Raw genomic sequence first — 143,030 nt, forward strand, 5'->3', positions numbered from 1 at the left:
CAACCTCATCTTAAGCACTCGGAAGTTGTAGAAATGTAGAAGTTAACAGTTGCTCAGTTAGATGTCTTTTTAAACCATGACTTCATCAGAAGCAGAGAAAAACAGTACAAAATGAAAACTTTTGGTGCCAAACGTTCCTAATCAGCTAAAACAGTCATGTTTGTTTTCTGAAGCTTTAATGTTTAGTTATGGGATGAAGAAACAAGTATAACGTGACTAATGTGAGGGAAGCTTGTCCAAGTTACTTGTCTAAAATTATCACACATTTGCCTCAAAAGACTTTTGCTGCAGTAACACGATTTGTACATAAACACGTTTCTTTTCCTCTTTTTCTTTTCTCTAAGGCTTTTCCTACAAAATACTGGCAAAACAAGCAGCCTGTTGTACCTGGTGGGACTGAGAAAAGAGAGAAGGATACAAATGTGTGAGGAGAGAAAGCATCAGGGATTTAATTTCTCCATCCACCAGACACATTATGCTACCTGTGCAGTTGTAGCTGTTATATTTGGACTGTTTATACTGTAGAGTTGTGCAATATGCATCTGATGAGGATTTCTTTCAATAGAGTCTGGTCCTAAGGCTGAACAGGTGAGTTAGAAATGAATAAGTCTAGAAAAAAACATGTCAAACTGTGAAAATGCCTGTGCCTCACATGTCAAGAGACTTGCAGTAATTAAGAAATTTAATATCATGAATGAAAGTATTCAGAGGATGAGAGAGCAGAGAAAGTGAAGCAGCTGGAAGCTATCCTAGCAGAAGCAACTTTTTAGCAGAGCAAAACGGGGGGCAGAAAATTACAAGAGCTAATAAGTGCCGTTGATTCTAAAAACTGAAAATGAAAAAAGCACATATTTATATTTATATATATATATACATATATATATATATATATATATATATATATATATATATATATATATATATATAATATAAACAATTACTGCTGTCAGGTTGTAACCTACCAAAGTTATTCTATTAAAATAAAAATTCACTTTATGTTAGATTTGATCTAATATTTTACTAACCAGCCCTCAGATATTGTGCTTAAAGTCTGCGGTCTAAAACACCGTCATGTACACTTTTACTCTGGGAAAACACGAGGCATCAGCTACACTCATAGACTAAGGAATTAGTTTCATTACCCTACTTTGAATATGTATAACTATTTAACTGCATAAATCATAACAGAACTTCATCATCCATGTAATTGTTGTGCGCTGTCTGTCACAGTTGAACACACTTTATTGTACAGAAGAAAATTCTTCATTTAATGGAGCAGTTTGTCAAATAAACATACATTACTGTATGTCCAAAAGGTAAAACACCCTTAACTGCTTATCAGTTGTTCCTCAATTTGGATAAAAGTGAAAGTAAATGAACTTTATACAGTATAATCCACTACAAAGCTTTTTGGATTTGAAGAATAGTCTGCTGTGCTGAAGCTGAAGTACATCCTGCAGGTTTGTGTAACAACCTGAAACCTCCCCTGATTGCACCATATGGGAGTGATGAGGCGAAATCAAGGTTGATGTTTTGATGTGTGTCTGTGGCGTAGTGTTCCCCGGAGTGTGTGCAGTGTAACAGAGCGCAGTGAGAAGGTTAGTGCTCAGGCTGTTCTGTCAAATTGATTAAATTCGCTATTCCAGCAATCACCTAAAATAGAAGCTGGCAATTACATTACTTGTGTATGGTGTACGTGTGCCACCTTGTGTGCCCGTGCTTGTATTTCTATTATTATATTTGTGTAATGTATATGTACGGTATCTGTAACGGAGATAAAACTGTGGACTGAAGTGACACCATAAGGTGCAGTGAGAGGACTTTTATTGGGGGGAATCCATAATCAGAAACAAGGAATGGAAATCACAGAAGAAAAAAAACAGTGAGAGTACGTAGGAAAAAAAGCAGAGAAAGACAAACAATGACTCAACAATCAAGTAAGGTGAACAGATTCAGGTAACAAACCATTGCCAGTACAGTAACAGAAATATGAATTGAACAAAAACAAGGGCAGTTGAGATAAGCAGGACAGTCTTTCCAAAAATATATGTATTATATTTGACAGCAAATAAAAATGCTAATCTATTAGTATGTGTTTAAGACAAGTCAGAAAATTCTGAACTCTCCAAGTGTTGACTCTGAATACAGACTACAATTCAATTTAATTCGATTCAGTTTCATTTGTATAGCGTTTTTAACAACAGACATTGTCTCAATGCGGTTTTAAAGAAATATCAAAATTCAGACTTAAAATTACGCATTTTAAAATTAAAATTCATATTTATCTCTCAGTATAATGCTTCATAAAGATTCCTAGTAGCCTAACTAATCCAAAATGTCTTATAATTTGTAAGATTGACTTACATCCAACAACCTATTAATCTAAAACAGTTTTATAATCATCCTTCGCATCATCACAATAAAACTGAGGTTTTTTAAATGCAGGATTTCTTTTGTGTTTTTGTACTGTTTTTGTAATATTTTTTCTGAAACAGAAAGTCAAGAAGTTAAAAGGTGCCATTTGACAGCAGTTTGGCTGACAGCGACTCAGCAAACTTTCGAGCAAAATGTGCTGACAAATGAAAGCTCTAAACACTTCACCCACACACAGTGCTCGACCAGCAGCAGTAATAAACAGCCTCATATATGTTTTTTATTGATTCTGTCATTGTGGGCTTGTAAAAGAACCCACTTTTCTTTATTGAATTCTTGTTGTGCAACACCGTTGACTGCGAACAGGAGAGCAAAACAATAATTGCCTAACCTTCACACTATTAAAAAAAAAAAAACAACATAAAAATATTGAATAAAATAACTGAAATGAACTACATTTTTTTGGATGCATCTACAAACTGATTGTAATATGATTCTAGTGTGTTGTTTCAAATCATTTATAGATTTTATGTTTTATAGCATCAAGAATGATATGGATATAAAATGATTATTGAAGTTGATAGTTAACAGAGAAATTATTCTACAAAGATTATTCCTGTGTATTATTTCTTATTTAATAAGTGAAATTATTCTTATTATTTAAGATTAGTATTTTTTAATTATTTGGACACTGTTTTTATTCCCTAATAGAACCAGTTGTGAACTAGATTTCCAGTGTAACTTAATTTAAACTGCAATAACTGCAATAACAATCTACAAAATTTTCATAATCTAAAGAAATGTTAATGTAAGAAATGAAATTCTTACATTAAAGAAGAAGAATTTTTATAGGTAAATTCGAAATTCAAGCCCAGTCAGAATATAATACAACAAAAGTGCTAAAAAAAAAAGTGTGTCTATTAAGTTTAAATTACCAAAGTGCATGCAACCTGCTTTTAAATGGTTAAGGAAAATTGTATCAAGTTATAATGTGTGTGATTGTGTGTATTGGGCTTTGAGCCTGAAGTCAACACAAGGTGCTCGTCGTGATTATGATAATGTGGTGCTCCAGCTGGGAAATAAATTAAAATATATACGTGTCGTTTTTTAATAAAGGCCCAGAACTATACATGAAATCACTCGGCCTTGAAAAATGCAGCTTCAGTGGATTTTTACTGTTTCCCTATGGGTAGTGAATGAACAGGTTTCCTCTGTAAGTGTGTGTGTGTGTAATAAAGTGCAAGAAAAAAATAATCTTAGAAAGAAATATACATCAAAGTCATATATATTAAATTGCGATATACAGTATTTGTAGTTATTACATTATAAGCTTACATTTTAAGGTGTGTGTGTGTGTGTGTGTGTGTGTGTGTGTGTGTGTGTGTGTGTGTGTCTGCGCACTGAAACTGGCTTTAGAAGGATTAACACTGGAGCGTGTTGGATTTTCTCATGGCTTGTTAATGGGGTTCATTGTTTCCTTTTGTTTTTCCTGGTCTAACACACGGGATTTAGCTCATGAAGGCCTCCGTAATCCCCGGTGTGTTAATTTGCACGTAGCAAGCTCTAAGGTGCACGATGTAGAAACTAAAAACAACAAATTTATTTGTGCTGAAAAAAAAAATACATTGGGGAATAGAGGAGCATTGGGGGAATTTCAAAATGTTCTAAAAAAGTAGACCAAAAAGTCTAGTGGTGTGCTTAAATTTTTTTTGTGTGTCATTTTTCTATTTGTAAAGCAGATAGATATAACCATGGGCAGAGCTAAAGTTGGCTAGTTTTACCATAACTTTAAGCATGGCCACTTCAGTAACATTTTATCAATATTTCTCAGTGATTACCAATATCATGCTAAACAGAATCAACTACGATTTGAAAGAACATTGTATCCTTGTCCATCTGTGTGGATTGTCAATTAGTATAAGCAAGTTTAGCAAAGTTTAGCTAGTTAACACAAAATCAAACTGTTTCCCTGCCCTACTCAAGAGAGCAGCAAATTTTAGCCATATTGTATGTTTGAAAATTGATAATGCTGAATTCCTATATTTCACTTAAATTTAGCTACCGTTTGGTAACGATATTGATTTCATAATGCTATCATATATCAAGAGATGTAGCCTAATGTTTTGTTAGCTTTTATTGTAGCTTGCTTTAGATGACAAATAAATGTTGCTTATGTAGATAATATGATATTATGTCATGTTCTGTGGATGTGAAGGAGTATGTTGATAACACCTTAATGCTAATACTCAATTTTGTACAAGATACACTATTTTTCTGAATTGACTTTCCAAAATGAATATAAAAAGTGAGTTATTGGAACTCTTTTACACTCGCAACAGTACATAAATAATAAGCTGCTACAGCCCGAGACATCTAGGCATTATCTGTTTTATACAACCAGCCAGCAAGACATTGATAAAATTTTACGTGGCAAATCATCCTGAGTGAACATTAGAAACAGCATGTGATTTACGCCATGTCTTACCGATCAATACTGAACTCTGAAGGAGGTGTGAGATTCTATTTAATCTGCCGCTGGTTACAGCCGATCGGGCTCGTAAACTACAACAGCAGAGGTCGGTGCTTAAAAACTCCACATTGCAGTTAAATTCTTGATTCTGGTTGGTCAGAATGTGCAGAACAATTTTCTTTTTAATAGCAACACTGAAAGTAGTTTTACTGTGAGTGATAACAAATGGAATCATTGGCAAATCAGAATGGCGGAAGAGGAATAAAACATTTTCCTCTAATAATCTATGACATGATGTTTATTCATTCATTCATTCATTCATTCATCTTCTACCGCTTATCCAAACTACCTCGGGTCACGAGGAGCCTGTGCCTATCTCAGGCGTCATCGGGCATCAAGGCAGGATACACCCTGGACGGAGTGGTCTAATAATAATCTCTCCTCTAATAATCTATGACATGATGTTGTAGGAAAATAATTAAAGTTGGTGTCCAAACAGTAACTCTGCTTCATCACACCACCTGATCAGTGATTATTTTCCTATAACTGCATCACACTGAGTCCTTTATTGCCTTCATAATACAGTTAGGAAAACAAAAAGGATGTACGGATCTGTCTGAGAGGAATTTAGTCAGGTTAAGAGCAGCATTCCCCAAACTTTTGTGCACCATGGACCGGTTTCATGTAAGACAGACCAGCAGGGGTTTGGGGGGGGCTGTGCAGTTAAAAATAAATTTATACAAGGAGCATAATGACACAAACATAATAAAGTGCATAGAAATACCACTCACCAATAATGGAGAATCAGTGGGATCCCTGAGCTTGTTTCTCTGCAATGAGACAGTCTTAGCGCACTCGTGTTTGTTGATGTGGCGACCTTAAATAATTGCTTCTGTGCTTCTAGTTTGCATTTTTTTCCTTTCAAAGACCTCCATAGGCTCATTTTAATGCAGGATGTTTGGTTTACAAGATTTGAAGGCTTCATTTGCCTCAATCACTACATATTATGCAGAGAGGGCTTGGTGCATCACAATCACTTATATATTTTCTATTTAAATATATATAGCTTTCTTTTTCTTGGCAGTTGTAGCTCTTCTTCTGTCTCATCAATGGGCATTTTCCCCTTTCCAAAGATGTTTGTTTTTTACTAGCTAGTTTGTGGGTTTAATTTTTGGTAGCATATTACTGACACAGGTTGTTATTAAAGAGAATCGGGTGGTTGGGGTCGACCGAACTAGAGGTAAAAAGAAGCCTTATTAATGGCAGAGAATCATGAAAGGAAAAATAATGAGAATTAAAAATGACAATATTTACTTCCTGATGTTATTATAAGAAAGCTATGACCTCTGTTCACTGCCCTTTATGTAATCTTAACTTAACTTGTGTAAACTGGTCTTTGACAAAAAAACAACAGGAATTAAGTGTATATGAAGTGCTATATGCATAGTGAGAGTCCAGTTATCATTGTAACTGATTTTAATGGCCTTTTTTCTGTCCTTTTCTCAGATCACTGCATATCGTTGAGTCTTGAGTCTCTTCACATTCTTGTTTTTCACTGCCAACGAGGAAGAGTATAAATCATGGCAGAATCAGCAGGTCCTCAGACAGATAGTAGTGGAAGCGCTTAGCTTTCACAGCATGCTAGCATTCATAACAGCCCTCTATGCTTCTATTAAAGCTTCACTGAGGCTTGTGACACATGAAACTGCTGTGGTGAGATGAGAAATAACCGCCGTCTACTTCCATCACCGCTTCAAAAGATTTAAACCCCAGCACTGAGTTCGGCCAGCGACGGGGAAAAGGAGCACATGTTGTGAGGTCTACCTCAGATTCATTCTTATCCAAGTCAAGATGGCTGCCTGTGAGTTTATTAATAGATTTTGCACCTGAGTCTGCAGTGAATAGAGCGAATAGATTAATACGAGCTTTCATTACTTTCGAGGAGTTTTAAATATCATCTCATGTTTACCTCCAGATTTTGTAAAAGGTCTGCCGCAGCCTTGCTAAGTCCCCATGGAATTTCATGACTGAGAAGTCTGAGGAAACGAAGCCTCTTTTTTAATTAACCCCTGATTCATTTGCATTCTCGTCCGCGCAGGTGGCAGAGTGCATCTGCATTTTCATAAGAAAGAGTCTTTCTTGGGAGGCAAAAAAACCTCTATCCCTTTCTCTTTCTCCCTCAATTTTCCACTTATCTCTTTCTCAATTTTATTTTTGCCAGGTTGGCGTTTGGGCATTACGGTTCACACCAGTGACACCAGAGCGACTAGGAAGCTCCCTATGAGAGTTTCAGCCCCTGCACAATTAAATCATGCTGTTGTTTTATGAATAAAGAAGCTGCCAAAGTCTACGTAGAGAGTTGCTTATAGTAAACTGCTGGTTGTTAAAGGAAAGTAAGCAACAACACAACTGTGTAATTGTATATATCACAACAACTGGCAAATGATTACATTTTTACAAATGAAAGAATATCCTACATCTTGTTAATATGACATCTGAAATAATACATTAAACTAAATCTGTTTGCTCTGCTTTCATTTCTTTTTTTGGACCCATTCAGAAGCCCATTTCAACATTATATTACTGATCTTTTTGCATTCTTTCCAGCATGTCACTGTGCAATGAAGCACTGTCCCCTGTTACCAAAGCAAAACGATGCTGTATTAAATCCGTCCTGTCCCTATGAAGATTCGTGGGTTTATAGTATCTGTCCTTTATCAGAGTTTCCACCAAACAAGAGAATGAAGGACGCTGTACTTATCAACATTGTTATAGAAGGAATCTGGGTAAACTGGAAACATCAAAATCCTTGATATGTCACTAGCATCCATCCATCCATTCATATTTTTTCTGCACTGATTATAATATACAGGGTTTTGGGAAGCCTGGAGCATGTCCCAGGGGATTCAGGGCACAAAGCATGGGACACCCTAAATGAGGTTCCAGCCCCTTGCAGGACACAGGATCACATACACATATACATACACACACGACCAAACACCCATTTATACATCACTCACAACTTACAGATGCCAATCAATGCTGGACTGCAGTACCTGGAGGAAACCTCAGAACATGGAGAGAACATGCAGACTCCATGCAGAAAGACTGAGACTGAGAACTGAACCCTCAACTGAGGCAATTGTGCTAACTAATAAACCACAATGCCCCAGTGGTGTCAGCCTTTTAATGCTGTAACCATTTTAGCCCGGAATCAGAATCAGTTCACGGCTATAAATAAGATCTGAAGCGACTGTATTTTGTTTAACACTTGAGCTTTATGAAAAGCTGGATCTATTACATGGTAGCTGGATCTACTGTATTTCTAAAAATTAGTTATTCTAAAGCAAGATACACCAGATCCTAAAGATGAATAAACGAATGAACGAATGAACGAATGAATGAATGGATGAATGAATTAATGAATGAATGAATGAATGAATGAATGAAACGAGACAAGCTTATCCATGCAAGTAACCAACACATTTGCATATTAATGAATACAGTCTTTCTTTGTCCCACAAGCTTTATATCTGGCCTTCTGTATTAAACTAATCACTGGCTGCTCATAAAACACAATTTTTGTGAGACAGATGTTTTTAAACTTGAGGAGTACAAACTCATGCGTGTCAGTTCATCTTTATATTCATGATGAAGCAAATAAATAAAACCCAAATGCATGTTTTGAGGCTACATTGATTGGTGTTGAAATCTGCATAGGGATGACAATCCTCTGTTATTAACATTATTAACCCTTGTTCTAAAACATAGCTGACTGCTCAACCTCCCAAGGTGTCCCGAGCTCCGAAAGAAGCTTTTTTCTCCGCAGTACATACAGATGCAGGTCTGAATGCAAGCTGCTGAAATCCCACCCAGACAAAGATAGTATTAGACTAGAAAAAAAAAAAGACTATTATTCTAAGAACAATACATGGAACACGTCGAGTAATGAGGAGAAAAAGCCGTCAGTGCTGTTTGAGGAAGAGATTCAGCTGATCCACTGAACAGAGCAGAGGATGGATGCTGTAATATGCTGTTTGCTGTTGCAGTCCACCAGGAGCTTCTTTATCTGATGTTCAAGCCTCAGGCAGAGAGAAAAGTGTGTGTCATCAAACCTCTAAACAGCTGTACAAGTGATTATAGCACACCAAGTGTGTTTGGTAGTGTGTTTAATCATAGTGAAGCACGTGGTTGCATGATTTTTGCTTTTTTTTTAGTTTGTTTGGTTGGTTGGTTGCTTTTTTTCCAATGGCTGTCGAGTTTAGATTTAGAAATGACTGGAATTTACCTAAGGCATTTTTCACACAGTTCATTATTTCTCTATCTTGTGTGTTTGTGTCGTGAGAGGAAGTGGAAGCTCAGGCTTAGGCTTTATTATTTCAGGAGGAATAAAGGATATTGCGAACGGATACATGTGAGGAAAAAATAAGAAAAAAATCATTTTGTGTTTTACGAAACTGTATAAAAGTCATAGCAACATCAAACACAAAAAATTGGCAATGGTGGCTCTGGGTTCTGGCTCACTTCTAAGCTACCACTGTTGGGCCCTTGAGAAAGGCCCTTAACACTCTGTTCTCCACACTGTATCATAGCTTCCCCTGTGCTCTGACTCCAGCTTCCAAAAAGCAGGGATATGCAAAGTAAAGAATTCCACTGTGCTTTAATATATATGTTGTAAAGGTAAATAGATCTTCTTTTTCTTTATCTTCTGAAATGAAAACAAAATGCCATAAAACAGAAAAGTCAAAAACTGACAGGAACAGACAGTCACACTCAAAGAAAAGTGTTCGTAACCAATAAGACCTGATGAGTCAGCTTTCACCACATCTCCTACATCTCTGTGGGATTGTCTGGCTTCTGGAGGAAACCAAAGGATGATTTCAACTCACAATGTCTAGTATGATGCACCTGAGCAGCCACCTTGTGGAAATTATTAGGCTTAAGAATTAAATTCTTCTTGTCGATTATTTAAACAAAAGTATAGTATACCTCTCATGTTCTTTTACATACTTCATCTCTCTCTCTCTCTCACACACACACACATACACACACACACACACACACACACACACTTCTGGTGCTGAATTAACACCATAATTAGGTTCTCTGTGCGCTGGAGCTGCTACTTTGGCAGGCCTGATTTTATATATTTTTTATTCAGAGCCACACACAAACGTATCAGGTATAATGCTCTTATAGCTTACAGTGTGACACAATTATGGAAATGAGATGGCTGTTTACCGCCGTGGCTGCAAATATTGTTTGCATAAAACAACATGAGAATGTAACATGAGCAAAAGGAAAAGGTCACTTAAGGCTATATAATGTATGTATATACATAACTAAATAATTACAAAGCTACAGATTGTGCAATGCTAATCCAACAGTGGAAAGGACTCAAAATTAAAATCAAAAGTAGTAGTAGTAGTGTTCTTTTGCTTAAGAAATTAGGACCAAATATAATTGTCGATACACAGCTCAATGTTGATTAATTTTCCTATAACCTTATGCTTTATTCCTATAACTTGAATTATTTTATTCCTCTTATACAACAGTAAAAAAATTCATGTATTAAACAAATGTGAAAGCACCTATAAACTGTCATCTCCTCTACAGGCTCTCTTTTATCCTCTTGAAAGTCTTGAAATATCTTGTCATGTTACTCAGAAATCGGAAATTAGTAAATCCTCTGACAAAAAGATGCCAGAGAAACATAGCTGAAAAAAGTTCCCTAACTTTACCTCTGACTGTTACAAAGCACAGACACTGGATGCTCATTCATACACATTGCATAAGCCATAGAAGTTAACTTGAAAATGTGTTACTGTCCTATATGCTGTAATATATAAAATTAATCAATGTTAAAAATGTATGACCTGTCAATTCTGACAAAGCTGCCAAAATAGCTGCAATGTATACAGTATATGTGTTGACTAAGATCTTATTTTCCACCCTTTCTCTAAAGGATTTGGAAGGCTGTTTGGAAGTTGTGTGATTTAACCTGCTGCAGAAGCACCGGTAAATTTGTGTTGAACAGATGCTGGGTTTAATGGAGCTCCCAGGCCAGTTGTCACCTTCCCAAAAGTCTTAAAATTAGCTCTGTAGGTAATGTAGCATGGACAGAAATGGTCCTGCATCTAAAGGAAAGTGTTGTTACACAGCATATGCTCTTATACATATGTTCATGTCTTGCAGATCTGGCAACCCTCCTTGTTGCCGATCACAGTTTCACACAAATTAGAAAGAAAATCTGTAGAATCTGAACTAAATTTACAAATTATTCCTCTTCCTCAACATCTGAATTGAAAGGAAATGTTCCTGAACTTTTGCTAGCTTCATAAAACTGTTTGTTCTCAAACAAATGTAATTATACCATACAGTATATTGTCACAATTTCATTGTATACATACTTTTGTGAATAATGTAGCGGATTCAGGGCAATAATTATGCAATCACCACATTCTTTTGTTTGTGAACTATAGTGCTTAGATTGATTTTGCATTCCTATTTTTTTATTTATTTAAGGGCTTGTTTGTGTAGATTTATGCCATTCATTCATTCATTCATTCATTCATTCATTCACCTTCTACCGCTTTTCCGAACTTCTTGGGTCACGGGGAGCCTGTGCCTATCTCAGGCGTCATCGGGCATCAAGGCAGGATACACCCTGGACAGAGTGCCAACCCATCACAGGGCACACACACACACTCTCATTCACTCACACAATCACACACTACGGACAATTTTCCAGAGATGCCAATCAACCTACCATGCATGTCTTTGGACCGGGGAGGAAACCGGAGTACCCGGAGGAAACCCCCGAGGCACGGGGAGAACATGCAAACTCCACACACACAAGGTGGAGATGGGAATCGAACCCCCAACCCTGGAGGTGTGAGGCGAACGTGCTAACCACTAAGCCACCGTGCCCCGATTTGTGCCATATAATCTCAAATTTCACCCAAGTGTTATGGTAACACTATAAAACATGGAAACATTTGAGGGGTTGAATACTTATGCACTCTACAGTTAAAATAAAAATTAGCTGTAAATGTTTGATTTTTGATTACATTTATATATGTTTGAGTCTTTTACAATCCAGAAACGATTATGTCTTTAATCTAATTTTACTTTTACCAGCTGAACTCAAAGTGTTATAGGAATTTACATACAGCATTCAGTGAAACCAAGCTGCCTATAAATTAAAGTCATCAATTTCTTGATCATTTCAAATTATTATTTATTTCATGATCTTTCAAATATAAATCTGAAACGAGTCAGATTAACAATCTTAACTGGAAATAGAGTTCAGCTCATTTAATATTCCCACAGTGCTGTTGGATTTCCCCCCAAACCTCATTTGGATTCATATTCTCTGAGGAGCCAAGAGAGGTGGATTAACATTCAGCACTGTCCGCCGCACCAACGTCTACTCAGTCATTCAGGAGAGAGCAGGCAGGGACTGTCAGCACACACTAGGACCCCTGAAGGAGCCATTTATCATTCAAGGGCCTGTGTGAAGTATTATTTATAATACCAGAGTTTTCCAGTTTTGACAAGTTTTCTAACACAGAAAAGGTGGATTAGACTGTGTGTATGCTGTTTTTTTTGTTTAATTAACTTAAAAAAATTGTCATATGAAGAACTACTTTTTATAACTGCTATTGTATAACACAAGATTCTATGAGTGGTTATAATGTATGACATGTCATTAAAAATTGTTGTTACACAAAAGAAATAACATTTTTCAGTTTTTGCCATTATATGAAAGTTGATTATTTACCTATCCTATTACGTACCAAAGTGTTTTAGTAACGTAAATGCTGACACACTCACAAGGACTTTCTATTACAGAAGTCCAGGATCAAAATCTGTGAAATCTGTAAACAGCCTCATAGTGTATCTTGGCCATAAAGTGTAACAAAGGAGAGCAATCAATTAATCTAATGACTGAGAAAAGCCTGAATCATTGTAGATTCACCACCACGTTTTATTAGGCAATGAAAAATTGCAGGGTTAAGGCCTGTTAGTATACTGCTCTTGGAAACATGCCATACATTCTTGTGCTTGTAAAATGTTTTTTTTTTTGGCTGTGCTTTTATAAGGTCTGATTTCATTCTCTGGTCATTTTCAAAAGTTGTAGCTTTTGCAGTGTTCAGAAATCATGTTGAACAATTTAGTCCTCCACCTTACTTTTCAGGGCTTTTGGAGATCCAATTCTGGATCCTGACTCACAAATAGATAAAATAAAACTAAATTCTTTATATGACATTTTAAATTACACTTTCTTTTATATTTCAAATGCCTTTTACTCACCAATTATAAAGGCTGAAGCTGTAAGCATTGCTTTCATCTGGAGATCAAAGCTAAGAAACAGCTACCTTTATGTCAGTAGTAATTGATTGATTGAATGAATAATTAATTTGAGGAATATTAATAAAAATAAAATGAACAATAATCAAATAGAAACGGTTTTTAAGAAAAAAAAAATACATTGGCATTTATTGAAACAGGGAACTAGCAGCAACGTGGTCCCTGAGTTGTTAAAGGTAGGTGCTTGTTTGAGTGGTAGCCGTTCTGTCCTTGTGGCCAGGTTTTACATCAGAGGGCATTTAAAGTGCCATATTTTTTTAGCCTTCAACAAGACTCTTAACCGTCTACTTCTCAAAGTCATCCTTGAGATTTATTCGGTCTCACAGTCTACCCAAATATACGTCTGGGTAGTATAAGGTCCTGAAAAGACACCCTGCTATATTCAGAGACATTTAGATTCATACTGTTTCTTCGTACACCTCAAATAAATACACACAATTTGTACATTTGTAAAGGTAAATTTCAATAAATCCAAGTAAATTAGTTAAGATTCCATAGAAACCAAAACTGTAACTACTTACACTCAAATTCTACCCTTTGTATTTGCAGGAATAATTACAATGAATATGTTTGGGGGTTTTTTTGGTTTTTTTTTACATAAGTACATTCTCGATGTAATGTTGTAACATATATGAAAGTATTGATGTGTATTGTAACAATTTAAATTTAGTCCAAAGACTAAAACAACTTTAATTTAGTTTAAATTAAGACCAGTGATGTGTGTTGCCAAGGACATAAAGTGCTTTTCTTCTAGCAGGTCATTCTGCCCTGAGACTTATCATGGGCAGTTAGAGAAGGCATGGTGGCTGGCATCACATGTTTCAGAAGAGGTTTGCGTTAACCCTCAGCTTCCCTAGTTGTAGCTGTTGTATGATAAGGAGAAGCTGACTAGTGATGGGAAATAGATGAAAAATTGGGAGGAAAAATCCAGCTAATCATTTACAGTAACACAAATGGTACCATGATTCTAGCAATTTATATTACACCTGAAATAGTAGCAGCTTATTGATAGAAAAGTGACTAAATTGTATAATTAGCCTCAGCTTTTCAAATCCTATTCTGCTAAATTAAGACTAGTAAATCATTTTCTTGTGCATTCACACTAAATATGTTAATCATATGATGTACCTGTGTTCATTTCAAATCCAGCTGTGACCATTTGCATGGTAAATATCACTGAATTTGGGTGGTGTTACAGCTAAAATGGCAAACAGAATTAGCCGGCTGTCATGAGAACCAAGGTGGCCAGTTTCCATAAAATCCTGGAGTCGTTTAATAATACTGCTAGGATGGAGCCTCTCTAGATATAATTCATGAAAGCATTAATGCTGGACTAATATGTCTGCCTGAGCTAAGACTTGGTGCACACAAAAAAGTATACCAAGTCTTTGTTCAGGCAGACATATTCTTCCTGAGAAAGTCAGGTGGATTTTACCCTGTGTCTTTTATTAAACATGCTTCATTCATTGAGTATCCATAGAATCATGTCTTGTTTTGCTGATAAGTCCAGCATTAATGCTTTCATGAATTATATCTAGAGAGGCTCCATCCTAAGAATAAATGATTGGCCTGTTCATTATTTTTCTATGTTGAAGTGTTTTGATATTTAACTGTAGTCATGAGTATACTCTAATTCGACACAGTTCTTTGATGATACGTCAAGAACCTCCAAGAGGTTCAAATTCAGTAAATCTGTATCCTGGAAAACCTGGACCACTATATGCAACTACAATCTTAGTTCAGATTACACATTGGGGCAACTACAGGTGGAAACTGCACAATATCTGAAAGTCTGTCAAGAATAAGTCTGCACTATATCAGTAATGTAATTCCAGTTAGCACCTTATACTGGTTGCACATGGCTGTGCCAGTACAACACCAGCATGTATTTACAGGCATCCAGAGGACCAAAAAAAAGTCAGCAGAGTCCAGTCAGCAGAGTCCAGATGATGCAATATCACTGCAAGTAATTACAGTATATCTTAGCTATTTAAGATGACTAGAATAAATAATAAGTTACCCAATGTTTCTTATTATTAATAAATAAATATCAGAATATTCTCTAAAAAAAAAAACAAGTAGGTCTGTTTCTTGTGTTTGTTCCAATGATTGTCGGCTGCTGGGAATTTAATTGACCAAAGATGAGCAAAGAGATTTTGCTTTCTCACTACAGCTTTCCAATGGCTACTACAGACAGCGAGCTGAAAAGAGTGTATTTACCAAAGTGATTCAGTGGTTTGATTCTTTGAACCTTTTCACAGATCTCATGTTCAGACAAAAAATGTACCGGTAGCTAGTTGATGTGCTAGTGTTACATAAAATAATCTTACATAGCAATACTTAATAATTGCTAGTTAGAAAGCTGCCATTCTTCTATATTCGTAAGAGTAGACTAGTGAAATTATTTACTATTAGATGTTCTTTATGCCACCAGCTTTGAATGTTTGGAAAAATAATCCTGCTAATCGCTCTCTAACCAGAAAACTGCTTGCACTAAGCCACAGCCATCCCTGGCTGGGCGCCAAGGGAACAAATTTGGGATGGCATATTCTCCCTTGTCAATCAAATCAACACCAGTGATAGCCAGTGATGTGTGTTGCCAAGGACATAAAGTGCTTTTCTTCTAGCAGGTCAAGCTGCCCTGAGACTTATCATGGGCAGTTAGAGAACGCATGGTGTCTGGCATCACATGTTTCAGAAGAAGTTTGCGTTAACCCTCAGCTTCCCTAGTTGTAGCTGTTGTATGATAAGGGGAAGCTGACTAGTGAGTGGAAATAAAAAAAATGGGGGAAAAAAGTCCAGCTAATCATTTACAGTAACACAAATGGTACCACAATTCTAGCAATTTACTATTACACCTAAAATAGTAGCAGCTTATTGATAATAAGGTATTCCGGTCTGGGAGACATCAGTAAGTCTGGATCGAGATCAGCATCTCTAGTACCACTACAGTGAGCACTAGGGACCCTCAGGGCTGTGTGCTTAGTCCAATACCAGTCACTCTGCTGACTTATGAATAGTAATGCAGAGCTCGAACCACATCATGAAGTTCATCGATGACACAACCATGGTGGGTCTCATTAGCAAGAACGAGTCAGCAAACAGAGAAGAAGTGAAACAGCTAACTGCCTGGTGTAGAGACAACAACCTGTATCTGAACACTGACAAAACTAAAGAGACAGCTGTTGACTTCAGGAAAGCACAGAGCGACCACTCTGCTGAGCATCAACGGATCTTCCATAGAGCTCATCAAGCGCATTAAATTCCTTGGTGTTCAGCCAGAGGAGAATTCACTTGGTTACTCAACACCAGCTCCATCAGTAAGAAATCCCAGCAGCACCTCTACTTCCTATGGAGGCTGAGGAAAGCACACCACCTCCCACCAGCCAGTTTGACTACGTTTTATAAAGGGACCATCAAGAGCATCGTGAACAGCTGCATCACTGTCTGGATTCGGAACTGCACCGTCTTGAATCGCAAGACCCTGCAGCGAATAGTGAGGACAGCTGAGATGATCATCAGAATCTCTCTTCCCTCCATCACAGACATTCATAACATACGCTGCATCCACAAAGCCAACAGCATTGTGCATGACCACACACACCCCTCACACATTCTTCACCCTGTGTAAACTGTGTAAACTACACTGGACTGTACAAATCAATCACTCGCTGTTTTTGCACACCACATTTCAATTCCTCATTAAACTGCTGCTATTACATAAGTATGTATCTGTTTAATTAAACCCTCTCTATATACAATTTCTCATTTCTAGTTTTGCACAACAGACAGATATAATATTTATAGTATGCACACTGGTCAGCAGTATTTTGTGTATTGTCTCGTAGTGTTTTGTATTGTCTGTTTGCACTGTGTTTTGTCTCACACTGTTACACTTTATGTGGCTAGGACTTAAGTCTTTAGCTCTGTGTTGTTTTATGTAGCTTAATGTTGTTTTATGTAGCACCATTGTCCTGGAGAAACTGTGTACAGCATCAGCTACAGTATATATGGTTGAAATGGCAGTACAAGCTTCTTGACTTGACTTGACTTGAACATGGGAAACAGTGAGTGCTGAGCAGTGCTGTTTTTCTCAGTCTGATTGGGCGTATATGTGTGTGTCAGTGTAATGTACCTGTGAAAGCAGATGGATGGTGGATACTTGGTTGTTCCTAGCAAACAGCTGTCTTATTGATTGATTTATGCCAATTGTCTGTGGTATTGCTTGATGCAGAGATTTGGATGGAGTATGCTTAAGCCCACTGTGCGTGACTCACTTTTTGTCCATCTTATTTCTCATGATATTTCTCATTTGTTTTCCCCAGGTACAGGAGAAAATATTTAAAAAGATTTGAAGAAACTTTTATGGAACAGACTGGAAGACAGAAAATTTAATTATAAATAAACAAGTTAGGGGGCACGGTGGCTTAGTGGTTAGCACGTTCGCCTCACACCTCCAGGGTTGGGGGTTCTATTCCCGCCTCCGCCTTGTGTGTGGAGTTTGCATGTTCTCCCCGTGCCTCGGGGGTTTCCTCCGGGTACTCCGGTTTCCTCCCTCGGTCCAAAGATATGCATGGTAGGTTGATTGGCATCTCTGGAAAATTGTCCGTATTGCGTGAGTGAATGAGAGTGTGTGTGTGTGTGCCCTGCAATGGGTTGGCACTCCGTCCAGGGTGTATCCTGCCTTGATGCCCGATGATAGGCACCCTGAGATAGGCACAGGCTCCCTGTGACCTGAGGTAGTTCGGATAAGCGGTAGAAAATGAATGAATAAACAAGTTCCCCATTCTGTGTAATTCTGGTCAAGTGTCTAATTGATTGTTTCTTTTTCCACAGTTTTACATCAGCTGACTTTGTTATTGAAATAAATTAAATAAATAATATATGCAAACGCACACACATACCTATTGCCCATGAGTTACCTAAGGTCACTGTGAATAAGTCATGAATCTCTTTCTGCAAGACTAATGACAAATCCCACAAACTGTCTGCCCCATACCTTAAAGACCTTCTCCCCTCAGAGGTCACCATAATTGCATTTTAATCCACCATTAACATAAAGCTATAAATCATAGCAGCATAGCAACTGAAATGCTAAGGATGGGGCCTGCCTGAAATTAAAACACAGAGGGTGGGCAGGAAGAAGCATGACAGAGAGGCACAGAGGAGATGAGAAAAGGTCCCCTGTCTGACACAGCACTTCCTGATTAGGTCTCACAAAGTTTTACATTATTCTTTAAAAGGCAAGAATATAATGGTTTAGGATTCAGTGTTTGGTACACAGATTCAAGCCAGAGTTCCAAACTACACAATGTTCATGGGCAGTTGTGAAACTAAGGGCAAGACTGGAGTTTTAGTGTGAAATGGTATCTTATTCATAGTCTTTGGACAGGTCGATCTGTTGCACAATGCCTTATTGCAGTACTGAGTCATGTTGCACTCCTAACTCTTCCCCTGTATCCTCCTCCAGGTGTCCATATGTCCTTTTCTCTTTTTATCAGCTGCGATCTTGTCACAGTGTCTCAAATAAATAAATATATTTTGATATTAAAAGCAACTGAATGGTGCATAAACAGTGCATCATCTGGAAAATTTACCATTTGCTCTCACACTCATTCTCTACCGCTTATCCGAACTACCTCGGGTCACGGGGAGCCTGTGCCTATCTCAGGCGTCATCTGGCATCAAGGCAGGATACACCCTGGACGGAGTGCCAACCCATCGCAGGGCACACACACACACTCTCATTCACTCCGGACAATTTTCCAGAGATGCCAATCAACCTACCATGCATGTCTTTGGACTGGGGAGGAAACCGGAGTACCCGGAGGAAACCCCCGAGGCACGGGGAGAACATGCAAACTCCACACACACAAGGCGGAGGCGGGAATCGAACCCCCAACCCTGGAGGTGTGAGGCGAACGTGCTAACCACTAAGCCACCGTGCCCCCTACCATTTGCTCTTATTCTTCAATTTGATCTTTAAAAATAAAATCCAATGAGGGTCTAATTTTCATCCTACTTCCTGCGGAATACCAAAGTGTATAATAAAACGAGTGAATATCTGTGTGTAGCTGCTATGATGTAAATGATCACAGTAACTAACTTGTAGTGGCTGGAACACATGGAACAGAAAAATAGATGCTTAAACCTTGATAAAACATCCCGAATGGATTAAAATACAGGTATGTGTGGGTGGCGAATTGGTTTTGAGGGAATAATTAGGGAAGAAATATCAGTCCCTTTCAATGTAGGAGTGGGTAGAAAACCCATAGTATTTTACTCTACATGTGACCTCCATGTTCATTTATTACCCTGCTTGAGGTTACAGAAAGTGTGTGTTGCTTTTACACGACTTCCTGACCTTCAAGGAGAAAGAAAAGTTGGCCACAGGCTGCAGGCTGGATTTGTAGTGAATGAGAGTATACACAGACTCCAGAACAATGTGTGTTTGCCATTGTAAAGCTGTAAAGCTAGAAAACCCCTGTGGCATTAGAAGGATCCTCACTGCATCTTGTTTTGTCTTTTCTCCGCCTACTTATGGTTTGCATTCTGTCTTTGAGCCATACTATGGAATACAGGGTAAGTGCATGTTTATGGTAGCAGAGCAATATCTGGTTCCAAATCAGCCTCAGTGCATGGTGCATTTTTATGCATCTATTAAACTGAATGTTCTTGATCCAGTTCAGTATTTCCCTGAATCAGATAGACAAAAGGAAGGACAAATGCAAAAGTATGCCATGCTTTGGGGGGGTTCCCAGGTATTGAGGTGAATAATATGACTAACACCAACAGATTTTAGAAGCTACCACCAGAATTACTTCAGAAATAAAATAAAGACCTGGCCTTGTATATAATATCTGCTATTTTATATTCATATCCCTTTTTTAATTAGAGTTCATTCATTTTATTATTATATTGTTTGTCTAGAAACAGTGACAGTTGGACATATTACATACAATAAGTACTTTTACAAAAACCTATTTTCAGGGTGAAAATTATGAATGAGGGTCTTCAGAGGTGGCAGAATTGTGTTTATTGTGTTAAAAAATAAGCTAGCTTAGAGATTCCTGATCCATATATTAACACCATAACTGTATTTCAATAGGAGGCACGGTGGCTTAGTGGTTAGCACGTTCGCCTCACACCTGCATTCTGTCTGCATTCTGCATTCTGCAAGGTTCGATTCCCGCCTCCGCCTTGTGTGTGTGGAGTTTGTTCTCCCCGTCCCTCCCCCGATCCAAAGACATGCATGGTAGGTTGATTGGCATCTCTGGAAAATTGTCCGTAGTGCGTGAGTGAATGAGTGTGTGTGTGTGTGTCCTGCGATGGGTTGGCACTCCATCCAGGGTGTATCCTGCCTTGATGCCCGATGACGCCTGAGATAGGCACAGGCTCCCCGTGACCCGAGGTAGTTCGGATAAGCGGTAGGAAGCGAGTGAGTGTGTGAGTGAGTGAGAGTGTTTTTTAATAAGAATGTCACAATCTGGACTCGGCTTTATAACTACAGAGGAGATGTGTTGTGTCCATATTTAATCAAGCAATTGTATCGGTTTAGATATTCTGTATAGAATTTATTAAAAATGAACAAATAACTTGGCAAACATGTGGAACCTACATGCTCCATCCAATATGTCTCAGTGTTAATCAACATGGCTCACGAGGCTCACGACTACTGCTCTAGTGCCTTTTTTTTGTTGGGTCCTGTGGGATCCAGTCACAATGCACACCTCTATTTATCTCTTTTTTTTTTTAATCACATAGCTCATAGCTTCAAATATTATGACACCTAATAAAACGTGTAACTGAATTTTATTATGATTAACTAGCTTAGCAGTGAATTCATAAATAGAATAAAACAGGACTCATAATTTTAAGACTAGAGCCTAGAGCGCAATAATCTCATCTATTTGTGATCCCACACTGCCCCCTGATGAGAATCTTAACAGCATTTCAGTACACTTTGAACACTGCATATTCAGAGGGTTTATCACAAAGTAGTAGTGTTTACTGAGGGAGGTATGGAATTATATTTAACATCACTGGTTAGACCTGAGCAATCAGGCTAATACGGTATAACAGCAGTGATCTGGAGTCTTTGGTCTAGTGCTGAGCTTGAAAGCAGACAGCACTTACATATGGGAGCTTAACACAGTGCAAAGTACCTGCAGCAAAACCAAACGATGTAAGCATCTCTCACTTGCAAAGATGTGTGGTATTTGAGTAGAGCTGGATTTATGATAAATGTACCAGAAATATGGAGATGCATGGTAGCAGTAAATTGAATTTGAGATGTATTTGTCAAGAGGACAAAAGCTTCTTGTGTAGAGAGAATCTTGGGAGGAAAACAAGGCAATAAATTACAATATTTACAACCTGAATTCATCATAAGAAAAAAAACAGGAAGACTATGAACACTAAAACCTTCCCTCAATCTAAACTGTGATATGTGGCACCAAGACTGTAGCTGAATATCCTTTAATTCCTGTAAGTTTTAAGTTGGGGACTCCATGGATCAGGCTTGTTTGTCCAGCAAATCCTACAGATACTCCATGGGATTGAGATCTGGGGAATTTGGAGGTCAAGTCAACACCTTCAACTGTTCATCATGTTCCTCAAACCATTTCTGAACGTTTTTTGCAGTGCGGCAGGATGAATTATCCTCCTGAAAGAAACCACTGAAAATATGAATTAACACTGGCCTTGAAGAGGTCTGCAAAAATGTTTAGGTAGGTGGTACATGTCAAAGAAACTACATGAATATAGTGTTGCTACAGTCCTTCTACAGATAAGAGATGCATGATCACATGGCCATCCACGTGATGTATTCATCAGAGCAGGCCATTTACTTCCATTGCTTCATGGTGCAGTTCTGATACTTAAGTGCCCACTGGAGGCACTTTGGCATGTGAACACTGTAAACGTGCCACAGCATGTATTTTGGTTGTTTTTTCTGTGATTCCCTTACCAATGCATGGTTGGCAGGGGGTGTGATGAAGTTGGCCACTTGCCCAGTCCCGGTCGCTGAGGGTGAGGAGCCACATCATGCGTGTACCACCCCAGAAGAGCATCCGGAAGAAGTTTGCAACAATAAAAGAGCAAGAATGGCAAACAAACCTGTGGCGTGCTAGATGTTGCCTTATGGAGCCGTTTAATTTTTATATGTCTGTGATGCCGCTCAAGGTTTTCATGTTACGGCTGTTTGTGTGCAATCTTGTTCTGCTTAAGGGGCTGGAACAGGTAAGAAAGTGTGCTCTCATACATTTTGCAAGACGTAGTATCTTTGTCTGTCTAGACACCATAGGTAAGGGGCTGGTGGCAACCCCTGTACAAAAGCTTGGTAATCACCCATTACTGACCCTGAGACTCCCCTAGGCCTATTTAGGGGTCATAACAAACTCTTACAATTAATAATAAATGTGTCCTCACAGAATAATGTCACCATAAATATTACACATCTGTTTACATGGCACATTCACCATTCAGGCCCCTGTGTAAGTTGTTACCATAGAAACAAGAACATATTAGAATCAAAGCATAAATATAAACCTGTGATTTGATCAGTGGACACCTTCTGACCAATCAAATGCTTCTGTAGCCTAGTATGTAATAACTATAGGGCCTAGTTATTACAAAATGGACTTTTATTGCATTATAACTGAGATATCATTTGAGAACTGAAAATAACAAGTGTGATATTAACAGGCACATCACGTGTCAAAAAAGTTTAATCCATAATCTGACCCTTGCACTGCTAATAATAATGACCCACATATAATTATGATAAAATCATATTACTTAGCATTTGCCATGTTAGCAAATTATTGGTTCAATTTTTGCTCTTCCTCACTTTTACTAAGATAGCTAACAGTATGGCAAGGTTACTGCTTGGCTCTCTTGACATTTATGGCAATTCTGCACCAAAGAAGAGTATAAAACATAGCAGAATTATCAGGTTCATCAGATAAGCTAGTGCTTAGCGTTCACAATATGCTAGAATTTATTGCTGCCATCCATGCTTCTTTTAAACCTGCTGAGCGCTTAGACATGTTAAACTGCTGTGCCGTGATGAGAAATAACTGAAATTCGTTTCCATCAAGGCTTCTTAAAGATTTTAATCCCAGTCCTGATGTTGGGCAGTGATGGGAAAGAGTGGTGCATGTTCATGTCAAGATCCAATTAATATAAACTTTTACAAATAAGACTGCAAAATACAAGTACTTGCTTTGCTTTCTGCCTTTGCCTGTTTCCCATCTACCATTTCTAAGCATGTTCATATTCAAGTGTTATTGTACAGAACAAAGGCTGTGGTGCATTTAGGAAGCTCCTATGAGAGTTTCAGCCCCAATTCATTTGCACCGAGTTCTCTTTATTTGAAAGAGGTTGTCCATTAAGTCCATTCAGGGAATTTCTGTTAGCAATTGTTCTGATTAAGAAAGATTCTTGCTTGTAGAGCTCTAAGAAAAAGAATCTTACTTGGTTACTCTTATTAAATATATATATATATATATATATATATATATATATATATATATATATATATATATATATATATATATATATATATATATATGTATGTATGTATTTCCCAGTAAGGGTCATAATACACTCTGAAGATTACAAGCTCACATCAGTGTATTTTATTCCTCTTGCACTGCATCACATTTTTACAACTGTTTATTTAATAAAGAATGAGACTTACCATGTTGGAAAATTGCAAACTGCATACCTAAATCATCACACTCATTGTAGCATGCCTCATTCAGCTGATGACGTCTCAATGTTTTAGTGTGCGTTTCTGACACATACATGGACATAAAGGCATAACAGAGCTTTAATATAATAGTCTTAGCTCCATCTTTGAAAACAAACTACTTTCTTTTTTTTGGTACATAAGTGGTGTCACTATAAGAAGGTGCTGTGAGATGTTAGGAGTTGTAAGAAGTGATTCAAATTACTTAGTGGTTCCAATTTTTTTGCAATTACAGCTGTTTTAGGTACAAATACAATTACAAAGACGTCATTTATACAAGACTTTTATAAAAATGTTCCTTGGAAAATAACAGTGTAATTATGGTAGAAAAATAAGACATTTTTTGAGCATCTTTGAGGTTTGTAGAGCACCCCACTGCTCTGATCCCAGTCTGAAGACACTTCTTTGAGGACACAATGAGATTAGCTGTGTTGAGTCAGGACTGAATCTGGCCTTTCAGGCTCTGGTTTGAGACAACACTGTCACCCAGAGGACTGAGCATGAAATAACACTTATAATCAACACTTTTCTGTAGTTGTGTGATTTGTAAAATGACCTTGAAAAAAAAGAACTTACTATAAAAACACAATGATTTCCCCCCCCCTATATTTAGTGAGCAGATTATCCAATTATTATTTAAAGACATATATTCATCAGGGGTCGTGGGTGGGGGTTAAATTTACTTAGATTTACTTACTTATTTACTTGCATTTGTTTTCTTCTTAAGGGCATGAAAACCTATTCAGTTCTGATATTGTAATACAAAGAGTAGTCATTTATTTTCATAAGTATTCTTGTGCCTCATCCAGATTAATGCAACAGCTGTTGAAGAACTGGTGGAGAGACAGGACTATACACCTCACTGGGGCTCTTGAATGTAATTGAACTTATTAGCTGTTGAGTAGACTAGATTAATTTATTCATATGCTTTGTACAAGCAGTAAACCATGGCCTATTGGTAACACTTAACATTAAAACAGTGACTATATCCGTATACCTAAATGCATTTTTTTAGGAAAATTGTGTGCTGGAAGTGACTGAAGGAGGTATGAAAGAAATATAAATTGTCCCCAAGTTCATTTATTTTGTTTAGCATCAAGGAGTGAGAGAGAATGATACAAATAATATTGACTCACTGTCTGGGCCGATTTCTTTGCTACAACATGTGCATTGTATTATTTGAGAACAATTAGCAATATTATCCAAGCTTAATGTATAATTGATCTATGAATTGGAACTCTTATTATTCATTATTGTGTTTTCATTTTTACTAACAAAAAAGCTTTAAAGACTAAAGATTATTTAAAAAAAATTTAACTTAAATAACTCAAAGAAAAGCTATACTTAATATATATTTGATTCACAACCATTATCCAAATGATGCTGCTGCATAGAAGAGCTATATAGCACTATACTAATCATTGTAGAAGTAAGTGTCTTGGTTTATTTGTTTAAAAACTGTACATTTTGAATTGTGGCCAACAAACAGCTTTTGTCCTTTATTCCATTCTCAGCTAAAGGTCTCGATCACACAAAGCATAAAACTGTTCATTGTAGGTCACAGAGGGATTCTGACCCCAAAATGAAGTCTTACAGGACATTATTATTCAGCCTGCATTTCAGCCCTGCTTTAATTCTCTTGCGGACTGCAAGGCTTATTGTTGAGACATTAAAGGGATCACATTTTTATTAACTTAATCTGGCAGTTTATTTGCATGATAGACAACAGGATAAAGGATTATTATGACTTACTTCTGGAAAAGGGTCACATTTAAATTCTTAGTGCACTGTAAAGGTCCTTGAGCCACCCCAGCAGGATGACACAACGACTTCACAAAACCATGTAATCATAGACAGGCTGTAACACTGACAAAACATTGCAAAGCCTAAAAGCAGAAGTATTTTAGCCACACAGACACAGAGACTGTGAGGGCCTGGATTTAACACCTGTGTATAAGATTAAGAACTCAGGTATGGCACTTAACAGCTTGGCACTCAGCATGACTATGCCTGTCCAAAGTGCACCCTCACTAATCACACTAATACTGGGACTGGTGTTCTGATGCTTGATATTTGGAATTCAAGAAACTTCCAGCATAGAATTTAAGCCTGAGAGCTCTCGTAACAATTGACCTTCTACAGGTTTCTGCCATTTAGTAGGATTTTCCTTTAAATCAGGAAAGCATATGAGCTGCACTCATTCATTCAGATGATGTGTACAGACATTTGCTGCTGATAAGGGAGGTCTTGCAGGCTGATAATGGCCTTTAACTTACAGTCTCAGCAGTGTCTAAGGAGGGGTCTAGTCCTGCCCCTTCTGCTCCAGCTCACATGCACCAATGTCAAGCTCTAAACTATCTCTGAAAGCATCAAGGTTTCCACGTGACAGCACGGTGTGGTTTGTCATGGTGTAAGTACTTGACAGCTTTCATTTGAGATTCAGGCAGGTCCTAGTTCAATCATGGCTTGACTCCGTGTCACATGCCATCTACAAATGCTTGTCGCACATCGCTGACAGTCTCAGCATATGAAGTGCTGTAGCCAGGTATATTCCAGATGTGATTCCAAGTCTGGAAACAAAGCTAATCATTAAGAAAAACCTGGACAAAAGGACAACTCGTGTGGAGCCTTAAGAAACCACACTCTGGTTTTGTCTTTTAGGGCCTCAAGGGCTGGGACGGTTAAGAGGGCGTTTAAGGCACTATAAAGAAGTTTTAAAGCAAAGGGAATTTAGTCAAAATATTTTCTTTCAAAAATGTTCTCTTTTTTGTATACGATGAGTGACATATGTGGTTTCAGCTATGAAGGCATAGCACTGGTACCTGTCCATATACTTATGTAATACTTTTATTTATGATAACATTGCTCCAGAACACAGATTGCTCCTGTTTAACACTACTGACCTCCCTCTCAAACATTTGGTCCGGTTTATGGTAGGTTGGCAGGATGGCAATGTACAATTGTAAAACTGGCCTCATGACATGTCTGCCCCTCATGCTTAGTTGTGTTTTCAATGTGGCTGCCCAATGTAAAGCCATATCCCATAGCCATGATCATATAACCCCAATTTTATCATCTCTACACTGGCTACCTGTTAAGTTTAGAATTGATTACAAACTACTGCTACTTACACACAAGGCTCTTAATGGTTTAGCCCCCACGTATCTAACTAGTCTTCTAACACGCTACAATCCTTCACGCTCTCTGAGATCACAAAACTCAGGAATTCTGGTAGTTCCCAGAATATCTAAGGCTACTAAAGGCGGTAGAGTGTTTTCTTATTTAGCTCCCAAGCTTTGGAATAGTCTTCCTGATAGTGTTCGGGGCTCAGACACACTTTCCCAGTTTAAATGTAGATTAAAACTTATCTCTTTAGTCAGGCGTACACATAATACATCCCATAATATTATGCTCTATTTCATCTGACTTGCAAATATTATAAACAGCAGATATGTTAATCCCTCTCCACCACTTCTCTCTTTCTACCCATCCCGAGGCATCCAGAAACTGTACCAGCTCCGATAGTCTTCCATGTGATGAAGATTTTGGACCTCCACTGAGACGAGGCCGACTCTGAGAATCCTGAGGCATCTAGAGATCTACCAGCTCCAGTTAGACTCTGTGATACTAAGAGGAGATCTGAACTCCATGTGATCTTTTGCACCAATACAACATTTGTCAGACTGTATATTTATAATCACACCCTCCAGTGTCACCCATATGAGGATGAGGTTCCCCTTTGAGTCTGGTTCCTCTCAAGGTTCCTTCCTTTACCATCTAAGGGAGTTTTTCCTCGCCACTGCTTCCTGAGTCACCTCAGACTTACTCATTGAGTAAATACATACACATTGTGAACTAAATATATCTAATATTAATCTTGAATTTTGTATTCTATTAATCTTTATATTATTCTTTATATTAACCTTCTGTTCTATGTTTATGTTATTTATAGCTGCTTTGAGACAATGTCCATTGTAAAAAGCGCTATACAAATAAATTTTAATTGAATTGAATAATTGTAATTGAATTGAATTGAATATCCTTGCAGTGGCTCTTCTCACCCTCTAGACTTTCCCACTAATACAGATGCTCAATATCTTGGTTGTTGTTTCTTGGTTGAAAAGCTATTTATATTCATGGCTAACCTCCTGTTGCTGTGGAAAATTGTACCTGGACCTCATGGAAACTTACCTACTAAAAACTGCTGCATCCCAGGGCTTCTATTTCCAAGGCCAGTGTCTACTGCTGACAGCACTGTACAAATACAATTTTAGTGAATAAAAAAAAGAAATAATGTTGTGTATTAAGTTCCAAGTTAAGGTTGACTCTAGATTCTGGTGCCTTTTTTTATTTAAATAATATACATTATATATAATGCTGTTCATGTTAGTATTAAAATAAAGGGACAAAAAACAGGATGATTTAAAAGTAGAACTACCATTTCATGAAACATGATTTGCTGTTAAAATGTTCTGTATAGATTTTTTTTTTTTACAGCACACAATTTAAGCCATTATTTTAGTTTCAAAACAAATAAAACATGAATGCAATATACTATTCAGTTCATGCGTTCAACAAGAATACGATAACATTTGCTACATAACATGCAAAACATTTTCATTTCATCTCATTCTTCATTAACAGCTTTATCCAGAACAGTGGCCTATTCCAATAACACATGGACCAAGATGAGAAATACACCATAAATGTGACACCAATCCAACACAAGGCATCACACGCTCTTACATATTCACATCTATGGCAATTTAGAGTATCTACTGGCATGTCTAGGGGGATGGAGGACAGAGAGAGAACACATCAAACTCTTCATTTCTCTGACCCTGGAGCTGAGGTACCAACACTACATGGTACAGTACCATGCTACCTGATGATGAAGCAAGGTCATCTGAAAGGATGCTCTTTCTCTGTACTAAGTTCTTGCATTTTGTGTCACGCTTTCCTCTTTTGTGTGAATGCGCTGGTGTTGTCGGAGGTTAGACCTGCAAGTAAAACTCTTCCCACACTGTGAGCATTGATAGGGTTTCTCTCCTGTATGAATGCGCTGGTGTTGACGGAGATTAGACTTGCAAGTAAAACTCTTCCCACACTGTGTGCATTGGTAAGGCTTCTCTCCTGTGTGAATGCGCTGATGAATTTGGAAACCTTCTAGATAATTAAAACTCTTCCCACACTGCGAACAGGAATACAGCTTCTCTCCGGTGTGAACGCTCTGGTGTCGTTGCAGGGTACTTTGATAAGCAAAACTCATTCCACATTCTGAGCACCGATATGGCTTCTCTCCTGTGTGAATGCGTTGATGTCTTTGGAAGCCTCCCAGCTGAGCAAACCTCTTTCCACACTCTGAGCATTGGTACGGCTTTTCTCCAGTGTGAATGCGCTGGTGTTTTTGGAAATTTCCCATTTCAGTAAAGCTCTTCCCACACTGTGAGCAGCAATACGGCTTCTGTCCTGTGTGAACGCGCTGGTGTCGTCGGAACGTACGCTGGTAAGCAAAACTCTTGCCACATTGGGAGCAATGATAGAGCTTCTCCCCTGTGTGAAAGCTCAGATGTTGTTGGAGAAGACTCTGGTGAGTGAAACTCTTCTTACATTGTGTGCATTTATACGGCTTATCTCGTGTGTGAACGTGCTGGTGTATGTGGAGAGTACTCTGTTGTGAAAACCTCTTCCCACACTGTGAACATTGATATGGCTTTTCCCCTGTGTGAATGCGCTGGTGGTCCTGGAGAGACGTTGGGTGAGTGAAACCCCTTCCACACTCTGAGCAGTGATATGGCTTCTCTCCAGTATGGATGCGCTGGTGTATTTGGAGATTAATCTTTTGAATGAAAGTTTTTCCACACTCTGTGCACTGATACGGTCTCTCTCCAGTGTGAATGCGCTGGTGGAGCTGGAGAGCATTTTGTCGGGTAAATCCCCTACCACACTGTGAGCACTGATATGGCTTCTCTCCTGTGTGAATGCGTAGGTGGGTTCGGAAATTACCCTGTTGAGCAAAACTCTTTCCACAGTGTGAGCAATGATACGGCCGCTCTCCCGTGTGCATACGCTGGTGTCGTCTCAGATAACTTGCTTGAGTAAAACTCTTCCCACAGTATGAGCACTGATACAACTTTATCTTCTTTCCTGTGTGAATGAGCTGGTGTAGTTTAAGATCACTTTGATGAATAAAACTCTCTCCACATTCTGAGCAGTGGTAAGTTTCAATCTGCATTTTACTGTTAGAGGCTGTAACGCACAATGTACTAGAGGAGTCCTCTCCAATTTGATGACTACTGGAACTGTTGGTAGGCATCAGATTTAATATCCCATATGCAAATGCCCCTGAATTCATCAGTCTCCCATATTCATCATAGTGGCATCTCTTGATGTGTTTGTGGAAGTGAAATAAAGCTGTATAGGAAAGTGCACACAAGGAGCAGGAGAAGGGGTGTGACAGGATGCCATTCACCTCTGGAGCAAGACAAAAAAAAAAGCACAACTTTAAATGGAAAGCAAAAAAAAAAAAAATTAGTGAACAATATTTATTATGGACTTCTAGCACAACAATTTTAAAAGACTTTATTCTCACTGCTGTAGTAAACCAGACTGCCAGCCAGGCTTTATATAAAGTATACAGTTTCCAAGCCTTTATCACTTATACACTACACTGCAGTCATATGAACAGTTATCCTAATTTTCACATGGCTGCTAGAAGCAACTTGTATAATTCACTGCATTTTATCAGACTTTTAGAAAAGACATGATTACAAAGGTGCTAGGTCCAAAGTATGCTAGACATACTTATCACCTGAGCAATATGCCCATAGAAATTTCTTGACAAATCAACAACTCAGTCTCCATCCTATTCTTGCCAGCATTTAAAGTAATAAGAAAATCGCTCATATCAGGCTAACAATCAATGTACATCAGTCCCGTCTAAAGCAAGATTATTAGTCTTTAGGCCTCTACTGTGGACAGGCCACCCAACAGGTTGCTAAAGGTCCAGTCCAACCAAGACGTAGGCATACTCAATCATCTGAAAAGTGCCGTACCAATGAAATCCTGGTACAATGTTACCAAACAATCGATTTTAGTTTATATAACCTGACACCTTCACTCCTCTCCCAGCATCCATTCATTGGGCAGCCAGCAAACCTGATAGACTTTAAGACAGTACTTTATTTTAATATTTTAGTGAAACCTCTAAAGAACTCTAAAGAATTGGACAGAAAATCAGTGCTCTGCTATACCTTCACAGAGACAAAATCTCTTTTCTGTTAAAGGAATCACATAATAACCCGTTGTGCTTCATTGATCCTGACATCCTCATACAATTGGGTGGATACCGTTTTGTTTCTTATGAACAAACTATATTGTGTAGAAAAATTTACTTTAAACTGTACAAACTCCAGAATTGTACTGCAACACATCTGGACAAACTGAGCTGACGTTGTCACTGCAGAATAAGCAACTGCCATTCCTTGCCAGGGTGGTTGAGGGTGCAGGCATGGTCCTGCCCACCTCGGGCATACACAAGGTCAATGGAATTTTTGTGGATGCTGGAACACGGAACGGCATTGCCCGGCCTAAATGTACCCTGTAGCCAGACTATTTGATGCTTTCATGATTCTAAAAGCTGTGCTCTCCTTTCCAGGGCTTCTTTAGCAGCAGGTCAAAAGAGCAAACCTGGCAAACAGGTCAGCTACCACAGAGATAATAGAACTCTGCACTGCAAAACAGAGTAACCCATAGGGCAGAATGAGGGGTAAACAGAGGTAACCCCTGAGGTATGTGTTAGGGGATAGAGGTAACCTCTGAGGTACATGCAGTATAGGCGTACCCTATCAAACAGTGATTATCCGAGCTCATCAGTCAGTTAGACAGTGCAGAGTAGGGTGTGGAAAAAAACTCTGAGCAGATAACACTGAAGGAGAAACTGGAGAGATGAGAGGAGAATGAAGTTAACCTGACTTCACCCAGTTTTCTCCAACTAGTAGGCTCAGGGCAAATGTGTGAGGGGTTGACAGGGGTGCCCTACTCAAGTACCCTAGCCAAATGAGAGAGTATGTAAAATGCTCAGAGGAGACGGAGCCAAGGTGAGAACCTGGCAAGAGAAAGAAGTGCCACTACTTAGCAATGGCACAAAACAGTTTGCAAAACTGACTTGTGAACTGTGCAGTGAGTGATGCCAATAAGGCTAGCAATGACAATAAATTCAAAAATAGAAAGAAAGAATCTAGAAATATATGAAATATACACTCACTGCGACAGAAGAGAAGATAGGAGACGATAAGTGGCTCCATCCATGGTCCCAAGCTGCTAAGCAGACAGCTCCATATTGTGTACATTTAGTCTGATGTATACAAGGCAAGAAGGGGATGAAAGATGACTGCATGACAGCCATATTATTGCATATGCTGTGTCATACATCACTGGCACACAAGAAGGTCTCTGGGTGATTGTCACCACCTCTTGTAGTTAGTATGGTTGGAATACTGCCAGGGTGCTGAATCAGCAGGACTTGAAACAGCTTGTGGATATTCCAATTACACACTTTTTAAAATGCAACTATGAATTGCCAGCATAACTCCAAGCTCCATCATATAGAATATGCAAAATGAAGTCCTTTTTTATTATTATTGCCCCTCATCAGCAAGTTGAGGGATACAGAAAAATAAAAATGTCATAGCCTAGCATTAATTAGTCAGTTTAAGAATAGTGTTAATTCCAATGCTTCAATCTTTGTAGGTTTGTTTAGATTATCATTTATATTTATCTTCCATTTGACCTTAAAACGTTTTTTGTGTATGTAAGACTGCTCTGGATTTTATGACCCGTGGTTTCTTTAGTACTTATTTTAACTTATGGATACATTATTACTGGATCTGATTTAGCCGGACACAGCTCAGTAGAGCTAACCTACACTATCTACCTCACTACATAATGCCCGACAATGACATTGTGTAGAATAAGCTCTAGAGCTTGATGCTATCCTCCTGTAGACCAACCATGTGTACATGTTACTTGAGTCAATGATTAATTTAGCTCATGTCAGGTCCCCATGCTAGCTGCTGCAAGGACTCTACTTACGAAGTAGATTCTGGATCTCTTTGGATTGTTTCCATTAAATCTCCAACATATCTTTTCTACACAGAAATCTTGGAGATGTGGTTCTGGTATCTTAATACAGAATCAGTACTAGATAATGTCGCAAATTACCACCTGCATGTCTTGGCGTGTGAGTATATGTGTTGGTACTATTGGACTTGAGTACAGCATTTGACACCATTTTAATCATGATATTTTAATAGACAGGCTTGAAAACATGCTCGTTTAAACAGACTGTTACCATTGTTTTAATCATTTGGAATTATCCAGTGCCTAAAACCTATGGTTTCCCACAAGGTTAGGCCTGCTACATTTCTGTCTTCTTGTAATCTGCAAACACAGCTACAGAAGATATATCTAACATCACATGAACAGAATCGTCCATAACCTATATGCTATGAAAAGAAATACTGCTGTTTGGTACTACATCTGTCCTCAGTAAGAATGCTTTTTTACGCTAGAGCTTGAGTTCAATGTTTGATGAAATTATAAAATAAACATATATAATGCTATTCATGTTAGTATTAAAATAAGCGGATACGATACAGAATGTTAAAGAAAAAATGTTTGAAAACCATTTCATGGAACATAATTTACAATGAAAATGTTCTTTATATAATTTAGCACTCTATTTACGCTACTATCTAAGACAAAGAAAACATAAGAATGCAATATAACATTCAGCACATGCGCTCAACAAGTATACAAGACCATTAGCTACATAAATTGCAGAACATTTTCATTTTCATCTCAGTACTATATAACAGCTATTTCCTCATCAGGTTGTATCCCGAGCCTATCCAAGGAACAATGGGAATATACCCTAAACAGGAAATCAAACAACAGAAGAAATCACACACTCATGCATTTATTCACACACAGGGCATTTTAGAGTATCCATCTACTGGTATGTCTGAAAGGTGGGGGGGAAGTCCTTGCAAAAACAGAGAGAACATGTCAAACTCTACCCTACTGGACCCTGGTGCAGGTACCAACAGTACCTGCCATGTCGCCACGCTGCCCAACAAGGAAACAAGTTAACCTGAGATTAGTAGTCATGATAATCAGGTTTCTTGCTCTTGTGTCTTCAATGTACGGCTTCTCTCTTTTGTGTGAACACGCTGGTGTTGTCGGAGATTAGACTTGCAAGTAAAACTCTTCCCACATTTTGAGCAGTCATAGGGTTTCTCCCCGGTGTGAATGCGCTGGTGTTGCCGGAGATTAGTCCGGCAAGTAAAACTCTTCCCGCACTGTGAGCAATGATACGGCTTCTCTCCTGTGTGAATGCGCTGGTGTATTTTGAGACTACTGGCACTAGTAAAATTCTTCCCACACTGTGAACAGGAATATGGCTTCTCTCCGGTGTGAACACGCTGGTGTACTTGCAATTTATGCTGGGAAGAAAAACTCTTCCCACACTGTAAGCACTGATATGGCCTCTCTCCTGTGTGAATACGAAGGTGTCGTTGCAATCTATGCTGGAAAGAAAAGCTCTTGCCACACTGCGTGCAGTGATACAGCTTCTCTTTCGTGTGAATGAGTTCGTGTTGATGCAAATTACGCTGATGGGAAAAACTCTTCCCACATTGTGCGCAGTGATACGGCCTCTCACCTATGTGAATGCGCTCGTGTTCTTGGAGATGAGTGCGATGAGTAAAACTAATCCCACACTGTAAGCAGTGATATGGCCTCTCTCTTTTGTGAATAGATTGGTGTTTCTGCAAACCTGCCAGTTGAACAAACCTCTTTCCACACTCTGAGCAGCGATACGGCTTCTCTCCTGTGTGAACACGCTGGTGTAGCCGGAGAGCACTCTGCTGTGCAAAGGTTTTTCCACACAACAAACAGTGAAACGGTCTCTCTCCTGTGTGAATACGCTGGTGTGTGTTAAGATTACTCTGGTGAGTAAAACCCCTCCCACACTCTGAGCAGCGATATGGCTTCTCTCCTGTGTGAATGCGCAGGTGTGTTCGGAGATTACTCCTTTGAATAAAACTCTTTCCACACTCTGAGCAGCGATATGGCCTCTCTCCTGTGTGAATGCGCTTGTGTGCTCGGAGATGACTCACTTGTGTAAAACTCCTCCCACAATGTGAGCACTGATATGACTTTATCTTCTTTCCCGTGTGAATGTGCTTGTGAAGTTCAAGATCACTCTTTTGAATAAAACTCTCACCACAGTCTGAGCAGTGGTGAGTTTTTATTTGCATTTCACTGTTAGAGGCTGTAATGCACAAAGAACTGGAGGAGTCAGTTCCAGTTTGTTGACTACTGGAGCTGTTGGTAGTCATCAGATTAAATTTTTCATAGGTAATCTCTCCTGAATTCATCAGTCTCAAATACTCCTCATAGTGGCATCTCTTGATATGTTTGTGGAAGTGAAATAAAGATGTATAGGAAAGTGCACACAAGGAGCAGGAGAAGGCTTGCAACAGGATGCCATTCATTTCTGGAGCAGGACAAAAAAAACAGAGAACTTCAAATGCAATGTTTTTAAAATTTTACTTTTTAAATTTTTTTTAGGAAATATATATATATATATTTTTTATAAACTGCTTCAAAAACAACAATAATGTTTATTACTACTATCAGTAGTGGAAGCCAACCAAGCCGTGTAATTTAACACAACCAATAACAATAAACCATCACATCCAAGGCACAACTTCATAACATATTAATCTTGACATACCACTAGAAGCACTATGGCACATGATTAACAAATACGAGTACAAATATGCTATTAGAAATGGGGCTAAACTTACAAGAAGTTAAGACCGCAGCCTCTGGTAGCAGCTTCACCAATATAGACCGGATCTAAACCCGAGCATCCCCCATGGGATTCTCAGTACACAGAAATGTCCCAGCTAAAGTGACAAGACACTGGTACCTGTTATCATTGGATAAGCATGATCAGAGCAAAATGCTATTTCATCTGCGGAGGCCTTTCATTCAGGTACATTCACAAAGCCAAATCAATCTATGAACCACCAAATCCCATGCACTGAGTGCCATTTGGACTATAAAAGAAAGGTAACAATGTGCATATTAAGTGTGCAATAAGATCTTAGGATGTAATGCCAATTTGGGAAGCACAACCCCAGAACCAGCCACATTCTACAACAAGCACTGTAGGTTATCAGCAGTGCATGAATTCTAACCAGAAAGTAGGATAAAGGAATCATCAGTAGAAAGACAGACTTAAGTAGAGGCCTACATATTGCTTGCTCAAAGGGTCAACCAAAGAGAGTATAACACCAAAAGCCATGGTAGGAATGGTAAAGGTCCCAGGACCAATATTGTCAATGCTTTAAACAGATTAGCTATACACCAGCACAGTGTACCTGACTACTTGGCCCTCAATGAAAGGAAGTAGAGCAGTAACATCTGAAACAGGTCAGTACCAAAAGAAGTGACAAAAAAAATGAACTAGATGTTTTTTTGTTTGTTTTTTCCCATGGACACATTTTGCTGGTTTGATTTAGGATCCAGTTGTTCCCAATTCAATACAAATTCATCTGACTGATGATGATTCTATCCCGAATGGAGTGGTTTCTTCCAGGATGTCCCTGTCCCATCCACAGGCAACTAGGGCTCACTGAGTGGCAAGGTGGTTATCAAACCATTCTTAGATCTCAAACCAGTTGAATACTTGTGTATGATTGTTAGACAGTTCTCCCGACCACCATCAAAAGACCAACTGAGAGAATGTCTTTACGAACAAGAGTGTTCCCTCTGTTCAGTAACGTTACAGACTTCAAAGAACACTGACGGTGTTATGGCTCACGGGTGCCACAACTTTACTATGTAAATTATGCTTTTTGCCTTTATCACCCATCTGTATGCACATAGTTTACAGCGTAGGCCAGTTCTGTTCATGCCACAGTGGTCTTTGCTATAGATCCTAGATCTGTCTGGCTCTTGGGCTCTGTCTGGCAGGACCGATTTTTGGACCTTCAGTGAGATATTCATTAAAAAAAAATTCCATTTTTGGACTAATTTCCATTACAGCAGATTGATGACTGCAATTATATTTATTGGATCTGCTCATTACATGACTATGCAAGAATTTTTTTTAAACTTATTAACAAATTCTATTTCCTAGAGACTGCATTTTTCACTCCAGATTCACACTTAAAGTATATCAAGTTGTGGTATTTGGCCTTAACAGTAAACCTGCTACCTTTCAAAGACTGCGAAACAATTCAGGTACATATGTATTCACTGACTATGCACTCTGGATAACCTCCAGGAATGTTTGATTACCTTGATACCATCTAATTTGCAAGTCTTGTGGCTACCATATGACACTATAAAATGCCTCCGGTAATGACTGGCATTCCCAATGGAACCTTCTCCCTGAGTTTGGCTTAGGTTCTAAAAGACTGGAAACATTTGTGGGTATCTGGAGTTCAAGAGTCCACATCACCCCTCCTAACAATGCTGAGTGGTGTTTTATCAGCAGGATAACCTACAGTATGGCAACATATTACAAGGAACTGACTCACCATCTGACTGGAGAGCCGTTCACTGCACTCACCCCATTTGGGTACCTTTTAGGACGTCTGTAGAGGTAAAAATGTAAAAGTAGCTGAAGCACAAACCTCCTGGAAAAAGTCCATAGAGTCCATAAAGATGAAACTCACCTTGTGGAGTTTCCAATCACAATGGTACTGTGCTCTTAGGCTGTAGGGTTGGGAATAGTCTACAGATTGACTGTTGTTGCATACTACAAAGTCAATTTCCAAATAATCAAGGCCCAAAATTGGAATAGTGAGTTTGGTCGCGAAGTTACTCTGAAACCATCTGGTTGTCAGAGCATGCAGAGCAGTCTTTATGGCCAAGGCAAGCAGTCCTCCCACCCCTCTGTCGAGGGGACTGTAAGCCAAAAAATGCTGACTATAATAATACTCAACTTATATGAGTATTTAGACAGACAGTAACATTCTGTCTGTATGGTGTGGGATTAAGATACCAACACAAGGGGACATCCCATACCTGACTCCTCCATGGTCACAGAAGCTGCCCTATTGTGCTTACCTGTTGGGTAAATCACTCCCCAGAGGCTAAAGAGTGATTAGAAAGTCTGAATCCCACCTATTCCGCAACCGTCTATAGCCAGGAATCTAGAGACCAAACAGGATGTGCCTTATTCATGGAGGTGCATACTCGCCTATCAACCCCAGTAAATTAACTGTCTAGTGAGTGTTACTGCAAGAATTTATGTGAACGAATAATTTACAGAAAGCTAAACAACAAATACGGTTAAGAAAGTCTTGAGGACCTCTCCTTTCTGAAAGTAAACCCTGCTTCCTGAAAGTTAAAGCAAATGACCTTCTTGGTTTAAGTATATGTTCCTATCTTTGGTATATGACTGACTGCCAAGGCTGCATTGTTTCCAGCCACCTTTGCAGGGCCTTTTGCTGTAAGTGAGGTTCACAGTCCAAGCAGGGGTGCAAAACAAGGAACCCAAGATAGTAAACCGTAATAGTAAAGATAGTAAACCGTAATAATGTCTGCCACACAGTGGCGCAAACTTAATTCACCATGATGTACTGCATGGCAAACTCCAATATTAGTTATCTCCTCTGTTTACCATGAAACTATCACCTTCCTTGATATGTGCATGGGGAAGGCCGACACGTTCTAGACAGCTTGATCATAGATGAAGGCCCATCTTATAAATATGGTAGTACCCTTATACATCTGCCTACCAGAGGCAATAGGGCAGTTCCCATAGGTGATAAGGCAGTTTGCCTACGCTCATTGCTATAGAGAAATTGATGTTAGTTTATTTATGTCAAAAGTTAGGTCACAATGTCAAAACTCAATCCCAGAGGGAACTGTACATGTTGCACAGAGCCACTGATGACAGTCCAGCTGAGCTACAACTAAAATGTAGTTAATGAAAGGGAATGAACGGTTAATGAAAATAAAGGCATATGCATTTGTGCAAGTAGACCATTGTGCTTTTCTGACAAAAATGGACGGTTCTGCCATTTATACCACAGGATCTTTAAGCATGTCTTCAAGCAATGCTTTGTCTATAAACTTCCCATCAGCAACCGTTGTCTTTCATGAATGGCTCCAAGGGGTGCAGGATATCAACAGTTAATTTTAAGTCAATCGTGCAGGAAATACAGGGCCTTTCCTGTTTTGATACAGGAGCAGCTTCAATCCCCTGTTGGACAAATTCTGACATTGTTTGTGAGCTCTTTCTGTGAAGCTCTAACAGGTTTTAGATAACCCATATCTGGTGTTAAGCCACCCATCTGCCTTAAGAGAGATGTGGAGTAATCTTCTGGCATTAATGCACATTGTAAGAATTAGGCTTTAGAGACTATGTGTTATATGTTATCATCCTATGGTAAGCCCTTGAACACTATATGCCTGGATGGGTAAAAGAAGGGGACAGGGCAGGTCAAAATTAAGTCATGTACATTTTTTAGTGGAAAAAATATTATATAGCCTGAGCATTTAAAAAAAAATCTTGGGGTGCTTAAGTAACCTTTAACTAGTTCAAAACTGAAGTTGGTACTGTCAACAAATGTAGTAAGCGTTTAGCTGTAACTAAGCTTATTATAAAATTCAAATGAAATTATAACAACTGTGTGCATGCGGTCTGTGGTGAACAGCAGCAGAGATACTAGAAATCTCGTATAGCCAAGCAGCCCTGATTAACACTTGCTTCGTCTTATTCATTTAATTCTTCATTCACAATTGAGAGCAAAGGAAATTGCGGCTTTGTCCATTGGATGCAGATAACGTAAGCTAAGATGCATCAAAGAAAGATGTTTTCGTTGTTCTGCTCCAAGGTCAAAGTGGAGACTGTCAAGGTTTGTATATGACTACAAAATAGGCAAAAAGGATATGTTATAGAATACATCACCATTAATAATTGTCAGTCAAGCTGCAGACAACACCATTTTCAAACAGACAATTAAATATATTTGGAATCTGCCAGAAGGATTTACTGCGAGGCATCAAGGCTAACCTTGCTTATTGTGTATGTAGGAAGACAGGTAACTACCACCCATAAATGCAGGTCAGTGAAGAGCAAACTCACCCGAAACAAGTTGACCTGATTGTTATTATGCAATTACAAAGACAAACCCTCTCCACCACATTCTGGCCTTTTTATATGCCATGGTACCCTTAAGGCGCAATAAAAAAAAAGGACTCAATCCTCTACCCACAACTGCAAAATAAGTGTAGCGTAGATTTGCCCATTAACATGTAGTCAACTGAAGACCGATGAAACACCAGTTTTAGACTGGCAGGATAACCTAAAACTCTGACTGTAGACACACACAGCTCCAAAATGCCTGATGTGTACTAAAATAAAAAGATACTTGACTTTATTTACGCCATTTAATTTTGTAGAAATTGTAACCAAGTACCTTTATGTTGACGATCACTACCTATGTGCACAACAAGGTATCCAAGTGTCAAATACCACCCCTTGAAGTTAGGTGGGGTAAAACAGAATTATTGTTTCTGATACACTTATCTGTGCAGCGTATTCAGATGTTTAACAGTTTTGAGAGAAATTGTGGATGACTGATTAAGGCCAGTATTATTTAAAAACTATTTAACTTTAGTTCCTAACCTTTCCTCCAGTGTCAACAACCTATATGTGCCCTCATCTTCCCAATGCCCTCATAGCCCCTGATCAATCCCTCAGAGAGAGCTTGATCCGGTTGGTAACAAAGGCCAAGGGGAAATCGTCTCTAGATGAACAACATGAATGAGCAATTACTTCTATCCCAGGGAAAGCAAACAATTTCAGTTTAAGCCCTGAAAAGCAGCAGCCAGCTCAAAAAGTCCAGTCAATACATATCTAGCACCACAAGTTCTGAACAAATAATGATTAGCCTGTGGTCTCACTAACAAGGGAACACCCTGGATTAACCAATGACATAGTTCTACTTGGGTAGTGTACAGTAGAGCACCTCGATATTATTAAGCAGTTATAAATTGAGAGAATCTTAACCAAGTTGCCCCAGAATGGATACAGCCTGTGAAGATTGCCAATATGTTTTCCTGTATAATCTGTATACCTCTGTGCTTTCTATGTATTAAAGGCATTCACATCACTACCCGTGTCTTATTACTAGGTCAGGTCTTACTACCTTAATCTGTCTGCAGAAGCATAAAGTGGCTGCAGAAGCCTAAATCTTTGTCTAAATTAGCATAATGATATAAAAATATTGGTACATAACCATTTGCGGAACACTTTTTGTTCCAGAGATATTCGAATGCAGGACTGAGATCTTTGATGTATTCCTCTTGGTAGCCCACTAGAAGCTCCTGTCCTGGTTTGATGGGTTGACAACAACGATAGAAAATCCCTCCTTGATACTGAAATGCCATAAGGTTCTGATCTTCCTCAGTACATGCACAATTCACATACCTGAAAAATGATAAATACAGACAAAGCAAAAAAAGGAAGGAAGGAAGAAAGAAAGAAAGAGAGAAAGAAAGAAAGAGAGAAAGAAAGAAGTTAGACAAATGTGACGGTTAAATTAGCGGCAGGTGATTAAATTACATACATCAGTAACTCCAAATGCTTCCAAAGCAATCGGCAGCATATTCCTCACCTCATCCAATTAGCATGTAACTCATTCGTAGCATCAACGTATTCCTCACGCTGCCTGTCCTTGTATATCTGAAAATAAAAAAAAATGCAGTCACGTTCTATACACTGAAAATGTTTTTTTTTGTAAATAGATTATGAAGATGTCCTTGTGATTTATACGTGTTTGGTTTAAATGTAATTGTGTATTAATCACATTTGTGATTACATTACTCACCACCCAAGAATAACCGCTGTTCATTGCTTCCTCTCTGTCTACCGGATCTCCCTGGTAGGGACCGAAGTGTGCTCCGACCGGAACAGTCTCTCCCTTATTAAACACTCCCAGACCTGCATCAGGAACATCAGACTTCCGAATCTCTAAACCAAGAGGAAGGGTTCGTCTGGCACGGTCAGCGATGCCCATTGGAACAGGAATGTCAGGAATGAAAAGAGCAGGACCGTGAACCTCGCACTTGTTCACAAAAAAGCATTTGCAATCCTCGCAGTCTGGAAGAAGAGAATGCAACAAAATGGGAGGAAAAAGTCAAGCATGATTGTGTACTTTGACTACAAATGTTATTTGTGCATTCAAATTATTTAAAATTTATTCACTTATTATTCGAGTATTATTATTAAGGTAGATTACTTATCTAACCAGAACATTTATCAGTTCATAGCTCTTCCTTCTTTGAGTAGATTATGTGCATTTAAATAAGTATTAGCTTCTGTGTTGAGCTAGTTGTTTTATCTGTTTCCATACAGTAGTTCATTAGTGTTCATGTAGTAATCATTTTTCACTGTCAGTGGTTTCAGGGTTGTAGTAGTTTAGAAATCATTTATCTGTGTTCAAGTACTTTGTATTCAGTTACTTTATCAGTGTTTAGATATATACGTTACCAAGCTACAAGAGATTTATGCATGTAAAGGTAGATTATCACATACCCATACGTTTAAAGCAAGACACTACAGATAGAAAAAAAAAATTCCTATTTGTGCCTCATCGTTCTTTTTAAATTTGTAAATAAATGGCATCCATTACAACTCAATGTAATCATATTTGACTGAACAACTTTTTTCAGTTATGTCAACTCACCTACAAGGATACTACATAAAATTTCTAAACTGATAAAATTTTTCAGAAAAAAACATTTCCTCATTTCTTTCTTTTTTTTCTATATTCAGAACCAAAAACAAAATCAGTTGTTAAAAGACAAGAATTCAGGATATTACAGAGAACATTATCAAGATGTGGCTTGGAGTTGTACTTGACATTTCATTTCAGCTGAAAAATTATACAAAATAAATGAATAATAAAAAATAATAAAAAAAAAAAACATTTCTGTAAACAATACATGGAATTTTGTTCATAAATAAAGAGATTACTTTCTAAAATATATGATTAGGTTTTTAGTTTTATTTTCTATTTCATTTTGATCTAAACCTACATATTTATTAAACTGAAATGTTGTTTGCATAGATGATTTTTTTATTAAGATCCCAGCCCACTGTTTTACAATGCGACCTGCAGTGTCTTGCATTAAACAGTTTATTTTTAGCATATGAGGAGCATACAGGGGTGTGACAAGTGGTGTGACCGAGAGCCTGCCGATGTGTCCTGCTGTCTTACAGAGGTAGTCGTCATCTTCAGGATCTTCCTCTTTGATGCAGATGATATTCAGTCTGTCGAAGTCGTTACCCTGATCGTCGCTGTTCAGCTCTAGATTCTCCTCCTTGAAGCAGTATCCTAACATGCACACAGATGCAAAACCCACACACTCAGTCAGACATGTAATGAGAGAACAACAAAGTTTACAGAGGCCACGTTTCTGTGCACCAACCGGACTCGTCGGATCCAAACTCCTCGTCGAGAAGTTCGTCCTGTTCGACTGAGGGGTTTCCTTGCGCTTCAGAGTTTGACGTTTCTCCGCTTGAACAAGTCTGCGGCTGCACATCTTCAACCTGATGGCAAAAAAAAATCTCTAATTAAATGTCTACCAAGCACACGTCAATTAATTGAGATTCTCCAGTGTTCGTCTGCTTTGTGACGTGAGCACGTGGGGTCTCAGGGTGCTTTTACATAATCAGTGCTTAGTCCGGTTTTATCGAACCCTGGTGTGTTTCTTCTGAACGACCATCTCCGTGGGCACAGTGCAAAAATATGTGTAAATAAAGTAGTTTTGTTTTTTTAATGGATTTCAAAGCACACTTGGTTTGTTAACATGACATTTAAAAGTAAAACTAATTTAGACTAAAAACGCTTCACATGGCTTTGTTGTACCTGTGAGAGAACAGGATCAGCAGTCTGAGTCCGAGGCATTGCAAGAGACCACCGTCTGTAGAAACAGTACAAACACCTCGTTTTATTTAAAGTATTTCAGAAAACGTTAACAAAAAAACAAATCTCCATCAATGATGAAACTACACAACTAATTTTATTCTGATTGAAGTTCGTGTTTATTCAGCAAAGACTCTAGTGTTAGCATTAGCCAAAGCTAACAGCAGCTAACATGCTAATAGTTAGCTAAAGGCTAACAGCTAACAGCTTTGCGGTGATTGCAAACAGAAGGCGTTACAGATGTGGGGACTCAAACTCACAAACACCTCACGTGTGACATCTGACTGGGGATTTGTTTAACTTGTTGCCTAGTGATAAAGGATTATATATAAATATATAATTATTGTAAAATGTGTAGTTATGTTTGAAAATGCAGCCGAAATCAAATAGAAATATAATCAGTAACTCATAAGCTCAGTACGTTGCTTATTTATAAAGAAATAAAACAACAATGACGTTAATTATCATGAGTTAAACATATGACATGAATAAGGGCCTCAATTCGAGTGAACAATGAAACGAGCTGAAGCGGCACTGCAGCGACTCGCTATGGCTGAATCCCAAACAGCTTCCCACGGAATATCAAGTGCACTAGAAAGGGCGCATGCGCCGTTACGGTCACAGCCCTAAGTAGTGCACGAGCACAGAGATAAAGTCGGTTTGGGACGCAGCCACTCACCGTTAGCCGAGTAGCTCAGCCAAGCGAGGGTCGCTTTAAATGATCTCAAACACGATAACGAGCTTTTTATTTTTTTAACGACATCAAATGAACACAGTGATATTTAAACTCGGTCGAAATTGTTTAAAGATTAGCGAGGAGAGAAAGAGAGCGAGGGAGCTCAACTTTCCCGAGGCGAAAAAAATGCACAGCGTCGCCGTCGCCAGTGGAAAAAATTCTCTTCTTCGCTGACGTTATTCCGTTAAGTAATTAAAGAAACGGGCAACGAGTTGTCGCCGCCTAGCGGCCTGTTTTTTTTTTGTTTTTTGTTTTTTTATAAATAATAATATGTTTTTATGTTATAAACCATGGGCCTGTTTCAGAAAGCAGGTTAAGTGAAAACTCTGAGTAAGTTAACCCTGAAATGAGGGAAACTGGGTTTTCCGTTTCAGAAAGGGAGGTAAGTTAACCCCGAGAAAGCAGGTTAAGTTAAGCCCGTTTCTGAAAGAGAAGTAACTTATACTCAGAGTCAGTTACCATAGTAACTTACTCTGTGAACCTAACCTGGTCGGGAGCAGGTTTTCTTCAGTAAACCCAGAGTTTCTTTCGGTCGCTTCCCATTTTTAAAGAGGAAGCGACGTTTAAACACCTCATTCATTGCCCACATTTCAGTTACGCACTTCTCAGCAAAGCGAATGTGGGATGTGGTAGCTCAGTGGTTAAGGTGTTGGACTACTGCTCAGAAGGTCAGGGGTTCAAATCCCAGGTCCACTAAGGTTTTTGTGGACACAATTGCTCAGTTGTATAAAGGGGTAAGGGGGTCTGCTAAATGCCGTAAATGTAAAATGAATGAAATGGTGTGTCCTTTTATGGACGATCCTGTTGATGAAGAGTCTGTATTAATTTTTTTGAGCCTATAGTGGATTTATGTCACATCCCTATGCATTTTTATTTGAGCGATACCGTTTTTCTTTACAGCCAATTAGATCCATAATCTCATCCATCCTTACATCAGCCATCGCGGCCGTGCTCTTACATCCGAGCAGATGCTTTGCGTTGCCTTACGTTTCTTTGTGAATTGTAGTTTTGTGTAGAACATCGGGGATGCAGAAAATATTAGTAAGGATACTGTTTGCAGAGCGGTCAGGAAAGTGTGTCTCGCTCTTAAGCGCTTTCTGACCATTTTTGTGTTGTTTCCTGATAAAATAAAATACTGTTCTTCCAGTTTCACCTCTGATATTATAACAGTTGGGAATTTACTCTAAAATAGTTGTTAATTACTAACTACAAATTACATCTTCAACCAGTCTAATTTGATTAATGTAATAATTACTATCTCTAGAAAGGATTGGTCTACTTATTAATTTGGTCTATTTACTTATTAATTACTTTCTAAATCCTAAATCAACATCAACCACTTAAACAATAAGGAGAGACAAGAAATTATAATGAATTATAATTTCATAATCATGAATTATATATATATATATATATATATATATATATATATATATATATATATATATATATATATATATATACACACATATTCATTCATTCATTCATCTTCTACCGCTTATCCGAACTACCTCGGGTCACGGGGAGCCCCGACCCGGGAGCCTCGGGTCATCTCAGGCGTCATCGGGCATCAAGGCAGGATACACCCTGGACGGTGTGCCAACCCATCACAGGACACACACACACACACTCATTCACTCACGCAATCACACACTACGGACAGTTTTCCAGAGATGCCAATCAACCTACCATGCATGTCTTTGGACCGGGGGAGGAAACCGGAGTACCCGGAGGAAACCCCCGAGGCACGGGGAGAACATGCAAACTCCACACACACAAGGTGGAGGCGGGAATTGAACCCCGACCCTGGCGGTGTGAGGCGAACGTGCTAACCACTAAGCTTCTCACTAAGGACGTGCTAACCATTAAACCTCCTTTCTGAAACAGGCCCCATGTCTCTAATTTAAGATCGTCTTCTCACGATGTCCTGTTGTTTGAAAAAAGACACTGGAATAAATAAACGATTATGCAGTCTGGATTCCTCAGTCAAAAAAAAGTCGAAATTTTGATTCAGGGTCCTTAAGGGGCCCCAAAACGTTCGGACGGTGAGGAGCCAGTTTTACTAAAATGTCAATAACTCAAGAACTAAATGAGCTATCAACACCAAACTTGGGACACATGTGAAAGAGGTCAAACTGAGGTCGCATTTCAAAAACCGCGGCGATTGGCCACTTGGTGGCGCTATAACGGAAAAATCACTAAAAACAGCCCCTTTTAAAAAAAGCCCTCTAGCGCCAACCAACAGTCCAAAAACCCAATTTTGTGCTGACTCGTAAGGCAAAGATTCTGATTCTGGTTCTGACTCGGAGTGGGTGGGGCCTGATCAGGAAGTAGGCGGGGCTTGTCTTGAAATGGGCGGGGCTTTAACCGGTAATAATTAATTTGTAATATTTATAACACTAGCTTACTACCTTTATGTTTTTATGAAATACAGCAAAAACGTGTCAGACACTCAGTGTCTGGTTACTGGTTAGAGACAGCTGAAGGTTTAAAAAAGAAAAAAAATCTCCGACAGGCAGAGACGCAATGCGAAGTCGCATTCTACCAAGCAAGCACCACGTCTGAACGAACCCACGTTTAAAAGAACTCTACTGGTTAGTAAGTACGTATTATTAACGTTACAACCCGAAGTAAAAAGCTGAAGAAACCCTAAACGTTAACGGAAAATACCCGCGAACCCGAGTGACTGAGGGAGAGACAGAGAGCTGTTCTGTGTGTGACTGTGAGTGAGCAGAGCGAGACACAGCAACACAATACATCTGTATGTGTGTAGGGGAGGGGCGCTGTGACTAGCCTATCACTGTAGGGGAGGGGCGCTGTGACTAGCCTATCACTGTAGGGGAGGGGCGCTGTGACTAGCCTATCACTGTAGGGAGGTGCACTGTGACTAGCCTATCACTGTAGGGAGGTGCACTGTGACTAGCCTATCACTGTAGGTGAGGGGCGCTGTGACTAGTCTATCACTGTAGGGGAGGGGCGCTGTGACTAGTCTATCACTGTAGGGGAGGGGCGCTGTGACTAGTCTATCACTGTAGGGAGGGGCGCTGTGACTAGTCTATCACTGTAGGGGAGGGGCGCTGTGACTAGTCTATCACTGTAGGGGAGGTGGCGCTGTGACTAGCCTATCACTGTAGGGAGGTGCACTGTGACTAGTCTATCACTGTAGGGAGGGGCGCTGTGACTAGTCTATCACTGTAGGGGAGGGGCGCTGTGACTAGTCTATCACTGTAGGGGAGGTGGCGCTGTGACTAGCCTATCACTGTAGGGAGGGGCGCTGTGACTAGCCTATCACTGTAGGGAGGGGCGCTGTGACTAGCCTATCACTGTAGGGAGGGGCGCTGTGACTAGCCTATCACAGAACGCTGACACAATCAGCTAGCCAATGATGATTTTCATTCAATCCGAGCACAGATATTGACTCGTATTACTCGTATAATACTCTTAGTATACATATACTCGTATAATACACTGTAGCATGATATATGTAGCATGACATGACATATATTGTGGCACCCTCTGTAACTTGCGGGTCACTTTGTGTATGTGAAAATCCCTAAAGGCCTTAAATGCTTGAACCCGGGAAATGCTGCTTGCAGCTTTAATTATTATTATTATTATTATTATTATTATTATTATTATTATTATTATTATTATTATTATTATTATTATTATTATTATTATTATTATACGTTTTCTGTTGCAGTTCCAACATTATACTAATCGTTGCCGTGAAGGTGTGTTGTTGCGCTACATGTCCACCAGGCGGCACTAATAAAAAACCCTGCCATAAAGCGCTTGAAGTATACTAACACGAAGAAGACACAATACACTGGGCGGTGTTCTAAACAAACGATTCTTGTATACAGAAGTGCACTATGTAGTCAGTAAGATCCGTTAAGTCATACCCTAGCTAGTGCACGCAAATAATAAGAGTATCGTTATTTGGGATTCAGTCTGATTGTATTATTATTATTATTATTATTATTATTATTATTATTATTATTATTATTATTATTATTATTATTATTATTATTATTATACGTTTTCTGTTGCAGTTCCAACATCATACTAATCGTTGCTGTGAAGGTGTGTTGCGCTACATGTCCACCAGGCGGCACTAATAAAAAACCCTGCCATAAAGCGCTTGAAGTATACTAACACGAAGAAGACACAATACACTGGGCGGTGTTCTAAACAAACGATTCTTGTATACAGAAGTGCACTATGTAGTCAGTAAGATCCGTTAAGTCATACCCTAGCTAGTGCACGCAAATAATAAGAGTATCGTTATTTGGGATTCAGTCTGATTGTATTATTATTATTATTATTATTATTATTATTATTATTATTATTATTATTATTATTATTATTATACGTTTTCTGTTGCAGTTCCAACATCATACTAATCGTTGCTGTGAAGGTGTGTTGTTGCGCTACATGTCCACCAGGCGGCACTAATAAAAAACCCTGCCATAAAGCGCTTGAAGTATACTAACACGAAGAAGACACAATACACTGGGCGGTGTTCTAAACAAACGATTCTTGTATACAGAAGTGCACTATGTAGTCAGTAAGATCCGTTAAGTCATACCCTAGCTAGTGCACGCAAATAATAAGAGTATCGTTATTTGGGATTCAGTCTGATTGTATTATTATTATTATTATTATTATTATTATTATTATTATTATTATTATTATACGTTTTCTGTTGCAGTTCCAACATCATACTAATCGTTGCTGTGAAGGTGTGTTGCGCTACATGTCCACCAGGCGGCACTAATAAAAAACCCTGCCATAAAGCGCTTGAAGTATACTAACACGAAGAAGACACAATACACTGGGCGGTGTTCTAAACAAACGATTCCTGTATACAGAAGTGCACTATGTAGTCAGTAAGATCTGTTAAGTCATACCCTAGCTAGTGCACGCAAATAATAAGAGTATCGTTATTTGGGATTCAGTCTAAGCTTGTATTATTATTATTATTATTATTATTATTATTATTATTATTATTATTATTATTATTATTATTATACGTTTTCTGTTGCAGTTCCAACATTATACTAATCGTTGCTGTGAAGGTGTGTTGTTGCGCTACATGTCCACCAGGCGGCACTAATAAAAACACTGCCCTAAAGCACTTGAAGTATACTAACACGAAGAAGACACAATACACTGGGCGGTGTTCTAAACAAACGATTCTTGTATACAGAAGTGCACTATGTAGTCAGTAAGATCCGTTAAGTCATACCCTAGCTAGTGCACGCAAATAATAAGAGTATCGTCATTTGGGATTCAGTCCAAGCTTGTACGGTATGTTTTCGCTGCAGCGTAGCTTGGTTTAAATCATCCACCTTTTAAATTAAAAATGTCATTTTGCATTTATATGTAAATACCTGGTGATTCTTAGGTTGTACGAGCATATTATACCTTATTAAGTAAGCTATGGCCTGTGTAGACGTTATGCCGTGTTTGTGCTGTGTGCTAAAGATATAAGAATATAAAATAAATAAGCTTTTAACCTGCTGTTATTAATCCACGAAGCAATGATTTATTATCTTGTGTTTTTTTTCCTCCTGATCTACTTTATTCCTAATTGGGTGTAAGTATTAATTAGTTTGCTGGAAACACACCATATTTTAGGCCAAAGCTATTTTGTGATACGTCACAGGAGTGAAATTTCTCCGTGGATTCGTTTTGTAAACATTTGGTCCAATAACATCTCTAAAATGTGTCCCATTACATCAGAGTCGCTGTGGAAGTCAAAATCTGTCATTGGTGTTGATTCATTTATTCACATTAATAGTCACGGTTCATTCACAGGGCCTTGTAGTTTGGATGCTGCACTGAAACCGATTTTGAAGCTTGTATAATTGCTGATATTCATGTTTAATGTAGTGAAACTTTCTCTCACATTCATGGAAGGAGCCTCCAGTTACAGTCAGCTAAAAAAGCCATAACACTTTATGATCTTCTGTACAAACCTCTTAGTTTCTCTGTAACTGGATAAAATGTTAGAATAAAGTATGATGATCTTTAATACATTTGATGTTGATGGATCTTCTGTATCAACACCACTTACAGTGATGGATTTTAGCAGTTCATTTGGATGTAATCTGATTTAATAACCTGTTTACTGTGGTTCAGTTCAGTTCAATACAATCATATCTTGTGCTACAATCTTGTTTAGCGAAGTGGAAAATGCCGGACCAACGAGCTCTAAAGAACCCCTATCTGGACTACAATGGACCCGAGAGCTCACAGGACCTGTTCGACTCTCAAGGCAAAGTGAGAGACGCCGTGCCTCTATAATAAATAACATGATAACATATGTCCTATGTCTAAATTGTAAATCTTTTCTATTCCCAGCTCATGCCTGCTTTTGCAGGTCGTATTTGCAGTAAGATTAAGGAGCTGCTGGCTGTGATGGAGAACGGGCTGAAGACCGCCGACCCAAGCGACTGCACCGGATACACAGGCTGGGCAGGTTCGAGAAACATCTGTCTGTCTTGATTCATCACAGCTAGACAATTTGTTTGGAAAATCAGTAATTATGGAAAAAAAAATCATTAACCATTAACTGTAACCACTTAATTATAAAATTGTATTCATGAATTTATACAGCATCATGAAAATAAGTTTATTTGGTATCATTTATTTATAAGAATAAATTTCAATTAGTTCATTTTTTATTATTAGAATATATTATTTACTTAAATAAATAAATAATATTTTCTTTATATTAAAAGATTAAACAAAATATTATGTTATAATGAGGAGCAACTAGAATGAACTTATTTTTATTAGAATACATTGGCCACAAAGAAAAAAAAATCTGTTAATCATCAACCAAGACATTTTTTCATATTTCTTTTTTGAGGGTGCTAATTCTTTTAGACTCATCTGTAAATTTATACCACCTGAAGCCATTGAACAGTCTGCCATCATCACTGATTTTTTTTAACTTCGTTTAGGCATCGCCATGCTCTATCTGCACCTTCACTCCGTCTACGGCGACCCTGCGTTCCTTCAGAGGGCGCTGGAGTACGTGAACCGCAGTCTGACAAGTTTAACCCAGCGGTGGGTCACTTTCCTGTGTGGAGACGCCGGGCCGCTTGCCGTGGCCGCTGTTATTTATCACCGATTGCAGAGACCCCAGGAATCAGAGGAGTGCATCAACAGGTTACGATCACAATCGCTTATATTTGGTCTCAAAAGTTCCAGTCATTTGGCTTTATGTTTGTGCTGTTGTGTTGTTCATTCCCAGGCTGATGCAGTTGCACAAATCAGTAGTAAAAGGTTCAGGCAGCCTCCCAAACGAGCTGCTGTATGGCCGTGTGGGCTTCCTCTTCTCCCTCATCTTCATCAATCAGCAGTTCCAGCAGGAGAAGATACCTACACAGTACATTCAGCAGGTCAGTAGGCATGGAAACCATCAGCCATACAAACATTAAAACTCTGACCCTTTTTGTGCATCATATATTACTAAATAAATCATAGTCAACCTTGAGGATTTATGTTTCTTGGAGGGTCTATTCCCACCTCATGCCAAGTTTACTTGTGAAAGGCTACTTGTCTCCCAGTATAAAGAATTGAAATCTTTTTAAGCCAATGTCTAGATCTTTCTCATCTCTTGGTCAGTATTCTCAATTTTTCTCAGACAACAGTGCACTTGGCCACAACAGACAAGGCCCAGGAATATGCATTGTAGAAATGTAGGAACTGGTCATTTAGATTTTATTTCCCACCATCACAGGCATTAATTCCTGGGTCCTGGTTTCTTACCTCCATGTACATTTAACCTGACAGTCATAGTTGTCCTTCGATCAGTAACGGAATCTGGCATCTGGGATCCATCATCTTGACCTCTCTAGAGGTAAGTATACCAGGTAGACCTTGTTGTCTGAGGTCCAGATCTCGGATGGTATACTAAACTGGCAGGGCTTTCTCTGTTAAATAAAGGACCAGTCATCCTTATACAACTCCTTTGTCACTCTTAGAGCAATACATTAAAATATAATTGAGAACTTTTTTTTGTTACTTTGTCACTGGTGGTTATTTTTAACAGCAGTGACCTGCTTTGTCACATGTCAACTTTAAGGGGTATCCCAGCTTGCGCAAAGCTTTTATTGAATGTTGGAACAAAAATCATTCTTTCTATAGTTGTTCTGTGTGTGTGTAGATCTGTGATGCTGTGGTGATATCGGGTCAGAATCTGGCTCAGAGGATGAGGGTGGAGCAGCAGTCTCCCCTCATGTACGAGTGGTACCAGGAGCAGTATGTGGGGGCTGCCCATGGCCTTTCAGGCATCTACTACTATCTCATGCAGGTAGAATCTACAGTACAATTCTGCATATCATCAGACAAAAGTGGTATCTGTTTTGTCTAATTATGTACATCTACATTGATGTATATATAATGGAATAAAAGCAGTCCTTCTTGTGTCCCTGCAGCCTGGTTTCATCTCTAACCACAGTATTGTGCCAGCCCTAGTGAAACCTAGCGTGGATTATATGTGCCAGCTAAAATTCCCTTCAGGTAATTACCCTCCATGTCTCGGTGACAACCGTGATCTACTAGTGCACTGGTGCCACGGCTCTCCTGGCGTCATCTACATGCTTCTGCAAGCTTACAAGGTACAAACAAAAGAATCAAATCTATAGAAAACTTTACTACTTTATTATACACCTTGTAGAAGTTCATTTCTAGTTTATGCCAGCACCTGGCTAATAAAATATAGAATTATAAACACTATTTTTATTTCTTCCTTTCCTAGGTGTTTGGTGAACAGCAGTATTTGCATGATGCCATGCAGTGCGGTGAGGTGATTTGGCACAGAGGTCTCTTAAAGAAGGGTTACGGATTGTGTCACGGAGCAGCAGGAAATGCTTACGCTTTTCTGGCTCTCTACAAACTCACCCAGGAGCCCAGATACCTCTACAGGGCCTGCATAGTAACACACTTTTCTGGATATAAACTTTTCTCTTTTTTTAAACATTAAAAAATATTTATCACTAAGGAAATTGTGTAAAGAAATGAAAAAAGGCAGCTAGATAACAGAATAAATATAAGAATATATTTTTGATCATAAAATCAATCGTATATAAATTGTGTATATATAGCAGCTATATTAAGCAAGCAGCATACATATATATATGTGTGTGTGTGTGTGTGTGTGTTATTTTATTTATATTCTGTTTTTATGTATATAAATGAACATTCTAGTCCTAACTGACTGGGATTTTTTTAGATGATACATATAAACTATTATCTAATAACTGCTTATATAATATATTATCTGATTGTGATGATTTCTGTCATTAGTTTGCAGATTGGTGCATGAACTATGGGAAACATGGCTGCCACACTCCAGACACTCCTTTCTCTCTCTTTGAAGGTATTGATTATTAAAAAGATAACAATAATTACTTTAATAATATACATACATTTATTCTTTAGAACTGCAAACATTTTACTGTCATTTGAAAAAGATTACATTTGCGATTAAAGCCAGGTCAGGTTTTTTTTTTTTATTTCCAGCATACATTTGCATGTCAACATTTTATTTTATTTTTTTTTACATTTCCATAACAATAGACACAATAAATACCTCTTTGTTGCAGGAATGGCTGGAACGATTTACTTCCTCGCCGACCTCCTGCAGCCGTCGACCGCCAAGTTCCCAGCGTTCGAGGTGTAAAGGTGGATAAAAACGTCTAATACAAATATTTCGTTAATGCATGTCACCTAGAAACTCTCTGATTGAGTGTATAAATGACAGCTAAATGTTCTGATGACACATAAATTGACACATTAAACAGGATTTTAAGGGATAATTGGCATGACATGCATTTTGAACAATGTACAAAGAGCCAAACAGACAGAAACACATAAATAAACAAATTGCTATATGATTAATATTAATCATAATCAAATAATCAAATTAATCAAAAACAAATACGGCATGTTTTTGATGCAGTCTGTCTGAAAATCTGGTCATTATTATAACCATAATTCAGTGAAACTGTATATATTTATATAGTTTTTAACTGCACACGAGGAAAATGAACATGATTTTGTGCTGTTGTGTTGCATCACAGGTTCACTGCTATACAACGTCGCAAGCTAATCAGCGCTTGAAGTGCAAAACCTCATCCTGGACTTTTAGCTTCTTCCAGGATTGGAGACACACACACACACACACACACACACACACACACACATATACAAATACACATACACACAGCTGTGTTATTGGTTCTTGTTGCTCTCCCCATGCTGTAGAGAATGTGTGCATGCCACTTGTGCAGTCATCCTCTTCATTCCCCATCTTTATGCCTTCAGTTTAACATCGTAAACTAAAAACAGGAAGTAGCGAGCTAAATCTGTGCACTGTATTTGAAAATCTCTGCATTAGAGTTGTTTTCAGTCGTAAGATAAGGATCGCGAAAGGTGATATTTTTGTATTTGTACATTGTCTCTCCATTTGCTTTTCATATAACAATGAGCTGTTAAACAATTAATAGTGTAAAGCACTAGAAGCTGCTTGCTTAATTAGCACTTTAATTTAAATTTGCAATTGTTTGTGGTATTTCTAAATTTACTCTGCAAGTCTTAATAGTACCTGATCATTTTAAGGATTTCTTTTCTTTTTCTTTTTTTTAGGACCTTACAGTACTGTGTTTTTTTTTTTTTTATGCATGCATTTGCATCTGCTCAGTAATAAATGCTAAAGGGAAATAATCATGATGTGTTTTGATTCATTATTATTTTTCTTAATAAATAAATTTAAAGGATATATGTTGGTAGTGAGATGGTATTGAAATGAATCCTCCACACCCCCCACCCCCATAAAAAAGAAAAGAAAAGGTTTATTAAAATTCCGTAATACTTAAACTGAACTAGCACTGAAATGAGAATTTGTCGTTATTTTTATTATATTGTGATTTAAGTGGTTTATTTTTAATATAATGACAATGTAATTATTGTGTAAATTCAGGTTTTATTAAGTATTTAATCTGTAAACAAATAATATTGAAATGGTTATTTATTTTAATTTAACTATATTTACAACAACGGATTGATTGAATTGAATTGAATGGATGAAGAAAAAACAAAATTCCACCATCACACAGGCGTGACAAGACAAGGTGGCGTTCAGGAGTAAAAACTCCCTCAAGTCTGCAAATCCAAATAAGGCTTCTACCTCCTCTACTATGTACAATACAGCCCTCTCACAACAGCTTTTTTTAAACCACGATCTGAGATCAGCCTTACTGTACAGCTATAAAAGTGTAAAACCCCCATTAACCACCTGGTGAAGCTGATCCTGGATCAGTTTTAAGCGCAAGATGTAACCTAATCTACTGTAAGGCATCTTTACGACACATAGCTGCTTCTACAGGAACATGGGGATGGGTATAAAGCATGTGGGACCCTTGGGAAGTCTCGGAATGAAAGAAATTGACACCTCTCATCAGAGAGGAACTAAAGATAGATCTCACAGAGGAGGGGGGGGAAGACATAAAAAAAAAAAGAAGGGCTGCTTTTTATCAACACAAAATCTACAAGATCCTTCTGGAGCCTTAGTAACCTCAATAGCTATTTTTAACGCACAAATGTGGAGTGGAACAAGTCAAGCATCCTGCAGCTTTGTTTAATTCATAGTCCTGTAAAGAGAAATATCTTAAAGAATGCACAAACCCATGCAGGAAAAGAAAGCTTAGAATGCTTACTAAATTTATACACCAAGTGTCCAAAATAAAATTCAAATTATGAAGCAGGACCACCATATACAAGAACTGTTCTATACAGTGAAAATGTCCACATTCAAACTAGGTCATATTTTGGGTGCACGATTGCCACAGACCCACCACTGGGCAGGTATATTATTTGAGTGGTGGAACCCAAATACATCTTCAGGAACATGTTTTAACTACTTTAGCTACTGTTACTGTGTTCCAGATTTGCTGGACTTGCTGCACTTAGCATGTCAAATCCATCATGCAGTTTTCAGCACTTTTGTTATTTGTAATAATAGTTACAGCTCCTGCAGCACCGTGGATCCACAAAACATGAATGTGGAATTGTATACTTTAGTTCCTCAAAAAAAAAACTATTTCAGAAAGGTAACATCTACTATACTATATATGCTACTATATATAACATCTCTGCTCAACCTTACAAACAAGATGTACGACTGTATCTTGAATATCGGATTCTTTCCAAATGCACTGCCCAATCAGTCAACTTTTACATTATGGTAGGGAGAAATGTCCAACAGTTCTTAGACAAGTTTGCTTTGTTAATTTTACAACAAAGCTCTGAGACAACTGTATCATTACCAGTTCTTACATTGTGCAAAATTTTGTTCCTTTTCTTTATTTGGCTCAATTATTCCTTAACACCCATGTGATAGCCTCTATGTAATATCAGCAGATTTATCAGTAGTCTTTAAGGCATGTTTCAAGTTTGGTAACTCTTATTTAGGGAATGATTAGTTATGTTGTTTGTAGAAAGCGAACCAGTGGTTAGCTCTGAGAAGTTAAAGGCTACACCTCCTTCACTAAGACTGACAGGCAGAGAAGCCACACTTTCTTCACTGGGACTTATATAAAGGCATAAAGGGCCACACCTTTTCTATTGGGATGACACGCCTAGATGTCTCACCTCCTCTACTGAGACTGACAAGCAGAGAGGCCAAATCTCCACCACACCTCCTTGACTGGGACTGACAGGCATAAAGGCCACACCTCTCATAGTGGGACTGACAGGCATAGTGGTCATACCTCCTACACTGGGACTGACAGGCATGGAGGCCACACCTTTTCCACTGAGACTGACAGGCATGTAGGGCACAAATTCTATTCTGGAACTGAGTGAATTAGATGTCATACCATCTACACTAGGACTGAGAGGCATAGAGGCTACACCTCCTCCACTGGGACTGACAGGTATGAACGCCACACCCTCTCTACTGGGACTGACTTGTTTAGAGGCCACACCTCCTCCACTGGAACTGACAGGCATGGAGGCCACACCTACAGTACTTTACTTGGACTAACTTAGAGACCACACCTTCCACCACTGGGTCTGACAGGCATAGAGACCATGCCTTCATCCCTGGGACTGACAGCCACAGAGTCTACAACTGAATTTTGCTTTCTTTTAAGAGGACTTAGGAAAGCTTCCAATAAAATCCATATTTGTATTGCTGTTTACCACATGTTAGGTTGAGAAATGAAGGAGAAGACAGACAGGAATTAGGAATCATGTTAAAGACTTAGTACAAGCACAGAAATGGAAGGTGATGAAGGCTCATGCTGATAAAGGTGATGAGCAAGCAATAACTCACAACAACAGTCAGAGGGATTCAGACATGAATGTTCAGCTTATATTGTGACTGATTATACACGAGAGGTTCATGTGGTTCATATTCAGAACACACGTTGCTGAAAGGCTGAAATGTTATTCTTTGGTAGACAAGGCCAAATAATCGTGAAATCATTGAATTCTTTCACAATATTGTATTATACAGTTCTAGACTACAGCCTTCTTTGCATGGCACATGATGTGCTTTTAATTTGATCTCATCAGTGAGCTTAACAAGACCACTGTCTTCATCTCAGAAATTATGTATTTGTTTGTAAACTTGGTAACAAACTTGCTACTGGTTTTAATGTTTGCTAACTTGTTAGGTTTTCTTTTTATAACTTTTTAGCTTCTTCTTGAACTTGGTTAGCTGCTAGAGCAGTGTTGTTAGCTAAACTAACAGCTTAGACGGCTAATTTTAGTGCAAGTGCTGTGATTAGCCTGGCTAACATTGCTAAAGCAGCATGCATATTTCTCTTAAAAGATTCTAGAACTATTATTAGAATTTTATTAACCATAAAAAGGTCTTAACAAGGTCTTAAGTTTTGAAGATGTAAGGTTATATAATATTATGATAACGGTAATGCTGGGCTAGGATAATATCATATCAGACTGTAAAATATTTCATACCCTAAATGAAAATATTCTGTATTGGATATTTGGATTATTTATTAAAAAAGTGTGTAGGCCAAAAAAGATGTCTTATTATTATATTGTTATAACCCAAGAAAATACAGACTTTTTACAAGCTCCTTATATAACCATATGTTGCTGAGCATCACAGGTTAAAAATATCACTGCCTCAGACACGAAAACTCTTAATTTTCTTTGCATTAAAAACTAAAATTTTGTACACAACACATCCATTTACCATATTTTGATCCTAAATCATTCTTGCAGTCAGTTCTTACAATTTGAACATGATGTAACAATGCACTACCAAGCAATATAATGCTGACCAAAAGCTGAGAGGGTATCAAAAAAATGGTCAAGAGAGTGAGTCTAAAAATACCAAGTACCCTAGAGGAGGGTGCATCTCAGGCAATCAGCTTGCCCTAAGAAAGTTAAAGAAAGTCATGAAGTGTTAACTGATCCTGCCTGTGACATCACTGGCCTGGCTTAAATAAGAAGGCCTCGAACCGATAGATCAGGACCACTCTCCTGGGACTACGGCTTCTTCACTTGTGCCCCATCTCCCCTCCATCTAAACTGCATCATGGTGTGTACTTGGGAATATTTCTTTCTCTCTCCCTCTCTCTCTCTCTTTTTGGTCTGGAAATCTATCCTTGTGATCTCTGCGCAAAATTTTGGGATTACTTTTGACAAAGGATGCTGGTGATCCCCTGATGCTATTTGAGACAAAGCTGCGATTATTTAGTGTAGAAAGATACATCTGAGAGATATTGCTAAATCAATGTATTTTTAATAAATTCCATAATTTATTCACAAACAAAATCTTACAGAGTTTTAGTAATGTTACTGCATTTATTAACCATTTGTGGTCATGTAATCAAGAGATTTTGTGTTTGTGTCTTTGATAGACTGAATTCTCTGCTGACCAAATTGAGGGTAAGTATAAAAATGTTCTGCATAAATGCTTTAAAAAGTTAGTCATTTATTCTTATATTAGCCTAAGTCAGCAAAACAGTCCTAATTGTACTACATTATAAATAAAAAATATATAAATATATATATACTATATTTGAAAATAGGTCTATATATAATGCTATCAATTTGTTGTGGTGCTTTTTCTGACCCATATCACCCAAATTCCCATTCTTCCAAACAAATGTCAGTTAATCCAATATGTTCACATGATAGACAACTTTTACAAGCTTTATTTTATAGAATTCTGTCCACAATATAGCCAAAACCTCTTCATTGCCGCCTTAAACCTAAAGATAAATCTCAGTAAGTTTTGCTTTAGCACCATAACTCTGCTCCAAAAAAAAAAAAACAGAGGCATTTTTTTTTTATCTCTAATCTAGTGAGGATAGGCGTCAGTAGGTTGAACATATACACTGTCAGGTAGCTTGTTGTACAATGAAGCATGGAATAAATGTGTGTCAAATTAGCGTAGATACATTTTGACCTTTGCCGATAGCATGTTGCACGTTATGTGCTGAGCCACTTATTGTGAAATACCAATCAATCCCAACGACACCTCAGGAAAAGTGAAGATAAATATAGCTCCTAGTGGAGGGTTTGATGTAGTGTACAGAGATACATAGTATATTGTATATTTTAAAAATATTAGCATATATCAATTATGTATACGTTAATCATTTATTTTTATTTTTATTTTTTTATATTCTTGTTAAAAATGCATGTATATACCAGCTTTAAGTGAACTGATCCAAGGTTTTAGTGCATCTGGATTATGCTGGATATTTAAGGTGATGTTGAATTAGAGCTGATTCCAAACTAAACTGCTGGGATAAGATCCAATGATCTCACTTTTTAGCCCCTTGTCTATAATGAACATGCTGAACCCATAATCTTCACCATATTTCTGTGCTCTTTTTAGATTCAGCATCATAATTCGCATGCTGTCCTGTTTTGAGAGGTTTGCAGGAATGTGTATAGTTGCAGTCCCTGAAAAAGACATCTTGTTAAGTCACGGTTGCGTATTACACCTCAGTCAGCATTCCTCTGTTACGCTTGGCCATGTTTGGCAAAAGCTGCTTTCTTAAGACGTATCGGCTAACACACCACCAAATGGCGCCCAAAAGAGGGACAGCTGGTCTGCACAAGGCCATCAATCTGTCACTGGATCACTTTCTATTTTGAATCCTAGAAATAGCAAAGCCAACTGAGGGTCACTCCTTTTCATCTTGAACACACAGTTGGCCACAGGATGTTGAGGGCAAGGGGAACCAACTTCACTTTTTTTGTTTGACCTTGAGAAAAACATTAAACAGAAGATCAATGATATGGAAATTATAAAGAATTGCAATTCTTTATGCATTTGTTAGGATAAAAGCATTACAATTTGTGACTACTATGCTGCTAACTTAATAAATCCCATATAATGGCCAACTTTAGGGCTGAAAATATCTTAATCTCCTTTCTGCAGACTTCAAAGAGGCTTTCGGTCTCTTTGACAGAGTTGGTGACGGCAAGGTTGCCTACAACCAAATTGCTGACATCATGCGTGCTCTGGGACAAAACCCAACCAACAAGGATGTCAAGACTATCCTGGGTAACCCATCCACTGACGGTAAGATCCCAACCTCACAAATTCTTTCCTCACAGATTTTAATTAATGCTAGGAAAGCAAATTGAACTGAAAACACCAATTCATTCTTAAAACAATTTTTAAAGCTGAACAAAAATCATAGGCATGTTAAAGGGTATGTTTGATAAACATTGATACTGTAACACTCTTTGATAAACTTTGGATTGACGCAAAAGGAATATTCAGTTAAAACTTGAACCTAAACCTTAGCCTTCCCAAGTGATGGACTTTTAGATTCAATTTTCCATTGCTATCTTATACAAAACTTTATCCATTAGATAAAAACAATCAGGTTTTTCTTTATTTTTGTTCTTTGTTTAATGGCAGGAGGCCAATTTGAACTCAGAACACTAACACAATCAAATTCAAATGATTAAAAAAACGGCATTCTAGAAACACCTTTAAATTACCATTGCCTGTTTATACAATTAGCTTTAGAAATTACTTGAGATTATTTCCGTAGCAGGCTAGCTAAATTTGACACAATGATGGTTAACTTAATGATTACTACACAGGAAACTCTGAACAATGTCCTCCTGTTTTGTTAGCACAGACCCAAAAATGTTGTGATTTTTGGTGCTGTGTTACACAATTGGTGTTAATGATTGGTGATATTTGTTTTCAGACATGGCCAACAAGAGAATCGATTTTGATACTTTCATGCCCATGATGAAGACTGTGGATGCCCTCCAGAAGGGAACCTATGATGACTACGTTGAGGGTCTGCGCGTCTTCGACAAGGAAGGCAACGGCAAAGTGATGGGCACTGAGCTGCGCATTGTGCTGTCCACATTGGGTAAGGATTGTGGGACATGGCTGTAGGGTCTATAATAATTTTGACTGTCATTGTCCTACTCTTGTCTTTCAAAGCTTAGTCAACTGGGGGAAATTCAAGAACCTCAATGATTACCATGGGAAATGATGGTTCCATATATGTTTTTTAGACGTTGTAATTTCTGGTAGGACGGCCAAGAACTTGATTAAGAAATGATGGAATAAAGTTGTAACCTTGAACTTCCTGCTACCTCCTACAGGAGAGAGAATGTCCGAGCCTGAGGTTGACTCTTTGATGCAAGGACAGGAGGATGAGAACGGCTCTGTCAACTATGAATGTAAGGCATCCAAACAAACTAGGCTGACATTCCACCCCAAAAACTATAGCTCACTTGGTACATGGTACAGCATCCTGATTTGCTGTGCCCTTTGTTGTCTTTAGAAACCAGCTCATCTCTAGTGTTTGTCCTTTTTTTTGTTTTGTTTTTTAGCCTTTGTCAAGAATATCCTGTCTGTGTAAGAAGCCCCCCTCTCCAAGGGAGTGGTGAGAGAAAGGTGGTGTGTCTACAGACCCCATGGTGTCAGGACATCAACTATGATTTCGAAGACCAACCGAACAACAAAAAAGGACTATGAGATATAATTTCTAAACACATTCTCTCTATTTTTTGACCTTTTGACACATTTTCTCTCTCTGGAAGTCATCCCCCGATGCAGTCTTTTGGACCTTGCCTCTTTCCTTTCTGTTCGGCCCGGGGACAGCGTTCCACAGTTGGGTGGAAATTGAGGGATTAGTCACCGTCCGCTCATAAAGTGAGGGTGCGTTTTCTATTCTCCTCGGCCTCCCGTGACACTCCAGCCGTGCTAAAGGCACGACACGTGGCCGCCGTCCCCATTGCCCAGACCTCACACACCCAAGTTTCACAATAAACTCTTTTTCCAAAAGTTCCTTTTGGTCTTTGTTTTTGCTTTTATGAAAGTAGATTGCTGCCATTTCCCATATATGACATATTAATACAGATTAAATATACAGTAAGAAATATTACATCACAAACTGGCTAGCACTTTAATGATGATGAAAACAAACACAAACAAACAAATAAATGAGTATCATCATTGTCATGCCCCTCATATAACAAATGTACAAATAAATTAGTAAATAAATGAATGCAAATTGTATAAAATTAAACAAACTTTGTAAACTTTATATTATTTTATAGTCAACCATCTTTTGTGTACATAACTAAGAAACTAAGAGGAAGATTTTATTTTTTCTATGAATTTATTTACTTTATTTACTATAAGATGGTGTGTGTAATGCTAACTAAACACTGAGCAACTGTGGTGAATAAAATATACTAATTTTGTATCCCAAGTTAATCATTTATTTAATCATTTATTTATTCCTGATCCCTTTTATGGATCCAGGAAGTCCTAACTTTAATAAATTGTGTTTTTTTTTTTTTCACTTTGACTAAATAATTGTACAGTAAGGAAATCTGTATGAAAAAAATTAACATTAAGCAACCCTAGTAAGGTACTAATGGGTAAGACAATCAATGAGCAAGTCTAATTAAGCAGATATTTTGTGGAAGAGACAGCCAAATGAATACACGGTGTGCATTTTCCAGAAATATCCACGCCTTACAGGAACCTGGATTCTCTGTTTATGGCAAGGAAATAATGAATTTAGTATCATCAAAAAAAAAAAAAGGGTAGCCATCTTAAAGCTATTACAGGAGGAATCAAAAGGGGACCAATCACTGAACCTTGTGGTATAACATTGCCCTGCTGAGCCAGTAATCTCAGAGCTGGTGGTCTGAGTATATCTCCAAATGATGTTGCAAATGATTGAAAATGCATCAAAATTCATTTGTATGGTTAAATAAATGTATACAATATGAGTTATCCAACAACAACAACAACAACAACAACAATAATAATAATAATAATAATAATAATAATAATAATAATAATAATAATAATACGCATCATTATTTCAAAATTTCTTTTTTAGACTTGTGGTCTGCGTCTCTTGGATTCCACATTCATTTTTACCGTTTTAATCGGATGATGTTAAGAAAACGTAGCGCGTTTCGTAACGCATTCAGTTTGTCCCTTTTCGACGCCCGTTCACAGTTCTATTTCCGGAAGGTTTTCACAACAATGGCGACTGCGCAGCACCGCGGCGAAGGGCCTCGGGCTGGAGGTGAAATTATCAACGCTAATTCTCATTGTAGTACAAGTTTTGCTGTAGTTGTTTAATTTCATTTGGCTATCAATTTATGATAAAACGTAAATAATGCACACAGTAATAGAAAATGACCGTACTCAGCTGTTACCTTCGCGAGCTAAGCTAACGTTAGTTCGCCGTGTTTTTATTTACAGGTTCCAAACGACCTGGTTATGTTTGTTCTTTACACAGCAGAATAACTTATTTAGGTTAGCAATGTTTATAATTATAGTGAATAATTATAACGACCTGCTTTTTATTTAGTATAACTGATGATGTAGTAATGAAAGATTTTGGCCACCAGTTTAGCATCAGGGGAACTGAATGTCTGGTTATAAATAGTGTCAGGAATAAACTACTTTTGGAGTGTGCTGCTGAAGGGAAGGTATCACAGATAGGGTGGTGTACTAACCCCTAGTTACTGTGACATTTTGACGTGTTTTTGTTTATCCTTATGCCACAGAGATTTGCCAACGGCTGCATGTTGTATTTATTATGACACGTCCATCCGGATCTGTTTACATTCACATTTAATGTTAACAAATCATAAACATGTGCATTTTGATTTTGAGCTGCTGTTTTAAAAAGAAAAAACGACTGTGGTGTAAAGTAAAATAAAAAAAAGCGGATAAAGCAGGAAAATTCACATGAAACATGAAAACAAAGATTTAGCATTTTAGCTTAGCTCAGTAAGCTTATGGAGGTGGATAGACGAGTAGAAGTTGAGCTTCTCTGCTCTCCAGCAGCACTTCTGAGCAGGTCCTCCTGACGTCCCTCATCTTCCAGGTAACTGTAGCTCTCCTTTGGCCACCACGGCTACAGTCGCTCACCTTGGTAAGTTGTTTCGCCTCCAGCAGGAGCGGAGGAGAAGGCAAACGATGGGAAATGTAACACTGTCTCCAACAGCCCTGGAGGAGGAGGATGTGGTGGTGGTGGTGGACTTGGGAAGCGACCAGGAAGCAAGGACGAGCTCCATAACCAGCCGGCGCCTCCCAAAATCTCCAAACCCAGCATCAGTGTCGCTAAGAAGTCTGCTCCTATTTCCATCAAGCTAGGAGCTAGCGTGAGTAGTGCTAAGAATGATGCTAACTAGCTAGCCCTGTATTAATATTAGCAAGAATCATAATAGTCATCTTTCTTGTAGTTAATTTATCGTAGAAGTGGCCGTATGTATGTATGTATGTATGTATGTATCTCTTCTGATATTAAAAACAAATTAACTAAGAACACTTGCACCATAGGTTTGGTCTGTCAAATCGTTAATCGAGCCATCATAGCTAATTTGCCTATAATTTATTAATTAATTTATTAAATAATTTAATACTCTTTAAATTACTCGGGAGCCGACTCTTTAGACGGCTCCCAGGCGTTTTATTGGCATGTATATTTTTTTCCATTCAGAGCGAAAAGTCTTCTATATATTAAGCTTTGATTGTTGTTCTTATCACTGAAATCACTTCATAAATCTTAGAATAAACTTAGGTTTTAAGCATTAAGACGACTCTTATTGGTGAACTGAGCCAAATGAACCGACTCACTGAACGAGTGGCTTGGACAGTTGGTTAAATTACAAGGTTTTTTGGCATATTTATATACATGTTAAATCATGCTGTTCCTCTATCTACTTTGTATGTTCTCTTAGTAGATATTAAATGTTGGCTTGTTTATTTTCTTTGATGTCTGCAGTTCTCTCAACCTTTACTTAAAGATTTGTTTTAGTGATCAGAACAATATAATGATTATTTAAACTAGCTTGAATTTTGGAGTATTTTGCTAAGTCAGCTGAAGCTAGCTAGCCAATTGGTGTAACATTAGTCAACTGCTAGTTAGCTGAAATTAGCTAATGACTAACAACTTTGCTGTCTTACTGCTTGACCTTTTCATTCTTTTCATTCATGTTAATTGTGGATAAATGTGACCAGGATGTCTCTTTCTGAAGCGTGTAAATGTTTTTCAGAAACCGAAAGAAGCAGCGCCTGTTCTAACCTCCAAAAAACCTGCATCTGTTTTTGATGACGATGACGTGAGTGATTTCTTTCACATGTGTCAAAAATATCTTCCTGATGACTAGATTTAGCAGTAAATTTAAAATACCTATGTCTGTCTTTACAGAGTGAACCAGAGGAGATGCCTCCAGAAGCGAAGATGAGGATGAAGAACATTGGGAGGTTTGTCTTTTTTATTAATTGTGCTTTGTTTGTTTATTAGGGGACCAAACACTGAAGGTGCTGAAACACCCTGTTGGAATGGTGTCTTCTCTGTTTATTATTATTCCACTTAAGCTAAGTTGTGTCTCAACTTGTAGAATGCTTTATAATATTTATATGAAGTTTTGAAGATTAGTAGAGGACAGTCTCAGCTCCTTAATTAGCCATTTTGTGTAACGCTACTTAAGCTGTCTAGTGCCACCAGTAGGACAAATCTGAACATACTTTTACAATAATAACTCTTCAGTGCAATAGTCATACTTTGTTGCTGTGAATTACCATCATTTCATATTTTCTTCTTCTACAAATTATATCCAAACATCACCATCATCAAAGTTTCTTGAATGTTTGATATAAGGTACAGTTTGTCCATAACACACAAACACATGTGGTGTATGCTGACCAAACATTAGATCACTGAAGGACCTCGTCATAAGGGAGTGCAAGAAGTTGTCTAAATTTACCATTAGGTGGCACTATAGTTCAGATTTATACCCATGTTCATATCTTTTGAACCATTCATTATCAATTCAAGGTTCTTGATTGTGATCAAGGTTGTTGATGCTTTTTCTATGGTGTTTTTTATTTATTTTATTTTATTTTTGCAAAAGTTGGATCACAGCATCATATCAGTCCATCAGGTTCTTTTTTTTTTTTTTAAATGTTGGACTTTTCAGCCATAACCTGTAAAGCATTTTGACAGCTAAGCAACAACAACTTTTTGCATATATATATCAAGATTGCCTAGCATGTGCTAAATATATCTCAAAGTTAAGTGTCAAGACTTAACTTCATTTGCAGCTTGAGAAGTCTTTGTGCAGCTTTAGTCTTCGTCAGTTGCTAAGGCTGCAGATAGAAAGTGCTTGGCCCTCTTATTCACCGTACCAATGTTTGGTTAGTAGATTGTTGCGTTTAATCAAAAAGGTGATGCTGAAATCTTCACTCTGAAGAGTAAGCTAAGTGCATTACAGGTTTTTTATTTATTTATTTATTTTTTGACAATGTGTAAGCTTATTTATTTGTTAGTCACTTTTTTCTATCTCTATATTACTAACTCAGAACTAATTATGCTGTGTTATTACAGGGACACCCCAACTTCAGCGGGCCCAAACTCATTCAACAAAGGCAAGCAAGGTTTCTCTGACCACCAGAAGCTTTGGGAGAGGAAGCTCAAATCTCAGATTGATCAATAACTCCTGCCATTATAACTGCCTTCAATCCCTTAAATCTCGTTTCTTGTTTTTTTTTTTCTTCCTGAAAGACTTTTGTAAAATATACGTGTACATATGTGATGAAACTACCACACCAACGCCACTTTTATTAGATGTAATAGTTGTTTTTGTTTTTGTTTTTTTGCCACAAAATCATAGCCTTTCATTCATTTCTGTGGATGGCGTTGACAGTGATTCATATTTTCCTCCAGATGTACCACAGTTATTTGATCTGATGTAGTACCAAATACTGTTTAGACAGACATTATTAGCAATAAGGAAGTAGATTATATTAGATAAGCTGTAGAGTTCCTGATGCTGATAAAATGTATCGGAGTAAGAATGTGTTCTCTGTGCTGTGTGATGGAAAGATGATTAAATCTATATGATGAGACATGGTTATGTTTTGTTTGTCATTTTATTAGTTCATTACAGCATTCATATATTTTATGTATCTTTTTTTCTTTTTCTTCATTAAAATGATCAACATTAACACCATTTCCAAAGTATACACTATATATAACTCTAAAACCTGACCAAGTAGTCGCGGGCCTCCAACAGACGCTTAAGGCGGCTCTGCAGGTTGTTGCGTTTGCTACCGATGTCATGATCTTCTTTCAACAGCTGATCCGTGTTGCTTTTTTCCTGCAGGAGCTGTAGCATTTCCCTCTGCAGCTGTGCTGCCGACTCCTGCAGCAACAGGTACCTGATCACCAGCGGCAACTGGTCAGCCAGACGCTTACATGCAATCTAAGCACACATTCAATTAAGAAAAAATAAATAAATCTTGTAGCTGCATTGAAAAACCAAAGAAGCAAACAGCTGAAGGAATGCTATCCAGAGCTAGGACATATTTGCCTGAACATTTTATCCTAGTTAAAGTGCTAATGTGCAGCAGTTGATAATCACAAGAAGAATTGAATTATAGCTAACAACCACTTACACTGTAATAAGACTTGAGGTGAAACGTGAGTTCCTCAAGAGTGGCTTTGTTGTCCAACTGAGTGAATAAACTACTTGAGTAAATACGAACTGGGTTACATGTCGTCATGCCATCATTTAGGTTCTTCTCTCTCTCTCCTTCTTGCTTCAGCATGCTCAGGGTGTTGCTGTACATGCTGTCTTGAGTGTAGACAATCAGCTCCATCTTAAACTGAGTCCTCAGCATTGAGTCGGCCTCCGACTCCTTTGCCTGCTTTATGGACTCGATCTTAGCCTGGAGGAACAACAAACAACTATGCTTGAATATGATGTTCTTTCAGAGCTTCATGTTTATCGTATACAGTCATCTGGTGCTCTTGGTGCAAACTTAAATATGAGGACTTGCCTTTGTCATTTTGAGGAGATTAGGGAAGCCTGTGAAGCTCTGTTGGGCCAGTTGAACAAAGTTCTTCCTAATAAGATCTACAGACATATGGGGAAATCTCTGTAAATATATCTTTCTGTAATAAACATTGATATGTCCACCAAAGGATGTGCTTAAGATCTGTGGAAATATGAGTCTTTTCTCCTTTTGTGTGGGAGCATTTAAGTTCATATCATTATACCTGAGATTTCTTTCAGTCTCCTGATGGCAGGTTCCTCCAGCTGTTTGATCTGGTCCTTCACCATCACCTCAAACGTCTTGTAATTGATGAATCCTGGGAGTTCTCTGCCTCTGTATTTTTCTTCATATTCATTCACTTCCTTTTCAATCCTCATGTTAACTAGCAAATTCCACAAAGAATTATCCCCAAACTTGTACACCCTTTCAAAACAGTTTACAAAAGTATCCCAGTATTGATTTCACTTTCTTTATGCTTCACTCAAACAAACTTTGGAACTTTGGAGCAGTTGTGTGAAAACGGGCCAAGTACTGTGCTAGTAACACTTGCAATATAGTATCATCACACTGTTACTCACACGCCTCGCCTGATTTGTCCAGATGAGTCTTCCAGAGAGCAAACTGCATCCGCAGGCTCGAGAAGATGTTGAGATGTTGGACGTTCTTCAGTTCCTCTCCTGTCGTGAGGTTAATAGCATCCTGAGTGAACGCTGTGACTTTCTAATACGCAGCATAAAAACAAGAATACGTAAAATTTTTAATTAAAATATGTCTTAAAGAAATACAATAATACATCGTTAGTTTTCTTGAGCAACAATTTGTTGATATAATTAAGCTTTTTGTGTTTTTTTTGACTAGCTTGCTAATTTAGTTGCTGCACTAGTGGGTCTTTGTAAGTTGATTTGTGAAGGTTATTTCATTGTGTGTAAACCTCACTGTTGACTGTGTCACTCACATCAATCAGAAAGAAGATCCTCTCTCCTAGTTCTGTAGGAGGCCCCGAGCCATAACGATCCATTTCAGCTTGAGTTTCAGCCAGCTTGACCTCAATCTGCTCCTCCAGTCGTGGAAGAGATAGCTAAACACAAACCTACACGTTTTACGTCTTCCCGGATGGATTTTTTACTGCATAACCTGAGGGATAGTGGAACAAAGCTATCACTACCTCAATGTGATGGACAAGTTCAAGCGTGAGTTTCTCAGCCAGGTTCGGAATGGTGGCCTTGCCTTCTTCATACAGCTCACTGTGAAGAAAACAAAACAAAACATCTGTAATAATCTGTTATAATAAATATTATTTGTATGTATTATCAGTGTAATTCAAATGACTCAAATAATATTGGAATATTATTAATTGTAGAGAAATGATTGACTTGATTGAATCATTGACTTGATTGACATGAATGATTGAATTTTTAATAAATGTAAAAATGCAATTCAATGAATATGACAACATTTTCATGTCATCCATTTCATGTATTCTTCATTGAAATAATGTATGTCATTGTTAATCAGATATGAATAATTAACAATATTAATGCCAAATAAACATTATTAATCAAAAATCAGATGAATACTATAATAAATAAATATATGATAATATTTATTAAGAGCACCATTAAGCTACGTATTCGTAAACAAATTCCAAATAGTGCTAGTTCATATAATTCAAATTTCAAAAATCCTAAAGTAAAACACTACACCTGAAATGTGGGTGCTCTTTAAAGAAGTCCTTCTCCTTCTCGGTGGCTTCAAGCAGAGAGACGCGGTCCATGATCTCTTTCTGCCCTCGACACCTGACAATCATGTAGCCCTTAGTAAGGTAAATGATTTCGTTATTGATGATGGACACCACTGTATCCTCTGTGCCTTTATCCACCAGGTCAGGCTTTGTTAGGATGCCTGTTAGAATCACACACACAAACACAATACGATGAATGTGGTAAAGTGAGAGAAGAAGTAAAAACAATGTTCAGTGTTGATGTAAAGGCTGCACACACCAAGGGTTCTTTCGCCATTTGGATCAACTTCCTGTGCCATCTTCAGCGCTTCAGTAGTGGCAATGTCCACGTTACACGGCACCACCACCAGGTTGATGGTTTCTTGTTTCACGATGAACTTTCGGATCAGCCTCTTAATCTGTTTGTCAGTTCATTAGTGTGTATTAGCATGCATTATTAGGTGCCATGACTGGTTGTAGTACTTGTTAGTAGGTTTGATTCAAATATTTATGCTTAAGCTGTTTTTATATTTGAACTTTTTATTTGAATATTTTCTTTAAAAAAGCTTAAGTGAAATACGTCAAATCACACTAATATAGTGTTGTATGTTTATCAACACAATGAACATATCACCAAGTAATATATATGGGAATATGTGCTGTACCTGTTCTCCAATGTTCTCCGGTTGGCCTTTAACTGCTACACGGGCAATACCAGGCAGATCAATGAGTGTAAGGTCAGGAACATCAGCTGACGTCACTTCCAGGCTGATGAGATCATCACTAATGCCCACACCGACCCCAGCCATATGGTCCTGTGCTAAAAAGGCATGCAGATAAACCAATAATAATTAACCATATATTAAATACATTGCCACTAAACAAAAGTATCTATCTAACCCTCAAACTGCTAATACCAGCTTATACCAATCAAATGAGTAAATAGGTTAGAAAATACAATAGGGAATTTTTCCAGAGTTATCGAGCTTGTGAGCTAGCGTAGCCTTACCTTCCCTAATCCTTTTCTCCACATCTGCTGGATCTTCGATATCTTCCTCATAATCCTGATCATTATCTTTCTTGTACTTGATCTTTCCATGCCAGAAGTCTTTCTCTTGGCTCCTCTTCATCTTCAGCTCCAGTGGACATCTTGTCACAATACCTGTATGTATGGATCATATCAAAATATTTGTCAAAACTCAGGTGGGCAGTTCCTGGTGGATAATTGGTAACTAGGCAACCGTTAAACTAGCTTGTTAATGTAGCTATAAATATGAAGACTGGTGATATAATGGTGGAATCATAGTGTGTTTTAGAAATCCCAAACAGCTCTCTCCTCTCATGCAGGTGAATATAATAGGCTTTCTCTGAGATACATGAAGCCAAAACATCATTACAAACTCTTGGTCGTGCTACATGACAAGATGGATGGTTCTGCCTCCATTTGGATTCCCAGGAAGTAAGTTAATCACTTTTTCCTGTTAGCAAAGGTGTTCACTGTGGGTGGTGTCAAGTTTCTGTATACAGTTGTGTTATTGTGCGGTAACAGGTTTGGGCACCTTAGTTTCACTGAATGACTAGAATGAATTTTAAAGGTGTACCATATAGACATTCTGTATTGGGTACACAGATACATATACATATTTACGCCCTGTAAATGTATAAAACGTATTCCAAACCTCTACCCTTATGGACACATTCATCCTGCCAGGATTCTAGTGTAATCTGTTTATTTTGCTATTTTAATTTAAAAATGTAATTGTATTCTCTATTAGTAGCTGTCTAACTTTCCCATCCTTTCTTTCATCCCTCTATCTTTCCATAAATATCCAGTGAGTTCACAATTCAGAGAATATCTGAAAAACATTCTTAAACTAAAAGCTTTGTTTTTCCCCTTCTGATTAGCAATGGATGGATAAATGAATGAATGAATGAATGAATGAATGAGTGAATGAATTTGTCCTTTAGTTTTTAATAAGGTTCAGATGAATATATTATACATAAATATATTTTTAATGATATTAGATCCATATAGTCTCACCACTCCCGCGGGGCAGCGCGACTCCGGACAGCGCCTCCAGCACCGAGCTCTTCCCCGAGCTCTGGTCTCCGATTACGGCGATGGCGGGCAGCGCGAGGTCCTTCTCCACACCGAGCGCGCGCAGAGAGTCGATCAGGTCGATGCACGGACGCACCTTCTCCTCATACTGTTCACTTAGACTCGCGCTCATCTCTCACAGCTAATACACTCGGAAAATAGACAAATAGTTATTAGCAAATAATCTTACTTTGTTTACACTGTAAACAGCTCTACTATTTCCACTATTTCCTGTAAAATGGAAACTTGTACGTCGGGATGCTTTATAAATGATGCCAAAACCAGGAATCGGTTCATTCAAATTGATTCCTCTGGCGAAGTTTGGCCAAATACAAAAATGCATTCTTACTTTATACACAGTTCATGTTCTTTAAAGAATCGACTCTTGTGGATCGAGTCATTTTCTGAAACGAAAGTAAGCGCCGGCATTTATCTGTTGTTAGGTTTCGGTAATGTTTCAGTTATATTTGTCCTGATTTAATGGGTTTTTTTCACAGATTATATTTAGGTACTATTTGTGTGAAGGTGTTGAGTGTGTAGGGCTACAGAATTACAGCTACAAAGTACACATTGACAGAAATTATACAAAAAATACTAGGAATAAGAAGTATTATAAAATAAAAAGTAGATTTTTATGGTATCTGTCATATGTTGATAGTCTGATATTTTATATATTTAATATACTGTATGTTTAGGTTTAATTTTATTATTTTATGCGTAATGTTTAGTTTAATTGGCTATCTGCTAAAATGCTAATATAATAAATGTATTCATTTAGCAGATGCTTCCATCCAAAGCTATTTACAAATGGGTAAATAGGATTTATTGTCAGGACTCTGCCCGGACTTTGGCCATGTGCATTTTGTTTATGTTCCTTGTGTGTCTGCCCCGTCTCTGCAGACCTGTCCCTCATGTTTCATGATTCATTCATTCATTCATTCATCTTCTACCGCTTATCCGAACTACCTCGGGTCACGGGGAGCCTGTGCCTATCTCAGGCGTCATTGGGCATCAAGGCAGGATACACCCTGGACGGAGTGCCAACCCATCGCAGGGCACACACACACACTCATTCATCACGCAATCACACACTAGGGACAATTTTCCAGAGATGCCAATCAACCTACCATGCATGTCTTTGGACTGGGGGAGGAAACCGGAGTACCCGGAGGAAACCCCCGAGTCACGGGGAGAACATGCAAACTCCACACACACAAGATGGAGGCAGAAATCGAACCTTTTCTTCTACATTGCATTATTATGTACATGACAGACTCTGAATAGGCCCAGTATATATTCTTATACTGTATAATGCATAAACATTTGCCTAACTCTGAACAGGCACAACTCCGTCCAGGGTGTATCCTGCCTTGATGCCCAATGATGCCTGAGATAGGCACAGGCTCCCCGTGACCCGAGATAGTTCGGATAAGTGGTAGAAGATGAATGAATGAATGAATGAATGAATGAATGAACAGGCACAATACGTTGTCTTATATTGTTTTAATAGAATGCATAAACATTTCCAAAACTCTGAACAGGCATAATATGTATTCTGGTATTGTATTACTATGACAGATGTAAACACTTGTTAGACTCTTAACATGTACAGTGTACATAAAATTGAGACTAAAACTTTGCCTTTCAGCTCCTTCTTACCCAAGCATAACGTCACCTGCTGAATAAAATGGAATGTCTTTGTCATGCACTTTGAACAGTCAAGATGCAGGGCATATGTTTTGTGAGATTATCCCCAAAAGGTAATAGGATGAGGACAGGAGAAAATGGAGTTGTAGATGATCCCCCTCGACCTCGAATTAAAACTAAGATTCAGCCTATATAAACTCTAGGAGAAATTCCTATTCAAAAACAAAGAACAAAAATGGTTAAGAAAGGAAAAGAGTAAGAGGCGTGGAGAAGCTAAACGTGAAAAAAGAGGAACAGAAGCAGCGTCAAGCTGACCTTGTCTGTTTTGACTGCTTATAAAAAATGAAGTCTTAATGACTTCAAAATGAAATTTTAGTCTAACTTGTCCCAAACATATTAAAATATATTTTGAAAAAAATTGTGATATTTGGTATGATAAACCTCATTAATATGCAAAAAATGCCTCATTTTCTAGTAAAAAAAAAATAATAATAATTATTAAATTATTTTCAGGGGGCACGGTGGCTTAGTGTTTAGCACGTTTGCCTCACACCTCCAGGGTTGGGGGTTCGATTCCCGCCTTCGCCTTGCGTGTGTGGAGTTTGCATGTTCTCCCCATGCCTTGGGGGTTTTCTCCGGGTACTCCGGTTTCCTCCCCCGGTCCAAAGACATGCATGGTAGGTTGATTGTCCGTAGTGTGTGATTGCGTGAGTGAATGAGAGTGTGTGTGTGCCCTGCGATGGGTTGGCACTCCGTCCAGGGTGTATCCTGCCTTGATGCCGAGGACACCTGAGATAGAAAATGAGTGAGTGAGTGAATTATTTTCACTATAGAGGCACAAACGTTGATGCACAATTACAGGCTGGTATATTTCAAAGCTAGGAGATTGTTTTGAAACCATTTTGACCATTTTTAATGTCAGCAAATAATAAAACCTGTTTTTTTTGTGAACAGCTTACATTTGTGAAAATTTTGCCCACCAGATGTCATCTGATCAACCAACAACAGGCTACACACACACACACACACACACACACACACAACACTCAAAAGCATGGAATAATTTCATGTGAACTTCTTTTACACTTCTTATGTTTTTTATTATACATAGTTTATAAACGATAAACCTTATGAAATTATGCCATGTTTTTGAGTAAAATAAGCAGAAATTATTAAATATTATTTTGGATAACCACTGACTGGAAAATGTCAAACATTACTCAGCATCTCTCCAGGCCAAAAAGCCGACTGATGCAACTAAATTCATAAATAAGAGAGAGATAACAAATATGATTTGCAAAACACATGTATTTTATTATTTTTGAACTTCTTTATAAAAATATGAACCGGTGTGTGTGTGTGTGTGTGTGTGTGTGTGTGTGTGTGTGTGTGTGTGTGTGTGAGAAATATTTACAAATGTGTAGCCTTTGTTTGGACTGGACTCCAACTGAAATGCAATGCCCAATGCTTTGAACAGTGTTTGACAGTGTGTGTGTGTGTGTGTGTAGTGGACATTTTATGTGTGTTCATGTTATGTACATATTTTTGTATGTATGTTCATTGCGCTGAAAAGGGCAAAAGTGTGACCTATGGCCCCACTACATGTGGCCGAGTCAAATTGACCCAGGATGATTTGAGGAGGAAAGTATTTATTTTACGAACACATAGTTCAACGAAAATAGGCAAAATTAATTTTACGTGCAAAGTTCAAAATTTGGAACAATCCTGGTAAATTTCAGGCAAATATGTGGAAGGAAACCCAAGTTATGACACATTAAACTTTCCAGATGAGTCAAATTGTCTCCAGGTCTGCAGAAGGGTTAAATACAATTATAATTCCAATTGCCATGAATGCAATTAATTAATTAATTGCCATAAATGCAACCTAGACAGCTGGAAGAAGACTCCAACTAAGAAGATTTTTGCGAAGATAAGTTTTATTTATCAGATGTCCAAGAGAACTCTGATCGCTTTTATTTTGATTTATATGTATCTTTTTACTAGAATGAAATGTATTTTTAGAAGTAAGAATGTTATTATATTTGAAATAGTTATGTCACCCTGTATATTTAAAGGGCAATTTAGAAATGACTCATTTAATGCTCCTTGATGCACAATGTTTTGAAACTATTAGGATATGACTTCCTGGCACAAATCACAGAGGCCTTGAAAGGTTGGAAACAGATCAACCACAATATTGCGTGCATCGCGCCGTGCCTTGGAAATTGTTGGAAAAAGAGTATATAAGTTTTCCTGATTGTAGGAAAGGTGTGAATTCTACTATAGGCAAGCTTATGCTTTAGTTACTGTACTACATTTGCATTGCTTAAGTATTGTGCATCAGAAAACAAACTCAGGCTAATACTTGGAGAGTATTTCTTGGTTTGTTATTATCTTTGCATTTTAATTACTTTTACTTACGCTAGAATTGTTTGAAGGAGATTTTATTTGTAATTTTCTTTTCTTTTCTTTACACATATTACATACACTTATTTGTATTACATTGCTTTAAATTTTTTTTTTTATTATACCTTTATTTAACCAGGGATAAAATCACATTGAGATAAATATCTAATTTACAAGTGAGCCCTGGCCAAGGTAGCAGCACACAATAGACAAAATAAAACAAATTAAGTACATAGAACAATAATCACAACGCACACATTTCCAACAAGATTACAAGATTAAAACAAGATTAAAACAATTAAGAACAAGTGCAGACAGTTTGGAATGTTCGGTTGAGATACAGCTTAAACTCATTCATTGAGATAAGTACACTCAATTTCAATGATCTCTGAATCTCATTCCAAGCAGTTGATGCACTATAAGTAAAAGCAGTTTTTCCAAACTCTGTCTTCATTAAGGGAACATTTAAAAGAATATATCTACTTGAACGCAGATTATGCCCTTGACTACCGACAGTTAGTAGACTATTCATGTAAAGAGGAAGCTGGCCAACTATGGCCTTGTACACTAATATACTGTAAGCCAATGCTTGTATCTTCTTAAGTGAAGCGAAGGCCAACCTACCATTTCATACAGTGCACAGTGATGAGTATAATGATTGGTACGAGTTATAAACAGAGTCCAATGATTGTAAAAGAGCCTTAGTGGTGTTTCTGTAAAAAACAGCTCCATAATCTAAGACAGGTAAGAAGATAGCTTCCACCAACTTTCTCTTTGCTGACTGTGAAAAACAAGCACTATTTCGAAAGTAAAACCCCAGTTGTAACCTTAGCTTAGGCAACAAATGTTTAACGTGTAACTTAAATGATAAGTCCTCTTCCAACACAAAACCTAGATATTTATAGGAGGAAACTAGCTCTATAGAATTACCCTGTAGAGTGTAAAGCGATGGAAGAGAAGATACACACTTATATTTCCTCGAGAAGATCATATATTTTGTTTTCTTATCATTCAGAACTAATTTTAAAGAGATAAGGTTATGCTGAACAATTGCAAATGCTTCCTGCAACTTTAAGATGCAGCTATTAATGGAGGGTGCAAAGCAATAAATGATGGTATCGTCAGCATATAAATGAATGCTTGCATCTAATAAATTATCACCAAGATCGTTTATATATAATGTAAATAGCAGGGGTCCCAAAATGGACCCCTGTGGCACACCAGATTCAATACTAAGCTTGTAAGCTTAATTTGCACCCTTTGACACCTGTTCTTTAAGTAGTTCCTAATCTAACCTACAGTAATGCGGTTTCAGAAAGACCGATACTATGTAGACGCGATAGAAGAATAAAATGATTGACAGTGTCAAAAGCTTTAGCCAAATCAATAAACACTGCAGCACATGATCTTCCACTATCTAGGGCACAAGTAATGTCATTTAGAACTTTCATAGTGGCAGTTACCGTACTATGATTCTTTCTGAAACCAGACTGATACCTGAACAAAATACTATTGCTAGATAAAAATTCCTTTAGCTGTTCACTGACAATAGATTCTAAAATTTTGACTATCACTGATAACTTGGAAATCGGTCTATAATTATTTAAGATGGTTGGATCTCCACCTTTCAGCAGGGGAACAACCAAAGCAGATTTCCAGACATCAGGAATAACATTCTGATCCAATGATAAATTAAAAATATAAGATAGTGGGCCAGCAATAATCTCAGCAGCTAATTTAAAAAAAATATGGATCAATTTCATCAGGTCCTGCAGACTTCTTAATATCCAGGTTTTTTAAAGCCTTTAAAACTTCACTTCTTGAAATAGTAGAAAATTTAAAAGTAGAGCTGAGCTGTCTTCTCTCAGAGGAGGAGATGGATTTGGTATAACACTCAGAGGAATTTCATTAAAAATTGAACCTGAAGAAATAAAATGCTTATTAAAAACATTTACCATATCCGTCCTACTAGTAAGAAAGCTATCTTTTACTAAAATTTCCATCCATCCATCCATTTTCTACCTCTTATCCGGTGCCAGGTCGCGGGGGCAGCAGTCTAAGCAGGGACGCCCAGACTTCCCTCTCCCCAGACACTTCCTCCAGCTCTTCTGGGGGAATACCAAGGCGTTCCCAGGCCAGCCGAGAGACATAGTCCCTCCAGCGTGTCCTAGGTCTTCCCCGGGGCCTCCTCCCGGTAGGACATACCCGGAACACCTCCCCAGGGAGGCGTCCAGGAGGCATCCTTAACAGATGCCCAAGCCACCTTAGCTGACTCCTCTCGATGTGGAGGAGCAGCGGCTCTACTCTGAGCTCCTCCCGAATGACAGAGCTCTGCACCCTATCTCTAAGGGAGCGCCCAGCCACCCTGCGGAGGGAACTCATTTCGGCCGCCTGTATCCGGGATCTTGTCCTTTCAGTCATGACCCAAAGCTCATGACCATAGGTGAGGGTAGGAACGTAGATCGACTGGTAAATAGAGAGCTTCGTCTTGCGGCTCAGCTCATTCTTCACCACAACAGACCGGTATATCAACCGCATCACTGCAGAAGATACCGGTTGAGAACCATGGCCTCGGACTTGGAGGTGCTGATTCTCATCCCCGCCGCTTCACACTCGGCTGCAAACCGTCCCAGTGCACGCTGAAGGTCCTGATTTGAGGAAGCCAACAGGACAACATCATCTGCAAAAAGCAGAGACGAAATCCTGTGGTCCCCAAACAGGACTCCCTCCAGCCCCCGACTGCGCCTAGAAATCCTGACCATATAGATAATGAACAGGACCGGTGACAAAGGGCAGCCCTGCCGGAGTCCAACACGCACCGGGAACAAGTCTGACTTACTACCAGCAATGCTATCTTTTACTAAAATTTGATCAGGAAAATCATTATATAACGTAGAGGGAGAAAGTGATTTGATGGTCTTCCAAAATTTAATAGGGTTATTGAGATTTTGTGTGGTTTCATTTAGATAATATTCAGATTTTGATCTACGTATAAGAGCTGTACATTTGTTTCTCAATGTTCTAAATGCTACCCAATCTCTTTCTGTATCCGATTTCCTCGCTATGGCCCAAGCCAAATTTCTTTCATGAAGGAGTTCAGATAATTCACGTGAGAACCATGGGTTATCACTTCCCTTTACTCTGAATGTCCTAACAGGTGCATGCCTGTTTACAATCTTCAAAAATAAAGTGTGAAAATACTGCCATGCAGTGGACACATCAGGTATTAAAAACAATTTATCCCAATCAGATGCAAACAACTCATGCAAAAACCCTTGTTTATCAAACAGTTTAAAGCTCCTTTTTGTAATAAGTCTAGGTTTTACTTTGGGAATTTTACAATCCCTTATAACGACAACAGTACAATGATCACTGACATCATCAGGAAAAACCCCTGTATGTGTGTAATTATGGGGTTTGTTTGTTAGTATAATATCTATTAAAGTGGACTTACTTGGATTCTTATGATTTGGTCATGTAGATGATTCAATAAGTTGAGTAAAATTCACAGAGTCACAATATGCTTTAAACTGATCTGAGTTTGATGTTAACCAGTTCCAATTCAAATCCCCCAATATAACAAGGTCTTTTGAAAGCAGGTCAGATAAAACAGCTGACAATGAGGTGAGAGCGTCACTGATGGCTGCTGGGGGTCTATAGCAACCAACTATACATAAATGACAATCCTTTCCATAAACAAATATAAACAAGGCCTCCCATTGTGAGGACCCTGAAAAGACAAGAAGGTCGAAGTCTGACTCCTTCATCTAAAATTCAAACAATCAAAATCAGGCAGCCCTGAACATGATCCAGCTGAGAGTATCATATCTGTCTTATAATCAATTCCATTAATACGCACAGAAGGTGCAACAAGCAGTGCTTTTGTTTGAGGATTTTTTTGACCTTGTGCTTTTTAAATTTTCTCTGTAAATGTTGTAATGAACACTGAAGCAACATTAGTCATTTCCACAGCCTCCTTAAAAAAAGGACTGCAGTCTTGTTGATGGCTAAGGGCCTTCTGGTGTTTCATTGCAAGTGTCATAGCAACTTTCTTGAAGTTTTGGGAAACACATATGTAGCCTTATTGAAAAACTTATGTTTTCCTTCAAACCATATTGTCCAGACTTCAGTAAGTGGACCATGTACCCTTATTACCTCAGAGTAGTGTTCAATGTAGTGGTGTTTTGGGTCACAGTTAAAATTAGAAATACTGATTGCAAAAGATCCCTATGTTCTGCCACCTTGTAGTCGAGAATATATAATTACTCAGCAGTAAATTTAAAACAACTAAAGCAACAATGTCCTTGAGGAGCATAAGTATTTCCCATGTCATCACCACTTGGAATGTAATGGCCAATAAGCAGAGGCAGAAGCCTACTGTAATTAGACACCAGTTCTCATAGCCATTTCCCCCAAGTGTGCCCTTGGAGAAGCAGCTCTTTGAAATCATCTGAGGCTTATCAGTTTTATCAGAGAATGTGTAAGGAAATTATATGATAGCTTGATTTTACACATCTAAAGTGATCTATTGTTTTGCCACCATGTCTTTGATGCAAAGAGACAACTCCAATGGGACTATTACCTCAAAAACATAATGCAATATGTCAGGGGGATAGCCTCCATTGACACTGAAATGCTCCAAATTTGATGTGAGTGGGCACTGTCCTTTCACACCTATCTTCCTACCCAGAGTTGGATCTTGCAAAGATTCTTGCACCTGAATGTTGTGTGCACCTTTCACGCTGAGTTGAAATGAACCATTACGTACCTCTAGGTGTTGTGCTTCAGTCCTGGATGCCATGCAAAATCGGCAGAGTTTTTCCACCGTGAAGCTCTCATAAAATCCTGCAAGAGAGTGGCCACCAAGGTTATCTGCTGCTACAAAGAGCATGGTTAGTTTAACACTTTTACCAAGCCACTCAATGTTGACCCCATGCTGTTCAAGAGAGGCTAATTTACAAAGAAGTGGGTACAATACTTTGTCATACCCACACTCTTTAACAGTAGAGCAAGCTGAATAGTGTTTAGTGTTGACCTGTACTTTCTAGGCAAGTTTGCAACAACCCAGTAAACTTCACTCATCTTATGTTTCTTTTTAGATGTCCCTAGAGGGTTAGCCACTTCAAAATCATCAATGTATAAGCCCAAAGCAATTTTGAATTCATTACAATTAAGAAGAACATTTTCTCTAAAGCTTGAGCCATCTCTACAAGTCTTATATTCATGTGGATTTTGTTCTTGCTGTGATTTGGCCTTATTTAAAATATATTTGTTCTCAAACAGTTTTTGTAACATCTGCTATAGAGGGACATATGCTAGTTTTCATTTTCTTAACTACATAGAGGGAAGTTGCACATAACATATGACTCTCTCCTTTTGCTGGTTGACAGGTATCTATTTTTTTCACAAGATTTAAAAAATATGTTGTTTTCTGCCACCGCCTCCACAACCTCTTGCACAACAGACTCACCTGTATTTCCTATATAAGTGTTTTTGAAGAACAGCCTTTGCATTCTTGTGTAAAAGTGGCTTGTATGACTGAACTATTTGGCAAAGCTGTTGAATTACCCCTTGAACAGAGTTCTCTGGCATATGAAGGATTGCTTGCATTTTTAAAAATGAGCTGCTAAATTATGGTTGTGCTACGTCCTGACATTCCATCTGCACTATAATCATCCTGGTCTAATTCTTCTGAAATCATCTCTTGCTGAGGACACTTCTTTGTGTCAATAATGATGTAATCAGTTTCTTATTCATTATTCCCTATTCTTTCTATCAACTCTGGCTTAAATATGGTCTCATTGTGATTTCTGTGATGCTTAGATTTGTGGGCGCTGAAAGTATTGAAACACGGAAACACTGCTTTCAAAGCTACAATGCCTTGAAATGGACATTGAATGCTTTGGTGGTCTTTGAGATGTCTACACCGAAGGTGGGCAAAATATTCAGCATCCTGACATAGTTCAAAAATATCACAAAGCTAGCAGCGAAACATAACTTGTCTCACAGATTGTTGTTGCTGAGTTACTGTATGCAAACGTGATAAATGTACTTAAAAGTACACAAGCACTCTTGGTGCAGACATGGAAAAGGCTGGCTTCTTGTACAACTCCCATGTTTAAGCCTGTAATGTTTTAACAGCTGTCCCCTCTTCTCACAAGCAAATAGGCAGTACTTACATTTCCACATTTCCAATTTCATGTATTTTCTTGTAACCTAGAACATAAAATGTAAACAAGTTTACTGCTTCTTAGTGCTTATAATATTATGTGGCGCAGAAAAAAAAAAAGGAGAGTGCCCGCACCTGTGACCATTCTTATTATGAACAATTTTCAAAGTTTCTTGTGTAGTTTCTGTAGCACACTACTTGCTGAATTTAATTGAACCACCTCTGGGTGTTTAATAGCAGTGGGCTTCGAGAATTACAAAAGTAAAAATAATAATAAAAAAATGTTTCCTGAATAATTCTGCTTTAAAAACAATTTTAAATTTTATAAGGAGTACAACGAGCACAAGGTCATTGTCAGAAAAACTAACCTCTAGATGGTGCTGTTTTTCAATCAACATTACAACCTGTGTATCACTAAGTTCACCTTCTCCTCCTCCACCACAATGTGCATATGGTCAATTTAGATGATGTTTTAGGCTACTGTCTATCATACACAACACAGAATTCCAGGTATTGGTATATGGATACATTTTCTTATTCTTTTTTCATTAATTTTTGCATTGAAAACAAGGTCACAATGGTGCACATGCACTTCTCATATACACCATGTAAATACTCACAGTATATCATGGACGCACTTGTCTGAACAGAAATTAGATTGCAATTATTTGTTATAAAGTAGATCCTTTATCACTACAAACATTCAAATAGAGAGCCTGAGGTAGCGTGATTCACTGTTGATTGATTGCTGTTTTGCACAACCCTTTTCAATATCTCATGTAACTGCTGCTATAACTGTTTATTCCAGTATTTCTGCACACGTAATATTGTCTGAACATACAGTACTTACACTGGTTTCTGTCTATTGTCTCTTGTGTATTGTCTTGTAATTTTTTGTTTGCACTGTCTTTTGTAATGCACTGTCTTGTTTGTCTTGTCCTGCACTGTTTACACCAGGTTGCACAGATGCACTTTATGTATCTAGGACTACTTCCTAAGTCCTTAGCTCTGTCTTTGTTTTGTGTGGCACCCTGGTCCTGGAGAAATGTTGTCTCATTTCACTGTGAACCGCAACAGCTATATATGGTTGAAATGACAATAAAAGCTTCTTGACTTGACACTGAAGTGCCCCTATTAGCACTTGTTGTAATTCTCATTTTTGACCACTAGGACTAACGCTGTACCGAGTTTAATAATATAAATAAATCTGTGTGATGTCATGGATCAATAAAATGTCTAGTTCACACATTCATGACCTCTAGACTTGAATATTGTAATGCATTATTAGGTGGTTGTCCTGCATCTTTAATAAATATGCTACAATTAGTCCAGAATGCAGCTGCCAGAGTTCTTTCCAGGACAAGAAAGTATGACCACATAACCCCAATTTTATCATCTCTACGCTGGCTACCTGCTATGTTTACAATTGATTACAAACTGCTGCTACTTTTGTACACAGCTCTTAATGGTTTAGCATCCATGTATCTAACTAGTCGTTTTTCGAATTTAATTCCCAAACTTCCTGATAGTGTTCGGGGCTCAGACACACTTTCCCAGTTTAAATGTAGATTAAAAACCTCTTTAGTCAGGCATACACATAATACATACCATCTTGTGCTCTAATGACCAAATGCACATTATCCTCTAGCTTGCTAATATTATGAACAGCAGCTACATTAATCCCCCTCCACTGCTTCTCTCTTTCTACCAATCCTGAAAAATCAAGAAATTGTACCAGCTCCGATCGTCTTCCGTGCGAGGAAGATTTTGGACCTCCACTGAGATGAGGCTGACTCTGAGGATCCTGAAGCATCTAGAGATCTACCAGCTCCAGTTAGACTCTGCTATACCAAAGAGGAAATACCTACTCCATGTGGTCTTTGAAGACAACAATCTCCTCTTTAATACAACATTTGTCAGACTGTATATTTATCACACCCTCCCGTGTCACTCATATGAGAATGGGTTCCCCTTTGAGTCTGGTTCCTCTTAAGGGTTCTTCCTTTACCATTCAAGGGAGTTTTTCCTTGCCACAGACCCCTGAGTCACCTCGGGGATAAATACAAGCAAATTTAAATATATCTAATATTAATCTTGAATTTTGTATTCTATTAATCCTTATATTATTCTTTATAATAACCTTTTGTTATATGTTTGTTCTGTAAAGCTGCTTTGAAACAATGTCAATTGTAAAAAGTGCTATACAAATAAACTTGAATTGAACTGAATGGAATGTGCATGTACTAGAGAACAAGATTATGGGAAATATGTGTATGCCTGACTAAAGCGATATGTCTTTAATCTACATTTAAACAAAAATGCTCTTCTGCCTTTAGTAGACTTTGATATTCTGGGTTCTACTGGGATTTTGTGATCTCAGACCATGATGGATTGTAGCGTGTTAGAAGATTGGTCAGATGCATGGGAGCTAAACCATTTAGAGCCTATTGCCTAAGTAACAGCAGTTTGAAACCAATTCTTAACAGGTAGCCGATGATAAAATTGGGTTTAAATTATATTTTAACAGTCGCAGAAACGAGTTGGAAAATTTAGTTCAAGTGACAGAACGAGAACTTAAGTACTTAGTCAGCACAAGGCAGAAGAACTGCGAGCACTTAAATCCGAGTTGAAAGGTTTACTTTTACATAGAGCAGAATTCATTATGCATCACACAATGCATCATTATGCATCTATATTATTTTAATGGTGAGAGACCAAGCAGGTTATTAGCAGCAAGGATCAAACAGGTAGAATCTAAAGCAATCATACAAGCAGTGAAGAAAAATGATGTTATTTACACACAGCCTGAAGATAATCAGATTTTCAAATCTTTTGAGCAACTATACACCTCTAGTTCCTCCAGCAATATATCTCCTTCCTTCAACAGCTTCATCTTACTAAGTTTGATGCAGAACATCAGGAGCTACTAAACCGTCCCATATCGCCCTGAAGAGTTAAAACTGGCCATCGATTCTATGTCAAAAAACAAAGCCCCAGGTACTTCTCGCTAAAACCCTAGTTATTGGGCTCAACAAATGTGTCGGTAAGGTTATTAATTATGATCAATCCGGATTTCTTAAAGACCGGTTTGCTTCCGATAATATCAGATGACTGTCACATCATCCACGGATCGGACTCCTATCAGGCCTCCTCCGCAGTCATCTCACTAGACACGGAAAAGGCCTTCGATAGAATTGAATGGGGGTTCTTATGGGCGGTCCTCGAACACCTAGAAGTAGGTCAGGAATTCATTAATATGAGAGTTTAGCTCTTCACGGAAGAATATCCACCATCAAAATTAATGTACTGCCAAAGGTTAATTTTCTATTCTCCACCATACCAATTGCACCACCCAAATGTTCTCAAAGAACTTAATACAGCCATTAGTAGATTTATATGGAATAAGAAAAGACCCAGAATTAGACAAAACAATGCAACATAAGAAACCCGATGGAGGTTTATCATTTCTGGATTTTAAATTGTGCAAGATGGCTTTCCAGATGAGACCACTTAAATTATCGGTTAACCCTGACTCTTTAGTTACATGGCGCAGCATAGAAGCAAACATTGTCCATCCGGTTCACTTACAAGATCTACCATTCACTGCCATAACAAAAGATTTCAGGAAGAAGCTTGGACCTATAATTGAATTTGCCTTAGAAACTTTTAAACAGATTTGGGGGAAAAAAAAAAAAAAAAAAAAAAGGACACTAGACAAGAAAAACTCATACACAGCTCACACAAAACAGGCACAAATGTCTGTATGCACAGAGCCATCTTAGAGCCAAAATAGTACAAATAACTCTCCTTATCAGATATATTCATTGTGTGGCAGGGCGGTGGAGGGCAAGAATTGACACTAATACAACTAAAAATAAACGCCACCCCGTTTCTGTAAACGGGGAAATTTATACCCAAAAATATAACACAGGTTCGTTACCACTGAACACAAGAAGCATGGATATTAATACAAAAATACTTTTATTGCACAATAGTTAATGTAGAAAACTTGACCAAAACAACGAAAAGAAGTAAAGAAAACAAGAAACTTTGCGGCTGAGGCTTACCAGTAGGGCAGCTAGCTGAACAGTGAGTATCCTAAAGACACTCACACCACACCCACTCTAAGTGAGGGAGAAGCAGATATCAAAACTCTGAGAGAAACACCACCACCACAGGGCCAAGGCAGATAGCTTCCCTCACTGGGGCCTTCAGCTCCTGAAATAAACAAAAAAAAAGGAAAAAATAAGAACACAATTAGTTCAACTCACATACAATCCAACAACTTGCATTAGAATAAGTTCAAACCATGAAGGGGAACAACAATGGACAATTTACTGGCCACAAGGGTCAGACAGAGAGATGTAAAGACTCAACTAGGTTCATGCCAAAAAGCCTAGACATGCCATTGGGAGCAGCAAGAGGTGAAGGAGAAGAACAAAACCAGAAAGAAGAAATAAAGCCAACAATACAAGTGAAGACAGCAGGCTTCAAATTAAAATCACATGAAATACAAAAAAAAAAAAGAAAAAAAAAAAAACCACACAAGTTACAAGAAAACAAAAACTTAAAGCTGAAAAGATCTTTCAGCCAAAAGACTCAAATCAACATTAAACAAAACAAATAAAAACTTAATCTTCCTAGGTACGAGATAGTAGGTACTAGGTTCTAGGTTCTTCCACGCCGTCCGTAGGAAGAGCGCAGATCAGAAAAAGTAAGAAAAATAGATAAACAAACACGCTGCTGGTGGCAGTATAACAGCCGGTGGAGCTAAGCAGGCTAAACGGTACAGCTCGCTTAAATGACGACTCGGACTAGCCACCCTTCACCTAACCCACCAGCATGAGCGTGAAAAACAAACAAACAAACAAACAAACAAACAAACAAAGCCAGAAAGTAATAATCAAATACAAATGGTCACAGTCATGAAAATAGCAGCAGAACAAACAGTGCAGTCTTAATGCTGTCTATGGAGCATTTGCCCTGCAGTCCACAATAACGAAGGGCTCACGAGCAGATGCACTAAAATGGACAAAAGTTAATAAAACCAGTGAAAAGACACCACCACAATAATACTCAAAGGACTAGATATACACACCCGGAAGTAGATCGCTAAACCCACGGGTTCAGTTACTCACAGCTTTATCCATAATCGGCGAACAGCAAATATGCAGGTGATCTAGATCACACACAAACTGGAGGGAAGAACAACCAATCGCGACCATAACCTGGCTATAAACAAATATACACACTTAAATAGTGCACAGACACTAGCAGCAACGTTAGCCAAACCGCTAGCTACATACCTCCCGCAAACTGCGCGCGCGCCCACACAATAATGGTTGTACAATGCGTAGCCAGGTGACGTAAGCTACGCCTTAAATACACCCAGAGCGGCAGCCAATAGGCTGTCGCACCTGTCATTCAGGTGAAAACCATGTTTAATAGGGCGGTACCTAGACTGCCCTACTACAATTGCAAGAACAAGCGTACTTGAATAATTCACAATAAGCTGTGTTAAACTTTACATTAAACTGTTCAAAAACTGTCTTCAATTCCCAATCATAAAAAAAAGGAAAGAGGAAGCAGTACAAGCTAACAAGAAAACCTTGAAAAAAAACATTTCAAGAATACCAATTTCCCACTTAAAACAATGAGATCTAAAAACAACAATGCTCTTAAAATTTAAACCAGTACAACGAATAAACAGTAGCAAAATGGAAAAAAGGTTTTGTTTGTTTTCTGTCTTATTGCAGCAACTTGGTCTTCAAAGAGTGAACTCTTGCGGTGCAAGAGTCTGATTCAACTCCAATAAACAGCCGCTGTATCACTTCAAAAGTGAATTTTAGTTCCTTTGGGTAGTCAAGATTTAATGCGTACACCAGGCCCATCAGATTCAGAAAAGCATTAGGTATGTCAGTCAGGTGACGCATTACCACTTCTTCCTCATTCACCAGGGAAACGTCATTGTAGAATGCTGGATGAGGTTCCATCACATTTTCCACAACCACAAGAATTCCAATCACCACACCCTTGATCACATCCTCTTCATGGTCACTGGGCTTTATAGAATGTAAAGAAAACAAGGTATTATTACTTAAAAGCAATTACACAAATATAGTCCCAGTCCCCTGCAAATTGAGAGATCTATTGTTCAATTTTCCCTGGTTTTGCCTTACATGTTTTAGCTTACTGTACCTCGCATATCTTCATGAATTTTGAAGGAGTCTCTCGCATGTACCATGGCAGACCTAGCAATGCTGCTGTCCTCATCTTTTGGTTTGTTGTCTGTAAAATATAATGGTTAAAGTACCAGCATTATTCTTTCAATCCTTTGTTTTTCTTTATCATTTCTCTCCCTCCCTCGTTCTTCGATGCTTTTGAAAAAATTAAAACTTTTTTTTTAAATTTGCACATTTACACTTGTATACTTTTATTGTAAATAAATTGACAATGATGTGTGAAACAGTTGTTTGTTAACTTTTTGTTCACCAAAATAAGATTTAATAGTGGATGTAACACGCTCATTCATTCATTCATTCATTCATTCATTCATCTTCTACCGCTTATCCGAACTACCTCGGGTCACGGGGAGCCTGTGCCTATCTCAGGCGTCTGTAACACGCTCATGCTACTTAATTCAGGGGTGTCTAATCCTGCTCCTGGAGAGAAAAAAATGTATTGTAGAGTTGAACTCCAACCTGGTTCAACACACCTGCCTGGAAGTTTGAAGTGATCCTGAACACCTTAATTAGCAGATTTGGTGTGTTTAATTGGGGTTGAAGCTAAACTCTGCAGGATCTTGGCTCCCCAGGAGCAGGATTGAGTATCCATGCCTTAAATTCATTGGGGATGTAACAACAATTTAAAGATTTTAAAGGATAGGTTACCAAAGATAATTGTCATTTACTCACCAACATGCCACTCCAAACACATGCAAAAATTTTCATTCCATAAAAGTAAAATTAATATTGGCTAGGCTGTTCAGCTCTTAAAAAGCAAAGAATTCTGTAAAAGTAGTGGATCACTCATGTTGCCATTTTTAAACATTTTTTTAAGATAACATTGTGTAATAAACCGATCATATCAGTTTTTATGTTACCATGACATAATACATCAAACCTCAGTTGTTCTTGTGTCACAACATTTGATCAAAAGAGCCAATGAGGTTTGCTATTAATCTAGTAGCTAATACAAACTTTACTCTAAACAAAGACTGAAATTTTCATGTTTTCATCATACAAAGAGAATGTATGTTTTCAGAAGACTTGGAATATGACACAAATCGTGTAGGTTACTTTTTAGACACTTACAGTAGTCATTGTATGAAAAGATGTCATTCTCACTACTTTTTTGATTCATAGAAGAAAAAAGGTCACAGAGGTTTGGACAAACATGAAAGTGAGTAAATGATCACAGAATTGTCATTTTGGGGAGAGAAAGACCGCTTTGAAATAGACTTACATCCTTATGAAGGCTCTGCAGTATTGACGTCATTTCTGGAATGTCCTCATAACGCTTTGACCTGAATAACTGTATAAGCTTCGAGAGATGACGATCTAGGCCTTCAAAAAAAGGACTTGCTCAGGTCTTTTGACACAAGCCTGGTGAATTCTTTGCTCAACTATAAGAACAAAAATACATTTACAAATTTAACAAAGATGCCAGGGTCTCAGTGGCAGTCTTCAACAGTACTAAATTAAAACATCATGCAGGATGTTAAAACATTTTCATGTTACTCAACATGACAGAAGTGGTCATATAATCTTAGGATTTTAAGTTTGCCCATATATTCTGGGCAAACTTATATTATATTATATATTCATATAACAGAACAGCACAACTTATATAGCCCAAGATTTTATGATACATTCAAAGCACATAGGTCAACACAATTTACCTGTCTCTCTGTGAAAAGTGCTGGCCATCGAACTTTCATTTGTGACACTGGTGGCACCTCCTCAACGACTTCTTGTCTTCTCAAAGAAAACGTGCTGCTCATAGCAGAATCAACAAAGCTGATGTCTGTAGTCCTCTTCTTCATCTCCACAGCTATTTGCTCTCTTTCCTTATCTAGACTTTCCTGGTCTTTGCCCTGAGGTAGATCTGGAAGAAAATTAGTTTCACACCGTCTAGGTTTCTTCAATTTGTTTCGCTTTCTTCTTGTCTCCCCAAGACCTCTCTTTTCAGAATTCAATTTCAGTTCCTGACAACCTGCATCTCTCAGCTTTTGTCTCTAGTTGCCCATCTTAAACTTGGCTCTAGTTGCCCATCTTTTGTCTCTAGTTGCCCACCTTTGCCCACCATATCCAATTGAATGTTTTGACACAAATGTCTTTGAAATTTGTTGTGGTTTGTTAGTTTTATCAGTAAACTTGAAAGGAAAAGACTTGATGACGGCATTAAGGTCATCTAATGTGAAGTACCGTTTGGAAATAAAGGACTTTATGCAAAGATTTAACTCTGTTGGTACTATACCTTCAAACAGGTCATGCATAAAATCTGGAGGAAACCCTTGAACTGTCTGAAAAAAATTAAGTTTCTCAAGAACGCAGTCTCTCTTTACCCCATCCAGGGAAACCAGTGAATTTGTCTTCAATTCATTAACAATCTTTTTGTGAGTTTCAATCGTTCTGAGTGGAAACGTCCCCTCTCTAACCTCAAGCAAGTCAATATCCTTGCGACTAGCTAGGCAAAATCTGCAAAACTTATCAACATTGAAACTTTCTTGGAAGCCAGCTAGCGAGTGGGCCCCCAAGTTGTCCGCTGACACATACAACACAGAACCCTTGACACTTGTTCCCAATTTTTTAACATATAATCCTTCCTCTTCAAGGACTTGAATGTCTCTAATCAGTGGTTGAAAAATTGCATCATAGCCATAATTCTTTACATTATTGCTATTACACAGGCAAGCCAGATAAATTTATTGTACCAAAGACCTATACTGTGCTGGCAAGTTTAATATTACCCAATACACCGCACAGACCTTATGCTTTTTTTTTTTGATGTTCCTAGTGGGTTACAAACCTCATAGTCATCTATATACATCCCAAGCGCAATGCTTAAACTCTCTGAGGAAAGCAAAGGATTCCCTTTGCAGTACAATCCATCTCTGTATGTTTTAATCTGATCGGACTGGTCAGCAGTTTCCTGCAGGATTTTATCCAAAATGTCATCACGGTTCAACAACTCTTTCAAAACTTTCAAAACTGGAATATAAACAAACTTTTTTTGGTGGGACGATTCTAAAAAATATTCAACTGGCTCAATTACTTTGAAGTTGTCCTTGTAATAAGTGGTTCTCTTGTATTCGGTTGCAAAAGGGCCACTCTTTGAGAGGGAAGTTAGGGGGTTTGTTTTTTCGACTATCTCAGCAAAGGCAGCAGTCAATTCATTGGTTAATACACAATTGTGCTTAACCAATACACTTTCAATTATTCTTGGAGTGAACTCTTGCACAATTGAATAAACACTGCAAAGCTCATTTACAATTTCCAGTGTGGTGGCCTTTGAGACATGTAGAGTTGTTTGCATGCAAAGTAACAGTGATGCTACTTTGTGTTTAATCAAATCCTGTAAGTCCTGAACATCTATTTCACTATCTACTGTTGAGCAATCCAGGATGAATGAAGGGGTTTCAGACTCTGCACTTTCAGGGTTTGAATTATCAGAAATGCAAGTTTGATACAAATCTGTTCGAAAATCTTTAAGAGTGCTGTTGCGATGATGCCTACTTTTATGAGCACGGAAAGTGCTGTACACACTGATCTGGAAACTACAGTCTTGAAAGGGGCACCTCACTGGCTCTTTCTTTTTAATGTGTGTTTTAAGATGTGCAAAATACTGTAAAAGACTGCAAGCCTCTGAAAAATTACACAGGTCACAGTTCACATTTGATGTTGCTTTAAGCAATTTTGAGGAGGCTTGAACACACTGACTATGGTCCCAAGCTAAATGCTTCTTCAGAGACAGTTCACTCCTAAATGTGCATACACAATCTTTATACAGTAGATGCATGGGAGTGGACAGTGACTTGCCTGATGGCAGTGTCTCAGCTTGTAATGTGTGATTAGGGCACGCTGGTTGGGTGAGGAAAATCTACAAATCTTGCAACACCACCTCATTGATATGGAGTTGTGCTTCCACTCTACTTGCACTGCACTGATCCTGCAAATAAAAAAAAAAACAGTAGTCAAACTCCATCAAAGTACATATACACGTTAAACACAGAAATATTCACTGAACATCTTACCAAATACAATGAGGAAAAAAGTATAAACACTATTTCTATGACTGGGTGATACATTGAATATTATAGTGATGATATTGCTGGCAATATGAAATTAAGCAACGCTGTAAATATAGCTTTTATTAGGTGAAAATGTTTCTAAATTTCATGATTCTTCAGGGCTTCATAGATAACACAAATGACAAAAGTTTAATGATGCGATTATTAAACTACAAAAAGTTTTGCTCAGATGTATGGAGGTTTCATAAACGATCAAACATTTTTATAATATAAAAACAAATTAGAACTAAATGTTGTTGCAACCATGTATAAATAAAAATGCATATTTCTCATTAAACAGAAATATGGAGTGTCGGCGGTGCTTCGAATATTACTGATCATTTGGTGTTTCTTTGATAAAAACGATAATGACATCCGATTAAGAACACGGTAAAAATTCACTTATATGTATTGTTTTATCTGTTTATCTGTCCACAGTCATCACTGTTACACAGCATTAATGTATTCAATGTTAGAGATTTAAGCACTTATGTACGTCGCTCTGGATAAATGCTGTAAATGTAAAATGTAAATGTTACACAATTAGTAATTTTCCGCGAACAGGTTCTTTCGGACAGTCAGGCCCGGCTCCACGGGGGGGCCAGAGTGGGCCTGGCCCACCCAATCAGAGGCTTGGCCCACCCTGGCCCCACACCACATAACAGCCAATCACAAAATTGGTGCGATATTCAATTCAGCTCGAGATACATTATTTTCTAATTTCTGCCCAACCCCCTTTTTTCCCTCCTAGACAGACAGACAGACTTAGCTCATTCATTCACATTCACGCAACCTTTGAGGTAAACAGACGTGCTTATAAAGCAATAAACGACAGTCACAGTAACTTTATTAGAACTGTTAGTGAACTTGATTAACACACTATATATAGCCTAATAAAATACAACATGTACAGATTTCTTGTTCTGAAAGGACAAAAGAAAACCACTTTAGCTCTCCAGGACACAGCTACCACCTCCTCATCCATTTGCGGCAATGGGGTCGGAGAAATGGATGAGTCGAGTTCATCTGCAGCTTCCGATGGTGTCAAAAGTACAAAAGTACAAAAAAATATTAAAAATGAAGAAAACACAAACACAACAATTGTTCATCTGACTAAAACGCTAAATCATTTTTTACAGTGTACCAGTGGCTTAGTATCCGAAATCTATGACTCAATTCTTTGTTCTCAATATTCATCTGTTCTAGCCACATACTCCTGGGAACGTGAAGACCTAGCCAAACCCGACTGGGACACTGTATGGGGTAATTGTTTCACTGCCTCTAAGAATCCGGTGCACCAGATGATCCACTACAAATCTATTAATAAGGCTTATCTTACTCCTAGTGTTCTGTACAAGATGAGGTTTAGATCTGATCCCTATTGTCATATTTGCAATAACTCTATAATAGGTTCATATATGCATATGTTCTGGGAATGTCCTAGAATACTTTCCTTATGGACTTATGTATCCTCCACTCTCTCTGACATTTTGTATATGGACATACCCAAAGGATCCACTACTTCTTTTGTTACTAGATGACTCGACTCTTAAACTAAATACTAGTCAAAAAAGGATACTCTTGGCGGCCAGTATGGCTGCTAAAAAGACTATTCTGAAACTGTGGTTTGAAACATCCATCTCTACAAACTTCATCTGGCTATCTTTCTTCAGAGACATTGTTCTGTTAGAATGTACCACTGCCAAACTCAATGGTGCAAAGGATCGGACTATCGGAAGCTGGGAAGAAATGGCTGAAATCTTACGCTGATATCAATTTAAACGACTATAAGGGCTTTGATCTTAATATCCTATTACATACTGTTGTACAATATTATTTCTTAATCATGTCATTTGATGTATATAGTTTGATATTTTGCAATAAGTAATTAATAAAAAAATATTGATCACAAAAAAAAAAGATCATATTTTAATTTTCTTGGTAAGAACTCTGGCAGCTGCATTTTGGACTAACTGTAGTCTATTTACTGAAGATGCAGAACAACCACTTAATAATGCACTACAGTAGTCTAGTTAAAGGTCATAAACGCATGAACTAGATTCTCAGCATCAGACAGATAGGATGTACCTTGCCCTGGCAATATTTCTAAAGTGGAAGAAGGCTGTTTTTGTAATTATGGGCAATATTATTTTCAAAAGACAATTTGCTGTCTAATAAAAAACCCAGGTCTTTCACTTTTGAGCTTGTAGTAACAGTACATCCCTCTAAATGGAATTTGAATTGTGAGAGCTTCTATGTACTGGTTTTTGGACCGATTAATACTATTTCTGTCTTAGCAGAATTTAAGAATAGAAAATTACAGGGCAATCTTTTATATCTTTAACACACTTGGTTAACCCAGAAAGTTTAGATATTTCATCTTGTTTTGATGAGATATTTAACTGGATATCATCAGTATAACAATGGAAACTAATCCTATGGCTTATAATAATGTTTCCCAAGGGAATCATGTATATTGAGTGTAGGTCGTAAAACTGATCCTTTTGGGACTGTTGTGTCTTTATTAATATAAAGTCTCGGACATAAGAGACCTTAAATAATAATATTAAGAAGAGGCTCATCAGCTGTACTGTATGTAACACTTCTTTCAGTAATTTAGATGGAATGGGATATAACAAACATGTTGATTTAGCTCTAGGAATAAGTTTATCTATCTCTTCCTGTCCTTGTTAAGCACTGTAGTTGTGAATGTAGAGCTTTAGATGAGACTGGATCATGAAATGCTGTAACAGGTTGAACATCAACTATTTTGTTCCTGATTCTTTTAGTTTTATAAATGAAGAATCTCATAAAGTCCTCAATACTAAACTGTGATAGAATAGTGTTTTCAGATATCTGATTTTTGTTAATCTAGCCACTGTGCTAAATAAATACCTGGGATAGTTTTGGTTATTTTCTGTGAGTTTGCTTAGGTGCATAAGTCTTAGTTTTTCTCCACTTTTGCATGAGATTACTATTTCAGCGCCTTTACAGTCTCCAAATCCCAATATCAGGCCTTCCTGGTCCTATGCCGGCAGCAGTAGTAATGGTTTGAGGCTACCCCTCCAAAACAACACCAGTTGAATTAGCCATCATGCTCATGAAGATGCATAGCTTTCTCTCTCTCTCTCTCTCTCTCTCTCTCTCTCTCTCTCTCTCTCTCTCTCTCTCTCTCTCCACATATTGTCTTATAGTTCCAAGTTCTCTGGAACTGAGGTGCCAAGGCCCTAATACCAACACCCCAGCCCCATTTGATCCCGATTTTCCTTAGCTTCCTTCCTCAGGTCTTCCTATTCATACAGGTGAATCCATCCACCCAGACAGGAAACAAGCCAGGGCAGGAGCCCAGGCATTTCCAAGATCAGTGGATTCATGACATGCTGCAATTTAGCAGACATGCAGAGCATTCCCATGAACATACAAGGGAGTGTGCGATAAGCCTTGGTGCATTAAGGTTTTACCGACAGTTATCAAAAGCACGATTCATAGTGGGGCATTGGGTAATGCTTGATTGGTGAAGGTGAGTTGTGTGCATAAAGATGTATACAAGTCTCCACTTGTGCCAGACCAAAACTGTGAAGCTTGCTTCTAACAATGTAAGTCTAAATGAGTCAGAAAATTCAGCACAGTGTCATAGCATCTTACCCATATTTTTTATTCATCGTTGATGGAATATATTGAGTGATGCATGACTATGGAGACTATGGAAAAGATGACCCAGTACCAAAGTAGGAAACTGACCTCACTAAAAAGGGAGCGCCATATCTAATCTAGTAAATAGACATATGCAAGTTATTCATTTTGTAAAAGCATTTTTTGTGATGGCCTGCTGTTGAATTCTACCCTTTTTCTACATTTTTTCTTATACAAAACTGATGTGTTGAATAGAATGCTAAGGGTCATTTTGGGTAGTGGTACAGAGGAGCGCCCTTGGCTGTATATGAGCTACTGTATATGCTTCCTGTGAGTGATAATAGATAAAGCACAATCAAGGAGTTCCGGGTCATCTCTCATCTACCCTCACATGTTGACATGTTACCCTGATTACCCTGAAAATGACTAAAATAACATAGAATACAAGAATGTTTTTTTTCCTTGCCATTGTCATCTCTAGCTTGACATTTAGGAATAAATGGTAAATTAAATCATTTTTGTCTGAATTTCGGAAATATGCTTTGTTAAAACATACATTGTTCAAACACAATTTAAATAAAATTTGAATTGAATTGAATGTGTGCATGCTTTACAGAGGCAGACAATGTACTGTGGGAATGGATAGTGAAAATTTATTTATATTTTAATATTTTATTATATTTATTATATTTTCAGAATCATTAAACTGAATAAAGTAAAGCAGTGAAACATATTAGGCTCACAATGATTTTAAGAAAAGTGATTTCGTTACATTATTGAGTATAAAAAAGTAGGTAAAAGTCTTTATTGAACCAAGGGGAATTTTGGGATCACAGCTCAACATCACCATCAACACACCACCACCACTACAAAAACTAACACTCCCCCACCTGTATAAAACAGTACATACCGTATATTTAATTAAAAGAGAAGAACAAACCTTAATTTACTGAGAGGCATTGGATTTTAAGATTTTTTTTTAGTTAATCATTATTAATCCAGAACAAAATAATAATAGTAATAATGAATTCACCAGCAAATATAAGAAGCAGAAAACAGTGCAATGCCTTAAAAGAAAATCCAAGATCATTTTGTGACAGACTCAACACATTATAGAAAGAAATTGCTTTGTGTATCCGTGGAAATTTAGTAACAAAAAAGCAGAGATTTTAAGTATCTATAGGAACTTATCTCATATTTATATATTTTTTATGAAACCTGTAAATCATAATTCACAAAGACATTGTATAATTGCATTTATGATTGGCTCTAAAAGTCAGCCAGGTAAGTGAGAGCATCTCTCAGCCGCTTCTGACGGCTTTTCAAGTTGTTCCTTTTGCTGGTGATGTCATGATCTTCTTTCAGCAGCTCATCAACATTGACTTTATCCTTTATGAGTTGTATCATTTCTCTCTGCAGTTGTTCTGCAGACTCCTGAACAACCATGTACCTTATCACCAGCGGAACCTGGTCAGCCAGACGCCTAGTCACAATCTAAACACACGTTCAATTAGTAACAATTAAATCCCACTTATTTTCACACTAGAACTATACCGTTAATGTAGGAAACAATTAATAGAAGTCTCAGATAGGATTGTAGTCAAGACTGTCATTGTTGCATCCATGACTTTCCAACAGCATATGTAGGATTGAACCATAGAGGCATTATTGAGATCTAGCCACCAGGTCTCCATTTCCTTGCCTACCTCTTGGATCAACTGCATCTATGTGTTCAGTGCATGCTTACAATTTCAAACCACAGAAGTGTCCATATAGGGACATGAAGTCAATATTGGTGTCCAGATCAAATCTGGGGAATCAAAAAGAAAAATGCCTTGACCTCAAAAGTGAGGAGTGAGATTGTTCTGTATTGCTTGATGTTACTTGAGCGCTCTTCTTTTGGTATCCAGACACCCACCACAAATGTCTACTGCTTTTTCACCTTCCCTTCCTTAATACCACCTCAATCCTCTAAATACAGCAGAATATCCTTGACCTGCAGTGTAATTTGCTATTCCTCACTTCCATGATTACCTTTCCTGTGCACTGTGCACTGGCACTTCAATTTTTTTTATATGTGTATTCTCTGCAATAATTTAGTTATAGAAATTTTCACTTTATATGTCCTTAAATTGGAATAATATGCCCAAAATAATCTAAGCAGGTAGAAATCCTTTACAGTTAGGTTTCAAAGTAGTATGAGCTCATTGACTGTAGTCAAACATGCTAACATTGCAAATGAATCAAAAAGAAATGAACTGTAACTAATAACCACTTACACTGTAGTAGGACTTCAAGTGGCGCATCAGTTCCTCAAGAACGGCTTCTTTGTCAGAGTAATCGTACAAATTATGAGAAGCAGGTAGAGCCACACCAAGCGTTTTTCTCTCTTCTTCTTCCTCCCTGACCTTCATCATGTACAGGTTATCCTTATATATGCTGTCTTGGGTATAGATCATCAGCTCCATTTTAAACTGGGTCCTCAGCATTGATTCAGCCTCTGATTCCTTTACCAGCTTTATGTTCTCAATTTTGGTCTGGAAAAATAAAAAACCTTTACCATGACATACAAAACAATTACATTTCCTGACAGCATGATTAAAGCTTTTTGCCTTTGCTTCATGTTTATTGTATAGTGTAATGGCCCAGCAAGTGTAGACAGAGTTGAGTGTGAGTGTAAATATGATCACCTACCTTTGCCATTATGAGAAGATTACGAAAACCTGGAAAGCTTGATTGAGCTAGTTGGATGAATTCTTTCTTAATGAGATCTTGACAGATTTATATAAATTCACAAACAACAAAATGGAGTGTGGAATTATAACATAGTAATAGTAAATGTATTACCATTTACAAGCACAAGCCACTTTGAATAAAACACAGCAATAACTGCTTGTTATTCTAATGAAATATTCACAATACACACAATGCAGGCAAAGAACATAAAGCCTTACAAAATACTCCATAAATGTAACTTTAAACATGTCTATGTCATATACCTGAGATATCCTTAAGTCTTCTGATAGCAGGTTCCTCCAGTTGCTTGATCTGAACCTTCATTAACATTTCAAAGGCCTTGCAGCTGAGGAAGCCTGGAAACTCTCTGCCTCTGTATTTTTCCTCATAATTCTGCAGTTCCTTCTCAATCCTTTTGTTAACTAGTAGATTCACCAAAGTATAAAAGTGAAATTAAATGAGGGTAAAAGTAAATGACATGAACTTCAATGTGGTCTATCCTACACTCCCACAATGTCTATGTTTTATAACACTTTTCACAAACCATTTCTTCAATCAATTCCTAGCGTGTTAGCTTAGATACAAAAAGTTTATTTCATTTGTTTGGCATGAAATTTTTTGAAAGAATTTTTTTACCAAACATCTGCAGTGCCCTTGTTATATGGCTTCACTGATATATTGTCACACCGCTACTCACAGGTCTCTCTAAAATTGTCTAGATCATTCTCCCAGAGAGCAAACTGCTTCCTCAGAGTTGCAAAGATGTTTATTTGAAGCATGCTCTTCATCTCCTCTCCAGTTGTCATCTTGATGGCATCCTGAGTGAATGCTGTAATTTTCTAATAAAAAATAATGATCTATAGTCAGATTTTTAATATCCACACTTGGAAAAGTCAGAAAATAGAAAAAGCAAGATAAGTAAACTGTGTTAATAAAATTTGAGGATGTTTTAGTGCTAGAGAAAACTAGGGTATATATTGGAATAAAAAAATTCTAAATCTGCAAGTGCATTCAGGAGTCAAGGCAAGTTACCTTTGGCAAGTACCTTAATTTGTACATATTGTGCTGATATTAAGACATTTTGTAGACAAAATTCCAAACCTAATTTGCCAAATTGATTTGTTTCCTTGATTTTCTTAATTGAATTTTACTTAAAAAATGCAAAATAACTACTAAATTTTTAAAATCAGTGCATCACATTGGCAGTAGCATCAGGAAAGGCCTCTCTCTTTGAGCTTCTCTCTCTTTACCGTGGCATACTTCTTTTCAAGGGACTTTCAGATCAAATGTTAAATGGGATATGAAGGCCGTATCTTAGCCTCTAAGAGGGTCCTTGTGGAGCCCAGGCAAACATATGTTACGAGGCAATGAGAGGTGGCTTTCCAAAGGCTGATGTAATACTGTAATATTCTAGTAATACTTTGGTAGCAACTCAACAAGGTCCCTGTCTATGCTTTTCATTTGTCCACCAATGATGGGGAGCGGAATGAGTGGGGAGGGGTGCAGGCTTCTCGGGTACTGTACATTGTTACCAAAGGCCCTGCTGGCAGAACCACCAGACCTTGGCTTTAATGCCTGACCAGAGGAAATAGTCCTACAGTTGGTAGTGATCTTCAATCTTCAGTAGCAATGTGAAGCCCCAATGCCAGCTCTTTGGTCAATGTTTGCTGCTGAGACTGATTTCTAGTAGTTGCTTGAGCACAGGATCCATCAATTTTAACAAAACAAAAGTGATTAAAAATTCACAAATAATTCCCTAAAACTTCTCAATTTGAGAGGTATAGTATATTTTACCAATGTTGCATAATATTGTACAACTTGATTTGGAGCAATATGCTTAAATATTAAACGGAATAATTTTATTGGATAACAAATTAATAGAATTCAATACATAATTTTGGATCAGAATGGTCAACTGTTTAGAATCTACTGAATTTCAATTTGGCAAAAAAAAAAAACCCCAGGTTGTCCACTCTGTGGAAAATCTGCAAACCTTAAACACATCCTCTCGTCCTGCAAGATAAATTGCACCCAGTTTACAAATATATACATATGGACACACATCAGGTCCTGAGATGCCTGGAAGCAATTGTTGACAGTCAAACTGTATAACAACGTAATGTCTCCTGTGAACGGAAGCACCAACGTTATTTGGGAGTCCTATATGGATTTGGTCTGGTAGGAAGAAGGAAACAGCTTAACAAATGGATTTAAGCATCTAGTTCTATATCCTTTATGGTGGTAATCAATAAAAATGCTAAATTAAGAAATATTTCCATTTCAATGACATAGCTTTAATTTCATTAAACTCACTAAAGCTTTTTTGTATCACTTACATCAGTCAGAAAGCCGATTCGTTGTTCTTGTTCTGTAGGAGGCCCTAAGCAATAACGATCCAGTTCAGCCTGAATTTGAGCCAACTTCATCAGGACCTGATCCTCCAATTCTGGCAGATATTGCTTAATATACATTCAGAAATAGTTAACTACAAGCAGGGATTTTTTAACCACACATTCTGCAGGCTTCTGAAACAAAAAAGTATCTTTACCTCAATGTGAAGTACAAGTTCAAGTGTGAGTTTCTCAGCCAAGTTGGGAATGGTAGCTTTTCCTTCATTATACAGTGTGCTGTGGGGAAAAAAATGGAAAGTCTCACATTTTTTTTAATGTTGATCATTATGATCCATTATACTAGATAATTTGATTAATAATCTTGAATAAAAAAATGAACACATAAATCTACATACTGCAACTTTAATGGTCTCTAAATGAATTCCAAAAAGAAATTCCAGATGAACAAAATTTAAATTCTTAAATTCCCTCCCTATATAAATAAATTATGAACCTGAAATGTGTGTGATTTTCAAAAAAGTCTTTCTCCTTCCTGATGGCTTCAGACAGAGAGAAGCTGTCCTTGATCTCCTGCTGTCCTCGGCACCTGACGATCATGTAGCCCTTATTAAGGTATATGACCTCGTTATTGATTATGGACACCACCATCTCCTCCATGCCTTTATCCACCAGGTCAGGCTTTGTTAGGATGCCTGATATAATCAGCACAAATACTGAAGCTCACTAAAGATATTTTATGTAATGAAAATCTTGAAAAAGCACCAAAAACTTTGTGATTCATTACATATTTTAAAATAATACATGTATTAATGAAAAGGCTGTGCAGACCAAGGGTTCTCAATCCATTTGGATCAACATCCTGAGCCATCTTCAATGCTTCAGTAGTGGCTATGTCCACGTTACATGGCACCACCACAAGGATAATGGTTTCTTGCTTTGTGATGAACTTTTTGATTAGTTTCTTAATCTGAATGAAAGTCAGACACGTGTTAATATTACATTTACATGTTCTATTTGTTTGTTTATTTTTATCTTTTATCTAATCACTTAAGATTGAACCCAAATTTACTTGTTCGGCAATGTTCTCTGGTTGGTCTTTAACTGCTATACGGGTAATACCAGGCAGGTCGATGAGTGTGAGATCAGGAACATTGGTTGATGTCACCTCCAGGCTTATGAGCTTGTCACTGATGCCCATGCCAGTGCCAGCAATTTCATTCTGGGCTAAAAATAAGATATATACATAAGATAATAATAATTAAGAAAGATCAAGATAACTAGCTTAACATTTGAGAAACTTGTCAAGCAACTCATATAGCTAATGAATACACTTTATACAGTTAATAATTTTGCTATTATCTGTTTAACTTTTAGCTTCTAAGACATCAAGAAGTTACTAGAAATTTGACGAAGGGAAGTATAATATTCATATTTAGACAAGAATTAAAATTTTGATTTTCTTGTCTCTGTTCACTACCTTTTCTAATCATTTGATCTATATCTGCTGGATCTTCAGTCTCTTCCTCATTGTCCTTATACTTGATCTTCCCATGCCAGAAGTTTTCCTTCCTGCTCTTCTTCATCTTGAGCTCGAGCGGACATCTTGTCACAATACCTGTGTGTTTATTGGCAGGAGAATTAATAAACACCAATTTTACCTTTTAATGTCCTAGGTACAGCAGTTCCTTGTTAGTGATTTATCCCCTTGTTTGCTTTGAGAATTTTTTTTTTACAAGCAGGTTTTATATTATCATTCCCATATATAGCTGGTATACACTGGAATGTTGTTTCTCCAGGAAACAGTCACCTAGTGCAAAACAAAACACTACAGAACTGCAGTACACAAGACTAATTAAAGTGCTGAGCTTGTATTCATAAAGACTCTATCTTATAATGAAGGTGGGGCTGATCATGTTACTAGGTATGACACATTCTTTTAAAGACTGTGATTGATTGTCCAATAAAAAAGAAGCGCTTTTTTAATCTGGTCTTCTCTTTGTCTCTATGTTAAGATATTTGAGATGATATCGTGTAGGGATTATGTTTGTGACCGATCATATTAGAGATGTTCTAACATATGTATGTTATAAATGTTATAAATGTAATGTAAATGTAAATGTAAACAGAAATGTCATAGCACCAAATTATATCATTTCTGCTGCTGTGGTATTTCAGCTCGGTTTCAGCCATGTTAGAGTATCTCTGATTGCCAAAGTGGCTGTATATGTGTATATATATATATATATATATATATATATATATATATATATATATATATATATATATATATATATATATATATATATATATATATAGCATTGGAGATGTTATCTCTAATATGATTGGTCACAAAAATAATCCTTACATGATCTAATCTGTATCATCTTATTAACTCAATATCATTATTTAATATTGTATACAATACATTTCTTCTCCCTCTTCAGCTTTCAGCCATTTTCTCCTCTGATAAGGAAACTCTTAAACCTCTTAAAACATGCAAGGCTCTTTAAGCCATGTATGTGAGATATATACAGAATATCCTACAAGGCCCCTTACTCAGTACACATTTCTGAGACTTTTTTTTTTTTTTTAATTAATTAAAAAATAATTTTTAATACATTTTTAATTTTAAAAAACTAATAATTTAGTTTATAAATTTTAGACTTAGGCAAAAATACATCAAACGAATGAGGTAACTGTTTTTATTCCCAAATACAAAACTTCATTTTGATATTGCAATTAACCATTGAATTCTGATGTATTTATGTATTTTTAAACTATTTTTTGGTTTGTTGACCCCATGGTGTCTCACCAGTCCCGCGGGGCAGCGCGACTCCGGACAGCGCCTCCAGCACCGAGCTCTTCCCCGAGCTCTGGTCTCCGATCACGGCGATGGCGGGCAGCGCGAGGTCCTTCTCCACACCGAGCGCGCGCAGAGAGTCGATCAGGTCGATGCACGGACGCACCTTGTCCTCATACTGTTCACTTAGACTCGCGCTCATCTCTCACAGCTAATACACTCGGCAAATAGACAAATAATTATTAACAAATAATATTACGTCGTTTCTAGAGTGCGCTTTTACGCAGCACCGGTCGTTCTGTGGCACGCAAGAAAATAAAACTAGAGGAGTTTAGAAGAATCGAAACGCATCTCGACTCTACTGAAAGAAGGAAGGGTTTGAGATGTTGAAATTTAATACGGCGTGTAGTATACACAGGAATCATGTATTTAGCTTCATGACTTGAACTAGCTTGCATGAACAATTTCTACATCTGCCACCTCATAGACATACTGAAGCTGAAAAAAGTCTTAACCCTTGTGTGATGTTCGTATTTTTGTTACTCAGCCAGTGTTCGTGGGTCTGCTGAACCCGCTGCATTTTGTTGTTTTTAATTTAACGCAATCAAAAAGTTTATGTTAAAATACTCTACAGATGTTCACTTCATCCCAATTGCAAGCAATATAAACAGCATATATGGTTAATATTTGCCCTTTACCTTTATTACATCACATTTTTTTAATTAAAGTGCTACTCGTTTTTTGTTGTTTTTTAATAAAATGTAATACAAAAAAGAAAATCAAATGTAATCAAGTTATGTGTCGGAAACAATCAACAAATTTACAAGGAGGCAAAGTTTTTAAAAACTATTAATGTTTATGAATATGGGTCCCACAGACCCGAACAACATACAAGGGTTAATCTATAATTGTCTAAAAAATCTAAATCGTCTAAATCTATAAAAGATTAAAAAATTTAAAAATATTTTGTAAGTTTGCATTCGGATTTGTATAATTATTAGAATAATCTGGGATCGTTGCCTCTTGGGAGGATCTTTGCGTAACATTTACGCACCTTGTTCCTTGTTTTCTAGGCTCAGCAATGAGAGGGTGATGAACCCCTTGTATCCCATATATCCGTTACATTATCTGAATGTGTGATATAGCATTTCATGTGTTGGGTATTTAAATAGCCAGCTGTTAAATACTACCACTTGTGTTGAAATCTGACAGCTAACACCAAATCCGTACATGGAGGTGTTATATAAACTTAAATATATAAGCAGAAACTTTTAATAGTTTGGATAATGAATTTAGATAACACACGGCAAATCCATTCAACTTGGAAGCCCCTGGGGATTCAACAGCTTTAGGAATAATTCTACCAATTTGTCAAAGCAACGCCGCTAATTTGAAATTAATAATTCCTGCATCATGAACATCTGTAGAGATTTCTTATTAGTGCAGATTTTATCACGTACACACACACACACACACACACACACACACACACACACACACACACACACAAACATGCACAGAGAAAGAGAGAGAGAGAGAGAGAGAGAGAGAGAGAGAGAGAGAGAGAGAGAGAGAGAGAGAGAGAGAGAGAGAGAGAGAGAGAGAGAGAATATACACTCCACCATACTGCAAGTTACAGCTTGAAAAACAGCACTAGACCCAATTATTAGTCACATTAGTGATTAACCCATAAAAAGTGAATTATTAAAAGAATTTTTAAACATTTTCCAACACATTAGGTCCCATAGGATAGGATTACCCGGAGGAGTAGAAATTCCACAGTCTTACCATTACGCATGTTGAAATTATACCCCCCTCCACCTACTGTACACTTGTAAAGCAACTCGATCTAACATTTTCAAACATTAGATTCAGTTATAGAGATTTACAGTACTGTTTATCAGGCATTGGTAACTCTGCTATCTAGGCATGCTACAATTTTCATGCTATCAATAAAAGTGACACGAGAACAAATAGATAATCATATTTCTTTATGTGAATGCTTGTGAACCCATCCTGATGATGCTGTACAGGGAAATGCTTTGAAACATACAACCTCCACAAGAAGATGTTTAAGCAGAATAAATATGGTGTGCCTGTTACCAAGTTAACTAGTGTTGGTGGAGAGGCGTATAATTTCAACAGGCGTAATGATAAGACTGTGGAAATTATACTCTGATTTAAACCTACTCTATTGATGCTACATGGAAATGCTTTGATGCACACATCCTCCATGACAGGATGTTTGAGCAGCATACAGTATGATATGCCTGTGACCATGGTAGTTTGTGGAAAGGAGTATAATTTCAACAGGCGTAATGGTAAGAGTGTGGAAAATTAATCTTAATTAAATCTACAGATGCTGTACCTAGACAGCTGGAAAAAGACTCCAACTGACTAAGAAGATTTTTGCGAAGATAAGTTTTATTTATCAGACGTCCAAGAGAACTCTGATCGCTTTTATTTTGATTTATATGTATCTTTTTACTATAATGAAATGTATTTTTAGAAGTAAGAATGTTATTATATTTGAAATAGTTATGTCACCCTGTATATTTAAAGGGCAATTTAGAAATGACTCATTTAATGCTCCTTGATGCACAATGTTTTGAAACTATTAGGATATGACTTCCTGGCACATATCACAGAGGCCTTGAAAGGTTGGAAAAAAGGTCAACCACAATATTGCGTGCATCGCGCCGTGCCTTGGAAATTGTTGAAAAAATAATATATAAGTTTTCCTGATTGTAGGAAAGGTGTGAATTCTACTATAGGCAAGCTTATGCTTTAGTTACTGTACTACATTTGCATTGCTTAAGTATTGTGCATCAGAAAACAAATGCAGGCTAATACTTGGAGAGTATTTCTTGGTTTGTTATTATCTTTGCATTTTAATTACTTTTACTTACACTAGAATTGTTTGATTATTTGAAGGAGATTTTATTTGTAACTTTATTTTATTTTCTTTACATATATTACATACGCTTATTTGTATTACATTGCTTTAAATAAAAACAAGGATTCCCAATTTGAGGACCCTGAAAAGACGAGAAGGTCTAAGTCTAACTCCTTCATCTAAAGTTCAAACAATAGACTAGGTAGAAGAACTTGAAGAGGATCCTTTGTTAGAAGATGCTGAGGCTTTGAAGGACAACCCACTCCAAGGTAAGACCAGTCTTGAGTTATACTGTCTGCCGTGATAGCAGCTTACTCGTGCAAAACATAGGACGCACTCCAAGTGGATATGTCGAAGCTTTGTTCAGGCAGGCCAGGAACATTTGTCACTAGTGGACACGCAGGTCAGTACAATTACTTTAGATTATAATTGTAGTTGTTTATTAAAACACTAGAAGGCATTATTGGCATTTTATTATTTTCTAAAACTGTTGGCACTTATCTAAAAAAAAAGGTTTTTAGTATTATTTTTAATCTACTTAATATTCAAACAGTCTAACTCAGGTGCAATATACTATATAAATATGTACCTATAATTATTCCAAGTTACAAATTACTTTAAAGTATGCAAAATATATAAAGAAATATCTCATAGCTGTTACAGATTCACCCCCTCTTCCGCAACGTTCCGCTTCGTCTGATTACTAATCTCCCATCTACCCTCACATGTTGATATGTTTGCCAAAAGTGATTTTTGTAACAGTTACCCTGAAAATGACTAAAATAACATAGAATACAAGAGTGTTTTTTTTTGTCTGAATTTCTGAAATATGCTTTGTTAAAACATACATTGTTAAAACATACATTTAAATCAAATTTGAATTGAATTGAATGTGTGCATGCTTTACAGAGGCAGACAATGTACTGGTAATATTTTATTATATTTATTATATTTTCAGAATCATTGAACTGAATAAAGTAAAGCAGTGAAACATATTAGGCTCACAATGATTTTAAGAAAAGTGTTTTCGTTACATTATTGAGTATGAAAAAGTAGGTAAATGTCTTTATAGAACCAAGGGGAATTTTGGGATCACAGCTCAACATCACCATCAACACACCACCACCACTACAAAAACTAACACTCCCCCACCTGTATAAAACAGTACATACCGTATATTTAATTAAGAGAAGAACATCATTTTCATTCATGATGCAGGAATTAATTTCAATAATCATTATTAATCTAAAACAAAATAATAATAATAATAATAATAATAATAATAATAATAATAATAATGATTTCACCAGCAGATATAAAAAGCAGAAAACAGTACAATACCTTCAAAGAAAATCCAAGATAATTTTGTGACAGTCTCAACACAGTATAGAAAGAAATTGCTTTGTGTATCCGTGGAAATTTAGTAACAAAAAGCAGAAAGATTTTAAGTATCTATATGAACTAATCTCATATTTATAATTTTTTTATAGTTGAATAAGTGATTGACAGTTGAATTATTTATAAAAACCTGTAAATCATAATTCACAAAGACGTTGTATAATTGCACACAGATTGAGAGCATCTCTCAGCCGTTTCTGACGGCTTTTCAAGTTGTTCCGTTTGCTGATAATGTCAGGATCTTCTTTCAGCAGCTCATGAATGTTGACTTTGCCCTGTATAAGCTGCATCATTTCTCTCTCTAGTTGTACTGCTGACTCCTGAACCATCATGTACCTGATTACCAGCAGAACCTGGTCAGCCAGACGCTTAGTCGAAATCTAAACACATGTTTAAGAAAAATTTACATTAAAATCAAATGTAATCAACAAATAGGCAGCAAGAAATAGAAAACTGTGAGGATTGTCAATGTGTTATGTCCAAGACCAGGGCTAGTTGAGATCATGTCATGACCGAGACTTATGGGAGTTGAGGAAAGATAAAGACCAACTCCACAGGAAAGCCACACCAGTCAAGTTCAAGACCAAAAACTATCATTTTTGAGATCAAGCCATTACGTCAACTAGTTAGCTTCATTTGTGCATTTTGAATGTTTTTTAGAATACTCTATTTTTGTATTACTTGTCACACTTATTGCATGGGAAAAGTAAAGATAACAGGAATGTTATTTCTATATTTACCAAGACCAGCACACATACGAAAGTCTAAATACAAATGCCAGTATGTATAGGACTAATTCAATTAATGCAGAAAATGTCTTGAGACATTACCACCCTCAGTGGTCAATATTTCTGTCCGATTGTGCTGTTTTCATACATTCTAACATTGCAGATAAACCACTTCATCTGCTACTTATAGAATAACCACTTACCATGTAGTAGGTTTTCAGGTGGCGCATCAGTTCTTCACGAGTGCCTTCACTATCTGAGGGATTATACAAACTATGAGAAGCAGGAGGAGCCACACCATGTGAGATTCTCTCTTCTTCTTCCTCCTGAGACTTCACCATGCACAGGGTGTCCTTATATATGCTGTCTTGGGTACAGATCATCAGCTCCATCTTAAACTGAGTCCTCAGCAATGATTCAGCCTCTGACTCCTTTACCTGCTTTATGTTCTCAATTTTGGTCTGGAAAAAAAAAAACCTTCACACCATGACATGCTTATATGTCTTAAGCATGTGCCTTATGTATGTTTGTTGGATATTTTCATTTAGTGTTTATAGCCCTGCAAATATAGGCAGAGTTTGTGTGTGTGAGTGTAAATATGATGATTTACCTTTGTCATATTTATGAGATTGGGAAAATCTGGAAAGCTTAATTGAGCCAGTTGGATGAAATCCTTCCTTATGAGTCCTAAAGACAAATTTCTATCAACACAATGTTTACATGGACACAAAAAGTAGTGTGTGAAAGAGAAATTAAAATCTGTAATTATAATGTAGTTGTAGTAGCAAGCCATGGTGTTTTCACTTATCTTATACCTTTTACATGCACAAAACACCTCGTATAAAAAACATAAAACCTGACAAAATGCTCCATGCACATGAATTTAAACAAGTTCCTGCCATGTACCTGAGATTTCCTTCAGTTTTCTGATGGCAGGTTCCTCCAGTTTTTCAAGCTGGTCCTTCAATATTATCTCGAAAGTTTTGTAGTTGATGAAGCTTGGAATTTCTCTTCCTCTGTATTTCTTCTCATACTCCTGCAGTTCCTTCTCAATGCTCTTATTAACTAGACATTTTTTACCAGGTAAAAGGTAAATGACATTAACTTTGGTGCGGTCCATTCTACACTCTTTTCTTTTCTTCTCCATTCTTTAATCTTTGTAAACTAAATTTAAACTACATTTAAATGTGCAGACGATATTTAACAACACTTTGTACACTGTAGGTTCATGAATTTGTCACAATACTGTATTTTTACATCATTCGTTCTACTATAAAAGTGTGAATGTATTATTTCTTTCCTGGTTTCTCACTAGCACCTTAGTTTAGTTAAAAAAAAAAACATGCTTTCAATTCCTTTCACACATTTGCTTGCCATGAATTTTCAGAAAGTCTGAAAAATGTCCATTTAAATTAATTAAAAATTATGCTGAAATAAATGGTTGCTAAACAGGCAAAATCATTGGCAGCCTACACTAATTAAATTAGTATATTTTATGACATTTCATGTGTATACAGTACATGCATTTCTGCGATGCCCTTCCACACGGAAATAATTAGACTCACAGTTCTGTCCTGATTGGTCTAGATCATTCTTCCAGTCATCAAAGTGTTTCCTCAGATTTGAAAAGATGTTAACATGCGGCATATTACTCAGGTCTCCTCCGATTGTTAGGTTGATGACATCCTTAGTAAATGCTGTGATTTTCTAATAAACAAACATAAATCTGTGGTCAGATTTAAAAACATGCTTTCTAGTATTATTATGGTTACACTATAAAAAACAAAGAGCTGTATTAAAATGGTAACAGAATATTTGCTGAAACTTAAATGAAAATGCAAAAATTATAATGCATGTAGTGTTTTGTGTTTTAGTCAAGGATATCATTTTAAACCTTCCTTGTCCCTTTTCTGATATTAATTTGTGCCGTGTTTTTGTCTCTGTGCTATGATGAGACCTAAATCCTGAAAGTCTGATCTTTACTTTGATCACACAATCGTCACCTGTTCTTTGGATTTAGATTTTGTAATCACACTTTTAGACTGTTTGCCTCTATCGTCATTATGATTATAGTCAGTATTAATATTAAGTCCTATTCCAATTGCACTTTCAAATGCTGACAAGGCAGAACCCAGTGCAGATCTGCCTCCAGAGGCCATCAAGGCAACCTGTAACACTGAGATCCAAGGTCTTCTCCATGACGGGATTGTGTGGCAGCCTCCACCATTGTGTTTGGTGATGAGTTGCTGCACTGCACTGGGGTTGACGTCGTGTCCTTCAAATCTCTGCTCCACAACGAGGCCAATATGGTACCTTCCAAAGACCTGTTCCACAGAGGTCCCTCCTGAGGTTAATGGTCCTGGACCATGCTAAGACAGATTCAGGCTGGAGCCAACAACATGGCGTCCAAAGCCTTGCTCCAGCGATCTAACTCTGGTGACCATGTCCCTGACTCTTCCTCTATTCACTTTTTTAATTTTCTTTTTATAGTTTGTTAGTTAACTTTATTTATTTAAATTATGAGTGTGTGTACCTGAGTTTGGTTTTATTTAGGTTTTGTGTACAACTCACATCAGTCAGGAAGTTATATCTTTGGTCTGGATCAGTAGGAAGCCCTGAAAGATTGTGATCTAGTTCAGCCTGAGTTTCATCCAACTTCTTCTGGATTTGCTCATCCAAATGTGGCAGATAATGCTAAACACACACGCGCACACACACACCCAACAAACAAACCCAGACACACACACACACACACACACACACACACACACACACACACACACATTTGACAAGGATTTTACTACCAGCAAAGACAAGGACAGAAATTTTACTATTAGCAAGAACATTTGTGTACCACACAACCTACAGGCTTCTAGAAAGTTTTTTACCTCAATGTGAAAGACGAGTTCGAGCGTGAGTTTCTCAGCCAGGTTGGGAATGGTGGCTTTACCTTCATCATACAGGATGCTATGAAAATATTAATTACATTTTACAAAAATTATTTTTTTTTGTAACAGAATAGATTTTTCCTGGATTTCTGAGCATTATGACCTTTTGAACAAGCTAATATTGTGCACCTTTAATCTCCGAAAAAATAAACTCTATGGTCATTTCTAAATAATCTACTTAAAGACATATCTACCCAGAGATAAAAATGTAAACCTGAATTGAGGGTGATTTTCAAAGAAGTTCTTCTCTGTCTCAATAGCTTTATACAGGATGACACGGTCATGGATCTCCTGCTGTCCTCTGCACTTGACAATCATGTAGCCTTTAGTGAGGTTAATGATCTCATTATTGATGATGGACACCACTGCATCCTCTGTGCCTTTATCCACCAGGTCAGGCTTTGTTAGAATCCCTGTTATAATCACACACAAAAAGTCACGGAAGATATCTATCTAGCTAGACAATGAGAAGAAGCATGAAAGTTTGCCTTGTAATGTATTAAAATTATACAGGGATGAAAAGACTACAGACCAAGGGTTCTCTCTCCATTTGGATCAACTTCCTTAGCCATTTTAAGTGCTTCTGTAGTAGCTATGTCCACATTGCTCTGCACAACCACCAGGATGATGGTACCTTGCTTTGATATGAACTTTTGTATCAGCCTCTTACTCTGAAAGAATTTCAGGAACGTGTTGATGTTACATTTCATAATGGTTTATTTTTATATTTTATTAGGATTTACAAAGTTTTTATAATGTCATTTAATCGGCATATATATAACAAATACAATTCATTAAATAATGTCTAACAATAATTTACCTGTTCGCAGATGTCCTCTGGTTGACCGTCCATTGGCACACGAACAATTCCAGGCAGATCAATGAGCGTGAGGTCAGGAACATCAGCTGATATCACTTCCAGTCTGATGAGCTCGTCACTGATGCCCACAGGCCCAGCTATATTTTGCTGAGCTTAAATTGTCATGAAACAATAATTGAGACAATAAACAGCTAAGTATAAACAATCATATAACTAAACAAATCTAGCTAGCTAACATTAGACAAAACCAGTAACCAAATTATATAGCTAATGCTTAAAAATAAGTCCAAACAAAGCTATCTATTTAAACAACATTATTGTGATTGTGATATCGAGTCAGTACCTTCTTTAATAATCTTCTCCACATCAGCAGGATTATTAATGTTTTCCTCATAATCCAGATATTGGATCTTTCCATGCCAGCAGTTTTTGTTTCTGTTCTTTGTCATTTTGAGCTCAAGTGGACATCGTGTCACCATGCCTGCAGGATAAGGGGTTTTCTTAAGCATTTTTTATAGAAGACAAAAATTCAGGACCTGTTGAATTCTCTTTCAATATTTTCTTTCCCTAGTGTTCTATAGTCTAAAAATTTTTTAACCCAGTTAGTGGGAGGGGGAGAAGGGGACCCTTGCCTGAATCAGGTGATGGGATATGTGTCAGTGGGTGCTGTGGTTGAGGTTAGAAAGAAAGTGAAAGAAAGATGAAAGAAAGTGGGGTGACCCAACAGGTAAAGCATGATGATCCTCACCTGTGTGGATCACTGTGAAGAAAATAATATGTGGTTTGTTTGTTATGCAGTAACTCAGTGTGCCAGAGAGACAGAGAACTAGAGACAACATCACACTAGTACCCAGACCAGATAGATCTGAACTTAGCATGTATTCATTTCAACAAAAAGGAGGTAAAACCCACAAAGTATTGAACAGAATTTCTGTTGATGATTTCAATTGATTTTATAAAAAGTGTGGGCAGGACAATAAAATAAACCTGAAAGTCTAAGGGAAGTTAGCCTGTCCACTTAATCCTATTTTCTTTACATGCACACACACCAGGGCTCTAAAGCAAGATGGGGTTTGTCAATTCTATGAAAATTAGGTATGACGTGGTAAAGCAACAAATCTAAGTGATTGGCTAAACTGGTTCCTCTGGTGCATGTGATCGGATGTACCTTTAGTTCCTCATTCACACGCTGAATCACAGATATCTAGGTTGTTAATTCCCACAATCCTGTAGTTTCCTATCACAGTTTGAAGTACAAATCTACAGATATCAGCCTATCAGCACACGTGTGTGACACTTAAACACTGGGCATAAACAGCATATATGCTTGCAGTATATGTTTTGTATTATTTTCAATTACATAAAGAAATGAAATGAACTACATACTAATAAACTATCACTTTTTTATCCATCTTAAATTCTGTGTAATTCAGGTCTGACACGCACACATTGTTATCGCTGCATTCACTTCCTGCATTCACTTTGAAATGTCATACATACTTCACCTAATATTAAATAATCTAGAATAAAGTTATTTAATATTAAATAATCTAAACATGTTTTTAAAAATGTATTAAATTGTTTATTTATTTATTTATTTATTTATTTTATTTATTTTATTTTTTAAACAAAAAATGTATTTTGTATTTTAACTAAAGTCATTAACGTTTGGCTTAATTATAACATTTTAATTTTAAAAACAACAAATCTAAGACTAAAAGTGGACTGTAACTGCTTTTACTTATTATTGTCTTGAGTGAAAGTTATATTAATGCTAACCTCGGAAATGTTTTTAGATTTTAGACATTTAAGAGAAGAAATAAAAGTAATTAATATAATCAGAACATTTTTTTTAAAGTTACATGATTAATTTGACCCCATGGTGTCTCACCAGTCCCGCGGGGCAGCGCGACTCCGGACAGCGCCTCCAGCACCGAGCTCTTCCCCGAGCTCTGGTCTCCGATCACGGCGATGGCGGGCAGCTCGAGGTCCTTCTCCACACCGAGCGCGCGCAGAGAGTCGATCAGGTCGATGCACGGACGCACCTTTATTTCATACGGTTTATTCAGGATCGCCCTCATCTCTGATTGCGGATAAACTCAGCAAATAGATAAATAATTAATAGACAATAATCAACAACTAATCTTATTTCGTTTGTAGTGTGTGCTTTTACGCAGCGCTGTTTTCTATCTGTGGAACCTGGTACTTGTAGAAGAGTAAGTAAGTGATGCTCCAGGATGCTTTCCCTGTCATGCAAACTACCTTCAAATCGTTTTTTTCCACAATTCTTTTACATGAATCGATTCTCAAGCAATCAGATGAAAGATGAAAGATGGTTTCTGTAGGTGTTTTTACTATAATTAGTCCTTGAGAATCCCTTAGAATCCTAGAGATGAATCCAAACCTTATTTTACCTTTAACGCTTCCACAGAGGGAAAGAGGGGGAAGTAATATTTAGTTTAGACTGACGTTTTGACTAGGCAAATAAAAGTTAAAAGAGTTCAGCTGAAGAATCGACTCAGCGACTCGAATCCTGAAGCTAATAGTCAGTGCTTGAGAGTGAAAAGAACAAACTTTAAATATATGAATGATTAATATTACTTTGAAAGTTTGCCAGTAAAACAAGCATATTTGTCAATAGGACTACCAGGTAAATAAAATATAAATGTATTTGCCCTTCTAACACGAAACTACATTAGTTTGGTGTCGGTCATGAGACACTACTTAAGTCCTGTTCTATCGGTTTAGCTGCTTACAGCAATGTACGTGTCCTTATAGTCTGGTCATATCTTCATGTAACTTCGAACTAATATAGACATTTACACACCTTGTTTTCCTGGCTAAGCATGAGAGGATGTAACAACGCGATAAATGTCAAATTAAATAATATTCTATAAAATCATTAAGCATATACAAACCATTATATACTGTAAATAAAAAATGAATTGATGTGTGCATGCTATACATTGGTGGTCAATACGCTAAAATGAGAAGATAAAAATGTTTCTAGATAGTGCAAATATGTAATTATTCTTCTTTTTATTTTATTTTTAGGTTCACAGGGCTGAAAAAAAAACGAAGCAGTGAACCATATTCGGCTTGCAGAAATTGAGTTTAATAGATGTGATTTCAGTAAATTACTTAAGTATTGGGCAGAAAAGTATTAAAAAAATTTCCCCACACTGCCACCCTAAAAAAGAACAACATCCGCCTAAAGTATATTGTATATGTAATGAAGAGTAAGGAATAAGTAGGGCTTAATTTTGTTAAGAGCTAAAAAAATACATATACAAATGTAAATTTATTTCAGTTCACTTCAAATTTATTTGTGTAGTGCTTTTTACAATTGACATTGTCTTAAAGCAGCTTTACAGAACATAAGCATAGAAATTATCATTTTTATTTCTAGTTAGTCATTATTAATCCAGAACAAAATAATAATAATAATAATAATAATAATAATAATAATAATAATAATAATAATAATAATAATAATAATAATCATTATTTTCAAACATTTTCCCAGCAACTATAAGGAGTAGAAAAGAGTACAATGCCTTAAAAGAAAATCCTAAATGATTTTGTGACAGACTCAACACAGTACAGAAAGAAATTGTTTTAACAGAAAATTAGTAACAACCTTCTGAGCTAATCTCATATTTTTAATATCATATTCATAATTAAATAAGTAGAAATTAAAACAGTAATGTCATTCCTAAAACCTGTAGATCATAATTTACTAAAACAGATTCTATAATTGCATTTATCATTGACTCTGAAAGGTAGTCAGGTAATTGAGAGCATCTGTCAGCCGTTTCTGGCGGCATTTCAGGTTGTTACGTTTGTTGATAATGTCATGATCTTCTTTCAGCAGCTCATCAAAGTTGACTTCCCCCTGTATAAGCTGTATCATTTCTCTCTCCAGTTGTACTGCTGAGTCCTGAACCATCATGTACCTGATCACCAGCGGAACCTGGTCAGCCAGACGCTTTGTCGAAATCTAGACACATGTTTATTTAAGGAAAATTTAAATTCATTCATATTAAATGTTATCAAATAGGTAGCAAGAAATGTCAGGACTGGTAAAGACAGTTACGTCCAAGACCAAGGCTAGCTGAGATCATGTAAAGACTAAGACTTATGGGAGTTAAGGCCCAGTTAAGATCAACTCCACAGGAAAGCCTAAGTTTAAAATCAAAAACCATTATATACTTTTTGAGATCAAGCCATTATGTCAACTATTTTGCTTCATTTGTGCATTTAGGATGTTAGAATATGTTATTCATTATTACTTGTCATACTTTTTGCACAGGAATATTATTTCTATATTTCTATATTTAGCAAGACCAGTGCAAATACAAGATTAGTCCAAGTAAAAATGCCATTAAGGCTACCTAGAACTAATAGATTGAGGGGTTGGGGGGATTGATTATATTCATTCATTCATTCATTCATTCATTCATCTTCTACCGTTTATCCGAACTACCTCGGGTCACAACTACCCTCATCACTCCTCGCACTGCACCCCGCACCCTCCGATCTACCAGCACTGCTCGACTGGTTCCACCATCTCTCAGGGTAAGAGGCAAGTATACTACAAGACTCTTCTCTGTACTGGAACCAAGGTGGTGGAATGAACTTCCCCTAGAGGTCCGAACAGCTGAGTCACTGGATATTTTCAAGCGGCGGTTGAAGACCTACTTATTCAGGAAACACTTCAACTAGCACTTCTTTCCTTATCTTTTGCATTTTTAAAAAAAAAAAAACCTTTGACACTTTTTCATTGCAACTTTGAACAAATGTTTTAAACTCATGGTATCTTAAGTATGTAACTTAGTGAGCCAGCATTAATGTATTCAATGTTAGAGATTTAAGCACTTATGTACGTCGCTCTGGATAAGGGCGTCTGCCAAATGCTGTAAATGTAAATGTAAATGTAAATGTCACGGGGAGCCTGTGCCTATCTCAGGCGTCATCGGGCATCAAGGCAGGATACACCCTGGACGGAGTGCCAACCCATCACAGGGCACACACACACTCTCATTCACACACTACGGACAATTTTCCAGAGATGCCAATCAACCTACCATGCATGTCTTTGGACCGGGGGAGGAAACCGGAGTACCCGGAGGAAACCCCGAGACACAGGGAGAACATGAAAACTCCACACACACAAGAAGGCGGGAATCGAACCTCGACCCTGGAGGTGTGAGGCGAACGTGCTAACCACTAAGCCACCGTGCCCCCCGGATTGATTATATATCCAACCAAAATAATAGGGAAAAAGTGAAATGTTTTGTTGTCAGGGAACAACTGAAACAGAGTTTAATACAAGGATGTTTTGCATAGGTACATGACCGAGAGCCTATAGAGAGGCGTGCTGGTGGCTGTGGATTTGCTTGAAAAGCGCCCACGATGTTACAGGAATAATCAGGCCATGCAGGTTTTTGCAGACTTTTACATGCACAGTTTGCATAAATTTCTGTCCAGTTGTGCTCTCAAACATGCTAACATTGCAGATAAACCACTTCATCTGCCACATAGAATAACCACTTACCATGTAGTAGGACTTCAGGTGGCGCATCAGTTCCTCAACACCGTCTGTGTGATCAGTCAAATTATGAGAAGCAGGGCAAGGCACACCTAACTTTTTTTTCTCTGCTTCTCCCTCCTGGACCGTGTACAGGGTATCCTTATATATGCTGTCTTGGGTACAGATCATCAGCTCCATCTTAAACTGAGTCCTCAGCAATGATTCAGCTTCTGACTCCTTTACCTGCTTTATGTTCTCGATTTTGATCTAGAAAAACAAAAAACCATCTCACCCTGATATTTTTCGATATAGCTTGATTAGTGTCTTAAGCATGTGCCTTATGTTTGTTATATATTGTCATTTAGTGCTCATAGCCCTGCAAATATAGGCAGAGTTTGTTTGTGTGTGAGAGTAAAAATGGTAGCCTACCTTTGCTGTCTTGAGGAGATTGGGAAAAGCGTGAAAGCTGAATTGAGCCAGTTGGATGAATTCTGTCTTTATGAGACCTAAAGACAAATTTCTATCAACACAATGTTTACATGGACACAAAAGGTAGTGTGTGGAAGAGAAAATTAAAATCTGTAATTATAATGTAGTTGTAGTAGCAAGCCATGGTGTTTTCAGTTATCTTACCTTTTACATGCACAAATCACCTTGTATAAAAAACATAAAACTTGACAAAATGCTCCATGCACATGGATTTAAACAAGTTCCTGCCATGTACCTGAGATTTCCTTCAGTTTTCTGATGGCAGGTTCCTCCAGTTTTTCGAGCTGGTCCTTCAAAATGATCTCAAAAGTTTTGTAGTTCATGAAGCTTGGAAGTTCTCTTCCTCTGTATTTCTTCTTATACTCCTGCAGTTCCTTCTCAATGCTGTTATTAACTAGAAATGTTTTCCCAGGTGAAAGGTAAATGACATTAACTTTGGTGTGGTCCATTCTACACTCCCTCCACACTCATGTCTTTGTAAAAAAATTTGGATGCACAGAATATATTAATCAGAATATATAGTGGTGGAAGAAATAATACAATAAATTATATTTTTATATCATTTATTCTATTATTTCTTCCACCACTCACAAGCCTGTCAGTTTTGTTAAAAAAAAAAAAAGCAAACTTACAATTTCTTTCACACATTTGCTTGCTATGAATTTTCTGAAAGTCTAAAAGATGTCCATTTAAATTAATAAAAAATTATGCTGAAATAAATGGTTTTCAAACGGGCAAAATCATCGGCAGCCTATGCTAATGAAAATAGTCGATTTGATGACAGATCATGTGTATACATACATATCTGCGATGCCCTTGATGTACAGCCACACAGATAGATTTAGACTCACAGTTCTGTCCTGATTGGTCTAGATCATTCTTCCAGTCTTCAAAGTGTTTCCTCAGACTTGAAAAGATGTTAACATGCGGCATATTCCTCAGGTCTTCTCCAATTGATAGGTTGATGACATCCTTAGTAAACGCTGTGATTTTCTAATAAACAAACATAAATCTGGGATCAGATTTAAAAACTCACAACCACATGCTTTCTAGTATTATTATGGTTACATTACAAAAAACAAAGAGCTGTATTAAAATGGTAACATAGAATATTTTGCTGAAATTAAGATGAAAATGCAGATTTTATAATACATGTAGTGTTTTGTGTTTAGTGAAGGATATTAATTTAAACCTTCCTTGTCTCTTTTATGATGTTATTTTGTGCTGTGCTGTTTGTTTCTGTGCTATGATGAGGCTTAAATCCTGAAAGTCCGCTTTTTTCTTTGATCACACAATCTTCGTCTGTTCTTTGGATTTAATTTTGTAATCACACTTTTGGACTGTTTGCCTGTATTGTTATTATGATTGTTGTCAGTATTAATATTAAATCCTATTCCAATTGCACTTTAAAATGCTACCACTGAGATCCAAGGTCTGCTCCATGACGAGATTGTGTGGCAGCCTCCACCACTGTGTTTGGTGATAAGGCTGATGTTGCAGACTGTCCCTGACTCTATTTTCTTTCTTCTTTCTTTTAGTTAACTTCATTTATTTAAATTAGAGCTGCTTCATGACTGCTTTTTATTTAGGTTTTGTGTACAACTCACATCAGTCAGGCAGTTAATTCTTTGGTTTGGTTCTGTAGGAAGCCCTGAACCATAGTGATGTAGTTCAGTCAGCGTTTCATCCAACTTATTCTGGATTTGCTCCTCCAAATGTGGCAGATAACACTAATCACACACACGCACGCGCGCACACACACACACACACACACACACACACACACACACACACACATAGACACACACACACAGACACACACACACAACAAGGATTTTACTACCAGCAAAGACAAGGACAGAAATTTTATTACTAGCAAGGACATTTACCACATACCAATACCACACAACCGACAGGCTTCTAGAACGTTTTTTTACCTCAATGTGAAAGACAAGTTTGAGCATGAGTTTCTCAGCCAGGTTGGGAATGGTGGCTTTACCTTCATCATACAGGGTGCTATGAAAATATTAATTACATTTTACACATATTTTACTTTTTTGTAACAGAATATATTTTCCTGGATTTATGAGCATTATGACCCTTTGTACAAGCTAATATTGTGCACCTTTAAACTCGTAAAAGAATAACCTCCATAGTAATTTCTAAATAATCTACTTAAAGTCATATCTACCCAGAGATAAAAATGTACACCTGAATTTAGGGTGATTTTCAAAGAAGTTCTTCTCTGTCTCAATAGCTTCATACAGGATGACACGGTCATGGATCTCCTGCTGTCCTCTGCACTTGACAATCATGTAGCCTTTAGTGAGGTTAATGATCTCATTATTGATGATGGACACCACTGCATCCTCTGTGCCTTTATCCACCAGGTCAGGCATTGTTAGGATCCCTGTTATAATCACAAAAAGTCATGGAAGATATCTAGCTAGCTAGACAATGAGAAGAAGCATCAAAAGTTTGCATTATAATGTATTAAAATTATACAGGGATGAAAAGACTACAGACCAAGGGTTCTCTCTCCATTTGGATCAACTTCCTTAGCCATTTTAAGTGCTTCTGACGTAGCTATGTCCACATTGCTCTGCACAACCACCAGGATGATGGTACCTTGCTTTGATATGAACTTTCGGGTCAACCTCTTACTCTGAAAGCATTCAAGGAACGTGTTGATGTTACATTTCATAATGGTCTATTTTTATATTTTATCATTCTTAACAAAGTTATTATAATATCATATTTAATCAGCATTCATATAACCAATACGATTCATTAAATAATTTCTAAAAATAATTTACCTGTTCGCAGATGTCCTCTGGTTGACCATCCATTGGCACACGAACAATTCCAGGCAGATCAATGAGCGTGAGGTCAGGAACATCAGCTGATATCACTTCCAGTCTGATGAGCTCGTCACTGATGCCCACAGGCCCAGCTATATTTTGCTGAGCTTAAATTGTCATGAAACAATAATTGAGACAATAAAGTATAAACAATCATATAACTAAACAAATCTAGCTAACTAACATTAGACAAAACCAGTAACCATATTATATAGCTAATGCTTAAAAATAAGTCCAAACAAAGCTATCTATTTAAACAACATTATTGTGATTGTGATATCGAGTCACTACCTTTTTTAATAATTTCCTCCACATCAGCAGGATTATTAATGTTTTCCTCATTATCCAGATATCGGATCTTTCCATTCCAGCAGTTTTTGTTTCTGTTCTTTGTCATCTTGAGCTCAAGTGGACATCGTGTCACCATGCCTGCATGATAAGGGGTTTTCTTAAACATTCTTTTATAAAAAAAAACAAAAATTCAGCTTGTTTTTAAGTCACCCATGACATGTCCCACAGGTTTTTTCTGAGATATCACAAGGTATTCACAGTACTGTAGGTTTGCTGGTTCTGTGTAGTGCCCAGGCATTTCCATGACCATGTGAGAGTAATCGAGTCATTGTTATCCCACCTTTATTTTTCAGTCATTAATATTAAAAAAGGTTGAATGCAGGATATGATGCCAGACACTCAAAAAGACAATCCAGTTATTGCTACCAAAGAGCTGTAGGGAACTGACTTAGAGTCACTAAACAGGGAGCTCCAGATCCAGTCTAATAAACAGACATGTGCAAGCCAGATAAAAGCATTTTTCCTGAGCACCTGTTGAATTCTCTTCTAATATTTTCTTTCCCTTGTGTTCTATAGTCTAAAATGTTTTTGTCCCAGGTGGTGGGAGAGGGAGAAGGGGACCCTTGCCTGAATCAGGTGAAGGGGTAAGTGTCAGTGGGTGCTATGGTTGAGGGTCAGAAAGAAAGTGGGGTGACCCAACAGGCAAAGCATGATGATTCTCACCTGTGTGGATTACTGTCAAGAAAATAATATGTGGTTTGTTTGTTATGCAGTAACTCAGTGTGCCAGAGAGACAGAGAACTAGAGACAACACCACACTAGTACCCAGACCAGATAGATCTGAACTTAGCATGTATTCATTTCAACAAAAAGAAGGTAAAAGCCACAAATTATTGAACAGAATTTTTGTTGATGATTTCAATTGATTTTATAAAAAGTGTTAGCCATGTCCTAACTTAATTTTATTTTCTTTACATGCACTACAGCACGTAAACACAGGGCATAAACAGCATATATGCTTGCAGTATATGTTTTGTATTATTTACAACTTACATAAAGAAATGAAATGAACTACATACTAATAAACTATCACTTTTTTATCCATCTTAAATTCTGTGTAATTCAGGTCTGACACGCACACATTGTTATCGCTGCATTCACTTCCTGCATTCACTTTGAAATGTCATACATACTTCACCTAATATTAAATAACAATAAAATTATATTATAAATTCAACTTTCGTTACCAAATGACAGTTTTCATGTTTTCACAATGTATTTATTTATTTGTTTGTTTGTTTGTTTGTTTGTTATTTTAGTTATTTCAATTAAAGTCATTAAAGTTTGGCTTAATTATAACATTTTAATTTTAAAAACAACAAATCTAAGACTAAAAGTGGACTGTAACTGCTTTTACTTATTATTGTCTTGAGTGAAAGTTATATTAATGTTAACTTTGGAAATGTTTTTAAGGGAAGAAAATTTAAGGGAAGAAATAAAAGTAATTAATATAATCAGAACATTTTTTTTAAAGTTACATGATTAATTTGACCCCATGGTGTCTCACCAGTCCCGCGGGGCAGCGCGACTCCGGACAGCGCCTCCAGCACCGAGCTCTTCCCCGAGCTCTGGTCTCCGATCACGGCGATGGCGGGCAGCTCGAGGTCCTTCTCCACACCGAGCGCGCGCAGAGAGTCGATCAGGTCGATGCACGGACGCACCTTTAATTCATACGGTTTATTCAGGATCGCGCTCATCTCTGATTGCGGATAAACTCAGCAAATAGATAAATAATTAATAGACAATAATCAACAACTAATCTTATTTCGTTTGTAGTGTGTGCTTTTACGCAGCGCTGTTTCCTATCTGTGGAACCTGGTACTTGCAAAAGAGTAAGTGATGCTCCAGGATGCTTTACCTGTCATGCAAACTACCTTCAAATCGTTTTTTCCACGATTCTTTTACATGAATCGATTCTCAAGCAATCAAATGAAAGGCGAAACGTATATAAGGTTTTGGTCTATACAGACTATACAATATTGGTTTCTGTAGGTGTATAATTAGTCAACGAAATTAACTCAAATCAATCAAATAACGTTCGGTTCTACCTGGATTTGCTGAATTGATTCAATGAATCGAATCCTAGAGATGAACCCAAAGTAAACTACCTTCTTTTACCTTTAATGCTTCCACAGAAGGAAAAAAGGGAAAGTAATATTTAGTCTGACGTTTTGACTAGGCAAATAAAAGTTAAATGAGTTCAGCTGAAGAATCGACTCAACGACTCGAATCCTGAAACGAATAATCAGTGCTTGAGAGTGAAAAGAACAGACTTTAGATATATGAATGATTAATATTATTTTTTATGTTTGCCAGTAAAACAAGCATTGTTTAATTTTGTCAAATTCTAAAAATAATCCGACAACACTGTTTTATAGGACTGCCAGATAAATAAAATATAAATGTATTTGCCCTTCTAACACGAAACTACATTAGTTTGGTGTCGGTCATGAGACACTACTTAAGTCCTGTTCTATCGGTTTAGCTGCTTACAGCAATGTACGTGTCCTTATAGTCTGGTCATATCTTCATGTAGCTTCGAACTAATATAGACATTTACACACCTTGTTTTCCTGGCTAAGCATGAGAGGATGTAATAGTGTTTCAGTTTCTACCACCATGAATTTTTTGTCCCATGTATCCCTCAAAGTTGAATGTGTGATCTGGCGTTTAATGTGTAGGGTATTTAAAAAGCCAGCTGATAACATTACCAGTTCCGGCCAGCAGGTGGGGCTATTGTCAGTTGGCAGTTCCCTTTCGAGGGAACTTAACGCTGCTTCAGGGCTGACGCTAGGGAAATGCTTCTGTGAGGAAGTTGTGTCTGAAGCTCTGTGTGCACAAGCCAAAAGAAAGGACACGTGACGAAGTGAATACGCAACAGTAAGTCCATATAAGGGCATTTACGTCACTGCAGTGGCGCTGTTGATATATTGAGTCACTGGCTATTTTCAAGCGGCGGTTGAAGACCTACTTATTCAGGAAACACTTCAACTAGCACTTCTTTCCTTATCTTTTGCATTTAAAAAAAAAAAAAAAAAACAAACACCTTTGACACTTTTTCATTGTAACTTTGTTTTAAAAAGATTTTTTGTTTTAAACTCATGGTATCTTAAGTATGTAACCTAGTGAGCCAGCATTAATGTATTCAATGCTAGAGATTTAAGCACTTATGTACGTCGCTCTGAATAAGGGCGTCTGCCAAATGCTGTAAATGTAAATGTAAATGTAAATATATTGTTGTTTTTCCAGTCCTCTAGAGAGCGTTAGTTCTATAGTTATCGTAGTAGTTTAGCTACTATGTGGCAAGAGAAGAATAAGTGCTTCCAGAACGGCAATAAGCACATGTTGGGGTGTTTCTCTCTCCCTCTAAAGTCAGCCAATTGTTTGAAACCCTTTGAGTGGCAATATGAGTTAGTTTCTGTGTTTAATAGTAATATTACACATGATATACCTGATTATTGAAGTAAGTTAAAATGTGTTCATGGATGCTAATTTGTGTTAACGTGATACAGCACAGTAATACGATTTATTTTATATTGATTTTGATTTCTAGTCATTTAAATACCTTTTTGTGTTTGTATCTTTTAGTTTCACACTTTTCTGCATTACATCCTGGTCAAATACAACAACTGCCTGTACCTTGGTGGAAGTGATGCAAGAGAGAGTTTAACTCGCTGTGAATCTCAATATAGAACAAGAGGTTACATTAGGTGCAACAGTACAGTCACATTACTCCAGCTTCTTTTTCTCCAGGAAGCGCTCTGTGTATGTGTGCCAATTGTCTATCCTGTCTGTCTATTGCAGGGAACGAAATATATATATTTCTAACTATATTGCGATGTGAACATTTTAAGAGATGTATGCATCCATGCTCCCACTATATCATGGCGGACGACACGCACTCTCTTTGCATTGTTTGTTTGGGAGAGGAGCATGCCCGGTCGGCTCTCGAGGGAGCCGGCTGCATGCATTGTGATGGATTCCCTCTGCGCACTCTCCGATCCCGCTTGGCTGTATTTCCAGCTTTGGCTGCACCTCATGGTTCGGGTCCCGCGGCTTCGATCATGAGGTTCTCAGGTTGAGTTAGCGGAAACGGAGCAAGAGACGGGTATTTCCCTTTCTCTTGCCCTCTCCCTTGACTTTGTTCTCTCAGTGTCAGTTTCGGGAGCTTGCGCTGTGATTTCTCCAGACCAGGAAGACGCAATCAGTAGCATTCAAGGAGCTCCTCAAGGTGACACGCGCTGTTCCAAGTTGAAATTTAATTGGCCGGAAGAGGAGGTAAGTGTCGTCAGTTCTAAGCTTCCACTAGTTGCGCCTCGTTGGCCCTCTCAATTTTGGTTTATGGACCTATTCTCCTTCCTGAACAGCACTACATGGGAGGCTCCCGTCAAGAAGGATCTCCTCTCTACGGCACAATGGGCAATGCATCAGGGCTGAAGCCCCAAGATGTGGAACACCTCTGCCCCGAGATGTGGATCCTCTGGGTCTGGCCCCTTAGGGGAACCAGTTCCTAGAGGCAGGCCTCCCATCTGAGGTGACAGAGACTCTATTAAATGCTAGGGCTCCCTCCACTAGGAAGCTGAATGCTCTGAAGTGGAGGCTTTTTCGCCTCTGGTGCGATGAATGCTGTCAGGATCCAGTTCACTGGATCACCCGGTCGGTACAGTACTGGAGTTACTGCAGTCTTGCTTTTCTCTGGGCCTGTCCCCATCTATTTTAAAGGTGTATGTGGCCTCCATCTCTGCGATCCAGGAACCTGTCCCCTGTCCTCTCGATTTATGCGTGGTGTCAGGCGGCTGAGGCCTTCCTGTAGACCGCGCCTTCCTTCCTGTGACCTCTCTGTGGTCCCTGAGGGGCTGCTGGAAGACCCCTTTGAGCCTATGGAGTCAGCCTCTGAAAAGTTTCTGACCCTGAAGGTGGCTCAGGTCCTAGCCTTGGCCTCTCTCAAGAGTGTGTGATTTGCAGGCCCTGTTGATCTCTGCGCCTGCCTAGAATTTGCTCCTGGCATGTCCGAGGTTATTCTGCACCCGAGGGCAGAATGTGTCCCTAAGGTGCCCAGGATGGCAGGTTGTCCAGTCATCCTGGCACACTGACTAAGACCATTACTAAGGCCTATGAGCGCACGGTCTTGTCTTGCCTCTCGGCATCAGTGCTCACTCTACTAGGGGTATCGCCTTGTCCAGTGCCTTAGCCAGTGTTGGACCTCTTTGCACGCCTCTTTACACAAGTCTCTATGTGCGGACGACTGAGAGACAGATTCCAAGGGACCGTGTCAAGTGCAAAACCCGAAAAGCAAATACTACAAAAACAGTCAATAACTTCACTATAATACACTGTACTGTCACCAAATTCAGCTCACACTTCTCTTTTGGCTCTCAACGAAGGCAGTCGCATTTTCTCTCCCTCTCCTCCCCCTTACTTTCCCTGCTTTGCTCCTCTCATCTCGTCTATTGTCTTATACTTTGAGAGACTCTCGCCACACTGCTCTCCAAACTAAAAAATATCATGGATTTGATAAACTGGTCTCTCAACGCAATTGACACCATCTTCTCAACGAGAAGCTTGGGTTCGGGGGAACCTGACTGCCCTCCCAAGGCTGCCCGTCATGACTGATGCAGTGGGCAGAGCGGTCAGCACTGAGGCTGGGACTATTAACCGCAATATGGATAACATCATGGTGAAGCTCACTGCTTTGGATACTGCTTTGGATAACATCACAGAGAAGCTCACTGCTTTGGAAAGGAAAATGGATTGATTTGGAGACCAGAATGGACTAAGAGAGTAGTGGTGTAAATTGGAATGCGTCTACTCGCCCCAAGACCAAACAGTCCCAATCTTATCTGCTTTCGTCTCCCCTCAACCAGCACTGGCCTCGGCCAAGGCCGCTGTTGGAACAACAATTCCCCTGGATGAGCACTGCAGCGAGACGCTCTTGCATTCCTCCCACCACTTCCACAGACACCTGCTGATTGTTGACTCTGTCTGGGACCTGATCAAGGCTGTCTCCATGGCAACTTGCTGTGTATCGCTATGACAATCTTGCGGACTGTGGCGCCGAGATTTGATGCCGGGAGCAGCGACTCTCCAGGCCTACACACTTACATACGTACACACACACACGTTTAAAGATATGCATTCACCCCCCATCCCACGCCTTCGTGGTATGATAAAGGCTGCAGGACTTGATGGCTGCTTGCCTGTGCTGGATTACTGGATTGATGGCTAATTTCGCTGGTACTTGGGACCAGTGACAATAAAGGCTACTACTACTACTACTACTACTACTGATGTCCTGATAGTTAAACTACAACACTTATTTGGGGAAAAATTTCTTTTTAATACATACGGCCAACTTTACTTAATATTTAATATGCGGCCAACTTTACTTGTCCCTCGGCATCCCATCGGCCTTCCCGCTCCTTCAGTTCTCTCCAGCACTGGAAAGCTAATCCTATATTAACACGTCCTACTTCTTGCCTTATCGTAAACCTTTCTTTGCTTTCTTTCTTTGTTTTTATCCGCCATGTCAATGTTTCAATCGCTTTCTGCTAATGGCTACACATTAGTTTTGTTTTTGTTTTGTTTGGCGGCCCAACGCAGTTTTCTGAAGCATTTCTCAAACAACGGTGACCCCACCTTTAACAGTTCTTCTGTTCAGCAAAATTAAGGACATTCTTTACAGTTTACAATGTCACCACGTTTGTAGTTTTGACTAAATTAAATAACACTAACTAAGAAAAATTTCATCATAAATGTATAAAAATGTCTCCACTTAGATTTTCCAAGCTAGCTATTTTATCTAGATTTGACCTAAGGGAGCCGGCAGGTGTATGATAACATCAGTTACTGTAATGTTAGCTAGTGTTGGGCAAATCATATGTTTTATAATTGAGTAAGTTAAAACTTAGAAGGTGAAACTAGGAAGGATCAAAAAAAGGAAGAGTATACTGAGAAATTTAAAATAATTAAAATTTTATTGAAAAGACTCTATACCCTAGACATGGGGAAAATGCCAGGAAAAGTTCAAATCCATAAAAATACAGCATAAAAAGTGACACTATGCCCTAAAAAGTTACCCTACACCCTAAAATGTGTCTATATGGTCATAACCTATATATGTGGCTATATGCCCATATGCTAAAGTCACCAAACACCCTATAAAAATGAGCACACACCCTTCAAAGTGACCAATGTTTTAGAAAGATAACAATATGCCCTAAAAAAACAGACAATAGACCTCAAACAGGAAGAAACTGTTTTTCGGCTGTTCCATCACATTAAACATATCTGTAAACAGAAAAATATGTATGATCCTCTTAAAAAAGGTTAGCAAATTCATGTGGAAATTAAAGGAATGAGATACTTCAGTATGTGCTGTTATAAGAAAACAATATAATTCTGTGAATTTGTTGCCTATTTTCCTAGAACATCAATTACTTTATTTAATTAGACTTCATAATAAAATCAAACTCTAGCCATATTATAATACACAACCCCATGTAAATATTGCTCATTTGTATAAAATGAATTAAAAATGTACATTGCTCTGGATAAGTGGTTTTGCCAAATGCTGTATTCCTACATTATGCCTTATCTTATGAAACCTAACATTTTACTGCTATTTAGGTCACTAATCACATCTCACAAGTGTCCAAATTGCCGTAGATGCAGGTCGGACATTTAAATGCATTAAATAGCATCTTTTTATTACAGAGATGAGAGATTTTCAATGTTATTGTCATCTTTGGCTTGACATTTAGAGAGAAATGTCTAAATAATATTCTATAAATCCATTAAGCATTTACAAAGTATTATATAAATATAAAATGAATTGATGTGTGCATGCTATACAGTGGAGGTCAATACACTATAATGATAAGATGAAAAACATTTCTAGATAATGCAAAGATTTTCATTCTCATTTTCTTTTTAGATTCACAGGGCTGAACAAAACAAAGTTCCATATATAGTGAACCATATTCAGCTTGCAGAAATTGAGTTTAATAGATGTGATTTCATAAATTACTTAAGTATTGTGGAGAAAAGTATTTAAAAAGTTCTGAAGTAAGCATTAGGGAACCTTTTGGGAGCGTAGATCAAGAACATCGCCATCGCCACACTGCCACTAGAACAAAATCCACCCGCATAAAGCATATTGTACATGTAATATAGAGTAAAGAACAAGTAAGGCTTAATTTATTAAGAGCCAAAAAATACATATACAAATATAATTTTATGATTTTTATTTCTAGTTAGTCATTGACAGACTCACAAATTTTTTTGTGACAGACTCAACACAGTACAGAAAATAATTGTTTTAACAGAAAATTAGTAACAACCTTATAAGCTAATCTCATATTTATATATTTTCATAATTACATAAGTAATTGACAGTAATGTCATTCCTTATACCTGTAAATCATAATTCACCAAAACAGATCCTATAATTGCATTTTATCATTGGCTATGAAAGGTGGTCAGGTAATTGAGAGAATCTTTAAGCCGTTTCTGGAGGCTCTTCAGGCTGTTACGTTTGTTGGTAATGTTATGATCTTCTTTCAGCAGCTCATCAATGTTGACTTTGCCCTGTATGAACTGTATCATTTCTCTCCCCAGTTGTACTGCTGACTCCTGAACCATCATGTACCTGATCACCAGCGGAAACTGGTCAGCCAGACGCTTAGTTGAAATCTAGACACATGTTTAATTAAGAAAAATTTAATTCCATTCACATCAAATATAATCAAATAAGCAGCAAGAACTAGAAAACTGTCAGGACTGTCAATGACTGTTACATCCAAGACCAGGGCTAGCCAAGATCATGTCATGACTGAGACTTAAGGGAGTTGAGGCCAAGTAAAGATCAACTCCACAGGAAAGTCTAATCAAGTCAAGTACAACACCAAAAACCATTATATACTTTTTGAGATCAAGCCATTCTGTCAAATATTTAGCTTCAATTGTGCATTTAGGATGTTATAATATGTTATTCATTCTTATTTGTCCATACTTTTTGCACAGGAATGATATTTCTATATTTAGCAAGATCAGCACAAGTACGAGACAAGTCCAAGTACAAATGCCAGTAAGTCTAGGACTAATTCAAGTCAATACACAAAATGTCTTGAGACAATACCAGCCTCAACCATAGCATGTCTGGCTATGTTCAATATAATTGAGCAGCTACTTAGGAAAGGTTGAGATAAATATACATATAAAAGTCAAATTCCATTTTAATTAACATATTGAATATGCAGGTTTTTGCAGACTTTGACATGCACAGGTTGCATATATTTTTGTCTGGTTGTGCTGTTGTCAAAAATGCTAACATTGCAGATAAACGACACTATCTGCCACTTATAGAATTACCACTTACCCTGTAGTAGGAGTTCAGGTGGTACATCATTTCCTCAAGAGTGGCTTCACTGTCTGAGTGATCATACAGAGCAGCAGGGCAAGACACACCAAATTTTTCTCTCTCTTCTTTTCCCTCCTGAGACTTCAGCATGCACAGGGTGTCCTTATATATGCTGCCTTGGGTACAGATCATCAGCTCCATCTTGAATTGAGTCCTCAGTAATGATTCAGCCTCTGACTCCTTTACCTGCTTTATGTTCTCAATTTTGATCTAGAAAAACAAAAAACCTTCACACCATGATATTTTTCGATATAGCTTGATTAGTGTCTTAAGCATGTGCCTTATGTTTGTTATATATTGTCATTTAGTGCTCATAGCCCTGCAAATATAGGCAGAGTTTGTTTGTGTGTGAGAGTAAAAATGGTAGCCTACCTTTGCTGTCTTGAGGAGATTGGGAAAAGCGTGAAAGCTGAATTGAGCCAGTTGGATGAATTCTGTCTTTATGAGACCTAAAGACAAATTTCTATCAACACAATGTTTACATGGACACAAAAGGTAGTGTGTGGAAGAGAAAATTAAAATCTGTAATTATAATGTAGTTGTATTAGCAAACCATGGTGTTTTCCACTTATCTTTTACCTTTTGCACAAAACACCTTGTATAAAAAACATAAAACCTGAAAAAATGTTCCATGCACATGAACAATTTCCTGCCATGTACCTGAGATTTCCTTCAGTTTCCTGATGGCAGGTTCCTCCAGTTTTTTGAGCTGGTCCTTCAAAATGATCTCAATATTTTTGTAGTTGATGAAGCTTGGAAGTTCTCTTCCTCTGTATTTCTCCTCGTACTCCTGCAGTTCCTTCTCAATGCTGTTATTAACTAGAAATTTTAGAAACTCAAGGTAAATGACTAACTTTGGTGTGGTCAAAGAGACACCATTTCTTTCACACGTTTGCTTGCCATGAATTTTCAGAAAGTCTGAAATGTCCATTTAAATTAATTAAAAATTATGCTGAAATAAATGGTTGCCAAACAGGCAAAATCATAGGCATACACTAATTAAATGAGTATATCTGATGACATTTCATGTGTATACATACATATCTGCGATGCCCTTGATGTACAGCCACACAGATAGATTTAGACTCACAGTTCTGTCCTGATTGGTCTAGATCATTCTTCCAATCGTGAAAGTGTTTCCTCAGATTTGAAAAGATGTTAACATGCGGCATATTACTCAGGTCTTCTCCGATTGTTAGGTTGATGACATCCTTAGTAAATTCTGTGATTTTCTAATAAACAAACATAAATCTGTGGTCAGATTTAAAAACTCACAACCACATGCTTTCTAGTATTTTTATGGTTACATTACAAAAAACAAACAGCTGTATTAAAATGGTAACATAGAATATTTTGCTGGAATGCAGATGAAAATGAATTGAAAGATGAAAGATTATATTACATGTAGTGTTTTGTGTTTTAGTGAAAGATATCAGTTTAAACCATCCTTGTCTCTTGTATGGTGTTATTTTGTGCTGTGCTGTTTGTCTCTGTGCAATGATGAGGCCTAAATCCTGAAAGTCTGATCTTTTCATTGATCTTCGCCTGTTCTTTGGATTTAGATTTTGTTATCACACTTTTGGACTGCTTGCCTCTATTTTCTTTATGATTTTTGTCAGTATTAATATTAAATTCTATTCCACTTGCACTTTCAAATGCTTACAGTGCAGATCTGCCTCCAGAGGCCATCAAGGCAACCTGTAACACTGAGATCCAAGGTCTTCTCCATGACGGGATTGTGTGGCAGCCTCCACCATTGTGTTTGGTGAGGAGTTGCTGCACTGCACTGGGGTTGACGTCGTGTCCTTCAAATCTCTGCTCCACAACGAGGCCAATATGGTACCTTCCAAAGACCTGTTCCACAGAGGTCCTTACTGAGGTTAATTGTCCTGGCCCATGTTAAGACAGATTCAGGCTGGAGCCAACAACATGGCGTCCAAAGCCTTGCTCCAGCGATCTAACTCTGGTGACCATGTCCCTGACTCTTCCTCTATTCACTTTTTTAATTTTCTTTTTATAGTTTTTTGGTTAACTTTATTTATTTAAATTATTTGGTTTTATTTAGGTTTTGTGTACAACTCACATCAGTCAGGAAGTTATATCTTTGGTTTGGATCAGTAGGAAGCCCTGAAAGATTGTGATCTAGTTCAGCCTGAGTTTCATCCAACTTCTTCTGGATTTGCTCCTCCAAATGTGGCAGAGAATGCTAGACACACACAAACACACAGATACACACACACAGAGACTACAAGCAAGGATTTTACTGCCAGTAAGGACATTTTGTACCACACAACCTGTAGGCTTCTGGAAAGTTTTTTGTTTTTTTTACCTTAATGTGAACAAGAAGTTGGAGCGTGAGTTCCTCAGCCAGATTGGGAATGGTGGCTTTCCCTACATCATACAGGGCGCTGTGAAAAATATAGATTACATTTTACACTCATTTCACTAAGCTTTGTAGTAAAATTTTTTTTAGGATTTATAAGCATTATGGGGGGGCACGGTGGCTTAGTGGTTAGCACGTTCGCCTCACATCTCCAGGGTTGGGGGTTCGATTCCCGCCTCCGCCTTGTGTGTGTGGAGTTTGCATGTTCTCCCCGTGCCTCAGGGGTTTCCTCCGGGTACTCCGGTTTCCTCCCCCGGTCTAAAGACATGCATGGTAGGTTGATTGGCATCTCTGGAAAATTGTCCGTAGCGTGTGATTGCGTGAGTGAATGAGAGTGTGTGTGTGTGCCCTGCGATGGGTTGGCACTCCGTCCAGGGTGTATCCTGCCCGATGACGCCTGAGATAGGCACAGGCTCCCCGTGACCCGAGGTAGTTAGGATAAGCGGTAGAAAATGAGTGAGAGAGATGAGTGAGAGAGATGAGCATTATGACCCTTTGTACAAGCTAATATTGTGCACCTTTCAAAACCTAAAGGAAGTTCCATGGTAATTTCTAAATAATCTACTTAAAGACATATCTACCCAGAGATAAAAATGTAAACCTGAATTTAGGGTGATTTTCAAAGAAGTTCTTCTCTGTCTCAATAGCTTTATACAGGATGACACGGTCCTGGATCTCCTGCTGTCCTCTGCACTTGACAATCATGTAGCCTTTAGTGAGGTTAATGATCTCATTATTGATGATGGACACCACTGCATCCTCTGTGCCTTTATTCACCAGGTCAGGCTTTGTTAGGATCCCTGTTATAATCACACACAAAAAGTCACGGAAGACAAGCTAGCTAGACAATGAGAAGAAGCATCAAAGTTTGCATTGTAATGTATTAAAATTATACAGGGATGAAAAGACTACAGACCAAGAGTTCTCTCTCCATTTGGATCAACTTCTTTAGCCATTTTAAGTGCTTCTGTAGTAGCTATGTCCACATTGCTCTGCACAACCACCAGGATGATGGTACCTTGCTTTGATATGAACTTTTGTATCAGCCTCTTACTCTGAAAGAATTTCAGGAATGTGTTGATATTACATTTCATAATGGTTTATTTTTATATTTTACAAATTTACAAAGTTATTATAATGCCATATTTAATCTGCATAGACAGTATATAACAAATACGATTCATTAAATAATGTCTAACAATAATTTACCTGTTCGCAGATGTCCTCTGGTTGACCATCCATTGGCACACGAACAATTCCAGGCAGATCAATGAGCGTGAGGTCAGGAACATCAGCTGATATCACTTCCAGTCTGATGAGCTCGTCACTGATGCCCACAGGCCCAGCTATATTTTGCTGAGCTTAAATTGTCATGAAACAATAATTGAGACAATAAACAGCTAAGTATAAACACTCATATAACTAAACAAATCTAGCTAGCAAACATTAGACAAAACCAGTAACCATATTATATAGCTAATGCTTAAAAATAAGTCCAAACAAAGCTATCTATTTAAACATTATTGTGATTGTGATATCGAGTCAGTACCTTTTTTAATAATTTCCTCCACATCAGCAGGATTATTAATGTTTTCCTCATAATTCAGATACCGGATCTTTCCATGCCAGCAGTTTTTGTTTCTGTTCTTTGTCATCTTGAGCTCAAGTGGACATCGTGTCACCATGCCTGCATGATGATTAGAAAACAAAAATTTAGCTTGTTTTTAAAAGTCACCCATGACATGTCCCACAAGTTTTGTCTGAGATAACACAAGGTATTCACAGTACTGTAGGTTTGCTGGTTCTGTGTAGTGCCCACTCATTTCCATGACCATGTGAGAGTAATCAAGTCATTGTTATCCCACCCTTATTTTTAGTCATTAATATTAAAAAAGATTGAAAGCAGGATATGATGCCAGACACTTGAAAAGACAATCCAGTTATAGCTACCAACGAGCTGTAGGGAACTGACTTAGAGTCACTAAACAGGGAGCTCCAGATCCAGTCTAATAAACAGACATGTGCAAGCCAGATAAAAGCATTTTTCCTGAGGACCTGTTGAATTCTCTTCTAATATTTTCTTTCCCTTGTGTTCTGTGTTATTTGACCCAAGAGGTAATGCATGATACCAAATGACAATTTTCATGTTTTTAAAAATGTATTAAACTATTTTAAACAAAAATTGTATTTTGTATTTTAACTAAAGTCATTAAAGTTTGGCTTAATTATAACATTTTAATTTTAAAAACAACAAATCTAAGACTAAAAGTGGACTGTAACTGCTTTTACTTATTATTGTCTTGAGTGAAAGTTATATTAATGTTAACTTATTTTGAAATGTTTTTAGATTTTAGACATTTAAGAGAAGAAATAAAAGTAATTAATATAATCAGAACATTTTTTTTAAAGTTACATGATTAATTTGACCCCATGTTGTCTCACCAGTCCCGCGGGGCAGCGCGACTCCGGACAGCGCCTCCAGCACCGAGCTCTTCCCCGAGCTCTGGTCTCCGATCACGGCGATGGCGGGCAGCTCGAGGTCCTTCTCCACACCGAGCGCGCGCAGAGAGTCGATCAGGTCGATGCACGGACGCACCTTTAATTCATACGGTTTATTCAGGATCGCCCTCATCTCTGATTGCGGATAAACTCAGCAAATAGATAAATAATTAATAGACAATAATCAACAACTAATCTTATTTCGTTTGTAGTGTGTGCTTTTACGCAGCGCTGTTTTTACAGCGCTGATACTTGTAGAAGAGTAAGTGATGCTCCAGGATGCTTTACCTGTCATGCAAACTACCTTCAAATCGTTTTTTTCCACGATTCTTTTACATGAATCGATTCTCAAGCAATCAGATGAAAGGCGAAACTTAGATATGGTTTTGGCTTATACAGACTATACAATATTGGTTTCTGTAGAGTGTTTTACTATAATTAGTCAACCCAATAAACATTAATCATTCAAATACCGTTCGGTTCTACCTGGATTTGCTGTAATGATTCAATGAATCGAATCCTAGAGATGAACCCAGGGGCGTAGATTGCGCGGGGGACGCGGGGGACATGTCCCCCGCACTTTTTATAAAAAGTAAATTCGTCCCCCTCACTTTTTTAGTGGAGAGTTGTGTTCACCACATGTTGAGGTTTTAATGGAGCAATGTATATAAATGCAGAGTGATTTAAAATTCAAAGAGACAAGAAAGTTTAAGATAGTCTATACATGACGTTCACGGCAATCAGTCACTCACTTGTCACGTCATCATCACGCGGCCCCAGTACTGTGGCTCGAGTCGCACCGCGGTCCAGCGTTCGGTTACGATGAGCTCAAAGCGGCAAAAAACGCTTCAGTCCTTTTTTATAAAAATGTCAAGCAGTGTAAGTTGGCACATGGTATCCGAATTGTGTTGCACAATGTTTAGTAACTCTGCCTGTTGCTCTTGTTGAATAAATAGCAAGTTTTAACTTAAAGGATAAGGGATAAGGAAAAATAGCTGCTTTGACAAACGTTATATAAACTCTTTTATAACGTCTTTTGTTTTAACAAGTGTGTTATCCGAACCCTTCAAATAAGAATAAAGATAATGTTGAACTGAGATTTTACAGCATGTTTAACTCTGCCAATTCTACATAATATCAAGTATGTGTCACTGTATGTACACGACAGAGACGAGGACGACGAATAGTGACGTTAAAGATGTCATTTTAATAATAAGGAGCAGGTAAATCACACATACATAGAACGTAGTAAAGACGATAACCGACAATGAGTGAAGACGGTGGTGATGAGTATAAATAGAGTCCGGGTGAACAGACAGGTGAAGACGGGAAACAAACATGGAGGATGATGGGTAATGTAAAAATGTAAATAAGGTACAAAGATGTCCTTTTAAGGGTACTGTCCCAGTGGCAAGCTGTTCTATTTCTTTCTTTCTTTCTGTTTTATAATCATATACAATCATAACGCATATAAAGCATGATTTTAAAATAAAACCTGTCATTTACACAAGGGTTAACTGAAAATAAAAACAGATAACACTAGACATCCCCCCCCCCCCTTAAATGATGGCTTCGCCCCTGGATGAACCCAAAGTAAACTACCTTCTTTTACTTTTGATGCTTCCACAGAGGGAAAGAGGGGGAAGTAATATTTAGTTTAGTCTGACGTTTTGACTAGGCAAATAAAAGTTAAAAGAGTTGAAGAATCGACTCAGCGACTCGAATCCTGAAGCTAATAGTCAGTGCTTGAGAGTGAAAAGAACAAACTTTAAATATATGAGTTTTATTACTTTGAAAGTTTGCCAGTAAAACAAGCATATTTGTCAATAGGACTACCAGATAAATAAAATATAAATGTATTTGCCCTTCTAACACGAAACTACATTAGTTTGGTGTCGCTCATGAGACACTACTTAAGTCCTGTTCTATCGGTTTAGCTGCTTACAGCAATGTACGTGTCCTTATAGTCTGGTCATATCTTCATGTAACTTCGAACTAATATAGACATTCACACACCTTGTTTTCCTGGCTAAGCATGAGAGGATGTAATAATGTTTCAGTTTCTACCACCATGTATTTTTTTATCCCATATATCCCTCAAAGTTAAATGTGTGATCTGGTGTTTAATGTGTAGGGTATTTAAAAAGCCAGCTGATAACATTACCAGTTCCGGCCAGCAGGTGGGACTATTGTCAGTTGGCAGTTTTCCACAAACCGCCATGGAGCAGTCGTCATTCATTCACTCAAGGAGTTGATGAGTTAACAGTTCATCTGTTCAGAGAAATTGTGCTGGCAGGTGTATGATAACATCAATCAGAGCCGATCTGCCCTATACGCTCACTACGCAAGTTGCGTAGGGCCCCGCAAATTACGCAAGGCCCCGCCGCCCCTGCCTCATTTTACAGCGCGTGTTAATGTTTACTGTGTAGATGACAATATGAAGTGGAGTTATCCATCTGGCCATGAAAAGAGAAAAAAGAAACAAAATGAGAGTAAAATGTGAGAACAAGCAATCAGATAAACTTGTGTTCTCTTCAAGTTTGATGTCAGCAAGAGCAAATAACAGTAAAGTTAAGTTGATTCTGTCTCTAGTCTCTATCTGACTAGCTAAATTAACTTTGCAGTGCTGCCAGTGCATCTCTTGGCCTGTCTGTCTGTCACACAACAATTTATTGCGTGAACATTCGCGTGAATAAAAGCTCAATGGCAACGGTGTTTATAAACGGCAGCTCGATAACCGCGCCGCGCGTGAACATGCGTTCACATGCGCGTGCAATCGTGCACGAAATGTCACGCGTGCTTTCCAGCAGCAGCATCTGTGTGGGGACCAGTACAAAAAGTAGCGTGATAGCACTCCTACATGACAATGTTTATAGTCTCTCAATCAAGGTTACAACAACGTTAATGCAATATGGAAACCAATGGATTTACATTGGAGTGGGCATACTGCCAGGTCAATATGAATGCACATCCCACAGTAAATAATAACCATTAGGGATCAAGTATTGCTCTTATGCATGCTATAAAACACAGTGATACGGTATGGCAAGCCATTTCAGCTTTTATACATTCACATGATATGGATTTTTGATATCAATAATTCAGTTTTCAATACTTAAAATGTAAATATTAAGAGTGTGATTTCTAGTAGTGACCATATTTTTGATATCAGGAATTTTACACTAGTAAAAACTAATTTCTGATATCTGCTATTGCATATTCACTAGTTTAATATTGCAAGAGCCAAGTCATATTATAAATAGTATTTTATATTTGAAAATGGATAAAGAGGAATGTGAGGGAGGCAGTTTAAGTGGGGCCTAATGCAATATATATTTGTTTATACCTCATTAAATTCTGTATTGTTTTACTCTTTGACCATGTGATGGAGCAAATGTTTTTTAAAAGGAGGGAGGTTTGTAGTGCAATGGGGTGTCAAGTGTGAATGTATGGCAAATGGTTTACATGGCTCATGGGTCAGGTAGGAGGGCCCCATAGCAGAATTTTGCTTAGGGCCCCAGGGAGGTCAGGATCGGCTCTGACATCAGTTACTGTAATATTAGCTAGTGTTGGGCAAATCAGGTGTTTTATAATTGAGTAAGTTCGAACTTAGAAGGTGAAACTAGGAAGGATCAAAAAAAGGAAAAGTTTACTGAGAAATAAAAAAAAAATAAAAAAAACAAGAAGAATATTTAAAAAAAAGCAGAAAACAAGAGGGAAGGCAGACTAGAGAGGCAATAATTATATTATTGGGAATCATAATTGTGTGTTTGTTTGTTCAAAATGCAATTAATGCAGTATACAATAAGTACTGTGATATCTGTTAATCATTCATAAAATAAAAATAATTCCTGGGTCAAGTAAGGTCCTTAAGTATTATAGTCATTCATTCATTTTCTACCGCTTACCCGAACTCCCTCGGGTCACGGGGAGCCTGTGCCTATCTCAGGTGTCATCAGACATCAAGGCAGGATACACCCTGGACGGAGTGCCAACCCATCACAGGGCACACACACACTCTCATTCACTCACACAATCCGGACAATTTTCCAGAGATGCCAATCAACCTACCATGCATGTCTTTGGACCGGGGGAGGAAACCGGAGTACCCGGAGGAAACCCCCGAGGCACGGGGAGAACATGCAAACTCCACACACACAAGGCGGAGGTGGGAATTGAACCCCCAACCCTGGAGGTATGAAGCGAACATGCTAACCACTAAGCAACCCAGTATTATAGTCATTTTGTTTCAATAAAGTGGTATATAGCCGCCATTAAACACTAGATGGCGGAATTGACCTTTTGTTATTTTCCCAAACGTTGAAAAAAGGTTTCAGTATTATTTTTAATAATAAAAAATGATAATATTTCATATTCACGCTGATTCGGACTACTGATGACATATCTGCAGTTATGCAAGGTTATAAAATCACCCTAAAACACACTAAAAAAGAGCTCATGCACTGTACAAAGATAGCATTATGCCCCAAGATGTCATTAGAGGAATGAACCTACAAAAGAAGTCTTGTGCAATAAGTGAACATACATCCTACAAAAAATGTCTATACACCTTAAGAAGTGGCCATCCTCCTAAGAACAGTGACAATGTGCTCTAAATAATTATCAAAATGCAACAGAATATTGGCCATTTCCACTAAAATTGATGGATACCTTTAATGTGAGCTGATTCCCTAAATAAGGATCAGTAGGCCATCATGAGTGAAAATTCCTGTACTGTGAGCATGCATATTAAGAAATTAACATTTCTTTAAAGAAAAATGGCACTTCTGCTGAAACACTGGCCTCACAACCCCAGAATAAATTATCTGATCCTCAAAAGTAACAAGAAATTGACTCTACACCCTAAACATGGGGCAATATGCAATAAAAAATTCAAATCCATAAACATACACCATACAAAAAATAACAATATGCCCTAAAAAGTTATCATACACTCTATAATGTGTCTATATGCTCATACTCTATATAAGTTGCTATATGCTAAAGTCACCATACACCCTATAAAAATGAGCACACACCCTTCAAAGTGACCATTTTTTTAGAAAGATAACAATATACCCTAAAAAAGTGATCATGTCTCGTAAAAAAAAATAGCTCTAGAAATAAAACTTTACCCTAAATAGTACCCTTTCCTTAAACAGGAAAAGACATGTTTTGTGGCAGTTTCTAAACATTAGACATAACTGTAATCAAAATGTATGATGCCCTTTAAAAAAGTTAGTAAATTGATGTGAAAATTAAAGGAATGAGATACTTCAATATGTAATGTTATAGGAAAACATTTTTCCTATATTTTCCAAGAACAGCAATTACTTTCTATAATTAGTCCTTATAATAACATTGAACTCTGGCCATAATACTCAACCCCATGTAAACATGCCAGAGAACATCATCTCCATAAATAATCAGTACAATTCACAGTGTCATCATTTCCATTCAGTGTTCGTGCGATTGTCTATTTTTGCGCATGGGAATGACCTTTTACCCTCCCAGGATAACAGTCTACAGAGTATCATGTATTATCCCGACCCTTTCCTGTCTAAATAAATCACACACACACAGACACACACACAGACACACACACAGACACACACACATATACACACACACACACACCTTTCCCCTCATTGAGTTCGGCTTCCTTCCGACGATTTCAACAAATTAGGCCCGGCTTTGAGAAAAGTCTGAGGAACAAAAGTCACATCACGAACATCTCGGCACATAATCGTTTTTTTTCACGCCATTTTAAC

At 37.7% G+C, this 143,030-nt stretch overlaps 9 protein-coding genes and 3 long non-coding RNA genes across 20 annotated transcripts; 4 read left to right on the top strand and 8 right to left on the bottom strand.

The window, feature by feature from the left end:
- Positions 1–28,093: 28,093 nt before the first annotated feature.
- Positions 28,094–44,881, bottom strand: LOC132839884 (zinc finger protein 585A-like). Its single transcript, XM_060861112.1, has 10 exons — positions 44,670–44,881; positions 43,934–43,988; positions 43,494–43,614; positions 43,283–43,399; positions 41,891–42,162; positions 41,678–41,745; positions 41,300–41,490; positions 34,148–35,529; positions 34,082–34,097; positions 28,094–30,443 (listed from the first exon to the last, which is right to left on the bottom strand). The coding sequence occupies exons 2-10, from the start codon at positions 43,970–43,972 to the stop codon at positions 28,900–28,902; spliced, it is 3,750 nt and encodes a 1,249-aa protein (XP_060717095.1). The 5' UTR covers positions 43,973–43,988; positions 44,670–44,881; the 3' UTR covers positions 28,094–28,899.
- Positions 44,882–49,979: 5,098 nt separating this feature from the next.
- lancl1 (LanC antibiotic synthetase component C-like 1 (bacterial)) lies at positions 49,980–55,470 on the top strand. Of its 4 annotated transcripts, none has more exons than XM_060860600.1 (11): positions 49,980–50,039; positions 50,917–51,014; positions 51,096–51,213; positions 51,701–51,908; positions 51,994–52,141; positions 52,909–53,055; positions 53,180–53,362; positions 53,503–53,679; positions 54,051–54,123; positions 54,350–54,428; positions 54,827–55,470. In XM_060860600.1, exons 2-10 carry the CDS (start codon positions 50,928–50,930, stop codon positions 54,424–54,426), a joined length of 1,218 nt encoding a protein of 405 aa, XP_060716583.1. In that variant the 5' UTR covers positions 49,980–50,039; positions 50,917–50,927; the 3' UTR covers positions 54,427–54,428; positions 54,827–55,470. The 4 variants fall into 4 exon arrangements, with proteins under 4 accessions (XP_060716583.1, XP_060716586.1, XP_060716585.1 ...); XM_060860603.1 differs by lacking the exon at positions 49,980–50,039 and adding an exon at positions 50,051–50,164 and having other exon boundaries at positions 50,922–51,014; XM_060860602.1 differs by lacking the exon at positions 49,980–50,039 and adding an exon at positions 50,059–50,164.
- Positions 55,471–59,183: 3,713 nt separating this feature from the next.
- Positions 59,184–63,057, top strand: mylz3 (myosin, light polypeptide 3, skeletal muscle). Its single transcript, XM_060860058.1, has 6 exons — positions 59,184–59,316; positions 59,639–59,666; positions 61,174–61,317; positions 61,961–62,131; positions 62,370–62,447; positions 62,601–63,057. The coding sequence occupies exons 1-6, from the start codon at positions 59,314–59,316 to the stop codon at positions 62,627–62,629; spliced, it is 453 nt and encodes a 150-aa protein (XP_060716041.1). The 5' UTR covers positions 59,184–59,313; the 3' UTR covers positions 62,630–63,057.
- A 1,158-nt stretch (positions 63,058–64,215) lies between these two features.
- Positions 64,216–68,158, top strand: pcnp (PEST proteolytic signal containing nuclear protein). Of its 2 annotated transcripts, none has more exons than XM_060860055.1 (5): positions 64,216–64,318; positions 65,197–65,405; positions 66,300–66,365; positions 66,455–66,510; positions 67,634–68,158. In XM_060860055.1, the coding sequence occupies exons 1-5, from the start codon at positions 64,276–64,278 to the stop codon at positions 67,740–67,742; spliced, it is 483 nt and encodes a 160-aa protein (XP_060716038.1). In that variant the 5' UTR covers positions 64,216–64,275; the 3' UTR covers positions 67,743–68,158. The 2 variants fall into 2 exon arrangements, with proteins under 2 accessions (XP_060716038.1, XP_060716039.1); XM_060860056.1 differs by having other exon boundaries at positions 65,200–65,405.
- Position 68,159: 1 nt separating this feature from the next.
- Positions 68,160–73,835, bottom strand: LOC132839212 (interferon-induced GTP-binding protein Mx1). Its single transcript, XM_060860054.1, has 12 exons — positions 72,846–73,835; positions 71,814–71,966; positions 71,470–71,624; positions 71,085–71,223; positions 70,788–70,986; positions 70,250–70,328; positions 70,040–70,162; positions 69,663–69,804; positions 69,308–69,466; positions 69,088–69,164; positions 68,704–68,976; positions 68,160–68,510 (listed from the first exon to the last, which is right to left on the bottom strand). Exons 1-12 carry the CDS (start codon positions 73,033–73,035, stop codon positions 68,286–68,288), a joined length of 1,914 nt encoding a protein of 637 aa, XP_060716037.1. The 5' UTR covers positions 73,036–73,835; the 3' UTR covers positions 68,160–68,285.
- LOC132839216 (uncharacterized) lies at positions 71,961–73,141 on the top strand. The gene is made up of 2 exons (XR_009647715.1): positions 71,961–72,263; positions 72,830–73,141. It is a non-coding gene; the product is annotated as an uncharacterized LOC132839216 (long non-coding RNA).
- A 555-nt stretch (positions 73,836–74,390) lies between the features above and the next one.
- LOC132839215 (uncharacterized) lies at positions 74,391–88,487 on the bottom strand. 4 transcript variants are annotated; one of them, XR_009647713.1, is made up of 6 exons: positions 88,431–88,487; positions 88,223–88,319; positions 87,192–87,342; positions 83,135–83,171; positions 81,724–81,800; positions 74,391–75,338 (listed from the first exon to the last, which is right to left on the bottom strand). It is a non-coding gene; the product is annotated as an uncharacterized LOC132839215 (long non-coding RNA). The 4 variants fall into 4 exon arrangements; XR_009647714.1 differs by having other exon boundaries at positions 88,223–88,356; positions 88,431–88,465; XR_009647712.1 differs by lacking the exon at positions 88,431–88,487 and having other exon boundaries at positions 88,263–88,424.
- Positions 88,488–89,322: 835 nt separating this feature from the next.
- Positions 89,323–91,150, bottom strand: LOC132839842 (uncharacterized). The gene is made up of 3 exons (XR_009647764.1): positions 91,025–91,150; positions 90,589–90,748; positions 89,323–89,412 (listed from the first exon to the last, which is right to left on the bottom strand). It is a non-coding gene; the product is annotated as an uncharacterized LOC132839842 (long non-coding RNA).
- Positions 91,151–98,314: 7,164 nt separating this feature from the next.
- Positions 98,315–105,195, bottom strand: LOC132839177 (interferon-induced GTP-binding protein Mx2-like). Its single transcript, XM_060860008.1, has 12 exons — positions 104,948–105,195; positions 103,613–103,750; positions 103,205–103,359; positions 102,964–103,102; positions 102,629–102,827; positions 102,333–102,411; positions 102,121–102,243; positions 100,482–100,623; positions 100,048–100,206; positions 99,743–99,819; positions 99,328–99,585; positions 98,315–98,542 (listed from the first exon to the last, which is right to left on the bottom strand). The coding sequence occupies exons 1-12, from the start codon at positions 105,135–105,137 to the stop codon at positions 98,318–98,320; spliced, it is 1,884 nt and encodes a 627-aa protein (XP_060715991.1). The 5' UTR covers positions 105,138–105,195; the 3' UTR covers positions 98,315–98,317.
- A 4,171-nt stretch (positions 105,196–109,366) lies between these two features.
- LOC132839885 (interferon-induced GTP-binding protein Mx1-like) lies at positions 109,367–115,806 on the bottom strand. Its single transcript, XM_060861113.1, has 13 exons — positions 115,617–115,806; positions 114,069–114,206; positions 113,726–113,877; positions 113,438–113,576; positions 113,120–113,318; positions 112,846–112,924; positions 112,529–112,651; positions 111,523–111,664; positions 110,864–111,022; positions 110,568–110,644; positions 110,256–110,418; positions 110,161–110,213; positions 109,367–109,609 (listed from the first exon to the last, which is right to left on the bottom strand). The coding sequence occupies exons 1-13, from the start codon at positions 115,804–115,806 to the stop codon at positions 109,367–109,369; spliced, it is 1,857 nt and encodes a 618-aa protein (XP_060717096.1).
- A 1,679-nt stretch (positions 115,807–117,485) lies between these two features.
- Positions 117,486–126,882, bottom strand: LOC132839255 (interferon-induced GTP-binding protein Mx1-like). Of its 2 annotated transcripts, XM_060860136.1 has the most exons (13): positions 126,862–126,882; positions 124,467–124,656; positions 122,900–123,037; positions 122,564–122,715; positions 122,274–122,412; positions 121,959–122,157; positions 121,685–121,763; positions 121,355–121,477; positions 120,599–120,740; positions 119,983–120,141; positions 119,688–119,764; positions 119,283–119,525; positions 117,486–117,725 (listed from the first exon to the last, which is right to left on the bottom strand). In XM_060860136.1, the coding sequence occupies exons 2-13, from the start codon at positions 124,654–124,656 to the stop codon at positions 117,492–117,494; spliced, it is 1,875 nt and encodes a 624-aa protein (XP_060716119.1). In that variant the 5' UTR covers positions 126,862–126,882; the 3' UTR covers positions 117,486–117,491. The 2 variants fall into 2 exon arrangements, with proteins under 2 accessions (XP_060716119.1, XP_060716118.1); XM_060860135.1 differs by lacking the exon at positions 126,862–126,882 and having other exon boundaries at positions 124,467–124,756.
- A 4,534-nt stretch (positions 126,883–131,416) lies between these two features.
- LOC132839886 (interferon-induced GTP-binding protein Mx1-like) lies at positions 131,417–137,395 on the bottom strand. The gene is made up of 12 exons (XM_060861114.1): positions 137,203–137,395; positions 136,310–136,447; positions 135,970–136,121; positions 135,677–135,815; positions 135,362–135,560; positions 134,707–134,785; positions 134,461–134,583; positions 133,468–133,609; positions 133,038–133,196; positions 132,750–132,826; positions 132,336–132,587; positions 131,417–131,650 (listed from the first exon to the last, which is right to left on the bottom strand). The coding sequence occupies exons 1-12, from the start codon at positions 137,390–137,392 to the stop codon at positions 131,417–131,419; spliced, it is 1,884 nt and encodes a 627-aa protein (XP_060717097.1). The 5' UTR covers positions 137,393–137,395.
- Between the last annotated feature and the right edge of the window lie 5,635 nt (positions 137,396–143,030).

The sequence above is a fragment of the Tachysurus vachellii genome, chromosome 24 (genome assembly GCF_030014155.1).
Source record: "Tachysurus vachellii isolate PV-2020 chromosome 24, HZAU_Pvac_v1, whole genome shotgun sequence".
NCBI classification, from domain to species: Eukaryota; Metazoa; Chordata; class Actinopteri; order Siluriformes; family Bagridae; genus Tachysurus; species Tachysurus vachellii.

What these genes read in the sequence shown, in the direction of transcription:
- LOC132839884 (XM_060861112.1), bottom strand. Translation starts at nt 43,972, where the DNA reads ATGCCTCGGACTCAGACTGCTGATCCTGTTCTCTCACAG. An exon ending in ACAGCGGTTATTCTTGGGTG is followed by an intron (nt 41,746 to 41,890) that starts GTGAGTAATGTA and finishes TTTTATTTTCAG; the next exon opens with ATATACAAGGACAGGCAGCG. An exon ending in TTACATGCTAATTGGATGAG is followed by an intron (nt 41,491 to 41,677) that starts GTGAGGAATATG and finishes ATCATTTTTCAG; the next exon opens with GTATGTGAATTGTGCATGTA.
- LOC132839255 (XM_060860136.1), bottom strand. Translation starts at nt 124,656, where the DNA reads ATGAGCGCGATCCTGAATAAACCGTATGAATTAAAGGTGCGTCCGTGC. An exon ending in GAAAATCACCCTAAATTCAG is followed by an intron (nt 121,764 to 121,958) that starts GTGTACATTTTT and finishes ATATTTTCATAG; the next exon opens with CACCCTGTATGATGAAGGTA. An exon ending in GAATTAACTGCCTGACTGAT is followed by an intron (nt 120,741 to 121,354) that starts GTGAGTTGTACA and finishes TTTGTTTATTAG; the next exon opens with AAAATCACAGCGTTTACTAA.
- mylz3 (XM_060860058.1), top strand. An exon ending in CTCTGCTGACCAAATTGAGG is followed by an intron (nt 59,667 to 61,173) that starts GTAAGTATAAAA and finishes TCCTTTCTGCAG; the next exon opens with ACTTCAAAGAGGCTTTCGGT. An exon ending in GGGTAACCCATCCACTGACG is followed by an intron (nt 61,318 to 61,960) that starts GTAAGATCCCAA and finishes ATTTGTTTTCAG; the next exon opens with ACATGGCCAACAAGAGAATC.
- lancl1 (XM_060860600.1), top strand. Translation starts at nt 50,928, where the DNA reads ATGCCGGACCAACGAGCTCTAAAGAACCCCTATCTGGACTACAATGGA. An exon ending in TGCTTCTGCAAGCTTACAAG is followed by an intron (nt 53,363 to 53,502) that starts GTACAAACAAAA and finishes TTCCTTTCCTAG; the next exon opens with GTGTTTGGTGAACAGCAGTA. An exon ending in ACCTCTACAGGGCCTGCATA is followed by an intron (nt 53,680 to 54,050) that starts GTAACACACTTT and finishes TTCTGTCATTAG; the next exon opens with TTTGCAGATTGGTGCATGAA.
- LOC132839212 (XM_060860054.1), bottom strand. Translation starts at nt 73,035, where the DNA reads ATGAGCGCGAGTCTAAGTGAACAGTATGAGGAGAAGGTGCGTCCGTGC. An exon ending in GGAGAAAAGGATTAGGGAAG is followed by an intron (nt 71,625 to 71,813) that starts GTAAGGCTACGC and finishes ATGCCTTTTTAG; the next exon opens with CACAGGACCATATGGCTGGG. An exon ending in AACTTGTCCATCACATTGAG is followed by an intron (nt 70,163 to 70,249) that starts GTAGTGATAGCT and finishes GTTTGTGTTTAG; the next exon opens with CTATCTCTTCCACGACTGGA.
- LOC132839886 (XM_060861114.1), bottom strand. Translation starts at nt 137,392, where the DNA reads ATGAGGGCGATCCTGAATAAACCGTATGAATTAAAGGTGCGTCCGTGC. An exon ending in AAATGGAGAGAGAACTCTTG is followed by an intron (nt 135,561 to 135,676) that starts GTCTGTAGTCTT and finishes TGATTATAACAG; the next exon opens with GGATCCTAACAAAGCCTGAC. An exon ending in ATCTCCTCAAGACAGCAAAG is followed by an intron (nt 132,588 to 132,749) that starts GTAGGCTACCAT and finishes TTGTTTTTCTAG; the next exon opens with ATCAAAATTGAGAACATAAA.
- pcnp (XM_060860055.1), top strand. Translation starts at nt 64,276, where the DNA reads ATGGCGACTGCGCAGCACCGCGGCGAAGGGCCTCGGGCTGGAG. An exon ending in CTGTTTTTGATGACGATGAC is followed by an intron (nt 66,366 to 66,454) that starts GTGAGTGATTTC and finishes CTGTCTTTACAG; the next exon opens with AGTGAACCAGAGGAGATGCC. An exon ending in AGGATGAAGAACATTGGGAG is followed by an intron (nt 66,511 to 67,633) that starts GTTTGTCTTTTT and finishes GTGTTATTACAG; the next exon opens with GGACACCCCAACTTCAGCGG.
- LOC132839177 (XM_060860008.1), bottom strand. Translation starts at nt 105,137, where the DNA reads ATGAGCGCGAGTCTAAGTGAACAGTATGAGGACAAGGTGCGTCCGTGC. An exon ending in AGATCAAATGATTAGAAAAG is followed by an intron (nt 103,360 to 103,612) that starts GTAGTGAACAGA and finishes TCTTATTTTTAG; the next exon opens with CCCAGAATGAAATTGCTGGC. An exon ending in AAGACTTAAGGATATCTCAG is followed by an intron (nt 99,820 to 100,047) that starts GTATATGACATA and finishes AAATCTGTCAAG; the next exon opens with ATCTCATTAAGAAAGAATTC.
- LOC132839885 (XM_060861113.1), bottom strand. Translation starts at nt 115,806, where the DNA reads ATGAGGGCGATCCTGAATAAACCGTATGAAATAAAGGTGCGTCCGTGC. An exon ending in CAGAGGACATCTGCGAACAG is followed by an intron (nt 113,577 to 113,725) that starts GTAAATTATTGT and finishes AAATTCTTTCAG; the next exon opens with AGTAAGAGGCTGATACAAAA. An exon ending in AGAAGAGAGAATCTCACATG is followed by an intron (nt 110,214 to 110,255) that starts GTGTGGCTCCTC and finishes ATAATCCCTCAG; the next exon opens with ATAGTGAAGGCACTCGTGAA.